Source organism: Melanotaenia boesemani, chromosome 4 (assembly GCF_017639745.1).
Source record: "Melanotaenia boesemani isolate fMelBoe1 chromosome 4, fMelBoe1.pri, whole genome shotgun sequence".
Classification (NCBI taxonomy): Eukaryota; Metazoa; Chordata; class Actinopteri; order Atheriniformes; family Melanotaeniidae; genus Melanotaenia; species Melanotaenia boesemani.
Genome location: NC_055685.1, coordinates 7,404,019 through 7,508,597, shown reverse-complemented (window position 1 = coordinate 7,508,597; position 104,579 = coordinate 7,404,019). Strand labels below are relative to the sequence as shown.

The following is a 104,579-nucleotide window of genomic DNA, read 5'->3' as shown; positions in this document are numbered from 1 at the left end:
AATTGAAATTTCTGTTTAGGAAAAATTGCTACTTTGAGCTAGTTTAACCAGAGTATAAAAGCTAGCAACTGCTAAACAGCTGCTAGCATGAAATGTACTCGTTTTATCCTTTATTTCTCATGCTTGTTTTTATGTTAGAATAACTAAAGAAACATAATCCATTAACTTCTGTGTAAAGGCACTACATGGAGGAAAAAAATCTGCTTGACCTTAAGTGTTTTCTTTCAAATTTATGGTTTAGAATTCCCAGAAAGGATTTTGGAACTAGTTTTATATATTATATTTCCATACTTTTTTATTTAGTAATGTCAGAGGTGGCCCTTCCTCCATCCCCTCCCTTTCTGTCTGCTTTGGCTGTCATGGGCTTGGTGCTCTGTGGACCTGCTGGGCCTTTGGGGCCTAGGGCTCCCCCCATCCCCCACGGATGCTTCGGGGTGCAGCGTGATCACGGAACCCTTGCAAGCACACATTTCCTCTATGTTGCATGGCCACACTCGCACATTCACACGTGCATGCTCACAAACATGCTCGTCTCTCCATCCGCTTCTGACTAGAATGTTGCTGATGTTTGTGTGTTGGTACGTTTCTCTGCAGGTACTTTTGACTACTTTTTCATATCATTTTCCTATCTTCTTTATGTATCATGTAGTACTGTGGTAGTTTATATTGTTCTTTGTGATGTGTTTTAGGCAGCCTAGACAACTGTTATTTCCACATTTTAATCCTGTCCTTTTTCCCCCTTTTTTTCTCTTGCTCTATGTCCCTGTCAGGTTTGGCACTGACATATAAAGACTAAAGAAAATAAGATTACAATAATAATAATAACAATGAAAAGTATCAAGGACAGCCATATATATAACATGTCTCCCTTGATAGAGCAAATCTGTCAAGCAAAATATGGCACACAGACCACCGTTATGGATCTTAGGATGCTGGACAGGACGGTTAAAAAAAGTAATAAACTACCTTCATCTTTTAACTCATGTAAAATGGCACTACATGGAAGAAAAAAAAAATCTTGCTCAGCCCTAAATGTTCTCTTTCAAATGTACACGAACAATTAGCAACAGCTAAACAGTTGCTAGCATGAAACATTTTGTATTCCTATGTTTTTTTGTGTGTTAATGTCAGAGTATCTCACATAGTTCCAAAAAGTCAAATCCTTTTACAATGTAAGGCTTTTTTTTTTTTTTAATTAATGTTTAGGCATTCAAGGAAAATTGCTACTTTAAGCTAGTTTAACTAGAGGCTAAAAGCTAGCTAAACAGCTGCTAGCATGAAATATGCTCATTGTATTCATGCTTTTCTGTTTTACTAATATCAGGTTGTTTGACCAAATGTAATAGGAACTTCCTAGAAAATGCCAAATGCATTTACAATGTATGGCTTTTTTTTATTTTATGTTTATGCGTTTAAGTAAAATTGCTACTTTAAGCTAGTTTAACTAGAGGCTAAAAGCTAGCTAAGCAGCTTCTAGCATGAACTATGCTTTTTGTATTCATGCTTTTTTATGTTACTAATATCAGGTTATCTGACAAAATTCCAAGAAAAACCCACATGCTTTCACAATGTAAGGCTTTTTTTAATTTTATGTTTATGTGTTTAAGTAAAATTGCTACTTTAAGCTAGTTTAACTAGAGGCTAAAAGCTAGCTAAACAGCTGCTAGCATGAAATATGCTTTTTGTATTCATGCTTTTCTGTTTTACCAATATCAGGTTGTTTGACTAAATGTAGCAGGAACTTCCTAGAAAATGCCAAATACTTTTACAATGTTAAGACTTTTTTATTTAATGTTTATGAAATCAAGGAAAAATGCTACTTTAGGCTAGTTTAAGCACAGCATAAAAGCTAGCTAAAAAGCTGCTAGCATGAAATATGCTCATTTTTTCATTAATGCTTTTTAGTTTTACTAATAAAAGGTCATCTGATAAAATCTAATAAGAACTTCCAAGAAACAGCCAAATGCTTTTACAATGTAAGGGTTTTCTTTCAATTTTATGTTTAAGAGTTTGAGGATAATTGCTACTTTAAGCTAGTTTAACTAGAGGCTAAAAGCTAGCTAAACAGCTGCTAGCATGAAATATGCTCATTGTATTCATGCTTTTCTGTTTTACTAATATCAGGTTGTTTGACCAAATGTAATAGGAACTTCTTAGAAAATGCCAAATACATTTACAATGTAAGGCTTTTTTTAATTTTATGTTTATGCGTTTAAGTAAAATTGCTACTTTAACTAGAGGCTAAAAGCTAGCTAAACTGCTGCTAGCATGAAATATGCTTTTTGTATTCATGCTTTTTTTATGTTACTAATATCAGGTTATCTGACAAAATTCCAAGAAAAACCCAAATGCTTTCACAATGTAAGGCTTTTTTAAATTTTATGTTTATGCGTTTAAGCTAGTTTAACTAGAGGCTAAAAGCTAGCTAAACAGCTGCTAGCATGAAATATGCTCATTGTATTCATGCTTTTCTGTTTTACTAATATCAGGTTGTTTGACCAAATGTAATAGGAACTTCTTAGAAAATGCCAAATGCATTTACAATGTAAGGCTTTTTTTAATTTTATGTTTATGCGTTTAACTAAAATTGCTACTTTAACTAGAGGCTAAAAGCTAGCTAAACTGCTGCTAGCATGAAATATGCTTTTTGTATTCATGCTTTTTTTATGTTACTAATATCAGGTTATCTGACAAAATTCCAAGAAAAACCCAAATGCTTTCACAATGTAAGGCTTTCTTTAATTTTATGTTTATGCGTTTAAGTAAAATTGCTAGTTTAACTAGAGGCTAAAAGCTAGCTAAACAGCTGCTAGCATGAAATATGCTCATTATATTCATGCTTTTCTGTTTTACCAATATCAGGTTGTTTGACTAAATGTAGCAGGAACTTCCTAGAAAATGCCAAATACTTTTACAATGTAAGACTTTTTTATTTAATGTTTATGAAATCAAGGAAAAATGCTACTTTAGGCTAGTTTAAGCACAGCATAAAAGCTAGCTAAAAAGCTGCTAGCATGAAATATGCTCATTTTTTCATTAATGCTTTTTAGTTTTACTAATAAAAGGTCATCTGATAAAATCTAATAAGAACTTCCAAGAAACAGCCAAATGCTTTTACAATGTAAGGGTTTTCTTTCAATTTTATGTTTAAGAGTTTGAGGACAATTGCTACCTTAAGCTAGTTTAAGTAGAGCACAAAAGCTGGCTAAGTAGCTGCTAGTATGGAATATGCTGTTTTTATCCATTATTTCCCGTGCTTATTTTTATGTTAGATTAACTAAAATAAAATATAATCAATTAACTTCTGTGTAAAGGTACTACATGTAAGAAAAAATTCTGTTTGACCTTAAGTGTTTTCTTTCAAATTTCTGTTTTAGAATTCACAGAGAGGATATTGGAGCTAGTTTTAAATATCATCTTCACATACTTGTTTTTTTTTTAGTTATGTCAGAATAATAAACAACCTTCATCCATAAACTCACATGAAATTGCTCTACATGGAAGTAGCCCTAAATGTCCTCGTTCAGTACGTGAACATTGAATACATAAACAACTAGCAACAGCTAAACAGCTGTTAGCACAAAACATGCTTTTTGTATTCATACTTTTTTATGTTACTAATATCAGGTTATCTGACAAAATTCCAAGAAAAACCCAAATGCTTTCACAATGTAAGGCTTTTTTTAATTTTATGTTTATGTGTTTAAGTAAAATTGCTACTTTAAGCTAGTTTAACTAGAGGCTAAAAGCTAGCTAAGCAGCTTCTAGCATGAACTATGCTTTTTGTATTCATGCTTTCTTTATGTTACTAATATCAGGTTATCTGACAAAATTCCAAGAAAAACCCACATGCTTTCACAATGTAAGGCTTTTTTTAATTTTATGTTTATGTGTTTAAGTAAAATTGCTACTTTAAGCTAGTTTAACTAGAGGCTAAAAGCTAGCTAAACAGCTGCTAGCATCAAATATGCTTTTTGTATTCATGCTTTTTTTATGTTACTAATATCAGGTTATCTGACAAAATTCCAAGAAAAACCCAAATGCTTTTACAATGTAAGGCTTTTTTTAATTTTATGTTTATGCGTTTAAGCTAGTTTAACTAGAGGTTAAAAGCTAGCTAAACAGCTGCTAGCATGAAATATGCTCATTGTATTCAAGCTTTTCTGTTTTACTAATATCAGGTTGTTTGACCAAATGTAATAGGAACTTCTTAGAAAATGCCAAATGCATTTACAATGTAAGGCTTTTTTTAATTTTATGTTTATGAGTTTAAATAAAATTGCTACTTTAACTAGAGGCTAAAAGCTAGCTAAACTGCTGCTAGCATGAAATATGCTTTTTGTATTCATGCTTTTTTATGTTACTAATATCAGGTTATCTGACAAAATTCCAAGAAAAACCCAAATGCTTTCACAATGTAAGGCTTTTTTTAATTTTATGTTTACGCATTTAAGCTAGTTTAACTAGAGGCTAAAAGCTAGCTAAACAGCTGCTAGCATGAAATATGCTCATTATATTCATGCTTTTCTGTTTTACCAATATCAGGTAGTTTGACTAAATGTAGCAGGAACTTCCTAGAAAATGCCAAATACTTTTACAATGTAAGACTTTTTTATTTAATGTTTATGAAATCAAGGAAAAATGCTACTTTAGGCTAGTTTAATTTTAAATTGAATTTCCCTTTGGGATTAATAAAGTATTTTTCATTTCATTTAAGCAGAGCATAAAAGCTAGCTAAAAAGCTGCTAGCATGAAATATGCTCATTTTTTCATTAATGCTTTTTAGTTTTACTAATAAAAGGTCATCTGATAAAATCTAATAAGAACTTCCAAGAAACAGCCAAATGCTTTTACAATGTAAGGGTTTTCTTTCAATTTTATGTTTAAGAGTTTGAGGACAATTGCTACCTTAAGCTAGTTTAAGTAGAGCACAAAAGCTGGCTAAGTAGCTGCTAGTATGGAATATGCTGTTTTTATCTATTATTTCCCGTGCTTATTTTTATGTTAGATTAACTAAAAAAAATATATAATCAATTAACTTCTGTGTAAAGGTACTACATGTAAGAAAAAATTCTGTTTGACCTTAAGTGTTTTCTTTCAAATTTCTGTTTTAGAATTCACAGAGAGGATATTGGAGCTAGTTTTAAATATCATCTTCATATACTTGTTTTTTTTTAGTTATGTCAGAATAATAAACAACCTTCATCCATAAACTCACATGAAATTGCTCTACATGGAAGTAGCCCTAAATGTCCTCGTTCAGTACATGAACATTGAAAACATAAACAACTAGCAACAGCTAAACAGCTGTTAGCACAAAACATGCTTTTTGTATTCATACTTTTTTATGTTACTAATATCAGGTTATCTGACAAAATTCCAAGAAAAACCCAAATGCTTTCACAATGTAAGGCTTTTTTTAATTTTATGTTTATGTGTTTAAGTAAAATTGCTACTTTAAGCTAGTTTAACTAGAGGCTAAAAGCTAGCTAAACAGCTGCTAGCATGAAATATGCTTTTTGTATTCATGCTTTTTTTATGTTACTAATATCAGGTTATCTGACAAAATTCCAAGAAAAACCCAAATGCTTTCACAATGTAAGGCTTTTTTTAATTTTATGTTTATGCGTTTAAGCTAGTTTAACTAGAGGCTAAAAGCTAGCTAAACAGCTGCTAGCATGAAATATGCTCATTGTATTCATGCTTTTCTGTTTTACTAATATCAGGTTGTTTGACCAAATGTAATAGGAACTTCTTAGAAAATGCCAAATGCATTTACAATGTAAGGCTTTTTTTAATTTTATGTTTATGAGTTTAAATAAAATTGCTACTTTAACTAGAGGCTAAAAGCTAGCTAAACTGCTGCTAGCATGAAATATGCTTTTTGTATTCATGCTTTTTTATGTTACTAATATCAGGTTATCTGACAAAATTCCAAGAAAAACCCAAATGCTTTCACAATGTAAGGCTTTTTTTAATTTTATGTTTACGCATTTAAGCTAGTTTAACTAGAGGCTAAAAGCTAGCTAAACAGCTGCTAGCATGAAATATGCTCATTATATTCATGCTTTTCTGTTTTACCAATATCAGGTAGTTTGACTAAATGTAGCAGGAACTTCCTAGAAAATGCCAAATACTTTTACAATGTAAGACTTTTTTATTTAATGTTTATGAAATCAAGGAAAAATGCTACTTTAGGCTAGTTTAATTTTAAATTGAATTTCCCTTTGGGATTAATAAAGTATTTTTCATTTCATTTAAGCAGAGCATAAAAGCTAGCTAAAAAGCTGCTAGCATGAAATATGCTCATTTTTTCATTAATGCTTTTTAGTTTTACTAATAAAAGGTCATCTGATAAAATCTAATAAGAACTTCCAAGAAACAGCCAAATGCTTTTACAATGTAAGGGTTTTCTTTCAATTTTATGTTTAAGAGTTTGAGGACAATTGCTACCTTAAGCTAGTTTAAGTAGAGCACAAAAGCTGGCTAAGTAGCTGCTAGTATGGAATATGCTGTTTTTATCCATTATTTCCCGTGCTTATTTTTATGTTAGATTAACTAAAATAAAATATAATCAATTAACTTCTGTGTAAAGGTACTACATGTAAGAAAAAATTCTGTTTGACCTTAAGTGTTTTCTTTCAAATTTCTGTTTTAGAATTCACAGAGAGGATATTGGAGCTAGTTTTAAATATCATCTTCACATACTTGTTTTTTTTTTAGTTATGTCAGAATAATAAACAACCTTCATCCATAAACTCACATGAAATTGCTCTACATGGAAGTAGCCCTAAATGTCCTCGTTCAGTACGTGAACATTGAATACATAAACAACTAGCAACAGCTAAACAGCTGTTAGCACAAAACATGCTTTTTGTATTCATACTTTTTTATGTTACTAATATCAGGTTATCTGACAAAATTCCAAGAAAAACCCAAATGCTTTCACAATGTAAGGCTTTTTTTAATTTTATGTTTATGTGTTTAAGTAAAATTGCTACTTTAAGCTAGTTTAACTAGAGGCTAAAAGCTAGCTAAGCAGCTTCTAGCATGAACTATGCTTTTTGTATTCATGCTTTCTTTATGTTACTAATATCAGGTTATCTGACAAAATTCCAAGAAAAACCCACATGCTTTCACAATGTAAGGCTTTTTTTAATTTTATGTTTATGTGTTTAAGTAAAATTGCTACTTTAAGCTAGTTTAACTAGAGGCTAAAAGCTAGCTAAACAGCTGCTAGCATCAAATATGCTTTTTGTATTCATGCTTTTTTTATGTTACTAATATCAGGTTATCTGACAAAATTCCAAGAAAAACCCAAATGCTTTTACAATGTAAGGCTTTTTTTATTTTATGTTTATGCATTTAAGCTAGTTTAACTAGAGGTTAAAAGCTAGCTAAACAGCTGCTAGCATGAAATATGCTCATTGTATTCATGCTTTTCTGTTTTACTAATATCAGGTTGTTTGACCAAATGTAATAGGAACTTCTTAGAAAATGCCAAATGCATTTACAATGTAAGGCTTTTTTTAATTTTATGTTTATGCGTTTAAGTAAAATTGCTACTTTAACTAGAGGCTAAAAGCTAGCTAAACTGCTGCTAGCATGAAATATGCTTTTTGTATTCATGCTTTTTTTATGTTACTAATATCAGGTTATCTGACAAAATTCCAAGAAAAACCCAAATGCTTTCACAATGTAAGGCTTTCTTTAATTTTATGTTTATGCGTTTAAGTAAAATTGCTAGTTTAACTAGAGGCTAAAAGCTAGCTAAACAGCTGCTAGCATGAAATATGCTCATTATATTCATGCTTTTCTGTTTTACCAATATCAGGTTGTTTGACTAAATGTAGCAGGAACTTCCTAGAAAATGCCAAAATACTTTTACAATGTAAGACTTTTTTATTTAATGTTTATGAAATCAAGGAAAACTGCTACTTTAGGCTAGTTTAAGCACAGCATAAAAGCTAGCTAAAAAGCTGCTAGCATGAAATATGCTCATTTTTTCATTAATGCTTTTTAGTTTTACTAATAAAAGGTCATCTGATAAAATCTAATAAGAACTTCCAAGAAACAGCCAAATGCTTTTACAATGTAAGGGTTTTCTTTCAATTTTATGTTTAAGAGTTTGAGGACAATTGCTACCTTAAGCTAGTTTAAGTAGAGCACAAAAGCTGGCTAAGTAGCTGCTAGTATGGAATATGCTGTTTTTATCCATTATTTCCCGTGCTTATTTTTATGTTAGATTAACTAAAATAAAATATAATCAATTAACTTCTGTGTAAAGGTACTACATGTAAGAAAAAATTCTGTTTGACCTTAAGTGTTTTCTTTCAAATTTCTGTTTTAGAATTCACAGAGAGGATATTGGAGCTAGTTTTAAATATCATCTTCATATACTTGTTTTTTTTTTTGTTATGTCAGAATGATAAACAACCTTCATCCATAAACTCACATGAAATTGCTCTACATGGAAGTAGCCCTAAATGTCCTCGTTCAGTACGTGAACATTGAATACATAAACAACTAGCAACAGCTAAACAGCTGTTAGCACAAAACATGCTTTTTGTATTCATACTTTTTTATGTTACGAATATCAGATTATCTGACAAAATTCCAAGAAAAACCCAAATGCTTTCACAATGTAAGGCTTTTTTTAATTTTATGTTTATGTGTTTAAGTAAAATTGCTACTTTAAGCTAGTTTAACTAGAGGCTAAAAGCTAGCTAAACTGCTGCTAGCATGAAATATGCTTTTTGTATTCATGCTTTTTTTATGTTACTAATATCAGGTTATCTGACAAAATTCCAAGAAAAACCCAAATGCTTTCACAATGTAAGGCTTTTTTTAATTTTATGTTTACGCGTTTAAGCTAGTTTAACTAGAGGCTTAAAGCTAGCTAAACAGCTGCTAGCATGAAATATGCTCATTATATTCATGCTTTTCTGTTTTACCAATATCAGGTTGTTTGACTAAATGTAGCAGGAACTTCCTAGAAAATGCCAAATACTTTTACAATGTAAGACTTTTTTATTTAATGTTTATGAAATCAAGGAAAAATGCTACTTTAGGCTAGTTTAAGCACAGCATAAAAGCTAGCTAAAAAGCTGCTAGCATGAAAAATGCGCATTTTTTCATTAATGCTTTTTAGTTTTACTAATAAAAGGTCATCTGATAAAATCTAATAAGAACTTCCAAGAAACAGCCAAATGCTTTTACAATGTAAGGGTTTTCTTTCAATTTTATGTTTAAGAGTTTGAGGACAATTGCTACCTTAAGCTAGTTTGAGCATAAAATCTGGCTAAACAGCTGCTAGCATAAAACATGCTTTTTGTATTCATGCTTTTTTTGTGTAACCTATATTAGTTTATCTGACAAAATTCCATGAAAAAGCTAAATGCTTTTACAAGGTAAGGCTTTTTATATTTAATGTTTACGCGCTGAAGGTAAATGGTACTTTAAGCTAGTAGTTTAAGTAGAGCATAAAAGCTAGCTAAACAGCTGCTAGCATGAAATATGCTCATTATTAGCTGTGTCCCAATTCAGGGTCTGCACACTACAAAGTCTGCAGACCCTGAATTGGGACACAGCTGTAGGCTACAGAGTGTCCTCCGTAGTCTACACACTTCAAAGTCTGCTTAACGTTGGTGAAATGGGACAGCCTACCTAGTCTACAAGAATTTCCCATAGCAACAACACAGGACGTTTAATCACTTAAACCTCAGAAATTAGTCGTAGGAAACGTCAGTAGACGCTGAACATGGAGCGGTAACACCGACAGTTTAAAAAAAAAAAACAAAAAAAAAAACGGTTTGAGGCTCTGTTGTTTTCCAGCCAGTACACACTTCATTAACCCCTTAAAAGTAACTGAATATCAGATATTACCGAATTTTAATGTCACCATTTAACAAACATGCTTTAAATGTACTTGATTTTGTAACGTTTATACTAAAGTGTAGTTAAAAAAACGAACTTTTTTTAAAATAAAACTTTATTTAAACTTAATACGACTCTTCTGAGGTTGCTGATTCGCCACCGTCCTGTGCGCAACGAATTGTGGGAGAAAAGAGGCCGCGAAGGATGCATCACCAGCACCCTTCGTTTGAGGCCAAACGAAGTGCGGATTCGAAGGGTGGATTCGGAGGGTCCTTCAAATTCTGTGAATTGGGACAGTACTTCGCGCACCGCGATGACGTATGTGGCCGACGAATCCGCACTTCGAAGTGTGCAGACCCTGAATGGGACACACATGCTTTTGTTTTCCTAACATTAGGTATCTGACAAAATGTGATAAGAACTTCCGAAAAACAGCCAAATGCTTTTACAATGTAAGGGTTTTCTTCTTCTGGATCTGCTCTCATTGTTTCTCTTGTTGACAACTTGGCACATATTTTGCACTGTTTTAGCACAATTGCATGTTATATTGTTTCAGTGTTGACATTGCCATGCGATTGTAGTAGTACAAGTTCCTCAGGTTGGCCTCTCCTCCCTACTCCATGATTGAATGATTGATTTCACCTGGCTTGGTAGTTGGTTATAAAAAGTGTAGAGCCATTTTCACAATTGCAGCACCTACGGGTTTACTTTGGCTTCAGCAAGGTGTGTATTTTAAGTTTCTTTCTCATTGGTTCCTTTGTTTTGCTTTTAAGTAAATGTGTATATGTGGCTAAGAGGGGACTGGAATCCAAAGCTGAATTGGTAATAGAAGATTTCTTCCCACTGTATTACTTAGTCAAGCTGATGTCTAATTTTCACTTTTTGTATTGTCTTGCAGGGCAGCCTGCTACTGTTTTTGTTTTGTTTGTTTTTATATATTTCATTGTATTTTGTTTGATCCTGTTCGGGCTTCCCTCCTCCCTCCCATAGTTTAGAAGCGGCTGGTGCTGCCTCTCGAGTTTCTTTTAGTAACAAATTTTTTTTATTAATTGTGAGCCACTGTTGGGGATCTGGCCCTTTGTTTTATGTGGTTATTGGTTGTTTTATCACTTGAGGTTTGCTTGAGTGTGGGGGAGAATTTGGTGATTTTCCTTTTGGTTTTTTTAAGTTAAGGTAGGCCCGCTCCCCACCAGTAGGTTTCTTTTTTTTTTTTTTTTTTTTTTTTTTTAGGCTTTCCTAATCTGATATTCTTCTTTCAGAGTATCCAGAGGCGGTACCAGGGCTAATGAATGCAGTTTAGTACTGAAAATGGAACTGTTGGAATAAAACACTTGTATTTGATGCTACCCCTCTGCTCATGTTTGTTGCACCACCTCATGTCACACAAAGGTGTGGAATTCTCTCACTACATTACTTGAAGACATTTTGTCGACGACTTCAGTGTTATTATATCGTGTGTTCATATTCTGTATTTTATTTTATTGGAATTTTATGTTTACCGTTGTGCTGCTACTATTTCTAATACTTCTAAAATGCCTTTGACACACTATTATTTATGTTGAAGCTGTGTACAAAAACAAAAAATTGCACATTTTTGCTGCATAAGTTTAAAAAAAAAAAAAAAAAAAAAAAAAAAAAAAAAAAAAATTCCAAATGTCTGACATTGTACACATACAATATCATTATGTGTCTTATTCTCTGATCAGCTGTTCACAATCTTCTCCAGCCTTGTGTCCTCATCATGGTCTGTATTTCTCCAGTGCCTACATCCTGGTGGACCTCCATCTTTGCCACTTGCAGTGTCTCTTAAGCCGATCCCATCTTCTTCGCCTTGCAGAGCGTGCAGTGTTTGTTGGTGTAACTGATGTGTCCTAGAAGCAGGGATGGTGCCCAATCTGAGCCAGCCTCCATAATTTCTTAAGCTGCTTGACCTGCAATTACATATTTGGTGTTATTAAAAAAAACTAGTTAACATTGGATGCTTCCATTACATTTCACAATCTTAACCACTTAATCCAACCAGTTAACCATCCCATCAGATCTCACAGAGCACTCTTGGTATTTACCTGTATCTTTAAAATCATTCACTCTGTGATATTTTGATATAAAGATGATTAAATAAAATAAACACTGATCAAACACAAACGGATTAACCCATTTCTCTTTCCCTCCCTCTTTGCCTCTAGTTTACAAGTGAAGATAGCCAATGTGAATATAGCGACTTTAAAAAGCCAAATAAAGCCAATTCATTAACATTACTTACACAATAAAAACAAAAACTCTCCTACTTGCCTTTATGAAAATAAAGAGACCAAACACACATGAAGAGAGATGGTGTTGAAAGTGATGTCCCTCCTTCTCACTGCTGCAACCCAGGCCATCCGATGTCTCAGTTACATCCTCAACCTGTTGTCCAAAGCCTCTTTTACAAGTGGGAAACCGAAAAAAAAAATCTAACTTTGTGGCCTACTTCTCTACCTTTTTTTTTTTTTTATCGTGTGACTTAGTATGGCAGTCTTTCACACAACATGACTCTCATTTTATCAAAGATAAACAGTTGTTTACGAGGATGCAACCAACATGGCGATCGACTGCAGCTATCCCAAGTTTGACGTCAGCTGACACAGACTGATAGCTACTTTTCTTACTGAGGAGTTTGCAACTCACTTCAAATTCAAAATAGATTAATAAAGAAGTGATTGACATGTCATTGGTTAGTTGCTTTTAACTTTTTAACACCTACATTTATTTATAGTTATATTGAAACAGAACATATATATGAAGAAAAACAAGAAAAAGACTGGGATAAAATGAAAGAAAATAACAAAAAATTAATACAAAACAGCATAAAAATAAGGTGATAAAATTAAATACAAGTAAATAAATAAAATAAATTAATTAGAATAAAAGAAATAAATGGGCCAAATTTGCAACAATAGATCTGTGTTCTCAATTTGTCTGTTTGAGTATTTTTGTGAAAGTAAGGAGGATTTTGAAAACAAAAGGAAAAAAGGCTGTCATTTCTGCACATCAATATTTCTATAAAGCCCCCAGAATTTATGCTAAACATTATTAAATTATATTTTCTATTATTATTTCAAACTAACTGTAGAAATCTGCATTGACAAAAACCCCAGCAGTCCGAACTCTACCACTGCCTTACAACATAGGAACAAACATTTATATGTGGAGTTAAAACATGCATTTGTTGTTTAATAAATTATCTGGAAAAACGTCTGATCCTCGTGCAAAACACTTATACGACTGTGTACGCTTGTCCAGGGTGTGTCCTGCCCTGGGAAAAGCTGCAGCTTCCCACAGATCTGGCAATAACCTCGTCTACTTTACAGAAGTTATTGAAAGGGTCAGGGTCCTTGTTTGGTTGCCCAGCTCACAACATGACTGTTTTTGTTTACTCTCTGTGCTCTTGAAGCATGGTTCACTGCTGCCTGCAAACAGTGGACAGACACAGGCAGAGACAAACTGGTGAACACAGAAGAGCACTGGGGATACAAACTGTTGGGTGTACCAGGAAAAAAAAACTGTTTCAAGATCAATTTAACTTAAAAGATCTTGTGCTCACACCTTTTTTAATCTGGTGTCACAGGAAACAAAGACATCAGCTCAGAATATTTAATCATCTCAGTAATGTTGCATTAGTCTGCACGTAAACCAGAACAGTTTCCTGCAGGGCAAAAAATGTTGACTAAGGATGGGTCAAACGAGAGTCTGCAATATCTGCTATTAAAAACATTGAGTTCAGTACTTTTCAAAATATTGCAATACCACTGTGCTAATACAAAAATAGCATTTGTTTTCACTTCTAAGAGCTGAGAGGTTTAGGCAATAAAATTACATGTGAAACCTGGCCATGGTGTAGCGCTTCTGTATCACGACTATGGTAGCCTATCAGATGTCATGATGATGCTTCTTATACTAGTGATGATGATCTTGTGTTTTAATATTTTATTTTAGCACTGCATTATGTTTATTATTTAACTATTAGATATTACATTTTACTATATTTTTTATAATATATATTAATTTATAGCTTGATTATTTTTTTTAATAATAACAATAATACATTTTTTTTATAATTTTAAAGATTTATTTTCATTTTATTTTATCTAATTTACTCTATATTTTATCATAATTTATATATGCATTTATTTGAAGTAATTATGTTCATGAGTTTTATTCATTTACCTTTAATAAGGTTATTAATGCACACTAATTATAGGATATTTCATGCAAAAGTATTGATATCTCCACATATTGACATCTTGATATCGATGAAGAAGTACAATAAACTAATCTTATCAGATCAACAGAAATTTTTATACGGTCCATCAATGATCTGGAGATGTGCAGATTTTCTTTGATTCTAGAGTCTTCTCTCTGTCTCTGACAAAGTCAGAGACATTGTGAAGTCTTTGATAAGGACAATGTGGTACATTGCACTAAAGTGTAATGAATGAAAGCCTTTTAGTCAGTATTAATAATAAGTCTTTAAGGCTGAATATAAAACTATGCAAAAATAATCTTCTCCAGAAGACTGTGAGACAAAGATGAAGGTCTCAAAAGAAATCATGCATTTTTTAAACTGCTATTTTGAAGGATGAACTATTAAAACTAAAGTTAACCAAAAAAAAAAAAAAAAAAAAAGGAAGGAAGGAAATTAGTGTTTGGTTGATTCTTTTTTGTTGTAATAATGCTTATTGGCAATTATTTGTATAACTTTGGAAAGCCTGTTTTACTTGCTTAAATAGTATTTATTTATTTATTTGTTTAAATAGTGCAACATTTGTGAGGTAAATGCATGTGTGGGATGAACAGCAGAGTTCAATATGTGGGCTGTGCTCATGAAAAAAACTTGCCAAACTTTTCCGTCAGTGTTAAACAATTATTTTTGTTACTGAGTTTGGTGTCATTTATTGGATTGGATGATTGAAGTCTGAAGAAAAAATACATTGTGACAATTTAAAAATTTATTCTTTTAACAAGCAGTAGACTTAGTGTCATGTGGAAGAACCATACACAGCCACAACAGCCTGGTAACCCCTTCCTCATACTGGTCACCAGTTTGGTCACACGCCGCTGTGGGACGACGGCATGTTTTACTTTAACCCGCATCTGTCACCAGTCAGCCAGTGTGGTTGAGCTGGTCAGCAACCAACAGCAGCCCAAGCTGATCCCACAAGAGTTCATTGGGGTTGAATTCAGGACTGCAGGCAAGACATTAAATCCTCTCCGCTCCCAAATAATGGAGGTGATCTCTAAAAAACCCTACTTTGCTGGGGCGAGCGTTGTCATCTTAGAAGATAGAGTTCAGTCCCAGACTCTGGAGATTACCACTGGTTGCAGAATCTCATCTCCACATCTCTCTGCATTGAGATTGCCTCCAATTATAAGCCTTGTTTTTTTTTTTGTTTGTTTGTTTTTTTCCATCCCAAGCTGTTATCCAATCATTGCAGCAATCAGCATATCTTTCTTCACATCTTCTCCAAACAAGCGGTTTGGCCTTTGGCAAAAAAAGATTTGGCAAGTTTTTCATGAGCACAACCCACATACTTATCTCTACTGTTCATCCCACAAATGCATTTCCTGTCAAATATGGAGGCACTGAAAAAGTAAATAAACAGTTTCTATTAGTATAAGATTTTTTGCCAAGAAGTATTGTTACACTAAAGAAATATTTGACCAAACACAATGTTTCTTACTTTTTGTGCTAAGTTTGGTTTACATTAATTCTCCTCATCTGAGCCTTTATAGAGGACAGTGGGCTCTTCAATAGACCGCTGTATCAACTGAGTAAACTATAGTATCGATTGGGAAGGTGTATGGCGTTAATGCAGAGGCGTGACAGGAGTCGTGCTTTTACTGGAGTGTGTGTCAGTCAATCAGTCAGTATGTTTCTGACTGGCCTGCTTGCCAGGGAGGGTAGTCGCGAGCTCTGCTGGGAACTTCGTGGTGCTCAATTTTCAAGATGTCGTCGCTGGAACAGAGGTTGTCTCGAATCGAGGAGAAGCTAAAGCAGGAAAACGAAGAAGCTCGCCGAAAAATCGACCTCAACATTGACATGAGTCCACAGCGATCACGCCCGAGGCCGAGTGAGTGTCATGAGGGGGAGAACCGGGTGTTGGTAACGGCCAGAAATGTTGGGGGAAAGATCGCAGAGAAGGTGCTGGGGGGTGTTGTGCTCCTTCTAGCTAACAGCTACATGCTAACAGGCTAGCTACGTAAACAAACACCGATCCATCGCGGCTTCTCTGCCAAATTACTCTCCGAACAAATTAGACAGCTCATGTAGTTAGGAACACAATTCAGAGTCCAAAAACTAAAGCAATGCCATGACATTTCTTGCTGACAGTTTTGTCCCGGGATCTGATTTGGGGCTGTCCTGTCAAACATGCTAGGCTAGCAGTCTTGTAGTGATAGTTGGTGGTAGGCCCAGCGTCAGTGTAAAAATCTTTTTGTACTTTCCAGATCTCACATAGATATTAATGACATGTCATTTATCCTCGCATAATATAAAGTTTCACATTGTCAGTATCTGGTTTATTTGCTTGTTACTTTTGTTCCAGAGCCAGTTTCTATTGTTATTTTATCCCAAACGGAATAGACGGTCATTTGTGGAAGCTATGTAAGGTTAGCTAACGAACACGTTTGACTACTTTGGTTAGGATTTTAGTGGTGATTTAATACATTAGACAAACAGATGGAGGCTTAATATAAATTTTCTGGAAATGTGTAACATTCCCTTACAGGTTACAGTGAACATGGAGTGTGACAGGATCTGCATCATTTCAATAATCGGCCCCTGAGTAGAAGGCTCAGCAAACAGCCAGGCTGACAAGCAAGGGAGTTTGCTGCAACTTAACTTTGCCGTGTGACCTGTAATATCAAGACAAACTGTAGCTGTAGACAATGATCCCCATATTTTCCTATTTGTGGACTTTTAAAAGTCCCTGCTAACAATATAAACCCCCCTTTACTGATCGCCCCTGCCTATCTGCTGTGAAGGTTTGAGACCAAAGACCTGCATTGTCCACTCATTATTTTGATTGCTTAAAATTGTTTTATGACATGGCCCATCAAAACTAAGCGTAAATTAGATAAATTTTCCCTTATTGTCTAATCAAATCTGTATGACATGACAGTAATCGCATAATAGTCGCATCATAACCATTTAAGTGCCAAAGGTCTTTCCTATTTTTAATTCACAGATCATTGACTTTTTGTTGCACCAGCAGTTCAATACAATTACACACACTTTAAATATTTTAGTATAGTACGACTTTGCCCCCCTGCACCTGTAGATGGTCTAAGCTGAGGTATCAGTATCGGAGGAAAAACGTTGGATAGATGCATCCTTATTAAAGATGTAGCAATAGATACATGCATTTTAGTTGATTTTAGGTTAATTTATCCTATATTGCTGTTGTGAATACACACTAAATTTATATTAGTCTTAAGCTGAGAACAATCCCCCACAATCTTTACTCTTGCTGTGTTATATTTGTTAAAAAGTGATGTGTCAGCTTTGTTTGGTAATTAATTGTTTTTTCTTTATATTTATTAAGTAATTCTCAAAGTTGGGGGGCAGAGAGCCTCAGACAAGGTCATAAACACTTTTAAAAAAGCAACATGGTGCACGGTTATGCCTCTATTTTGAAATAGAAAACTATTAAAGTTCTTTTTTGTTTGTTTTATTTTTTATGTACAGAGTGAACAACATTGAATGTGGAATTGTAAAGGTGTAGGTTTGTTTGAGTTTTTTTTTATTTTTGATTGGGGTGAATGTGTGTACACATGAGTGTTTGTGTCCGTAGAACAGTGCAGTAATGTGCGTGTGTGTGTATATTTTCTTTCCTCTGTCTAGTCATCGTGATCCAGCTCAGTCCTGCTCCAGCCCCTTCACAGCGTGCAGGTATCATTCAATCCATCGCTTCCTCTGCCACTGCACCCCCCCCCCCCCCCCCCCGCAAAACCTTCTAACACCTGTTTGTCCTGTTTTATCCTTCATCCCCTCTTTCTTCATCTTCTCTTTTTTAAATAAGAAAAAACAAAAAATGGAAAAAAGGCACTACCTTAGTTTAGCTTTGAGCCCTCCACGCAGGACCTAAGGTAGGGGTGTCAGACACTTGGCCTTGGTGTTATAACTGGCCCAGTAGAGAGTCTGATCTGACTCGCAGGATGAATTTAGTAAATGTGAAAATGATGTACAAAAAAAAATTGCAATTTATTTACATAAATGTAACAGAAATACCTAATTTGTTATTGTGAGGTTGCCATTTTTTAAGTTGTAATGCATGTGTAAATGATAAACTGAGGCAAAATATTATTAAAACTGCACTTGTTTTTCTAAATAAATTTCAGGTTCATATATGTTAGAATAGTACATTTAAATGTAAGCATATTGATAATGTACTTATACCTCGTTGAACTAAAACAGGAGAAATTTATGAGTTTTCATTATTCACGTGTTGTTATGTTGGTCCGTATGTGGCCTCTGAACTTGGATCATTTTGACACCTCTGGTCTAAAGGCTGTCAGTATAGTGACTTCTCTTATGCATATCCCCAAAAACAGAAATATAAAGTCTATTTAATCTTATTGACTCATAAATGTCCATATTGTGTTTCAGCCAGACTGATTAAATGGTTTTTAAATGACACAACTTTGAGTAACTTTTAACATAAGGTGTCATTTACAAAACACTCAATCACTTTTATCAAACCAGTAAACAAAAATTAAATTTAGTCTCCTTTCTAACCTTCATTACTTTGTCTTCCTCGGAGCCTGCAGCATAACAGCTGTATAAACCAGGGATCCCAACTATGGTCCTCAAAGCCCGCCTTCAATGTCTCCCTGCTGCAATATGCCTAACTCACATTAATGGCTCATTAACAGACTTGTGAAGAGCTTGTCAAAGATCCATTTAGTTTGAATCAGGTGTGTTGCAGCAGGTAAACATTTAAGACATTGCAGTATAGTGGACCTTGAGAAGCAAGGTTGGGTATAAACAATGTTTATGAAAACAGTCCTTGGCCAGTGCAGGTTTTTCAGCCCAGCAGTTATTTACTTCTCAGCTAAACTCGCAGCATCTTTCCATCTTTCCATGTCCAGTCCGTCTGTCTGTCCTTGTGTGTCTGTGCCAGTGGCAGGGCAGTGTTGGTATGTGTCGATGTTCTCGGCGTGTGTGTGGACGTGTGCAGGACGATTAACCCTTGTTTCGCTGGAAGCAGAGATCACGGTGCATGTGGCTTTTCTGCACGGCACGATGGAATGGGTTGTTTTTTTGTTTGACAGTGTCTAATCCAGCATCCCCACTGGTCTATCTGCAGGAGTGCTGCGAACACTCTGGCCTCTCTTTCACTGTCGTTCTTCATGTGCCTACTGAAGACTTGTCTTCCTGTCCAAGTCTGACTGACTGACTGTCTGACTTCCAGCTTAGTCTGTGCAATGCAGTTTTGGCCGAATTTCTTCTCTCTCACACCGGACTGTTTGATGTTGTCGGTCCCCCCCCTTTTTCTTTTTGCAGTGGCACTGTGTGAACAGGAGGCGGGGGAGCAGTGCTTGCTAGTATCTGCGTTTCAGTGTCCCCCCCTCCCCTTTTCCTTGCTCTGTCTGTGAGTCAATCCTCCCATCTGTCTGGAGCCAGTCGAACTGTGGAGATACAATCTGTGCCAAAGACTGCCTGAGTCTTCCTTCCTTTCCACACTAACCCCTCCTCCCTTTCACTGACCGATTCTTCCCTCAGGCGGATCCATACAGGTGACTCATGGACACAAACACCCGCTGGCACTCTGGGAGGAGTTGCCATCCCACTACTGTGAAAACAACATTTATGATAATAATAATAACAGCTGCAAGGACCTTGAAATGTTTGGAGATTGTTTATGAACATGTTAAAGTTGATAAGGTGACAGGATAAGGTGTTGAGCATTTTCTGTTTTAGATTATTTTCTTGAAAATGGTGTGGCACTTGTCTGCACACGCACTTGATTTAATACTTTACTGGTGGAGTTACACCACGTCCTTATATTCATGATTTAGACTTGTCTTTATATGAAGCTAGAAGCATGGAGCATCTTCTGTTTTGATTTTGGATTTCAGTTCCTTTCAGCTGCACCTATAGCTGCTGATTTAGGTGTCAAGGGTGTGAAATCTTTTATGAGAGTCGGTAACGTGTGCTTTTTTTTGTTGATGATGTTGGCTTTAAAGCAGGGATCTGGAGTGCAACCAAAAATGTGTTTTTCTTGATCGCACTGGTGTGCCTAACATTTGACAGGTCCAGGTGTAGGAATTTTATCTCCCATCATTGTGCGTCTGTGTATTCTGTTCATTCCCCCCTTACCTGAGCTCAGGAAAGAATGACACATTAAAGTTAGAGAAGGGATGAGTCTTCTCTGATTGGCTCTGATCAGCAGTTTACGCCATGCACATTAGACTTCCATTTAAAATAAAACAAAAAAAAAGGACATTCAGTATAATGAAGAATGACAAAGACAAGAATCATGGAAACTGGAATCTGCTGTAAAACGTGGAATATGGTGGAAGTTGCTCCTCTGTGGGTGTGATCTTTTAATTTGGATGAGACAGTATGAAATTTTTTCACACTTTCTCATTTAAATGAACAAAAACTAGATAAGAATTGACGTCACTTGAACTGACAGAGCTTAAGTCTCACCCAGAAGTTCAGTTGTGGCTAAGAGACCGACAGAAACACAGACGTTGGCAAAAAACAAGAAAAGAAAAAGAAATTTATGTCTTATGTGTAAAACCAAAAAAGCTGCATATGTTTCTGGTGAATCATCTGACTGAGAAAAATTGGCTGATAAACATACAGGAGTGTCGCTAGAAAATAACGAACTCCTCAGGTTAACTCTGTGTTTGAGTTCTCCGGAGGAGGAGCTATTTATTAAACTGCAGATAGGAGAGATTGATATGTAGATATGTATTTAAAAAGAAAACAAAATAATCAGATGTTTATTTCTGGTTGAGCAGCCATAAATGTGGTGTATACTACAGCCAAAGAGGAGCTGCATTTCATAAAATTGAAGTCCAGGTAGATAATTCTCATGAATAAATATTGTATGTAAATCCAGAGGAGGAAGAAATTTCCAGAAGCAGCACAGCCTCATGATCCATTACAAAGTTAGAAATATTTAATTTCATTCAGTTCAGTGACACTAGCACTGAATGTTTGTTTCTAAAAATAATACTTTTTTTCTACTTAACTCTTGTTATTCAAATGAAGAAAAACATTTTCCTAAACATCTTCCTTTTTTATAATAATTTAAATAACCATTGATGTCTATAGGTGGCGATCAAAAGAAAACCCTTAAAATGTGCTGCTGAGAGTGATGCTGGGAAACTTTTGCCGAATGAAGAAGTTAAGCGCACCAGTGCAGGATGTTATTATGGAGCCCTGTCTTAAAGCCTAAATATGCAACATCTTGGTTATGATAACTGTGTAGTAACTGCTGACAACATTGCTAAAAACAAGGAGCTAAAAACCCAGGCTGCTGTATTTAAACTGTCCTTACTGGTTTTAATTCTGAATAAACTGATGCTTGTTGGTTCACTTACAGCCAGCATGCTCGTACTCTACCTATTTTCCTGTCAGCTGTATTTTTGTTAATGCGGTGGTGTGTTAAGACCTCAGTTGACACTTAGGTGAGTGAAATGAAAAAGCAGTCCCATGCTGTGCTTAACCTCTGTTTGCTTTAAAGATAAATGGTGTTCTTGCACTTCCATAAACTACCTCCGTTGTGCTGTCATCTACCTGAGAACAGTATTACTTTGGCTCAAAGATAACCACCCTGTTTGTTTTACATTGGGTTGGGACATCAAAACAGTAACAAAGCTTTGACTTCAGGGTGGGAGCAACTAAAAGTACTTCTAGTGGTGCTGTTGTGAAGGAACTCTTTGATCATTCCAAGGCCAGTTTCTCTTGATGCATCTTGAGTGATGACACATGATCTGACTGATCAAGTCAGCACTTTTAATGTGTCAAATAAAACCAGATACAAGAGGAAGATGATGCATGAAGTCAAAGGAAACACTGAAATCTGCAACACAGTTTATAAATTAGTCTGCAACACATGATCTGTTTCTCTTCTGGTGGGCAGCAGCTTAAAATGACTAAAACACCACACTGAGTATATAAAACACACCATCAGTTCCTGCCGTCTCCTCTCTAATGTGCTGTGTCCTACTTCAACCCAGCTCTGCAGCTGCCCCTGGCCAACGATGGAGGCAGCCGATCATCATCATCAGAGAGCTCACCTCAGCACCACCCCTACCCCAGCCGCCCACGACATGTCCTCACCCTGCCCACTCCTCCATATGGCCTACAGAAGAGCCTAGAGAAGTATGTGCAGACCCGGTGTCATCACACGTTGTAGCTGATCACAAAGTACATGTATTCACACCTCACATCATTTTGGATCCCTGCATGCTCTGATAGTGTCAAAGTCTGCTCTGTTGCATTTAAAAAAGCAGTTTTGAGGGGCAGAAATGTGCTCACCTCACATCGACACATCTGGGGCAAGTACATTAAGGCTACAGAAAGGACAGGTTGGAGCTTCAGTGCTGTTCTCACAGTTTAGTTCATTATTGCTGCTGAAGTTCACACAACATATGAGTAAAAGCTTTCTGAGAATTATGCATCCTGGTAATTAAAATGACATTTGTTCAATAACTAAATGCACAAACCGACTTTCAAGAAGACGGTTGAACTTAGTGACGGAGCAGGCTGACGTCTATTCTACGTCAATCTGGCAGTTTCAGACATCAACATAAAGATGTGTCTGTATTTATGTGTTGTTTCAGACTTTTTTTATTGTCTGCAGTATCACCAGGAATAGAATCAGTGAAATCATGACACGTTTCACTGACAGTGTAATCCAAAACTCTGAGGATGACTGCTCCTGAGCAGGTTTTGGTTTTAGCATACCTTACCATTCTGGTCATATTAAATGGGAGAATGTACATCTACCAAGAGTTGACTCCCAGGCTCTGTCTGCACTGTTGATTTGTTCATCTCTGCAAACATTGGCATAAAACATAACTGGGAAATGTTTTTGTGAATGATGCATCCTGTGATTTTTGGATGCTGCTTTATTATTGAAAGAAGGTAATTTTTCCTGAAAACATCCTCAGAAACTCCAGTTTCCACAGATTCTCAACAGATCGTGAAGGTATTTTTTTTTGTTGTCTTGGAAGGATTTGTAGTTTAATAAAAATGTAGCCCAAATCACCTCAAGTCACCTCTGAAAGTGTCTGGAATGATCAGATCTAGATATGTCCTCAATCTGTTCCAGGTGCATTCACACCTGTATTTATTGGTGTCCACCTGTGATCTGATCAGCACGATGCACATTTAGGCCGTCTGCCACATGCTGATGTTTATTTGAGAGAGAAATTATGGTATTTTCTTTTGACATCTTTATCTTTCTACTGTTCGAAGAACATAAAAGAGACAATCATTTCATCTTCAAATGATAAAAGTTTCACGTGACAAGAAGCCTTTTCTGACGTTGACGATTGAAACCTTCACACATGAACCACCATCACGTACAGATCAGGTGCTGACGTGTAAAAATGAAGAGATTATAAAGTTACAGATTGATATTTTCTGTTCTATTGAACACAATGCAGAAGGATCTGTGTCTGAGTCACTATGCAAGGTGCTTGTGTTATGGATTGTGGATGCACAGAAATGTAGAGAAACACACACACATCCTTTTATTAGAGGGAAAGTCCCTCTTGTTTTTCATCTGACTGTATACTGAAACACTGTGTAATGTTTGTATTTTACATCCTCACAGTGCAGAGATTGACCAGAAGTTGCAGGAGATCATGAAACAGACTGGTTATCTGAAGATTGACGGTCAGGTGAGGATGTACACACGTCATATTTTCATTTGCCTGCAGGTTATACACAACTGAAAATGAGCCCAGATGTTTCTTTTTTTTTCCAATAAATGTGTCAGAACATGTCTTATGTGTAAATAACTTCACCGCTTTCTCATGTAACTTTCAAATTCTGCAACAATTTAACATTATTATGATATAAATGCTTAAAATAGTGAGTGAAAAAACAAGATTTTTCTTGGGTGTCTTTATTAACTATTTAAATGTAAATGAAGAAAGTTTTTGAGATTACAAAAATAAAATTAAGCCTATTTTACATCTTCTGGTGTGTTTTTTGTTTTGTTTTTTTTTTCTGCTCGAGCTTTCTCAAGCTGAAAAATGTGTCCATATCAAGGTTTTTTCTTTTAGCTGCATTGGTAAAGCAGTTCCAGGTGAAGGCCCCAACCTCACACTCCTTACACCTCCAGGATGTGCTGCCTTTGCAGAGTGGTGAATGGCTCTTCATCAGAGGACTGGCTGAAAATATAAAGATATATCATGAGATGAGATTTATCCGAAATAAACGTCTGTGTTTCTAGAAAAATGTTAAACTGTACAAGAATAGAAAAAATAAATAAATATAACAATAATGAAACAATTTGAGACAAAGCCAATCAGAGAAAATACACTACATAATGAAAATCGTTTTTATAATAAAGCTGGTTATAAATATCCAGTGTACAAACGGACACTTCCCCGTCTCTTCCTGTCCATCCTCAACAAAACTCCATGGACGTTTCTTGTCCCTGACAGAGTTCCTGGACATTTGTCCTTTTTTTTTTTTCGTTGGTGAATTGTTTTGTATTTGTATTCTATTTACATTTTTTTTCTTTTCCCCTTGGCTTAAGTCCAAATTACATGATGCCCAGTATTATTGATGGTGTAATTATATGTGTAAAAAAATCTATAAAATTGGAAACTATTGTGAATAAGACAAACAAGGCAAAGAACATGAGCTATAAAAAAAAACAAAAAACAAACTCAAGCTCTCGGAAACAAAATTAATACCATTATTTACAATACTAAAATATCATTTTCACAGACAACTGCTAAAGTACCACTATAGTCGTTGATTTCTTAATTGTCCTGATCTGAAGTCTTGTTTTGTTTGTGGCTCTTTGTGCATCCACAGCGGCATCCAGCAGAGGTAGCAGACCTTATCAGTGAGGGAGAAATAGGCAGTGGGACGTGTGGACAGGTCTTCAAAGTACAGTTCAAGAAGACAGGCCATGTCATTGCTGTCAAAGTAAGAAGCTCCCACATTCACCTGTTTTCTCTTCTAACTGCTCTTACTTACATCCATCTACCCATCCATCCATGATCCATCAGGCTACCATGGATGGATGGAACACAGCAGACTAAGAATAAAAGTCTGTTTTGACTTTTTAGATGCATATGTGCATACAGGCTTAATAAACAGGATGTAAATCTCAACCTTAAAATCAGTTTTTCTGAATCAGGTATTCATCAACTCTGTAGCTGTCACAGGTAACCTATCCATAACAGTGTGAACATGGCACATCTGATACTAACAAAATAATTTAAACATCATGTGAGAGTTACAGCCAGCTGTGAAGTCATGTTACATTTCCAGAACTTTATCATGGACCAATTTATTAGCTAAATGCTGTAATAAAATAACATTTTGGATAGAAAACAGTTACACTTTTTAAATGTCCTGATGAAGACTGTTTCATTCAGTTACTCTAAATATTCTTAAAGTTAAGATCTGAGAAGATGTGTTGATGTTAATAAAAACCTACTAAGTATACTGGATCCAGTTTAAGCCGTAATATGACTCAGGAATGCAGTGATGGCAGATTCAGCCTGGTCAGCTGTGGTGGTGAACTTGAGGTTCTTGGTAACACCAGAGCAGGAGAAAAGCTCGGGCTGCTCCTCCCTGCACCACGAGTGTTTCTGTCTTCACCTCACTGAGAGGGTTTTAAAACGCTGACACATTTGTCTGATTTTCAGCTGCTTGAGGTGTTTTCTGACATGTGGCGCTCTCTGTATACTCACGCAAATGTGCTCACCTGTGTGCGCATGCACATGTCTATGCGTGCACGTGTGTATGCATGTGGCATCAGGGCAAAACGCTGCCATGGACGCAGAGAGCGGCTACGACATGCTGTCATGTAAACCAGATAAATAACATCAGACTCAATTTTTCATAAAAGAACTCTGTATGAACCTGGTATAGAGGGATGGGAACCTGAAATGACTTCTGATCTAAATAAATGAATGGGACCTCCTCCCCAGTTATATTGATAAGGAAAACTTATATAGTCATTGGCCAATCTATCTTGCTAGTACTAGGTTGGACCCCTTTAACCTTCAGAGCTACCTTAATTCCTGGTGTCGTAGTTCTTCCCCACAGTTGCAGCTCCAGTACCTTGTGGTTCAGGACCCCAGCTAAGATCTCAGATAAATGATTTACACAGTAAAACTACTTAGCTTTCTGGTGTTTAAGCTAGTCTTTAAACTGAGGAACTTAAGGCTTACCTAAAAAGATTTTGCTTTCTGATTCTCGTTTCTTTTAGAAATTTATAATTGAATAAAGACAAGTTCTCTATTCCTCAGTTAGGATGTGAGGTTTTATCCCCCCTTAGGTTCTAAATTTTTCTGTTATGTTTGATCCTCTGACTCAGTAACCAACACAGTAACGACCTCATTTACCAACCCCTGTTTTTTCACGATGACTTAATTGTCGCCATCCACAAACAATTATACCTCCAGTCAGGCAGATTTTATTTTCTTTGCGTAAACTTAGCATGATGTCTGTTTTATTTGTGCATGTTTGTGTTTGTTTCATCAGCAAATGCGACGTACGGGAAACAAGGATGAGAACAAGAGGATCCTGATGGACCTGGACGTAGTGCTGAAGAGTCATGACTGTCCTTATATTATCCAGTGCTATGGAGCCATAGTCACCAACGTGGGTCTCCGCAAAATACACAAATCTTTGTTGTATTAACTTAACTGTGGCCAATCAAGTCTTGTCCATTTTTAAGATTCGTGTAGATAGATCTTTCTTTATGTTTTCCACAGTGGGAGTTTTTTCTTCTTTAGTCTTTCTAAGTTCATTTCTTTGCTTTAAGAGTTGAACTGGTAAAAACCAGGTGTATATGTGTGTGTTTCCATCTCTGTTCAGACGGATGTATTTATTGCGATGGAACTGATGGGCACGTGTGCTGAGAAGCTGAAGAAGAGAATCCAGGGCCCCATCCCAGAGCGAATCCTGGGAAAGATGACCGTGGCAGTAAGCCGGACACAGATGGTCAACTGTAATGCGTCTCTCTTGATTTTCTTCTCTCATCCTTGTTGTACGTTTTCCTGCTCCAGATAGTGAAAGCGTTATTGTACCTGAAAGAGAAACATGGTGTCATCCACCGGGACGTCAAACCCTCCAACATCCTCCTTGATGCTAAAGGCCAGATCAAGCTATGTGACTTCGGCATCAGCGGTCGACTCGTCGACTCCAAGGCCAAGACCCGCAGTGCCGGCTGTGCTGCGTACATGGCGGTGAGCAGATATCCTCAAAGCACTATGTGTAGCTGTAAGGCTGTCCCTGGAACATCAGTGATTTTAAGCCCTCTGACTCAGATCTTACATTATCTTTTGAATCGCTGCTCTCACACATTCCAGCTGTCAGGTCATCGATTGGTCCTTTCTCTGTAGGAGATAACAGATTACAGCAACTGAGACAACTAGTGTCTTTACTGTCACTAAGACTGATCAGGGTTAAATTGGACAAATAATGAATCGTTTAAATTATTTGATGTATATGTGGTGACTACTAATAAGAAAGGCAAACAGGCATATGGAGATCACACACTTGACATCACCAGGGCTTTGTCCGCCATATTGGAGGAACCCAGCTACTTTTAACATCTGATAGTTTCTTCTTAGTGTACTCTCTTGAAAACCTGTCAAAAACACACTAGAGAGAAAGGTCCTTCCCACAATATGCTCACAAGAAAAGTGAAGAGTTGTTTTTAGAGTATAATTAATAACTTAGATCCTTACAAGCTGCTGATCGTAAAAAGAGTTCAGGTTTAGATGCATTGCCACCTGTTTCAGGCTCAGACATCAGCATTTACCTGGAGTTAAATTTTCATGCAGCTATTTTACAAACAGATGGATGAAAACATGCGAGTCAACTAACTGTCGGCTGCAACTGCATCATCACACAGAAAATAAATGTTTATTAATTATTGCTCAGATTTTTTTCATTCTGAAATCAAATATATGATCTGTTCCTCTGCTTGGATTCTTTTCTGATGAATGAATATATATACCAGTCAAGTTTGGACACACTTTCCTGTTAATTCTGCGTAAGTGTCTCCAAACTTTCAACTGGTAGTGTATTCTGGGTTTTATAAAAGAAAACAAGAATGTCTAAATATACAGGAGTAACTTATGGATTTAATACAGATTGTTTAAGCAAAAGAAGCAGTAGAAATAAGAAAGCAAGCAAAAATATTGAGGAAGTATATTTATTTATTACAATAACAGTAAGATGTACAGCAACAATAAAAGCACAGGCACTGCTCAAAAATAAGAACGAAGCTTAAGCACATTACTCTTGTTGTGTAAATGAAACATCCATTGTTCATCTAAGCTGAGTGTTGTGTCTTTACTGTATCCTTGCAGCCTGAAAGAATAGACCCCCCAGATCCCACCAAACCTGACTATGACATTCGAGCAGACGTATGGAGCCTCGGTATCTCTCTGGTAAAACTGTTACCATATCTTTCCTTTTTTTTTTCACTTGTTTTTTAACTATTTCCAGGGTCAGTATGGGGTGCCATAATGACTGGTTCCCAGTCCCAAAAGGTTTCCTTAATGGTTATTGTCTGCAATAAGGCTAGGTGATATGGACCCCAAATCTAATTATACCTCTGTTTTTGTTTTGTTTTTTTTTTTGTTTGTTTTTTTGTTTTGTTTTTGGCTAAATGGCGATATATATGTCATAAACATTTTCTTCCTGTACAGGAATAACAAAAATGTAGGTCTAAGTCTAAACCATACAGACTAATAAAAATGTGACATTGCTTTTCTATTGTTGTTCAGCCAAACTGTTTTAAAAAAACAAACCAATGAAACGGACCTGAACAAAAATATTGGCACCTTGAATCTAATATTTTGTAGCATAACCTTTTTGGGGCACTCACAAAACTGTCCGTCCGTCTGCGAATCCGTCTGCTTCCAGCATGAATGGACCTTTACTCCTTCCCTCCTGTTCCCCCTTTTACCGGCAATGAGAGAGCGGATAATAATGAGTGAGTGTGGGGAATGAAATGTAACGTAAATCTGATGTAAACGTATTTGAGGCTCAGATCGAGCAGAATGACGGCTGGATGCATTTTTTAAAATCTCAAAAAGAGGACCCCGCTGTTGCACAAGAGGACAGGAAATGTGAAACCTGGATCAGGTGCCATGTAACATGTAAATTAACCACGCTTTTTGTGATTTGCTAATTGCAACATCTTAAATCGCGATTTTGATTTAAAAACTATTAATTGTTCAACCCTAGTAAACCTTAACGCCACTGAACCCAGTTACTGAATATTTACCTTTACAAACCTGGTGTTTATCCAGCAGGTGAAACATATCAGATGTATTTCCTTCTTTCACTACAACTTTTTTATGACATGCTTTACAAGCTGCTGAGCCATCCTCCACAATGACACCGTGGTCAATTTTTTATAAAATTTTATTTTATCCAAAGAAATCCAAAAAGGATAACTAAATCCGTTTGTGTAGATAACTCCTCTGCTATGCTTCCCTACCCTGAGACGCCTCGTCTGCAACTCGTTTGAAATGAAAGCAATGCACCAAAAGCAGAAACACATGGATGTCGTGTAACTTTAACTTTTGTGTCATGCGCAAGTTGCGCTGATCTACAGTTCAGGCATAATTTTTTTCTGGAAAGTGACGATATTGAGGGATCTTTACAATCAATTAATTAATCGTGGTGAGTAATACCATGATTAATTGTGTTCATTCGTGACCACTACTGCTTAAAATATATCTGAATCACTCAACATCAGCTTAAAAGTTCTTGACAACAGCACAAGTCTTGTGCATAACACTGAATATCCTTTTTTTTTTTTTTTTTAAGAAATTGTCTGAAATTACAAAACTAGACCCATCAGTCAATTCAGTGGACTTAACAGATTCAAGGTCTTAGAAAGATTAAGGGGGAAAAGGGATGTTTTGCAATTTCGACCTTCCTACTGAAAGCACATCACGTCTTTGTTATTGACGTCTTTTTTATATAAAGGGATCTAAACTAGTTTCTTTTGTGCTCTAGGTGGAGCTGGCCACAGGACAGTTTCCCTACAAGAACTGCAAGACAGACTTTGAGGTCCTGACCAAAGTGCTGCAAGAAGATCCTCCTCTCTTGCCTCTCAGCATGGGTTTCTCCCTCGACTTCCAGTCCTTCGTCAAAGACTGGTATGTTCAAGACGTTCTGTAAAGCTGCCATATGCTGACTGGTCCTGTCAGAGCTGTGGGGTGATCAGGTGCAGACAATAAAGCTGTGAGATAATAAGATCCAGATCTGGGGTCTCATTTATAACCGTTGCGTACGCACAAAATGGGGCCTGAAACTGGCGTACGCCTCTTTTCACGCAAAGGTTGTGATTTATAAAAAACAAACTTGACGTGAAAATGTGCGGTCTTTCACGGCAGCTCTGACCCATGCGTACGCTGGTTTTGGAGGCTGGGGGAATTGGCGACACAGATGGAGAGGTGGGGAATTAACAACACACTGCATCCAGAGTCCTCTTGTGGCAGCGTGGGGTCCTGTCACCATGTCTCCAATTAATTTTGCGCTCTGGCTGTATGACCGCAGATGTGATTTCGGCTCACTGGTCAGCGTGCATGACTTCAACCCGGCAAGAGTTCATAACCCGTCTCCGCTGTCTATGCGTCCTGCTACACTCTTCCACATCCAATTTCTCTATATTGCAGGAGAACAGGCCGACATTAAAAGGCAATTTGCAGCAATGTCCGGTTTTCCTAATGTAATCGGCGCAATTGACTGCACTCATATTGCTATAAGGGCCCCATATGTCGATGAATTCATGTATGTCAATAGGAAGCATGTGCATACTATCAATGTTCAAGTCATATGTCAATCCAACATGATGTTGACAAATGTAGTTGCACGATGGCCTGGCTCTACACATGACTCTTACATCCTAGCGCAAAGCAGTGTAGAGAAGAGACTGCAGGCAGGCGCTGTACGTGATGGCTGGCTTCTTGGTAAGACAATAACTTTATATTGGCAACCAGCTTAGCCAGATGCAGACCACTGATGCACTGTTTCATTGAAATGCAGGGGACAGTGGCTACCCCCTCCGGCGCTGGCTCCTGACCCCCTTCCCAAACCCCCAGAGCGCAGAGGAGACCCTGTTCAATACCGCTCACTCCCGTGCGCGCTCAACTGTAGAGCGCGCCATCGGCCTTTTAAAATGCCGGTGGCGGTGTCTGGATGCGTCAGGGGGTAGATTATTGTACCATCCCCAAAAGGTGTGCAGGATCGTGAGGGCGTGTGGCGTGCTGCACAACCTGGCACTGAGGCACGGCATCCAACTACCTCCTGGCCTCCCCCCTCCTCGGAATGCCGACCCTCACCCACAGCCCCCTCCCAGACACAGGGAGTTCCAACACGGGGCACGGCTCCGTGAGGAGGTCATGCAGCGATTAAGCAGACAATAAGGTTCACTTTTTCACAAGCTCTTTTAATGTGTTTGAAATGTCGAACATAATGTCACACAAATTATGCAGTGTTGTTCTGATTTCCTTCAGTTCATTGATGGTTTCTTTTTGATCTCGCCATGGTCCGCTCTGTCCCGCTCACAGAGTTAACTGAGGTAACTATGTGTTGCCACTCACGACACTTACTCTTATTTGTCACGCCACTACTGTGGCTACCAAACAAAATAATTTTTCGACTCTCCACCTCACTCACTAATGCATCGATTTCTGCCTCTGTGAAGTTGCGTTTTTTGGTTCGCTTCCCTGCGGTTGCCGTTGTTCATGGATCACAACATGGATCAGCTGGCTCATTTTAATACACGCTGAGGTACTTTGCATTGACCATTTATGGTGAAAAGTGGGTGTGTAGTGGGCGGAACATGAGCCAAATTCACCTGCGCAAACTTCAAGGACGAGTGTGATTTATAAAGGGAAAATTGCTTGCACCTGTGCGTACGCACGGTTTTATAAATCAGAATATTTTATGGCGTACGCCAACTTCCGGTTTTGGGCGTAACTACACTTTTAGTAAGAATCCTACGCACAGTTTTATAAATGAGACCCCTGGTCCAGGTGTTTTTAGTGTATTCTCTGAAACAAACTGGCTGATGAGCTGAGGTGTGTCCACATTAAGAGTTATACATCATATGTGCATATCTCTCTACAGCCTCACAAAGGATCACAGAAAAAGGCCAAAGTACCACCAGCTGCTGGTAAGCTACAGCTTCTAATAATTATTTTAAAAAGACGTTTTGATAAACTCACCACTATTTTTTGTCATTTGTGTCCCTTGTTTCAGGAGCATAGTTTCATCCGGCGCTATGAGGTGCTGGAGGTGGATGTAGCAGGTTGGTTTCAGGCGGTGATGGATCGCACTGAATCGCCCCGCAGCAGCCAGTGTTACAGCCATCAGCACATGCTCCACTCGCTCTTCAGTAGGTAGCCTAGTCTCAACCAACCTGGCGTTAGCTTAGCCATGCGCTAGACTAGCCTAGCTTTAGCATTTCCTAGCCCAGACTCTGTTCTAGTCTAGCCATTAGCAGCTACGCCCATTTCTTGGCCCACCGTGCTTGTCTATCTGTCCACCGGAGACCCTGAAGAGCCCATAAAGGAAAGGGAGACGGAGACTCAGTGGAGGACTTTGGATGGACAGATGGAGTGATGGACAGAGGGATGATGGATAGATGGCAAAATTATCTTAATTTAATAGTGTGTTTAATTTAGACTGGCAGACACGGGGAAGAGGAAATGAGGACAGGTGCACATTGTAGAGTTGCATCACCGTGTGCATAACAGCTGTCCCATATGTGCTTATACATTGTCTCCAGTCAGCTGTTGCTCTTTAACCTATATATGTTTCCAGCATTGATCCAAGTGTTTGGATTAGTCAACAGAGTAGTCATTACACACTGGAACGAAGCGTCTGCTACTTCAGCAAACACAAATCGCTCCTGTATATAAACGATGAGGACAAAGTGACACCCGGTGCAATTATGATTCTTCAGGTGTTTCTACTATCACACACTCAGGCTGAGTCTATACATGGTTAAATATGTGTATGAGTAAGTATTTCCCTGTGTATACATTCAGATAGATAATCAAAACACATTCAGTGTTGATGTTAATGAGGTTATATTTTCACTGCAGCTCTAACACACATATGAGATGAATCTACCTGTTAGCTGTTTTATAGTATACATGTAGGGATAGGAGTCCTCATCTATTTTACTATGAAATGTGTTAGAATTCACATTATTTTATTTAGCAGTTGCTAAATAGAGGGGGAAAAAAACAAAGTTACAAAAAAATTAGAACTGTATCATAGTTTTGGTTTTATTTATCGTGTTTTAGAATGAGTTGAACTTGAATGCTTCGTTAAGTGTTTCTGGGAGTGGATCCATGGTTTCCACGTCAGTGACCTGAATGGGAATCTGCAGATTTGCATCCATTTTTGTTTCGTTAAATAAAGACTGAGCCATCAGCATGTGTAGTTGATGTGCTCAGTCTGTAGACCCAAGCATACATGGAAACGATGATCAGGTGGGAATCGGAGAGAAGTTAAGCGTTTGAAAGGCTTGATGATCTTTTTGTTGTGTGAGAAAGGTTGGAGGTAGAAATGGGAGCAGAGTGTTTTATTTTTTTTTTTAAACAAAGCAAAGAACAGGACTATGTTTTGTACAAAGAACAGGGAGTAGATTTTATGAGCTGTGGAGCATTTCTTTACTTCACTCTACCTCTTTCTATTTGTCCACCACTCTGTCTGCCTCAGCTGTTTAGTGTGTTGTGAAGCTCCACAGTGCTACCAGACCAAAGGCTGCATGTAGGATGTTGTAGGAGCCCGGATGATGCTCAGTTTCACATGTTGTGAATTCAAGCCAGCCACTTGTAATTACGCAGTTGAGATGTTTTTTTTAGGGCAGGGAGGGGTCAAACTGTCTGCCTGGGAGCTCACAAAAACTTACCACCTCTCACATTTTTCTCTTGATTAAGTAGGCCCACTAAAGAAATCCATTATACAGCCACTGAAGGTGAAAGTAAACTAATCTCATTGCAGTTGTGAAGTGCGGTTTCTTAGCCTCGGGATGCTGTAGGGGAACGACGACTCCAGGAATGTACATAATTCTGTAATAATGCCCTCAAAATGATTCAGAAGCAGAGTTTTATGGTTGGAAACGCATGTAATGTTGCTTTAAAGGTGTAGCATGTAACAAAATTTAAAGTCTATTTAGAAAAAAAACCAATATAATTAAAACCTGTTTTTACTGGCATCTAATCTCTTTACAAAAATAACTGTCATTTTATTCATTTAGAGTGAACCGGTAATTTCGACTTATCGTGGGTCCACATACTTGGCAACTGCCATATTTGTGCAAACTACGGTGTCTGTGAATGGAAAAAAACATCACTATGTGAAGTGAGAGCTTTAAAGCTGCAGTACCGCCTTTGTTTAATAGGTGCTAGGACACCGTTTGTGATAAGTAACGTCTTAGAAAGACCATAGAAGATATTACATATATACACAATGTTAAATAAGTTAACTGTAGTGCACTCATTGCTGCACCTGAGAACACGGGATGCACTCACAAATGAAAACATGTTTACGTCTGGAAGAATTTTGGCCACTGACGGCCACCGTCTATTCATTACTGTGTAGTAATTGAAGTCAATACTACATCCACCTTTGCCACTAGATGTCAGTAATTCTTACACTTTATACCTTTTAAATGTTCAAAAAGTTTGAAACCTATGTTCCAGCCCTGAAAACAGCTCTTAACTTAAAAACTTAATAGTCTTTTCAGGTAACTAAGTAATAAAGTTTTCCAACTAAATGAACCAGATTCGTTCTTAGACTAAATATGACTTATTTTTTTTTACATTTAAAATAACCTAAGGTTGATCATTTAGCAGAACAGAAAAGGAAAAGTTTTTTCCCTAACCAGTGAGTATTTTGTTGACCCAGAGGCTCCCGGGTAGCTCGACCTTTGACGCCTCTCTGACCACAAGGCCTAGGTTGAAAATAAACTTGCTTTTAAATACGTGTGCATTTGATCATCGTGGCTGCCTCACATATTTTGCGTCTGTTTAAAGTGTCGTTTGTGCACGTAATTGGAAATTCATGCTACAAATTCGCAGGTGGAATATGCCAGTAACCGCTGTGGACAACGTCGGGAACATTTAGACCAGAAGTAATGTAGGAGGATTGACAGCGGTAAAAATGATGGATTGGTTTAAGGTCCCAGCGGTCCCACTGTGGTGGCCTGTATTGACGCCATGTTTGTCATTGTATTTACACCATACAAATTTACTAAATTCCGCAAAGCAAGTATATGAACAGTTATGCTCACAATGACGCTGGTTGAATACACAAAGTTAAAAAGCAAGTATATTCTCGGCCTTAAAGATCAGATCGTGTGGCTTCGAGAACGAGACACGTCTGAACAGATACTCCACAAGAGACTGCATAGAGCGCTACCGCCTCCCCTCTTGCAGGGCCACAGCCAAAGCCTGCTGGATGTAGATGCAGACTCCAGCCTCCCACACCCCGTCATACACACACCAAACCAAACCACCGCTAAACACAGAAACGAGGAGCGGCAAGAACAGAAAGAGAATGTAAAATGTCAGGGAGTGAGACGGAGGTACAGGAAAGTTGTCTAGTTGGCAGAAAAGATGAGCGGAAAGGAAATGATAGGAACAGGAGAGGATGAAAGAGTTGAGGTGAGACGTAAGACAGCGAGTGTAAAGAAAGTGGGACAGCAAGACAAAGACATGTCAGAGATGAACTGGAGTTGGCCGACAGGGAAGTAAAGGAGATGGTAAACGGTGAGGGAGAACATCAAGTTTTAACTGGACTGCCGAGCTCTGAGGCTAGCTGGTTACTGTAAAAAGCTTTCATGGTGTAAAACCAACCTACCAATTATGATTTTTAGCTAGCGAGTTAGCATGTTATTGATTATTCAGACTGTGTTATTTATTTACATTTCTCCTGCTGCTACTTTTTATTGCTTTAGACGCTGCTGTCACTTCTTTTTCCCAAAGGACTTTTTTTTTTTTTTTTAAACCAAATAAATGAAATAATGCAATGTCTACATGTGTTACCAAATACAGAGGAGGAAGTCTGAAGAGAGCAAATGCAAGTGAGATATGGTTGGGTATGGAAAGTGTAGGGTGAAAAACTACGACCTCACCTAAAATGTAAAGACACACCTCTCCTTAACTGTAGCTCTGTAAGTAATGGAAGATGTTAATCATTTATATCTCACTACGACATCACACTAACATCCTGTAGAGTGTAGGTATGATTAGAGGGGCGTCTGTCTGTCCAGATATTTACTGTCACATCCATCTGAAACCTGTCCATCCATCCCTCTGTCCAGAGGTCGCCTGTGAGCTTGACAACCTTGACCGTTCACACCAAAGGTGACCACAACTTAACAAAAATCCCAGAGCATTGTTGTTATTGTTATTATGGTTTGTGACGTTATAATTGATCACTCAGCTATGATATGTGTGAAATCTGTAGCTAGTGGGAGGGGATGTGTGTGTACAGGGAGGGAGTGCTGTATTATATCAGCACTGTGTAAGTGTCATATACTGTGTGGGAGACTGGCGCACTCACATACAAGAGATAAAACCAGATGGTTCCTCCATCTGCTCAGTGGATCGGTCTCTCCGTGGGCCTGTTATGAAGTAAGTTGAGCTTTTTTTGGCTTTATTTGGTCTACACCATCCTCTGGCCTGAATATTAAGTATCACACAGCTGGTAACCAGTGGTTAATGACCTCTAAACCTACAGAAAGGGTGACCCATTCAGGTTGTTAAAACAGCAAATAAACAAGCAGATAAAGTAATAGTTTTATGTTTATTTTTAATCAGTAATCCTGCAATTTTAGAACCATAAAAGGGAAAGTTTGATAGATTAACCAAGCTCCAAAAACACTGATTCACCTCTGCAAGTAACCCTAACAATCTTTACTAGTGAGGGGAAGACTGGCTTTTTCAGAGATTTGACTCTTTTGGCTCCCAAATAGATTTGAAATCACTCAAGATCTTCTATTCTAACCTTATTCAGACTGTTTGTGTGTCATTAAGCCTTATTTTTATGCACTTAACTGAACACAGTTCAAGAGCCAGAAAACAAAGGCCAAAGTTTGAACATTATAACCCCTTGGAGTCACTCATGTCTCCACTTTGTTTCAACACACTTGTAAATTAAATTTTGTCTCATTGTCTTCTGAGATTCTGCCCCCCGTCCTTTCACATAATGGCATGATCCTAGTTTTTCCTCATATGTAATTGACCAGAGAGTCTCAGTTTAAGTAAAGTCGGACCTTTAAAAAAATATTAGGCTCTTTCTGACCGGAGTGTGCTAAGCTCATTCACAAATTACTCATCACTGATCTCTAGGACCACCAAACCAACCTCATTATGTAATATTCATACTCATTGTTAAAAGTGTTTCATAAAAAAAATGTGTAAAAAATGGTTGCATGTTCTTTTAAAGGCATTAAATTGTTATTTAATTAATCATTAGTAATTATTGATTAGCAGCTAAAATGGTCATTCATACTTAAATGATAAATATTCTGTACTCTAGTGAGCTGATCGGTCAGAATTGTTCTCTAAAATACAATGCCTCATACGTTACCATGGGGATATGCCTTAGCTAAAATTAAGCCAGCTTTGTGATACAATAAAATCTAAGTTTATCCCAAATACTGGTCATCTAACTTCATAATTCAGGCCCCCGAGCAGGTGTGATGTAAATGTGGCACCAGATGTGACCTGGACCTTATGTACAGCCACAGTTTTACCCTTTTATCTGCTCCTGTAAACACTGCAGATGCCTGAGTCTAGGCCTCCTCAGCCTCTTTTCTAAAACTTGTAAATAGATCTGGATCTGGTGCTGCTGTACTGCTCTGCCAGCACAGCCCGAGACGTCCTCACTGGTGCAGCTTGAGACGCCATCTCCATCGGAGACTGTGAGCTCTCACTACAACGTTAGCCGTCAAACTAAAACTCGTGTGTTTCTCTGCTAGCCTGTGTCCAAAGCTGGACCCAGTCTCCCACTGTCCAGGTTCTCTGTTAATAATGAAGTTCTATTTTACAAAACACGCACACACACTCAGCAGAACCGTGCTAAAACTATGCGTGCATTTTCATGCTGTGCTGCAGCTCTGTGAAAGCAATCAGTCAGAGAAGGAGAGAGGGCGGCAGGAACAAACTAAACCATCTGATCACTGATTTACACCCACACCAAATGTATAAAGTAATCCCATTTTACATGGCGACACTGGCTCCCGCCAATAGTGGCTTTATGTGTATATTAGCTTGTCGAGCGTGAAGCCAGCCGTGTGTATAAACATCTAGTCGATAGCGTGTACCCGTGCCGTGCCTTGGCACCGAACGTGTGCGTGCGTGTGTGTTGTAACTCCATCTGTAATTAAACCAAATATCATTTTCACTATGCAGTCATTCAAACCATGTCAGCTTGCTTTGATGGGAAGGGAGAAAAAAAAGAAACAAAGCTTCTTGTACATACACAGATTTACAGATTTACTGGAGTTAGTGAAGGTGTTTTCATTGGAAGCGTCCACCGTCCCCCCTCCAGTGTGGTTAACACCGGCTGGTTCACAGAGATGGGACGGAGCAAGAGATGTGTGTTGAATGAGCTGACAGATATTTAAGGATTGTATTTGGGTCGGGAGGGTTCTGGGTTAGTCTGGGGTTTCTAGTTTTGTGGGGAGATGCAGATCAGTGCTGTAAAGTATATCAGTTGCATGATATTGTCATCGCTGTGACTGCCATTTTTTGTTTTATGTTTATTTTCTTTTCCCAAGACAATGGCTGTTTGGGACGGGGATGCACAAAACTTTATCCTTATTTATGATTTTTACACACATAGTATGTATTTTTGTTTTTGAAAACTATTTGAACGCTTGTGTACTTGGAAGAGACACAACTGTTGTTGCCTTTTCTTTAGTAATGTGTTTGTTGTTGTTTTTTTTGTTTGTTTTGTTTTTTTCATTTTCTTTTTTGCAATATACTGTTTCACTTTGGACCCGTCACTTGTTGTGGAGGTGGAGCTGTTTCTTTATTAGCTGACAGTGTTTGTTAAAAAAATGTCCACGTGTTTCGTCCGTTTTAGTTTTTTTTTTTTTTCTTCATGTGAGTGTGCAAAGATGTGCGTGTTTGTCTACCCAAAGTCTTTGACAGTGATGATAATAATAATTATTATTATTAGCTTTTAATTTTGTCCAATAGGTTTTTTACGATTATGATTACATTTATATTATTATAATTATTACTATTATTCAGGTAATGACACCAAATTGAACAACGAACTGAGTGGGTGATCCCAGGCAGACTTTATTTGTAGTTGTCTTTTACTGGGAGGTGGAGTGATGTCTTCTCATTCAAACCGCCACAGAAAGGAAAACCTCTGAACTGAAAGTCTTGCTGTATTTTTTGTTGTTGTTACTGTTATTTTTTTCCTTTTGATCATCTATCATGATCAGTTTATTTCTTGTTACCCCATCATGGGTCATAAATTGTGTGCTGTCATTTTATTCTTTATTTATCCCCTTCGTCCCCATTTATTTTTATTCTATTTTATTTTCTGATTAATTTTTATTCTGTCGTGTTTGTCTGATGCTGTAGTTGTAAGCTGTTTTGTTTTATTTTGTAAATGCTGAGACTGTTGTGACTGACGTTGCACTTGTGATGGGTTTTATTTTATTTTTGGAGCATTTTTGGATGTTTTCCTTATTTTTCTGAAGGTCACAGCAGTTATTTTATCAATCATTATAAATCTGTGACACAGCAAGAAAATGATTCAACAGTGTATTTTTCTCACTGATATTTATTTATTGGTTATTTTTTATGTTTTTTATTTGTTTTTATGCATATTGCTTTTTTTTTTTTTTTTTTTTACCCTTTTCTTGTAAAGGGCAAACAGGACTTGGAGGAACAGTAGATTGTCATCGGCATTTTACCTTTTTTGTGTACAGAAAGCAAAATATTGTTTTCAGCCATCACACTAATATAAATCCAGTTTAGTAGACGAACAGGTAACCATAGAAACCGGTGGTGCAGTGAAGTGCACTGTTTTTGGCTTTACTCTGACGTCATATCCCTTATTTTTTACGGTTTACCATCAGAAAACCCCGACAATTAAACTGGTCGTGGTTTAAAGCTACAGCATGGTGTATTTGGTAATATCGCACAGTTAAAACTTGTATTATTTGAAAATCTGATGGTTTTTAACCAGTAAGAACTGATTGCAACTTTTTTCTAGTTTTGTTATTAGTAGTTGACGATAACTGCTATGATAGTGGACTGATCGACTTGTTAATAACTTGCACCCCCCTTTAAATGATCATTGAGGTTTGTTGCAAGTGTTGGTCTCGCCTGCATGACTTTGCTGGTTCGGAGGGTTTTTAATGGGAGGGGGGACTGACTTCACTCACCGCTGTTAAAAGCTACTTGTACAAACGGCGCACCGTTGATATGTTGTCTTAGCAGTTTTATCAACTGACAGCTTTACTGGCCGTTTCTTTTAAAAGATTTTTGTTATTTTTTGTTTTGTTTTTTTGGCTGTGGTTTAATCCCCTCTTGCGAGTCTCATTTCAAACAGAATAAATGCCATTATATTGTGAATACCTCAGGATTTTTTTGGAGAAAAAAAAAATAAAACACTTAAAAATTAAATAAATAAAAACTCAAAGAATGTTTTTGTGTCTTTTTTTTTCTTTCTTTCTTTTTTCTTCCCGAGAGATTAAAGAAAAAGTAAAAGGTTTCAGTTCCTGCAGTGCAGCTACATGCAGGATGAAGGTTCATGACCTCAAAAAAAAAAGAAAAAGGTGGGCCTCGGTATGAAATGTAATAAAAGAATGCAGAGATTTGCAAAAATCATTCCTTTACACAGACATTTTACCATTTCATGGAAAATATGAGCTCATTTAACAACATATTGCTGTCATCACTTTTCTGAAATTGTTCCACAATTTTTACATCCACTTTGTCTCAAGATAGATGACGCTACAACCCGAGAGACTCTTCCTTTCTTAAAAGTTCCCAGTAAGTTACTGGGAAACCTAATTCGTTGTAAAATGCGCCTCTATTTTTTATAATTGGTGTCAATTACTTTTGCAGCCTTTTATTGCCCCAGTTCCAACTTTTGTTGATTTATTGCTCCCATCTTAAACGTTTAATATTCTTCTAACACAGAAATCCCCAATTCCGGTCCTCAAGGCCCACTGTCCTGCAGACTTTCAGTGTTTCCCTGCTTCAACACACCTGACTCAAATTAATGGCTTATTTTCAAGTTTCAAGTTGTTAATTTTTCACTTGCAAGATAGCAGTGAAATGCAGTTGTACTACATGCATCCGAGTCTGTGCACACTCATTTACCAATAGAAAAAAAAGAAAAAAAAACATAAATTAAAAAGACAATAAATATAATACACTGCTCAAAAAATAAAGGGAACACTTAAACAACACAATGTAACTCCAAGTCAATCCCACTTCTGTGAAATCAAACTGTCCACTTAGGAAGAAACACTGACTATCAATTTCACATGCTGTTGTGCAAATGGAATAAACAGGTGGAAATTATAGGCAATTAGCAAGACACCCCACCACAAGACCACAGACCACTTCTCAGTTCCTGCTTTGTGGCTGATGTTTTGGTCACTTTTGAATGCTGGCAGTGCTTTCACTAGTGGTAGCATGAGACAGAGTCTACAACCCACACAAGTGGCCCAGGTAGTGCAGCTCATCCAGGATGGCACATCAATGCGAGCTGTGGTAAGAGGGTTTGCTGTGTCTGTAGCGTAGTGTCCAGAGCATGGAGGCGCTACCAGGAGACGTGGAGGAGGCCGTAGGAGGACCACTACCTCTAGCAGGCCACAGCAGTTCCTGCAAGACAAAGGCATTGATGCTATGGACTGCCCACCTGTTCCCCAGACCTGAATCCAACTGAGCACATCTGGGACATCATGTCTCGCTCCATCCACCAACATCATGTTGCACCACAGACTGTCCAGGAGTTGGCGGATTTAGTCCAGGTCTGGGAGGAGATCCCTCAGGAGACCATCCGCCACCTCATCAGGAGCATGCCCAGGCGTTGTAGGGAGGTCATGCAGGCACGTGGAGGCCACACACACTACTGAGCCTCATTTTGACTTATTTTAAGGATATTACATTAAAATTGGATCAGCCTATAGTGTGTTTTTCCACTTGAATTTTGAATGTGACTCCAAATCCAGACCTCCATGGGTCAGCACATTAAACTATGTAAAGAGCAAAGTGTTTAATAAGAATATTTCATTCAGATCTAGGATTATTTTAGTGTTCTCTATTTTTTTTGAGCAGTGTATAATAATCCACAGTGCAATGATGTACATGCTATACAAACTGACTATATGTACACATCTATACATATATACAATTTATTTGAATAATTAACTACTTTTTTTATGTAAAAGACGTAAACAGGTTTGAAAAAGATTTTCTCCAATGAGCTGGGCCTATCAGAGAAAGCTGAATCCTACTCTCACTTTTTTTTTTTATTTCATTGCAGACAACGGAAACCCCAAATTTATTTTCATCTGTTGTATTTGTATATAAAGGGTGTGCAGAATTATTAGGCAAGTTGTATTTTTGAGTATTAATTTTATTATAGAACAACAGCTATGTTTGCAATGAACACAAAAGACTCATAAATATCAAAGCTGAATATTTTTGGAAGTTGGAGTGGGGCTCTTTGTAGTTTTAGTATCTTCGGAGGATATCTGTGTGTGCAGGTGACTATTACTGTGCATAATTATTAAGCAACTTAACAAAAACCAAATATATACCCATTTCACTTATTTATTTTCACCAGGGAAACCAATATAACAACTCAAAATTTACAAATATACATTTCTGGCATTCAAAAACAAAACAAAAACAATATAACCACCTTTCTTTGCGAGGACACTCAAAAGCCTGCCATCCATAGATTCTGTCAGTGTCTTGATCTGTTGATATTGACCTTATAGCCCTATAGCTTCCCAAAATCCAACAGAATAGACATCAGTTCATTGAATGACCCCTCTGGCTCCCCCAGGCAGACCAAAAGATCATCAGCAAACATGGCTGCTCTATGTTCCACTCCCGCCATTGCAATACCTTAATTTTTTTTATTTTGTCTGATTGTCCCAGTGTTTCTGTAAATAAATCAAAAAGAAGAGGTGAGATTGCACATCCCTGCCTTCATCCCCGTTCCAAAATAAAAGCCTGGGAAAGATCCCCGTTAATCTTAATGCGGACTAATGGGTTATCATACAAAGCCTGGATGGCCCTAATAAACTTATCCTGAAAGCCAAATTTCCTTAATGTCTTTACAGGAATCCCCATCTAACAGAGTCAAAGGCTTTCGCTACATCCAGGCTAACTAAGACTGATGGAGTTTTGTGTCTCTGTATATGACTTAAAATGTGTAGTATTCTTCTAAAGTTGTCAGTCGTTTGTCTTCCACGAATAAAGCCAGTCAGGTCTAGGTCAATAAGGTCAGGTAGCAACCTCTCTAGTCTATGGGCAAAAATGGAGATAAACAGCTTGTAATCCAAACTGAAGGCACTGATCAGACGATAGTTCCCGCATTCATGTCTGTCTTTCCCCTCTTTCGGGATAACTGAGACTCCTTCCAAGAAGGGGTGACCACTCCCTCCTGTAAAATATAATTAAATGTCTGCAATAATAGCGGGACTAGATCCAACCTCAAGCCGCAGTACCACTGGGAATTGAAACTATCTGGTCCAACTGCCTTTCCTGGTTTCATTCTAGAAAGAGCCGTGTTGATTTCCTCCACTGATATTGATTTTATTAAGTCCTCATTTTGAAGGTCTGAACGTGAAGGTAGGTCTAAAGCAGAGGTCCCCAACCCTGGTCCTCAAGGCCCACTATCCTGCAGGTCTTAGATGTCTCCCTGCTGCAACACACCTGATTCAAATTAAACGGCTCTCTGACAGGCTCTGCACAAGTCTGCAACTGAGCCATTCATTTGAATCAGGTGTGTTGCAGCAGGGAGACATCTAAGACCTGCAGGATAGTGGGCCTTGAGGACCAGGGTTGGGGACCTCTGGTCTAAAGAACTGAGAAATGTGTCGATACAGTTATCCTCTGGCGCACTGGGTTGTCAATATAAATCCCGAAAGAAATTCTCAAAACCTCTCTGAATCTTTTCCAATTTAGTTTCTAAATTATTAGTTTCAGGGTCCCTAATTTTATATAATGAACTTTCCTCTTGTTTGTGAAGTTTATATGCCAAATATTTTGCTGATTTCCCTCCTATCTCGTAATATTTCTGCCTCAGAAAGGTTACATTTTTTTGGGCCTCCTGTGTGTAAATGTCATTAATTTAACCTTGTAATTTCCTGTTTTACGGTGGGGTTTGGGTTATTTATATCTTCTTGTTGAAGAATTTTTGTCCTTTCACTTTCTTTAAATGGGAAGAGATGGCGATCAGCTTACCTCTCATTACTGTTTTAAGCTTGTCCCATAAAATAGTTGGCAATACTTCCCCTGTGTCATTAATTTCTAAGAATTAATTTTAGTCATTGTAGCAGGGTCATTAAGTAAGATAGGATTTAACCAAAGAGAAGAATACATGTTTAAAACCTTTTCTTTTAACCTTAAGTGATCTGCTTGGCTCAAATGTGTCTCCTGAAGCAAGGCAATTTGGGCTTTTTTCTCCTTAATTTGGTCATAACCTTACTCATCTTTATAACATTCAAGACCCCATTTACATTAAAATAAATGATTTTCACTGGATCACTTTGCATTGAAATATAATGTCCGACCTTGCAGTGTAACCACAACAGCAGCTGGAAAAAGACCCCCTGGAGCAGCAGTAACAATAAAAAGAAGGATAAACAGAAAAAGGAAAGAAAAGGAAAGAAAAGAAAACGTAAACCAGAATGATTGTGTATAACTGAACCATAAAGGCTCGTGTCCAGAGTTCAAGCAGTGATTCACTACCACTGCTTCCCTCAAAACTTGAAGGAAAACCCCTAATTACTCCCTGAGTTAGAAGGCCTTCCACTGTGACAGCACCCATAATAACGAAAGTTCCTGCCACTTATTGTTCGGCAATAATTATGTTACATCAAATCGTCCAAATTAAACGCTTTACTTTTATCAATTCTCCTCGCGTCTGTATACTTGCAGCTTCTCCTTATATCCTGTAGCCTGTTTTTAATGTCCCAAAACTGATTTAAATTACAGGTTAAAACACACATACATAGAAAAAAAATCCAATAAGTGATGCAAGTCACTGAATACAGGTTATTCCTGTTGATCCTTTAACAGAAAACAATCACGTTTCCTTGTTTCACAGGTATGATGGTGAACTGCTGTGGTCTGCTAACTGCACAGAAGGAACCAGGTACAGAGCTGTTATAAAGCAAACAGATCTCCCTGACCTCCTCTGTAACCTTGTAAAGTCATGAACCCTAAAAACCTTTCAGAGCTTTAATGATGATGAGGCACACATGGTGTCCTACTTGTTGCTGTTAATTATTACTGTCCTCTCAGAATGCAGAAACATATGTGACCTGTCCAGGTGTACCCTGCCTCTCACCTGTTAATGCCTTTGGTTGTGACGTCAGTTATGCAACGTATCTAGGTAGAGGGCAGTTGGACCCCACTGTTAAGCGTTCACCAAATAACAAAGCCATATCGATGTAATAAAGCCACATGCAAGAAAACAGTCAGACTCACGTGCATTATTAGATCACACAACAAGATATGAATCAAGTTTGTGTGTAGTTTATTTTCGTTTTACTTGATACCTCTTTAAACAGTCAAGAGTTACGAGTAGAGCATTTAACAATTTAGCTAGCTATACATGCTAGTTAGCTAGCACGCTTTCTCTACTGCTGGGTAGTCTCTGTCATAGACATATGTAGACGGTGCATTGGTCCCGCTTCGTATGTCAATGGCGCCGCCATATTGATCCTGGGAATTACTTAAAACAGTAAAACCAATTTTTTATAATCTATAAATAATAACTTCCGGTACATGTTAGTCATACAGGAGCCTACATAAGCCCACATCAATAGCATTACTCGGTCTGCCTACTTCCACCTTCGTAATATCAATCGTCTACGCTCATCACTCACTCCACATGCTGCTGCAATCCTTATCCATAGTCTTGTCACATCCCGCATCGACTACTGTAACTCACTCCTCTTCGGTCTTCCCAATAAATCACTTCAGAAACTGCAGCTTCTCCAGAGCTCTGCTGCTCGTATCCTGACTCGCACCTCTTCCTTTCAACATATTTCCCCTGTCCTTCAACAACTCCACTGGCTCCCAATAAAATACAGAATTAACTATAAGTTAATGGTCCTCACTTTCAAAGGTATTCACCATCTGGCCCCTCCTTATCTGTATGATCTCCTCCATATTGCCACTCCCTCCCGTGCTCTCAGGTCATCCTCCTCCGTTCACCTTACTGTTCCCTCTGCCCGTCTCTCTACCACAACTCCCTTCCATCATTCACATCTGCACTCAAAACCCACCTGTTTAAACTGGCATACTCCCTATAATAACCCATGTATACTGACTGTTTTGTGTAATTTTTATATCAATGTCCGTTATCTCTTTTAACTCTTATGTAATTTATGGTTTTATTGTCTTTTTATTTATTTTTTCTTTTTGTGTACGGTGGCCTTGGGTGTTTGAAAGGCGCCAAGAAATAAAATGCATGTATTATTAGCCTAGCCTATAATCATTGATGAGGCTGCATGTGAGATCCTTCAGTTCCACTTCAGACATAATCTGACTGCATGTGAAAGATCCTGGAACCTTTTAAATATTACAGAGTTTACTATAATATTTACTGTTGATGGTTTTCACTGGTGCATTCCTTAAAAACTTTTACTTAGTGCTTGTTAGTTTTTAGAGTACGATCTTTCAAAATACTGTAAAATCCACATTCTCTACCATTTTTATTTAACTGCATCATGATAAAATAGATCTACTTATTGATGCATGTAACTACAACCAGGCTAATTAGGCTTTACTATTTCATAAAGAGAAACCTTTTAAACTGCAGGAATATATTAGAAATGTCTTTTTTTCCATTTTTTTCAATCCATCTCTGTCTCTTGTTACTGCAAATGAATTCAGACACAACTTTTCTTTTTTCTCTTTCTTTATCACACACATACTACACACATACACATAGAAATGCCAGATTTTGGAAGAAAGAAAATACTTAATAAGGCAGTGTACAAAAGATTTGCATTGATTGTATCGTCTGTCTATGTGCATAAAAGTAAACAGACACATATTTTATACAAGGAAAAACACCTTGTTTTACTTTAGTATGTACTGTGTGTAAACAGAAATCAAATGTCTTCAGGCAGCAGGTGTAGTTACAGAAAATGGCCAGCAGGTGTCACTATGTGAACTTTCTCCATTAGATGGTGTGAAACATGAAGCGTCAGTATTGAGCAGAAATGCTGTCTGGGACTTCTTATTCATCTTCCATCAGCTAGAATGAGGCTTTCATTAAACTGTAGATTTTAACAGCTGTGATCACATGAATCCACACGACAAAGCAAAACATTAATCTGCTTATAAATTTAGCTCCTCGGATCACAGCTTGCAAAAGAAAGTCAGGTTTGCATGTGTAGTCAGACTGTTAACATGGTCAAAATGAAATATCTGCTTTCATTTATGTGTCTGAGCAAAAATGTCCCAGTTTCCCCTCCCCATCATACAAAAAGAGACATTTCCAGGATTCTATATTTTCTTTATTCACATCACATGAACACTTTCCAACCTCAAAGACAAGGATACAGTTGCCAAAGAGGTTTAAAATTCAGGTAAAGACGTGCAAAAAGCAGAAGGGATTGTTATTCATTACTGAAGAATATTATGGACAACTTTGAACATGGCATTTTAGTGAGAAATAAAAAACATAAACAAACGCAAAACAAACAAATACTTCAACTTATGTTTAGTTCATTTATGTTAAATCCCCAAACAAAATGGACATTTGTAGTGAATATATGATCACTTAGCACAATTATGTTGCTACTGTGTCCATCCATGACTTTTTCAACATGGATCAGAACATGAATATTTATTTTCCAGAGAGAAGGATTCAATAAAAACTGAGTTTAGAACAAATATTACTGACATTCCTTATTCTCCTTCATGTGCAGCCAGTGCAATGGCTGCCTTTCACAGGTATAGAGAGAGGTAACCTGAACCTATTCAAAAGTGGACTCTGAGCACACTTTGTGAACTCTGGCTCTTTGTTACTCTATGCGACTCTAAACACGTCTTCTTAAAGTTTCAATTGTGGATAAAAACTAGAGTCATCCTCAAAGTAAAACATCCTGGTAACTAAACTCAGGTGTAGGGTTAACTGTGCCAAACAGATGTGGAGTTATATTCATTTTAATACAATTTGGTAAACAACAGTGTCACCGTCACCTAAAGCTGACATAAATAAAACAACAATAAACAAATTCTCACTCATTTCTTTCAGTTAGTCGATTTTTTTCAGTTCAGACGATTCATGCGTGTGTCTTTTAGTAAAACATCCAGATACAAAGAAACATGAAAAAGGCAAAAACAAAAGCTTTCTTTAAGAACTCTGGTGGCTGATACATACAGAGCAGTTATAGTAAGGCACATTATAAAGGCAGAAGGATCTTGGTCATCAGGCTGGCACAGGGCTGGAAAGTGAAACAGCTTGGCTGAAGTCACGGAGGTTGACGGTGGAAGATCTGAATGCTGCAAGGTGGGCTGGTCTGAGGACGTGCAAGGCTGGTCTTGGCTCTGTGTTTGTCCCAATCTTTCCCATCAATCCCAGTGTAGATGTTCATCAGTGGTGTAGTTGGGGATTTTAAATGGAGCACAGCAATCCCTAAATGCAAGACACAACGATGAGAAATAACTCAGTCTAATTTGCCATTATATCATCTTTCATCTAATTTGCCAAACACCAAGTCACTAATTACAGACAAAAATAATCAAGTAAATACAATGTACTATTTTGGAAGTTAAAACGTTAGAATTCAGGGATTTTTGTGGAGTTACAAACAGCAATAATAATGTATGAAGCCTGAAATAATTTACTACCTGACCACATACAAAAAGTGTTTTTAGCCATGAAGGGGGATATAATCTGCAAGGAAATTTAATCTAACATTGTTGAGTGAGAACAACTATGAAACTTGTGCCTCGTGGTGTAAAATGATGGAATAATCTTCAGGAAGATTCAATGTGCAAACATGATGCAGTCGCCAATATGGAGAAAAAGAAGAATGATGAAAGGATACCGTACAGAGACAAACTTATCTGGGACGCCCAGGATCGGTATTTGGCCAAATTGTCAACAATCAATGACATAGAGCCTTACGACCCCACAGCTAAGGAATGGAGCTACGATGCTACATTACTAGCTCCAACTTCATTGCTGGACATAAGCTACCTCGTTTATGGTATCAGTGCTTACACGTATGAACAGTTGAGAAAGTACAAATCTCTGGAAGCTGACGAACATTTCAGGAATGGCTGGGAGCAGGATCTGTTCACACTTCCACCGCAGGACTGCAGGACACAGTCTCACTGCAAAGGGAAGCTAAGCTGCTGTTAAGTGAGCTAATGACTGGTGGGTTACTTTACTTGTTTTGTCAGATTTTCTTTCCTTCTTTAAACTGTCAGCATAAATGATAAATGAAGCAAAATCTAGCAAACGTATGAACACTGTTGCAAAGTGTTGCTGTCTGTCTGCCAGTGTGTCTTCAGGTCGTGCACTCGCAGCACGTATGAAGTTATGTTAGCTAGCAAAATGATTAGCAAGCTAACAAAGTAACACTCATAGTAGCTAGCAGCAATAGCTGAGTGGCAGCAATGAAATTTCATAATTTCACAAGCATAATTAACTCATTTTTTATTTTATCCATTTTTCAAATTTCCAAGATAAAACAGAAATCAAAAGATTGGCGAGACCGGGTTTGATACCAGCTCCCGCCGTTGGTAGAGCAGGCGAACCAGTCAGTAGGCCACAAAATTGGATATATCTCCCCGCTCCCCCAGTCAGCTGCCGTTGTGTCCTTGGGCAAGACACTTCACCCCACTTGCCTCCAGTTGGCACCACTAGTGGATCAAAGTGGATCAAGGCCCGCTGGGTTTTTTTGCTTTCTTTTTTCCTACATATTTTTTTAATCCCCCAAAACTCATTTAAATTACAGCTTAAAACGCTTCTGTCTGCCTGCTGTCCTCAATCCTCGCTAGCAACCTCTCGGTAGCAGAACCACTTACTATGTTTCATCTTAGTGCTCACAAACATGCTGATGGAAACAGTTTTAGTAAAGTCCATCTGGACTTCATACTGGTGGAAGCTGACAGCAGTATGCAATTGTGCTTCAAGTAAATATCAGCTTTCAAGCCGCTGCAGCTCATTTATTTTACACTTACTATACCTAGTTAATTGCTAGCATCGGTGTGGGTATTTTACTACAAATTTGAAATCTTAAATTGTTGTAAAAGCCTGGTGAGCAATGATCAGCTGATTTTTATTCTTTTGCTATTTGCGGGTTTTTGAGAGGAGATTCTGTAGCGATTGTGCGACATTGCATTTTGAAAACAAATTTAGGAAAAGCATCACATCAGCATGAGCTTATATTGAATCACATTTAGCTTTTAGAGATTTGGGGAAACAAACGTCTGCGCAAGACACCGTTGCCATGGTAACTGCTTAAGGAGCTTGGAGTGTGAGAGAAGGACGGAGCAGGCGGTGCCTTCAACATCACAGGTAAGCTTAATTCCCCTTTCTTTATATAGATGTTTTTTAAATAGCCTTGCAAAGAGCAGACTTTAAAATTAATCATAAACTTCAACCAGAAGCATCAGAGGAAACGTCTCAGTCTACAGCTGCAGAGGAAAACCACAACCTGCAGGACCTTAGACACCAAGCTGGTTTCTGATCACCATACGCAGAGAATTTAATGATTTTAAACTTGGTTAATTACAATTTTGTTCTTGTGTTTCTTTCAGGTGCAACCTCTCCAAAGCTGGAGAGGTAGTCTGCCAGAAGAGGAGCAGACTGAAGCCTAACAGAAAATACGTTTTTAAATAAAAATCTATGACACATCACAATGTTTTTTCCTACATATTTTTTTAATCCCCCAAAACTCATTTAAATTACAGCTTAAAACGCTTCTGTCTGCCTGCTGTCCTCAATCCTCGCTAGCAACCTCACGGTAGCAGAACCACTTACTATGTTTCATCTTAGTGCTCACAAACATGCTGATGGAAACAGTTTTAGTAAAGCGATCCAGTAGGCCACAAAATTGGATATATCTCCCTGCTCCCAGCCGCGTATAGGTGGAACAGAGTGACAGCCAATCAAATGGCAGCATTTATGTCGCTGTCCAAGGTGCTGAACAGCACTGTCCAAGGTCCTGAACCTTAATGTGTTTTACTCTATTTTACAAGTTTGAATCCCACATATGACAACCTTATACTTGTTTATTAAAACAGATGTTTTGACTCTGTAAATGAAAATTCTAGATGTTAAATTAATTTTTCATCATTTATATTTTTATTTACTAGTATCAAATACTAGTAAAATGGGCAAATGAATAAGTATTACTTAAAAGTTAAAATATTGGTTAATAGTTATGAAAAATTAGACTTCAACATGTTTAATGTTATTTTACAAGTTACAAACTTAAAACAAACATTCCTTTCATCAATTATTATGAAGTACGAATACAAATGACTAAAGATCAATAAGACTTAAGATGTAACAAAAATATTGTAATATTTTGCTGGTAGTAGTTTGTCACTCATTAAGTCCAGGCCTTCTGCTTAAATATTGAGTACCCATAATGAAATGATTGTATCTCAGTAACCCCAAGGTCTATTTGAATACATTAGGAAAAGGAATATTTGTTAGACAAGGCAAGGCAGTTTATTTGTATATTTATTTGTTTATTTGTGAATGAGGGAAAGGTTGTCAATGACTGAATGATTGAGAAAGGGTGTAAAGAGGATAAATCAATATCAACATGTATTCATATTAATAAAAAAAATAAAACAAGTGTATAAGCACAATTTTGCTGTAAAAATAAACACATTTCCAGATATTTACAATAAAAATATTAGATAATGAATGAAGCAAATGGTTGTAAGCAAAAGAAAACTTAAAACTTATGTAGAGCACTCTATATAATTGAACATGTATGTAAATATAAACATGTTCAAGACGAAATAACTCGATTACCTTCAATAACTCTACAATAACTTAATACTACGCAAAATCTTTTACATGAACAGAAAAAACCCTTAACTATATAAAATATATACAATCTGATTATTTTCTTTCTTCCACCCATCTCTTTTTTTTTCGAGGTCATAAAATGGAGACTTCTGGAATTCTTTCCAGGTCATTTCTTTTTCTATGCCCTGGCCACGATACAAGGCATGCACCTTGGAGGGGCAGTATATATATTTCCCCGCCACACCAGGAAAGCCCGTGTGGATGTGTGGGCTGTTTGGTCCTTGCTTCAGCTCATTGTGGCAGAACCTGCAAAGTCGGCCGGGCCGTTGGCTTGTCTCGGGCCTCTTCCTCTTCTTCTCTAACCGCTCCTCCCCCCGCTGCTTTGTGGCTTCCAGCTCCCTCTGAAAGAACTCGGTCTGGGCAAACTTTTCAAAGGGCATCTTGGAGACTGAAAGGCCCTCAGCAGCAAACAGCTGATGGACGTTTTGGGAACAGTAGAAATAACGGACTGGCCCTTGTTGATAAAAAAAGTGGATGGATGACCTATCTGTCTCATAGCGAGACTTGGGCTGTCCACAGGCGAGACAGGTCTTAGTTTGCCGATACTGACGATACTGCTGCTGCCTCACCAAGATGCCCTCCACAATCCTCTCTACGGACTCCTCTGTCAAAGGGGTGGGTGGATTAAACAGAGCTGGCTCCATGGTGACTACAGGAACGCTGGTTGTGTCACTTCCTGCTGTCAGGGAATGCCACAACTGCTGTGTCTGCTGGAGTTTCTCTAGACTGATGTTTAGTGACGATTTGGCATTGAGCATCTTCGCACGGTTGCTGACATATCGCGATATGTGCATCTTGGTGGTGGGGTGTAACACGCTATTTGGATCAGATGCAGACAAATGGACCAGTTCTGCATATTCATGATCAACCAGCTTCAGCATGTCCTTCTTCCCGCAATGCTTCTGCAATAACCGATCAACGGCTGCAACCATGGGTGGTGTCCAGCGGGTGTGGTCCAGCACAAAAACACGTCCAGCTGTTTTGATGGGCCCAGTGCGAGCACTCCTTGGCGATGACTGTGGTGGAAGGTGCAGGGGAGGTGAAATTTCTAGTACACAAAGAAAAGAGGGATGATTTAGATGCTATTAAGACATATTAACACAATGTACAACTATATGTTATATCTACTTACCCATCGCAGCTGGAAGCTTCTGAGGTGATTCTGATGTGTCCTCTTGTTTTTGGACGGCGACACGAGGAGACAACATTTGAGAGGGTGGAGCCCAGCTGGAAGAGGGAGCCGTGACTAGTTAATGGAGCAGGACGGGTTGGAGCAGGAGCAGGATGGGTTGGAGCTGGACGGGTTGGAGCAGGATCTGGACCTGTGAATGGCACACGGACAGGAAGTACTGCTCCCTCATCTCTCTTCCGAGTCCGGTGCTTGTCCCAATCCAGAGGGACTGGACGGCAGCCTGGCTCATGGTAATCTAGGCCAAACTTCTCGCCCATGTCCCTGTCTGAGAGGCGAAGCGCAGGGTATTTTGCCTGTCCAGTCACTCGTCTGGAAGCAGAGTTTATCTCAGCAATGAGAGCTGGATCAAACACGGCCGGCAGGACCAGGGATGGCTGCTTGAGGTCTACCAACCGCTGGTAGTTCCATCGGGCTACACCAGTCATACCCTGAGCCTGGAAAAGCTCGGTGGATACCTGTGTGCCGGTGATCGCCCGGGTTCGATACCAGCTCCCGCCGTCGGTAGAGCAGGCGAACCAGTCAGTAGGCCACAAAATTGGATATTGGATATATCTATGAAATTTCATTGTGTAATACAAAATACTGCTTAACATTTCACAAGCATAATTGACTCATTTTTTTATTTTATTTTATCCATTTTTCAAATTTCTCAAACTTTTCCAAATAAAACACAAAATTGAATATATCTCCCCGCTCCCCCAGTCAGCTGCCTTTGTGTCTTTGGGCAAGACACTTCCCCCCACTTGCCTCCAGTTGGCACCACTAGTGGATCAAAGTGGATCAAAGCTCGCTGGGTTTTTTTGCTTTCTTTTTTCCTACATATTTTTTTAATCCCCCAAAATTCATTTCAGTTACAGCTTAAAACGTTTCTGTCTGCCTGCTGTCCTCAATCCTCGCTAGCAACCACTTAGCAGAACCACTTACTATGGTTTTTTTACCACTTACTAAGTTTGGCTTTTTAAATTTCCCAGATGGACCAGAAAGATCTACATCAGTCTTAGGACCCTTGAAGTTGACATCAGGTGCATTTACAGCTATATCTGGGCCATCTAGGCTGCCATCAAGTTCAGGTCCCTTAATATTTGGGAGGTTAAATTTGGGCAACTTCAGTTTGGCAAACTTCATCTTTGTTTTTTGTTTTTGGTGAACCAATGTTGAGGTCTGGAGGGCTCACATCTAACTTTGGATCTTTAAGTTTCATGTTTGGCATGTTCAGATCAGGAGCATCCATTCCTCCCTTTATCTTTGGAGCTTTCAGACTCAAATTTGGGGACTCCATGTCTGCATTTAGGTCCAGATTTGGTCCTTTCGGCAATGTGCCTGAAAGGTTAAATTTAGGCATCTTTAATTTACCTGAGGGAGCTTTAAGATCCCAGTCTGGAGCATGAAGTTCTGGCATTTTCACTTTGCCTGATGGCATGTCTAAGCCAACATCTGGGGCATTGAGGTCCAGTTTGGGAGTTTTAAGGTCAAACTTGGGCATATTTATGCTTGGTGTGTTTATCCCACCACTGAGATTGGGACCAGATAAATCTAGATCAGGTGTTCCTAGTTCCAGGTTTGGGCCAACTAACTTTGGGCCAGAAAACGTCATGTCAGGCAGGTTCAAGTTTGGCTTTTTAAATTTCCCAGATGGACCAGAAAGGCTCCAGTGGATGAATTTGGTAAAAATGTGAAAGTGAAAAACACACATTAACTGAAGATGTTAACTGCAGTTATTTAATAAAAGTAGCTATATTTCCTAATTTGTCAATTTCCAAGGCAGAAGAATAACTTTGTTCTATCTTTCACACTTTATAGTTGTTTTATTATGAGGTGAGTCAGTTCAGGTGGCGGGATTACTGCTACATGTGGAAATGTACATGTATGTACATCTAGAATAACTTGTAGATCTTAAAGCATTGCTCTGATCATGATGTGAAATAGTGGGTTTGGTGATCTTGTTGAAGTATTGTGACCTGGAAGCTGTAATGAATGTGTAAATGATCAAATAAGGCAAAATATTGTTAAAACTACACTTGTTTTTCTTGAGAAATTTAAGGTTCATAATTGGTTTTAGTTCATTATATGTTGTAATTATTGCACTAAAACCCCTGGAAATAGGTGAAGTTTTATTTATTTACAGGTTATTAAGCTGTTATTTTACTGGTCTGAGTTCAAACTTGAGTACAAACTGAATGTGGCCCCTGAACTAAATGAGCTTCACCTCCCTGCTTTAAAGGGTTAAATGATTTATTTTGAGTGAAATTAAAAAAAAAAAAAAAAGCTTTTAAAAAGAGCTGTTGTTCAGTTGTAATAAAAATCTCATGTCAAATCTCATCACAAACTAATTGTGCTCCAAATAACACCCGAGGGAACGGAGCTGCTAGTTTACAACTTAAAACATCATGTATTAAACACCTCGCAGGTGAGCCAAAGTGCACCAGTTTCAGTCGTAGGTGCGTAGTTCACAGTGCACAGGTGCTGGTTTCACAGAAACTACCTGCATGTTAGCAATGTAGAACATGCAGTGACCGAGAACCTGCACAGTCAGAGCCCAGAACCACACAGAGTGAAACACCACAAAAAAAAACAAACATGAAGTTAAGAAATAAAACTGACCTCAGGATCCATCAGGCAGGTGTTTTAGGTGACAGCAGACAAAGATGTGTGATCAGTCCATGCTGACAGCTCTGCAGGTCGTCACTGAGTAGAGGTTCGCCGGTCAGGTGGATGAATACTCAACCTGAAGCTGTCAAACAGGTTCCACCTTAAATGTCCTGCCAACTTTCCGTGTCAACAGATACAAACATGCACATTCACATCATACACACACCCAGACTACCTCACAGCTATTTAAAACAAAAACACACTCTACAGCTCTGACCTGCTTTTTATCAAACAGCTACACATCTTCTCCTGCAGATACACGTTGTTCATACAGAAAAATAAACTAGTCTCACTGATTCTTGTTTATCAGGAGCCAAGACATAAACAGAAAGAAAACACTCCTCCTGACAACTTGCTGAGCTGAGGTGAAGGGGTGTCAGGCGTTCACCGTCTGAGTCACCGCCGGGTCGGTTGGGTCAAGAAAGCGTCCGATCTGATCCTTACAGCTGTGGCTCCACATGTTCTGATGTCATAAAACAACAAAAGAGTTCACGTCTTACGCTATAAAATATTACATGCTTTTAATAGAATATATTTACTGGATATAATAATAATAATAATAATAATAATACATTTTATTTGTTGGCGCCTTTCTAGACACTCAAGGTCACCTTCCAGGATAAAACACAAGAATAAAACAAATCAATAAATACATTCATAAATTAAAAAGGATTCATAAAACAATAATAAAAGCAGTGTGAAATGTTACAGTGAGTATGCCAGTTTGAACAGATGTGTTTTGAGTTTGGATTTGAACAGTTGTATAGAATCAGAGTTACGGAGGTCTGGGGGGAGGGAGTTCCAGAGATGAGGAGCAGAGCAGCTGAAAGCTCTGCTCCCCATGGTAACAAGGCGGGCGGGGGGGACGATGAGGTGGATGGAGGAGGAGGATCTGAGGGAACGGACTGGTATGGAGACATGGAGGAGATCGGAAAGGTAGGGAGGAGCGAGGTGATGGATGGCCTTGTAAGTGAACAGCAGGATTTTGTAGTGGATGCGGTAGGTGACAGGGAGCCAGTGGAGCTGCTGCAGAACAGGGGTAATGTGATGGGTGGAGGCGGTTCTTGTGATGACCCGGGCTGCTGCATTCTGAACCAGTTGAAGTCTATGAAGAGTTTTTTGGGGAAGACCGAACAGAAGGGAGTTACAGTAGTCGAGACGGGCAGTGACAAGACTGTGAACGAGTATGGCGGCGGTGTGAGGGGTGAGGGAGAGGCGGAGGCGGTTGATATTGCGAAGGTGAAAATATGCTGACTGGGTTATGTTATTGATATGTGATGTGAAAGACAGAGTGCTGTCAAGGATGACACCCAGACTCTTTACCTGAGGGGAGGGGGAAATGGAAGAATCATCAATGGGAATGGAGAAACTGTCAGATTTGGAGAGAGTGGATTTGGTGCCTACTAGTAAAATTTCTGTTTTGCTGCTGTTTAGTTTAAGAAAATTTGAGGTGAACCAGGATTTAATCTCTTGAAGACAATCTGTGAGGGAAGATGGTGGGAGGGCAGAGTTCGGCTTGGTGGAGAGGTAGAGCTGGGTGTCATCCGCATAGCAATGGAAATGTATGCGGTGGTTTCTAAAAATATAACCGAGGGGGAGGAGGTAGATGAGGAACAGCAGGGGCCCAAGGACAGAGCCCTGGGGCACACCAGTGGTGACTGGGAATGACTGGGAGGTAAATGTTTTCAACTGGATGAACTGAGTGCGGCCTTCATTTTACCTTCATTTTAATGTACTTGTTATTAACATTTATCTTAAATAAGTCAGATGAACTTCAGAATAAAAAAAGTTTAATAAATTATTGAAATAAAACATTGTTGGTAGTGGGTGGTGCCCACAGCGCGCCAACTTCACACTTTTACTGTCACTTTAGGAATTTAGTAATAGTTTAAATTACCCAGTACTTTTGGATAATAGTTTTAAGTATTTGGTTGTTTAAGAATTCCAATGACAAAAAAATTTCAAAGTGATTTAGAAGTTTAAAAAAAAAAATTCCATTAATACAAACTATTTTTTTTCCAACATGTGGACTGGTGCACCACGATACGCTTCATCTGCTGCTTCCTTCTTTAATCATCCTTCTTCTTTGTTTTTCATTTAAATCACCATAAATCCTGCAGTTTGTTTTCTGGGTTTCTTTTCTTTAGATTATTGGATTTATTTGGATGTTTATTTTACAAATACAGGCATGGGAGCTGTTTGCATATCTGCACAGAAATACAGACCAGTGGTCGAAGTTTGTCACAATTTCTTTTATTTAAAAAAAAACAACCTCAATGCTGAGACTTATTTCAGGTCTTAAAATGTTCTATGAAAACTGAGATTCTTATCGGTAGTTTTCTCTTCAAGCGGAAGCATTTCCTCTGCTGTGATTGGCGCTAAGTCATGTTCTCAGAAAGATATTTACTTTCAAACAAGTTCTTTGTTTCTCAGCTTGTAGACAAACCAGATCCAGGAACAGGTGTGGTTACTGAGTCCGGATGGACGGAAATATTCAACATGTCCAGAACATCCAGCATTTTATTTCATTGAAAACTGGTTTCAGAGTTTTTATCCCCAACTTCCTTCAGGTAACGTAGCAGCTAACAAAGTTTGTTGTTGTTTGTTGTTCAGCCATAACAGGAAACAACTGTGTAATTTCATCTTGTACATACTGGAAAAATAAAGTGGAGTCCTCAAATAGAAACACAACAAGCTCATAAATCTCCGACTGTAACTAACTCCATGTTTTTAACCGTATTAACCCAGCTGCTGTCAGTTATTCACATTTAGACATGAAGTCGACTGATATGCAGCAACAAAAGAAATGACCATATGGTTAAAGAAAGAAGCAGATCAAAAAAAGAAACCCTTCAGTGGAATGAAATTAAAGCTGTTGGAGCAGAAAAAAACAAATAAAAATTGAGAAAATGTCGAATATGAATAAATAAATCTGAGTTAAAGTTCCTTCACGTTAGCCCCTGCTCTGCTTCAGACTGTTAAAGAGCATCCTCAGAGTTCAGAGGAATCTCCTCCTGAATATCGTCCTCCCTGGTGTCCGACCAGTCTTTGGAAGATGGAGTTATCAGTCTGGCAGAGAGCAGCAGGAGTGCTGAACTCCACCACCTTCCCAGCATGCAACACAAGCACCCGGTCACAGTCCAAGATGGTGTTGATCCTGCAGAAACACAGAAATCATGGAGTAATGAGTCTACTAAGGACAGATATCTGACTTCTCAAAGCCATTTGTATTAGAGGACATTTAACCTGTGAGCAATAGTGAGGACAGTCTTGTCCCGAAACTTGTCTCTGATGGTCTGCTGCAACAGTCTGTCCGTCTTCTGGTCCACGCTGGCTGTGGTTTCATCGATACACAAGACCTACAAGACGGGAAACGGCAGCTCGTGGATCATCAGACCAACCATCTGATACGCGTTTGCTCTGCTTTACATTTCAAGCCCAGCTTTCTCCCTTTCCTGCTCCTCAGTGTCACTTCTCTCCAATCCACTTTATTCATGCAGCACATTATAAAAAAACTGATGGTTACTAATGTGCTGTACATAAAGGCACAAAGACGTTCCATACACAGCCAGAAAGTCTGCACTCCAAAAGACACTTAAAAATGTAGAAGACTGAACTATGTCAAAAAGACACAAAGAATTTCAAAAACCAAAACAAAATCAAAGTAATTAAAAGGCTAAAAGACACCAGAAGAAATTAAAAAATTAAAACAAATAAAAGACTAAAATACATTAAATCAGGTTACATTAAATAGGTTCCTCTTTACAGCTGATCTCAGAAACACACCCGTACAGATTTATGGCTGCACCTTGTTCAGTTGCAAAGCTATTGTCTTCAACTCAGTCTGCAAACAACTCTGGGACGGTTCCCATCATAAAAAATGACAATGATGCAATAACAACACACACACACACCTAAACACACCCACATGATGAGAACAACAGCAGATTAACACATTAACACAGCTGGTATAGTCTCGTGTCCATGAATGCCAAGACTGACACGCTCCAGACAGACACACTTCCTAAAATACTAAAATCAACTCCAGATTACTTCCACATTTCTCTTCAATAAGCCAAAAACAACTCCATCTGGGTTGGACAAGTATTTATTCAGACTTGGTCTTTGTCTTCATTTTGCTATCAGCTCATTAAAATCTGTCCACAGACTGACCGGTCACATTATCAGGTCCACCTTCTAGTACCGGGTTGGACACCTTTGTCCTTCAGAACTGCCTCAATTCTTGGTGTGATGGATTAAACAAGGTGGAAACCTTCCTCAGAGGTTTTCTCATATTGACATGACAGCATCACACAGTTGCTGCAGGTTTGTCGGCTGCATCCATGATGAGAATCTCCCGTTCCACCACATCCCAAAGCTGCTCTACTGGACTGAGATCTGGTGGCTGTGGAGGCCGTTGGAGTCCAGTGAACTCATCGTCATGTTCTAGAAAGCAGGTGGAGACGATCTGAGCTTTGTGACATGGTGCATTATCTTGCTGGAAGTAGCATCAGAAGATGCTCCACTGTGGTCATAAAGGGATGGACATGGTCAGCAACAATACTCAGGTAGGCTGTGCTGGTTAAACCAGACCACGTTGGTACTAAGGGGCCCAAAGTGGGCCAAGAAAATATCCCCCCACCATTACACCAGCAGCAGCCTGAAGCGTTGATCCAAGGCAGGATGGAACCATGTTTTCATGATGTTTCCAGCAGATTCTGAGTCTAGCATCTGAATGTGGAGCTGAAATGGAGACTCATCAGACCAGCAACATTTCTCCATCTTCTATTGTCCAGTGTTGGTGAGTGTGTGTGAATTGTAGCCTCAGTTTCCTGTTCTTAGCTGGCAGGAGGCACCCGGTGTGTCTTCTGCTGCTGTAAACCATCTGCTTCAAGGTTGGACGTGTTGTGTGTTCAGAGATGCTGTTCTGCAGACCTTGGTTGGAACCAGTGCTGATTGGACTTCCTGTTGTCTTTCTATCATCTCCAACCAGTCTGCCCGTCTCCTCCTGCTACAGTAAGTGTCTCTTGGCCCAGTTTTTTATGCAGGATGACAAGATGAAAACAGCTCCAGCGCTGTGGTTGAGCAACACCCCGACAGGAACAAAGGCTGTACGATAATGAAGCTTAACTGGGACGATACATGTTGGGTTTACGGTAAAACACTCACCCTGGCCTGCGTCAACAGAGCTCGGGCCAGACACAGCAGCTGCCTCTGTCCTGCAGAGAGACATCGTCCTCTCGCTCCCACCTCAGCATCCAGACCGCCTGATAATTGCAATCATTCAAACATAGGAAACTTTATTTAACACACAGCATGAAACAAAACAAGATAAACATTAGAGGAAGAGGCGAAAAGAGAGGAAATGGACCAAAACAATCCAGAACATCATGTTAAACAGTTCACAGTACAACAAAATGTAGATATTCACCACCATGAACTACTCACTTGCTCTGATGAAGATTAAGGTTGTAAATGCACCCATCCTGCTGACCACGGCGCTGAGGTGACACTGGTCCAGGACGTCCAGCAGCTGTGGGTCCAGGTGTCGCCCACATGGGTCTAGATTCTCCCTGATGGTCCCACTGAACAGGAAGGGGTCCTGAGGGATGATGGCTAGCTTTGACCTGCAGACAGAGTCGACCTTTGCATCACTTTGACTCCTCTTCATCATTACTTACAACATGTGGATAACAGATGAAACGTCTTTATTCTGTTAGAAAATGTTTTTATTTCTATAAAACCTTTGTCTGACTTTGTTAAACTGATTTATCCTGAGCCCCCACCAACTCCTACCTGAGCTGATTTAGCCCCACAGTGCTAATATCCAGCTGATCCAGGAGGATCTGTCCCTGGTTCAGCTCCACCATACGAAACAGGGCCAAGAACATGGTGGACTTGCCGGAACCTGTACGACCAACAATGCCAATTTTCTCCCAAGCTCGCACTACCAGGCTGACTCCGTCCAGGGCGTTAGGAAGGCCCTCCCTGTACGCCAGAACCACATCACGAAACTCCAACCAGCCCAGCTCGGGCCACCCAGGAGGCAGCTGATGACAGGAAGAGAACAAAACAGGGTTGAATATGAAGATCTCTGATCTACATGAGCAGCTCATACACTGTCCACTGTACATAGTCATAGGCAAAGACAACTTTATTTATTTAATTACAGGGTAATTCAGTTTGACAGTCATACAACAATAACCACTTTAAATCCAATCATTAAGAATATAAAAACAAACATCACGTTTAATAAGATAGCTTCCTTTTTGGGATGCCTGACAAAATAAAAAGTTCGGGAGAGAGTACACAGCCATGAGGGGATGCAGTATTTGGGATTATGTTAGTGGACAAGTGCCCATTCACAAAAACATGCTGAATTTGTTCAATTAAAAAATTTAAGATCATCAATGAGATCTGATTTAAAATCAAATAACTCAGGAAAAAGCAAATAAAAAGTCTAGTGCGGGACATGGGCGTTTCAAGATGCTAGTACACTGCAAAATAAAAATCTTTACATCATCCACTTTCACCTGCCTGGTAAGCAGACTGTAAAGGATCCAATGGGCAGCTAAAGAGACAGTCTCATTGCAAATTATCTTCTCAAAGAGAAGAGACGTTGAGGCAACAGGCCTGAACTCATGCAGTTCTCTTCTGCTTGGTCTGAGTCGGTATCCGGCCAAGAGAAGCACATGACCGAAAGAGGGAGGAGAATACTTCACTACACTGGACTGCACAGTGACGTAAAGTGTGGCCACAAATTGCATCAGGACCTGCAGCTTTACGTATGTTAACTCCCTTAAAGTGGTTCAAGACTTGGTCCTGAGTAATCATAAGATTAGGCTGAAGACCAGGCCAGAGCGAGGCGGAGAGACTCACCAAGAATGGAAATGTTCTGTCCTTTCAAACTGAGTAAAAGATGAATTAAAAGAATCTGCCAGGTCATTGTTGTTCACACTATTTATCCGTATTTCTGTGTTCTCAGAAGCAGATTTAAGGCCTTTCCAGACCGCCCTGAGATCTGCCCCCGCTACACTGTTTTTTCTTTCAGTTTTGTCCTTACATCTTAAATTAGCCTTTCTAATTTCACCTCTGACCTCCCTATCTACAGTTTTCTTCTCCTTAGGTTTACCTAAATAAAAAGTTCTCTTTTTCTTGTTGATCATTGATCATTAAAGATCTTTACTGACTCAGGGTTTGTTTTTATAATTTAGGAATCAATGTGTTTCCAAGCAGGAATTTTACATGGGTTATGGGTGTGAGTCTAATTTATTGTGAGCAAAAAAACAAGTTCCATTCGTGGAAATAAGTCGTGATACATAAAGAATTCTGGAAAAAAAGTCACCATGAGGCCTGCTGTTATTGAGTCTCAGCTTCTGGTCTGACCTGTGCGCTGTGATGCTGTGGCTCGGTCGGCAGGCATGTGGAGTATTCCGCTGTTCGCTCCACACTCACCAGCTGCATCTCCGTCTGTGTGAAGCTGAATATGAGGCCGGACAGCAGCATTGTGATGGACAGCGCGTAGGAAAGGGACAAACCCACCAAACCTGAGCAGAACGTCCAGCAGGCAGACATCATCTCATGTAACAGCAGCTAACAAACATCCCACATAAGTCCAGATCCAGATGGTATCTCACCTGGATCTACAGAACTATACTGGTGCTGAATGATGGCAATCACCCCCAGACCCGTTACCACAGCAACACCAATCAGCTGCAAGCGGATGTCCAGCCACTGCATGGCAGCATTGCTAAGAAACAGGCAGCGTTGGTTCTGCTCCAGCCGCCTGGCATTTTCATCCTCAAACCTGGAGACACAGAGACAATCCACACATCACATGATGGCTTCAAACACAGAAAATGTTCCTAACCCTATTTTATTAACAAAAAAATACAATAAAAATAAAGTGAAAACAAATTAAATGTGTAACAAAACATCATTGCGCTTATTTTTCTCCAAAAATTTCAGGTTGTTTACAAAGTTTTCTAAAAGGACAGTTCATTAGATGTGATAACAAAGGGGAATTTTTTTTTTTTTTTTTTTAGAATCCATCAGTTATTATTCTGTTGTTTTACTGGTCCGGCCCCCTGGAGATGTGACTACTGAACTAAAACAAGTTTGATTCCTCTGACCTAAAGTCCACAGTTTAGTCGACGGAGTTACTACTGTTCCTGAGAAACCGAAGATCTAAAACCAGGGGTGTCCAAAGTCCTCGAGGGCAGCTGTCCTGCAGGTTTTCAATGTTTCCGGCTCCAACACACCTGAATCAAATTAAATGAATCAAGCTACCTGTGAAGTTCTGCACAATGACTCATTCTTTTGAGTCAGGCGTGTTGGAGCGGGGACACATCGAAAACCTGCAGGACTGTGGCCCTCGAGGACCGGAGCTGGACACCCCTGATATAAGCGAAAGCCCTCAGGGGATATCTAGTGGAGTTTTAAGGGTAAATAGTTAGATTTCAGGGACTGAAGGTGTCGACATGCTTCAGTGAAAGACAAACAGCACATCTGTGGTCCTGTCTCTCACCTGGCAGCGTGGCCGCTGGCCCGGATGGTACCGAGCCCGGTCAGCGTCTCGGAGAAGTGCGAGTAGACGGGTGACAGGGTAAGGCTGCACAGGCGCTTCAGCTCCCGGGAGGTGTGTCGGTAGAAGTGCTGTGTGTGGTGGTAGAGCAGGGCCAGGGGGAGCAGGGGCACCAGGACCCAGGGCAGGCCGTAGCTGATCACCACCAGCATGCCGAGCAGGCCGAAGATGTTGGCCAGCAGGATGTTCAGGATGAACGGCAGGCTGTCGTCGATGCTGTACAGGTCTGAGGAAAATCGGCTGAGAATGAGAAAATTTTATTGGAGACATCCCTCTACTGATTTAGGAAAATGGTCATAATCTCTGGTTGAGGATCTCTGTGGTCATTTCTCTGTGTTTGGTTAAGAGGTTGTTTTGGTAGGACAGAGATGGTCTCTGAGGTCTTACCCTGGCTCCTGGTGATCCTGGAGGTCCATCGGGTCCTCTCTCTCCACGTTCACCCTAAAATGGGAAGAGTTTAGGTTAAATCTGAGCATCCGTGCTCAACGTCTCCCTGGTTCTGGTTCTGCTGGAGGTTTTTCTTCTCAGGTAAAAGTAAAAACAGCCATATGGATTTCAGACTCACAGGTCCTCCTCTGGGTCCGACGGGTCCCACCACTCCCTGCTCGCCACGCTCACCCTGAAAGCAAATAAGACACCAGATCGGATGATTCAGGTGCCGTTTATTTCAAGAGTTCCTACTTTAAACTTGTTATAATCAAAGTGTTTAATGTACTGAACAGCAGAGCGAAGAACGATGTAAAATGATGGATGTGTTTGTTTCCCGTACTTGTTTCCCTGGAGACCCCATCAGTCCTACAACTCCTGGATCTCCTGTACTACCCTGGTAACAGAGGGAGCAAAAGAACCATCCGGTGAATGTAGCTCTCACCATCTCACATGGTACTAAATTATCCTGATGTGTTCATACCTTCACACCCATGTGTCCTTTTTGGCCATATGATCCAGGTAAACCCTGCACAAAGAAAAATGTTCCAATGATCAAACTCTGACCCAAATGTCAAATTGTTACTGATGAATCAATGGCTCAGAGGTCACTTACAGGAAGTCCTTGAGGACCAGCATCACCTGGAGCCCCACTTTTTCCTGGTACACCCTGAAAATAATTATGTTTTTTAAGAACGTCAAAATGCAAACACAAGGGAATCACTCAAAAGAAACATGTTTCAATAAAACTGAAAGGAAAGGGTCCAGGACCAGGGACCAGAGGCTGAATACTGATGGAGACTGACCACTTCACGGGTTTTGGAGTTATCCCAAAATTCAACCTACAAAAAATAACCACTGAGATGAAGTCAGTATTCATTAGAGAAATTAAGTTTTGCCTTATATCCCTGATAACTAATGATTCCTGCATGGATGATGTCTCATACGCAGCAAGTTATTTAACAAGCAGGGAGCAGCTTCTCATCTTTAAACTACCTGTGGTCGTGTATAAATCACAGCTACCTTTTAATAGTGAAAGTAAGAACATTTCCACATGAACAATGTGAATGGACTCAAGGGACTGAACAGCTGTGGAGCCATAAGAAAACCACTAATCAGTGAGGCTAACCTGAAAAAAGGCTTCAACGTTTGGGCCAAATTGTAAAATTTGTGAACTAAAAGAAAGAAACTATTGCAAAACAAACTTGTGCAAAGGTAGAAGGAAGATGGACAAACAGAAAAAGAGAAGTTAGGATGGAAGGAGGTGGAGAAAAGCACGAGGATGTCATGGATGCCTAGACTAGGAAGTAATAATGTATTAATACACAGAGAGTTGTATTTAATGAGTAACTAATTCCAGCTTTTATAGGGTAAAGTAGAGCTCACAGTCTCTCCTTTTGGTCCTGGCACTCCTCTGATTCCCACGGGTCCTTGGTCACCCTGACAAACAACAAACAAGAAAATCTGTAAAAACTACAAACTTCCTAAAGAATTACAGAGGAATTATAAAAGCTTGGGCCCAGTGGAAATGTTTACAGTGTAAACAGCGTGGAAGAAGAGAAAAACTAAGGTAAATGTGAAGTATATACTACATCATGTCTTTAGCTCATTTATCCTGATTGCAGCTCTTACCTGTACTCCCTTCGGCCCGATCTCACCTGTGACTCCTCTCTGTCCTGGATCACCCTGAAAAATGTCATTATTCATCAGTATTTTGTCTTAAACAACAAAGATCATAGAATAAGGAGACAATCACTTACTGGTGACCCCTGGATTCCCCGAGGTCCCACATCACCAGGTTTTCCACGGGGTCCCTGTTTGGGGAATTAGACAAAAAGCCAAATTAACCTGTTTTTCTCATGTTTTCTTCCTTTGTATCTAAGAACAAAGAACTACTTTTTCTTTCTCTTTTAACTAGGAATTTCTTCCAGAATCTCTTGTTTCTGTTGAATAAATAAATTTACGATTTATTTTTTCATCTACTTGTGCATCTTAATTTTGCATCCAGTTTATCTTTAGGCACATAACTATAGGTTTATGGAGAGATGCATGAATGAAGCACTGTCATCTGAAAAAAATTTTCATTTTCTTGCACAGATGACTGGTTTGATTCCTCTTTTTTATTTTGAAACCCACCCTGTCACCTTTGGAGCCCAATATTCCTGGAAGGCCTCTTGATCCACCAGGGCCCTAAAATTACTCAGCAGATAGAGAAGAGTTAATGTGTTTGTTTCCAAATATTTCTCCAGATATTATATTTAGAGACAAAGGTGAACTATGTTACTGGTAGCCCTTGAGCGCCAACTTCACCAGGTGGTCCCTGTTCACCCTTCTCTCCCTGTTGGACATAATGGCAGATTAATGGCGAGATTTGAAATATAGGCATTAGTTTTGTTTTGTTTATCACCTGTTCAGCATCATCACATACCTTGTGTCCTTGTCGTCCGGGCTCACCTGATTCCCCTTTAGCCCCTTTGTGGCCCTGTAGGAAAAAAGTAAAACATCAGCAGCAGGAAAATGGGAAATGCAGTTAATTTTCAGGTGCCACTAAAGGTGAACTTACCTTCATCCCAGGGAGTCCGGCATGTCCACTCAGGCCTGATGGGCAGGCATTGGGACACTGAAAAACACAGCACCTATTTGAGGTCATTGAAAAGCCCCACGACCAGGGATTTCTGCTGATCACGACTCCAAACCAAAACATTTACCACCAACAGACTGATGTTAGTAGAGTTTCACCTGCAGGTGTTTTATAATTCTAACGGTGGTATGGTCCAAAGCGCTAGCAACTTCTTTATATTCTTTTATCCTCTGCAGCAGAACAGCACCTTACATCATATCCTACATTAACTCGACACAAAGAACAAACATATAAACTCTATAAATAAAATGTGTTATTGTTATTCTTTTATGAAATGAAATGAAATGAAAAATACTTTATTAATCCCAAAGGGATTATGTAGCCAATAGTGAAATGTCCCTCTTGAGCTTCTGTATGGGGAAGTGGGCCTTATTGCCTCTAACGCCACCTGTCAAGGACAGATTGTCTTCCGTGGCTTTTAGGAAGCATGACACAGGTAAATGTACATTTTGTAATGAAGATAAAACCATAAGGATGATGAAACTACATCCACAACCTGTGGGGCAGTAGGTCCTGAGAAACTCTGCTTTAAATCATCAGTCTGGTTTGATTCTGCATGTCATGCTTTCCTCTCTCTTCTTCTGTTGTTGATTTCTTTTTCCAGGTGAAATTTGTCTGATTAAGCTTTATTTAATCCACCTGAAAGTGGAGTTTAAGCATCTTTCCCTGCAATACAGAACATCTGTTCCTCTGGTGCGTGAACTGCTTGTAAGACGTTTTATTAACAGATGGGTGCAGATTATTCTACTCACCAGCTCCTCGCCCTGATAAACAGCTGGAGGTCCCTATAAAAAGTGTATGAGTTTAATCAATAACATTCTCTTTTAAAAAGTGCAGAGAAGCATGAAAACATACTGGAACCCCAAATAACATCAACAGCAGACTGGAGATCAAATGTGATCTTTACCCGAGGACCAGCCGCACCAGCAGCACCAGCTTGACCTCGCCTTCCTCTTGCTCCCTATGACAGATGGAGGACATATTTATTCGTCATTAGTACATGTTTTGATGTTTATGTCGGAGAGAAGTTTTTTTATTCTTAAAAAATGGGAAACCAACTCATTTCACAATAAAAACATATTTGATCAGAGTTTCTGATACTCACAGGTGGTCCCACTTTTCCCAGTTCACCTGGCAGCCCATCTGTACCAGGAATACCCTGTTAGAAAACAAACCTGTAGTCACTGTTGGACGTACATGCACAGCACAGACAAGGCACATTTATTTGTATAGCACATTCCATGCCCATGACAATTTAAAGTGCTTTACATTAAACATTAAAAGCACTGCAGCGGGTGCAGGAAGCAATAACAAATGCACTAAAAACAAACTTTAAAAGAAATAAAAGAAAGTAGATAAAACAAACAAAAAAGCTAAAATAAAATAAATAAAATGCAAGCATTAAAGTTCCAGTGTGGGGAATTAACAGTTGTTTTGATAAAAGGCAGCAAACAGAAAAGTTTTTAACCCTGATGTAAAACTGCTGAGTCAGCAGACCTGCAGTTTTCTGGGAGTTTGTTCCACATGTGAGGAGCATAAAAGCTGAAAGCTGCCTCTCCATCTTTAGTTCTGACTCTGGGACAAAACGTAGACCTGACCCTGACGACCTGGTTGGTTCATAACCAACCAAAAGATCCTGAATGGATTCTGGTCCTAAACCATTCAGGTCTTTGTAAACCAACAGCAGTCAGTTCTTTGACAGACGGGAAGCCCGTGTAAAGATAGAACTGTATCCTCTACATTTTTACACAAAGACCCAACTGGCCATTATTTGCACTAAAACATATTTAACATATAATAATAATAATAATAATAATAATAATAATAATAATGCATTTTATTTGTAAAGGACTTACATTGATCGAAAATCTCAAAGGGCTTCAAGAAAATCAATGAAGAAGACGAAAAAAACAAAATTACATCAACACACAGGCAATAAAACAGTAAGAATGAAAATGTCTCTTAAAAAGGAAGGTTTTGAGTCCCATTTTAAAACTTTCCAGAGTCTATGAAGCCCTGAGGTTGTCAGGAAGAGCATTCCACCGGTGAGGGGCCGTTCCTGGTCCTGGTCCTGGTTCTGGTTCTGCGTGGGAGGGGACAGCTTGTGTTTAAAGAGCAGAGGGATCGTGCTGTGGTATATGGGGTGAGACGTTCTGCCAGATATTGGGGGGCATTTCATGGATGCATTGGAAGGTGAGAAGACAGATCTTAAATTCAGTCCGAGCAGAGACTGGGAGCCAGTGTAGTGAATGTAGGAGGGGGTGACATGCTCATATTCTGTACTCTCATCAGGATCTTAACAGCACTGTTCTGAATATGCTGCAGTTTTTGGATGGATTTGCTGGGGATCCTGACAAGGAGTGCTTTCCAGTAGTCCAGTCTGGTGGAGACAAAGGTGTGGACATGCATTATTACACACTGTGGAGTTTAGAAGAATTTCTAAACTCCAGAAGGAGGGGCCTTGTTGAGTTTAGAAATTCTTCTGAGGTTGAAAAAGGCTGTCTTACAGAGGTGTTTAATGTGAGCCTCAAAGGTGAGATAAGGGTCAAACCTGACACCCAGCTTGGTGACTACTGATAGAAAAGGGATATTCTGGCCAGAGAAAGCAAGACTGGAGGTAGTAGATGTTCAAATTTGGGGGGGGGGGGGGGGCGACTAACACTGCTTCTGTTTTGGGGCTAGTGAGCTGTAGGAAAATGTGATTCATCCGCACGTTTATGTCCTCCAGACAGACAGAGGGGGGTGGGATGGATGATGAGGATGATGATGAGGACGATGAGGATAATGAGGAGGAGGATGAGGATGATGCGGAGGACAATGAGGAGGATGATAAGGATGATGATGAGGATGATCAGGAGGATGATGAGGATGATGATGAGGACAATGAGGTAGATGGAGATGAGGAGGATGATGAGGACGAGGATGGCGGTTTTGTATTGGTTTACATATAAAGTTGTGTGTCGGCAGCGTAGCAGTGCAATGAAATTCCAAAGCGACTGATGACTTGAAGGTGGAGCAAGTGCAGAGTGAACAGAATGGGACCAAGCACCAACTCCTGGTGTAGTCACAGATTTGAAGAAACCTGTGCTTCTTCCTGGTCTTCTTTTAAATATCATTTTAAAACAGTGACACTTTCAACAAGAGAAAATTTAATCCAAAAATACCATATTTATTATTTAGACTTGTTTTTCCGGACATGTGTGACAAACAACTCTGGTTCACATTTTTACAGATAAACTTATTTTCATCACGTTTTACCAGACTGAACGTATCACAGTCTCACTGCAGCCACAGAACAGCCTGAAATCTGCCATCAAATCAAAGGAAAGCAACATGGAGTACTCACATCCAGCCCGTCGGCTCCAACTTCCTGTAGGAGAGAAAGCACACAACTTTCTGATGATGCAGCTCTTTCATTTTCAACTCAGAAATAATGACAACATATTTAGATCTGTGGTTTAACATGTAAAGTACAATATCTGCACTTACAGACTCTCCAGGAGGTCCTGCAGCGCCAGGTTCCCCCTAATCACGAGAGCAGAAATATCTGACATCAGACTCATGACAGTTATTTACAAGGCAAGGCTCATTTATTTCTACAGCACATTTCACACAAAAGGGAACACAATATACTAAAAATAACCAGGAGAACCATGCAGAGAGAAGAGTGAGTTACAGAATGTAAGTGAGACTGTGCACACACTGAAAAAGACTCAAAAAAGAAAAACTCTTTAATGTCAAGTCATGTCAAATGAAGTTTTAAGACCTGGGTTTGAATCAGACTTCAAATTTTCTGTTAGTTCGTTCAGGAGCAGAAAATTAAATGCTTTTAGTAGTGGAAAACAAACTTGACCTAGATGATCTTAGCAGCCGTGGTGGCTCATATGGCATCAGCAGATCAGATCTATAATTTGGACCAGAACCATTTATTATTTTTAACACTGCCGATTATTTACAGGTGAAACTCAAAAAGTGAGAATATCGCGCAAAACTTTATTTCAGTAATCCACCTTAAAAAGGTAAACTAATATATACACTCATTATATGCAAAGTGAGATATTTCAAACATTTGTTATAATTCTGATTATACAGTTTATGAAAACCCAAAAGTCAAAATCTCAGAGAAGTAGAAGTGTGAAAAGGTTCGGTGTTGTCACCTCTAAGTGACACAATCTAACCAGCAAAGGACTCCTGAGCATTTAGACGGTCTCATTTCAGTAGAATCCACCATCATAGCGAAGGTTGCTGACCTGCAGAAAACCATCACTGACTCCCTCCACAAGGAGGAAAAGCCTCAACAGGTGATTGCAGAAGAAGCTGGACGCTCTCAGAGTGCTGCATCAAAACATCAATAAAAAGCTGAGTGGAAGGAAAAGTGTGGAAGAAAAAGGTGGAACAACCAGCAGGGATGAAGCAGCTGGAGAGGATGGTCAGGAAAAGACCGTTCAGAGATTTGGGGGAGCTTCACAAGGAGAGGACTGAGGCTGGAGTTCCAGCTTCCAGAGCCACCACACAGACTGATCCTGGACCTGGACTTCACAAGTCGTTTTCCTCTAGTCCAGCTGCTCCTGAACACAACACGTCAGCAGTGTCTTATCTGGACTAAAGAAACCATGACCTGGTCTGCTGAGCAGTGGTCCAAAGGGCTCTTTTCTGATGAGCAAATTTGGCATCTCGTGTGGAAATCCAGGTCCTGGAGTCTGGAGGAAGACCGCAGAGGCAACAATCCAAGACTCTTAAAGTGAAGTGAAGTTTCCAGTTGGTGGTGATGTGGGAGCCATGTCATCTGGTGCTGGTCCACTGGCACCAGAGTCCATGCAGCGTCTACCAGGACATTCTACAGCACTTCATGCTTCCTTCAGCAGAAAAGCTTGTTGGAGATGCGGACTTGATCTTCCAGCAGGACTTGGTACCTGCCCACATTGCCACAAGAACCAGAACCTGATTCAAAGACCAAGGATTACTGGGCTGGACTGGCCAGCAGTCTCCTGACCTGAACCGTAGAAATCTATGGACCCTTGCCAAGAAAAGGATGAGACATGAGACCGAGCGATACAGAAGAGTTGGAGCTGTTATTGAAGCATCCAGGTCTTCATTCCACCCCAGCAGGACCGCAGGCTGATAACATCCATGCCACGCTGCATGGAGTATTAATTAGACTGAGGTTCAAACTGAAACTTTGTCTGGGACTAGAATCCCTGCTGAAACTAATTATGATCAGATATCTGTTTTGTTTCCATGATCTGAGCTAGTGGGAGCATGTAGATGTTGAACATAGGGGGCTCAAAATGGAGCCTTGGGGAACTCCACATGCATCTGTTTGTTTGTAGATCTATAAATTGGGGATTGAATCGAAGATGAGATTGGATGCAATCCATTTGGTCACTGATTCAATATGCCCATTAAAACTGAGTCTAAAATGACATCAAGCCTTCTGGATTGATCAGATGGTTTTAACATTGCTGACTGAAGCTGGACACTGGATGCTCATCTTTGGTTTCAAAGACAATGATTTCAGATTTATTTTTATTTATATGAAGAAAATTCTGAAACATTCAAGGACGGGTTGGTCCAAGCTTTTTCTGGGACCAGAGCTTCAGATAAACAATGCGTTCTGTTTCCCACAGAACCTCCTAGTTGAGATTCAACAAAAACAGATCCATTAATCCAGTTTCAGAGTTTACCTTTGATCCCTTTCGACCCACTGGGCCTGAATCCCCAGGCGGTCCCACAGGTCCCTGCAAAGATGACACGAAACTCTAAAATGTCACGAAAATATTTCATTTACATAATCATCTGTTTTTGAGTCTTTAAACATTATTATTATGTTTACATTTTATGTCCAAATGTTCCAAATACTGTAGTTTATGGATATATTTATAGATCAAAGTTTATTATGACTGCAGATTATGACCAAAGATTTTACCATTTTGTACAAAGAAGCTGTTTTCCATCATTTATGCCACCAGTTATAAATTTATAATGACTACAAGAACCAAAAATATGGTTCTTAGAAAACTGATGGTTTCGCTCATTCTGAGGTAATGAGATGGAGGGTGGGACCTGTTTTCACACTTTTGGCTCCTCCCCTCACCTTCCTTTTCCCTAAAAAAAACAAAAACTCTGGAAACATCACCTAGTTAAGTTTGGAGAGCAGAGAAAGATGGACGACCAAACTCAAAGCTAGTTTGGACAAATTTCTCCGTTGTTTTGTTTCCTTTGCTAACAGTAAAGAAACTCTTCTGTTGTTTGATTTTACAAACGCTTGCTGTAACTTTTCGTGCGTTTTTTTTCTCAGTCTGTCTGACAGCAGAAACACTGCCACCATTCTGCTCCACCTTCTCCAGCACACACTTCTTTCCTGTCAGCCATCTCTAGGCAGCCGATTCTCCTTGCTAACGCCGTTCATGCACAAAAGGACCCCTGTTTCTGTCAGGACGTTATTTGAAACTCTCCCCTAAACAGCCAGATTGGTTTATTCAAGGCAGCTTTTTCTTCCTCAACATTTCTGCTCAGTGGAGGCCAAGACAAACTGTTCACACAGCAGCTGATGTTAATCTCAGGTCGTCCAGCTCAGATCTTCCAGAGATTTAACACATCCTCTCACTCAGAACTTAAAACTGGTCTTCTGGATTAAAGCTGCTGCTGGATTCAAACGTCTTTCCTCGGTTTGTGGAGCAGAAATAAATCAGCTGCGTGAGCTGGAAGAGTGTCTCTGTTTTACTCACATCTGCGCCTGGAAGGCCTGGCGCTCCAGGAGTCCCATCTTTACCGTTGTCTCCATCAGGTCCCTGAAAGCAAAAGAATCAGCTTTAGCACAGTTTATTTTAACTAATAAACCCCAAAGTTAGTTTTTTACTTGGGGAAAAACAAAGAAAAAACAAAAAAATAAAGCTAGCTCACCAGTCCTCCAACCACTGTGGAGTCTTCTCCTCGATCCCCCTGCAGACACATTTAAAGGATATTGAAATGACAGCAGTAGTCATGGAAACACTAGTTTGTTTCAGTGTTTAAGATATTTCTTTCAGGTTTCTTCACAAAACAAAATGAATGCTTGATGCAGCCAGATGTTTCTAAACTTCTGGTTCAGACTGTCTCCTGTAGATCTTTCAGGCCAACCAAAAGCTAACGGATGTTCTGGTGGTCAAGCAGTTACGGTGACGCATCCTCTCATTTCCTGTCATCTCTCTGGTGATGGGTTACAGGAACCAAACACACAACAAATGGTTTTCAATAAGTGTGTTGAGTGCTGATGCAGTCATGTTACTGTTCGCAGTTCACAGAGATGGTTTAACCACAGGACCTCTGCGATTGGATGAAACACACCTAAAAACAAGCTCTGAAGAAGAGAGAACATCATGCAGACTCACATCAATTCCATCCACTCCTGGCACGCCGCCTGGGCCGGGAGGTCCCGGGGGGCCTCTGGGTCCAACGGGGGCCCCTCTTTAAAACAAGCACAAAAATAAGTTTTTAACTTTTTTTTCCCCTGAAATCCATCTCTGAACATCATGCTGCTGCTGCTGATGTGAGGGGCTGTTCACACAGAGAGCCATTGTCTGCAAGATGTCAAGACCAAGGTCATGAAAGCAAGCCTGGTTTCTCATTACAACCCATCAGGTCCCTAATAACAGCATGTGTTCAGATTACTGCTGCTGTCTGGAGCTTATTGCTGTCAGCTGCGTGTGCTGCCACAAAGCAGCTTTTTAGATGAACATCCAAAACAGTCAAAAACACTTTTTAATTAAGTTGGTGAAAAAAATGCTAATTCTGCCTGAATTCCATTTGTTTCTAACAGTCACGCAGCTTATAGCACTTCTAAAGCAGGATATTAAAAATATTGTATTTAATAAATTACTTAAAAGGCTCTAACTACATGTAGTTTTCACAGGTATCATATCAGGAAAAATAAGAACGACGAGGTTGATTTACTTCAGCTTATTTCTGAGCAGCTCAGACAAGCTGAACAACAGGAATATAAAATATAACACAAAAGAACACTGATAAAACTATAAATCAAAGCTAAATATTAACCTCACACTCATTAAATGTTCTATTATAATGCTGCAGAGGAAATAAAACCCAAAAAAGATCCACAGAAGGAAGGAAAACTACACCTATCTCTTACCTGAGCTGAGCAAATCAGCAAGATCTGCAACAAAAGAACCAACAAAGACTCCTGACAGGTCCTGGATGGAGCCATGGTCTTCCCACTGACCCTGGAAGATGCTAAAATTCCCTTTTCCCAGATTAAGCAGGGCTCTCAGACAGTCCACCTGCCAGTGTCCCCCCGACTGAAGCCCCACTGCCTGCTGGAAGGAGACGTTGTAAGAGAGCCCTGATTATCCTTGAGAAGCTGATCCAAGGAGGAGGAGTTCTCTGTACTGGCAATGGTGTGGGATACTTCTGTCTTTAAAAGCTGGAAGACAAAAAGAAATAAATTAATAAAACCCAACCTTGACTGTCACTTAATTACTGTTTTTTTATTGCATTATGATCATTAAATATAATTTTTTTTCTTTACTTTTTCTAAACTTGGGGCATGCTTATAGCTCACCAGACTTTGTTAAGGATTTCAACAACATCTCATGATCCACAGGTAAAACTTGTTCTGTTTTCATTCAGGTAAGTAGCAGAAACTAATTTATCTCATCTCCAAAATGAACAAACTTTATCCACTTTTTAAGACAGGAGCTGCAAACATGAATGCAGTAATCTATGTCTGCCAACTGGGCAGAAACAATCATAAAAAAATTTATAATAAATACAAAGTTTGCTTAATGATTACATAGACATGATACTGTATATTAGATAAACAATCATTTGTAAATTATGATACAAAAGCATGAAATTTACTGACATATCATAATATCAGATTAAATTTATTTTATTTTATTTTATTAAAAGTGATCACGTGACAATTTTATTCTAGATGAGCTTCAATTAATTTTTAAATGCTGAACAAAAGTTGTTGTGTTTTTGTGTTCTCCAGTCCGATAGATGGCGGTAGTTAGTGTATGAACTAACGTCAATAAAGTTAAACAAAGAAGAAGAAGAAAAAACCCGGATGTTAGTTGTTGACGTAAGCTGTCAGGCGCCGTTTTCAAACGGCTGTTGCCCTGGTTACTATGTTGCTTAACAGCGTCCCTGTTTACAAAAACAGTTTTCCTCCAACCGGACTAATTCTTAACAAGAAAACATCTTGAGTTCAGGTAAGATTAGATACGTAAAACGTCTATGTTCAGTGCCATATCAGTACATGTTTGTTTGGAAGCTAGCTGTTCGCTAAGTTATGCCAAGTTAACGTTCATAAACTACGAGTTTTGTCTGGTATCAGGTCACTTCTTTTTTTTCTCAGAACCTGTAAACATTGTTGTATCTGCGGCAGATATTAGTTGTGCTGATTATTAAAGTAATTATCAATAACTGCCTGTCATTTTCTTTTGCACAGACTCGGTCTCAGAAAGACGGTGATGTCAGGCCGAAAAACAAATCCTGTAAGTCCACAGAAAGCTTGTGGTTGTGCTGCAGGCTGTTTGTTGGTTAAAATGACTTGTGATGCGGTTTGCTCTGACGGCATTGCTGACCTCTCATTGGTCAGTACTCCTGCTGTTTTCATTCATTCCCGTCTCTAATTCATCAAACAAATTTGTGTTTGTCATCCAACCAGTGATGACGCAACCGACCATCAAGAAAACAGTTGTCGTGGCCAGGTAAGTTTGAAACCCGGTAATGAAGGATTTAGATTTGGAAAAGCTTGTTTAGCACAGACCAGAATGAGCTTGATGGGGCCAGTACCAGAAGACCTCAGGGGCCGCGATGGTTCATAAGGTAAAAGCAAATCTGAAAGATAAGAAGGCCCAAGACCATTAAGACATTTAAAAACCATTAAGAGAACCTTAACCTGTCCTCAGGAGCACCAGAGGAGGATCAAACCCTCAGATCCATCTGCTGAAGTGGTTTTCTTACGTGGAAACCCAAATCAGTGGCTCTGTACCGTCATCTGCTGGACCTTTAACTTGATTCATTGGTTTAATTTATTGTGCTTATTTTTTGTCCCTGCAGGTATTTTGAGCACAAAATATTCTGGGACAAGTTTAAACCTCCTGGAGAGAAGGAGAGGAGAGCTCTCCGCTCGGAGATTAAGGCAAGAAAACATGTCTGCAGTGCAATCTGTTTAAAAAATGGCTGTCTCGAACTCTTTGTTCATGTTTAGATGCCGTCATTTTATTCCTTTTGTTCTTTTTTGTAAACTGATAAACAACAATTCTGACGTGTCAGCTGTAAAGGTTTTTCTCCAAGGCTTCTAAGATTTCTAAGATAGAATTCTAAGACATGATCTGAGGTAAAAACGAAGCTTCGCTCGGTTAAATGTGTGGTCCTGATTCAGACATGAATCATCTGACCTGAACAGGTGATGAAAACATTGATGTAACATGTGTCTGAAACATGCTTTCTGTCTTCTTTCTCCTCAGGAGAAACTTGCCTACCAGCCGCCACCTGTAAGTACTGCACCTGTTAGCTGCTTTAACCAGTTTTTCCTCAGTCTGGTACAAGATCATGAGTCCAGTTTTGTCTGGTATCAGGTCCAGCTGCTTTGTTTTCTCCTTCAGCTCCATCCATCTTAATCGAGACTGGTCCATTAGGTTTTTCTATTCTATTCTATTCTACAGTCATTTAGCAGACGCTTTTATCCAAAGCGACTTACATTTGAGAGGAAGAACAACACAAGCATGAATTCAAACAAGATGGGACGTCATAATTAAGTGATAGTCAGACCGCTTTTGAGTCCAGTTGGACCCAGGTGCTGTCATGTAGTGCTAGTGCAGTGCATATAATTTTTTTTTTTTTTTTTTTTTTTTTTTTTTAGTAATTTTATTTAAATACAAGATCACGATTTCATCAAACAATATCAACTAGGTCATAAGTGCATGATTTCATCACATAATATCAAATTGGGCATAAGTGCATGATTTCATCACACAATATCATCTTGGGCATAAGTGCACACAGCTTCTTCAGTACTTGGTTGAGCCAAAAAGCTGGACAAATCTTTCTGACTCATTTAGTTAAGCTAAATGTGGAAATGCTCCTTAAACAACTGAGTCTTTAGCTTGGTCTTTAAAGTGGATACGGACTCTGCAGATCGGACGGAGTTTGGTAGATCGTTCCACCACCGGGGAACAACAGAGGAGAAGAGTCTAGCTACTGATTTTGCGCCACGTTGTGGTGGGAGCACTAGGCGTCTTTCGCTGGTAGAGCGTAAGTTTCGAGAGGGAGTGTAGCTCTGGATTAAGGAGTGAAGGTAGCCCGGAGCCGTTTGGGTTATTGTTTTGTAAGCCAGAAGCAGAGCTTTGAATTTGATGCGTGCTGCAACTGGAAGCCAGTGAAGAGCAATTAGCAGCGGAGTGACATGAGCTCTTTTGGGCTGGTTGAAGACCAGACGTGCTGCTGCGTTCTGGATCATCTGCAGAGGTTTAACTGAGCATGCACGCAGGCCAGCCAGTAAGGAGTTGCAGTAGTCAATGCGTGAAATGACCAGAGCCTGGACCAGGAGCTGGGTCGTGTGTTCAGTCAGGTAGGGTCTGATCCTCCTGATGTTGTAGAGAGCAAATCGGCAAGACCGGGAAACCGAGGCAACATGGTCCTTAAAGGTCAGCTGGTTGTCTACCATGACACCAAGATTCCTGGTAGAAGATGTAGGCACTAGTGTGATTGAGTCAAGCTGCACACTTATCTGTGGCGGTAAAGAAGGACTGGCTGGGAAGACAATAAGCTCAGTCTTGGACAGATTTAGCTGAAGGTGGCGATCCTTCATCCATGCAGAGATATCAGCAAGGCATGCTGATATTCGCATTGAGACGGTTGTGTCATCAGGTGGGAAAGAAAGGAAAAGCTGAGTGTCATCTGCATAGCAGTGGTAGGAGAAACCATGAGAGCTAATGACTGCACCGAGTGAGGAGGTGTATAGGGAAAAGAGAAGAGGGCCGAGCACTGAGCCCTGAGGCACCCCTGTTGTTAGCCCATGTGATCTGGACACGCCCCCTCGCCAAGATACTTTGAATGATCTCCCTGTGAGGTAGGATGTAAACCACGAGAGGACAGATCCTGAGATGCCAAGCTCTAAGAGTTTGGAGAACAGTATATGATGGTTGACAGTGTCAAAGGCAGCCGACAGGTCCAGCAGTATAAGGACTGAGGATTGACCAGTGGATCTGGCAAGCCGTAGGGAATCAGTAACTGCCAGGAGAGCAGTTTCAGTAGAGTGACCTTGCCTATATCCAGATTGATATGGATCTAACAGGTTGTTGTCCTGGAGGAACTGTGAGACCTGACTGAAGACGGCACGCTCTAGTAATTTAGACATGAATGGAAGCAGTGAGACCGGCCGGTAGTTTTCAACCTGGGCTGGGTTGAGTGTGGGTTTCTTCAGCAGCGGGGTAACCCGAGCTTGCTTGAAGGCAGAAGGAAAGACACCGGATTTAAGAGAGGAGTTGATAATATGAGTTACTGCAGATTTGACTGTAGGTAAAATGCTCTGCAGGATGTCAAAGGGAACAGGATCAAGAGGACAGGTTGTGGGTTTTGAGCTGACTAGAAGTTTAGAGACTTCGTCCTCATTTAGAGAGCGGAAGGAGCATAGTGAGGCACCAGTTGCTGGTTTGGTAAGGCTGAGTTGGTCAGGCTCAGTGAATTGGTTACTGATGGTAGCAACCTTTTCAGTGAAGTAGGAAGCAAACATTTCTGCAGTCAGCACAGTGGGAGGCTGAGCAGGTGGTGGAGATAGAAGAGAGTTAAACGCCATGAACAGTTGTCGTGTGTTGGGAGCATTGCGGATCTTGTTCTGATAAAAGGCTATCTTGGCCGCCTTTAGGCTGGATGTGAAAGTTACAAGTTTTTGTTGGTACTCAGACAAGTCAGCGTGCTCTTTTGATTTGCGCCACTTTCTTTCTGCCTGCCCTGAGTCCGGCTCTGTGATCCCTTAGATCCTCTGTGAGCCATGGACTGGGAGGGTTTTGTCTGGCTGGTTTTGACACCAGAGGACAGAGTTTGTCCAGAGAGGAGGCGAGAGAGGAGCAGAGTGTTTCTGTAGCCTCATTAACAGACAGTAAGGAGAAGTCTGAGTGGGAAGGGAGGGTAGAGTAAACCTCATCAGACAGCTGTGTAGGTCTGAGGGATCTCAAGTTTCTGCGGTAGGACACCATTTTTGGAGCCACCTGATTGACATGAGGAAGGAAGACAGAGAATTTAACCAGGAAGTGGTCAGAGAGGTGCAGCGGGGTGACAGACAGGTCGGCTGTGGAGCAGTTTCTGGTCAGCACCAAGTCAAGAGTATTGCCAGCTTTGTATGTTGGAGGAGTCTGAACCCGTTTTTCTTTTTTGTGGTTGCAGTGATGTGTTCACTATCAATAGTTTTTAGAAGTGTTGCTGAGTCCAAACAGTTCTTAAAGCTACAGAATCACAGCTATGTATGTAATATACACACAACCTGAGCCCACAGCAGCTCTTCCTGGCTAAACGTTGCAGAGTCTGATGGTCTGTTTCCTGTCGTCTCCACCCAACCGGTCGAGGCAGATGGCCGTCCTCTCTGAGACGGGTTCTGCTGGAGGTTTTGCCTTCCTGTTGCAATAATTCATTCAGCTTTCATTCGGCGTATTAACAGAGATGACGGATGTTTGGGGCTTGTCATGCCATGCGCACGTTAAATGTGATGTACATTTTAACGCAGTTAATTACATAAATTAGTTACAACAGTTAACGCGTTACAGCCCTTATCTTTTTATTTTAAAATAAAAAGGCGGGAGAAATCTGCACTAATAACTTTATTCATCACCACGTTTAGTTCAGAGCCAGTATGCCTGATTTTTAGTTTTATTTCCTGCTTGTGGTACCAGTAACTTTTAATGGGAGTCTCAAGATGTCTTCTTAATCGTTGGGCTTCATGCTCTGCAGACAGTTTTCAGATAAAAGTCACAGATCGACAGTCGCAACTTCTTAAAAACTTTCTGAAGCCTCTAACTTTCTGTCAGAAATAATTTCAACAGAAAACCCTGAAGGCAAACTTCTCCCAACATCAGAAGCTCCACCATCAGCGGCAGCTGGAAAACAAACGAGCCAAAGTGGAGAACGAGATCAGCTCCGTCCATGCTGCTGCATTCACGGAGCAACGAGAACACGGGATTTCAGAGTTACTGGTAGGAATCACACATGATAAACACATCCTCTGTTTAATCATTGTTGATATTATAAATAATTATATTAAGTATGTTCAGTGTCTCTTGTTTTTATTCGATGGTTCCGCCATGTTTTAGATTTTTATATCTTCTGGTTTCCCTCGAACTTGATGGGATATTGAGTTGAGTTCTCATGTGTCGTGTGTACTTGAATGCAGCATAGTGGCGTAACAGTTGCGCATGCGCCACGGTGTCCAGTTCGACGGTTTGTTTTATTTTGGCGGCTACAGACGGAGCGGAGAGCTGCTGGACTCTTCAGACAAGAACCAGAATGGAGGAACAGAACCAGGACCACAACCCCACGAGGAGGAACAAAGCGGGATCATCCTCTGACACCACCGGTCGGCAGGTCAGTGTTGAGGACACTAAAGACACGAGGACGGGTCTCGAGGCTCCGTGTCTCATCCGCCTGTTCTGGTTTTCTATCAGAGGTGAAAAACAAAAGTAGTAAAAGTTTGTGTTTTCATGTTTTTCTTCGTTAAAACCGCAAAGTATCCGCGTTTCCTCCCAGACAGAACCCAACGTAGGAGCTACGTCTGCAGTACAGAGGAACGGAGATAATATATCACGTTACTTTTACACAAAACGTGGCGTATGGCGCGTTCACGTTGTCTCATAATCGAGCAGTTCCCGCTTTAAATGCTGCTGGACAATGGCTCCATCAGCAGTATTGCTGAGTCATGGTAGTTACTCCTGATAGGAAATGTTTCTCCTGGACGAAGGAACATGAACTCATTCAGTTGGATCCACACCAGAAAAATAACAACATGTAGGTGACTTCAGTCCTTGTTTGAATGTTGTTCCCTCAGTGAGGTTTTTAGTTCCTCGTATCCTCCTGAAACGCTGAGACAATCTTACTGTAACAGTCCAGTAACCTGCTGGAAGAAGTTCACAACCACACGACTGTCAAGATGACCTGTAATGATTGTTAATCTCAGTTAGTTTACTTGATATGAAACATGTAGAAAGCAGAACTCTACACGCTATTTAATAGCTTTAGTTCAACTCGACCATTTTAAATTAGCTCTACTTAACTTTTTATTTACTTTTTTACCTTAGTCAAAACCTCTTTTTCTAATAAATAAGCTTTTTCTATATTGGACTAAATGTTTAGTCCTTTTCTTTAACACACAGAGTATTTTCTAACATCAACTTTAGTTTTGTTCATATTTCAGATCATGTTTCATTATTCTAGTAAAGATTTACAGGTTTCTGTCTTTACACGGGATTTCAATAGTAGATTTTTCTGGTAGTATTTTCCTTTGTCAGATATAGTTTCCCCTAACTATAATACACAGTTTCAGTCCAAACGTCAGTGTTTTTATTTATTTCTCATGTTTACACACATGTCAGCTCATCTGTGGTTATTCTAGTAAATATGAGGAGATTTAATTTTTCTCTACTAAACTTGTTTGTGGATTCAAATTCTGGTCGACTGTATTTGTCCTTCAGCCAGAATCTGTTTCCCCATAAAACTTTAGTAAATAAAGAAGAAACGTCCTCATATTTACTAGAGAAATGAAACATGATCTGTGTGTAAAATAAAACAATTCCAGTTTGAACACACTGGTCTTTCTAGAAAGGGGAAACTGGTTTTATAAAGCAAAAATCCAGCCATAAACATCGACCACAGCACGTGTCTCTGCTCCACTTCCATCCATTCATTCAGTTGATGTCCCTGCTTAGTCCAACACAGGGTGGTGGGGGGGTGGAGGCCATCCCTGCTGCTACCAGCTGAGAGGCAGTTTCCACCCTGGACAGGTCACCAGTCCATCACAGGACCAACACAGAGACAAACAAGCTCTCACTCACTCCAATGGAGAGTTCAGAGACATCGATGAAGCTAACATGCATGTTTTTATGTGGACAACATGGAAACTCATCCCTGCTTCACTTTAGTAAAGAAAGTCCAAACCTCTGCACATGTACAAGAGTCAGAAAAGATGACGTGACGTTTCTGCTAAATATCACCTGGAGAAGGGACAGAAATGATGTCAGAGCAACTTTCTTGGAGGGAAAAAGGGATGATATTTACTAGAGTAATGAAACGTGATCCAGCCTGCGTGTAAATAAAAAGCTGATGTTTGAACAGAGATTGGGCTTCAAAGAGAGACGATATGACCGACTGTATTTACAGTATGATGGGATGGAACTTTCTGCTATCAATGCAAAGACGTTCACATCCTATTTTCCCTTCATGGAGGCCACGTTTTGGATCAGAAACATCCAGAAACAGCTTCTTGTTTACAATGGAAACATGGACTAAATGTATTAAATTCTGTTATATTTCATATCAAGTAAACGGAGCCAAAGAGAGTAAAAGTCTTTCCAGGTGATCTGGATGGTAGTTCGGTTCTAAACTTCTCCAGCGTGTTATTGGACGTCACTTCTTTCCAGTATCTGTGTCATCAACGTCATGACGTTCATGCATTAGAACTTTGTTAAATGATGATGAAGCTGATGTTGGAGGAAATGAGAGTTTAGGCTAAACTATGATTGTTTTAATGTTTCAGCAGCTCTTCTCACTTATTAGCAAACCTCAGTGAGGGAACAACAAGCCTCAAACAACAAGTGAAGTGACCTGCATGCTGCTATTTTTCTGTTTCCGTGGTGAAATAGAGCGTAGTCAGGAGGATCCAGCTCTACTGAAACTCAGAAAGTCTCTGCTTGTGTGGAAATGAAGGCTGCACGATATTGGAAAAACATGCGATATGGGTGTTGAATATTGCGATTTCGATATTATTGCGATATTTAACTAATTTAAAAGAAATCCATTATCTAATCAAAGAAATACATTTTTTATGTGGCAAAATAAGCAGGCTATATCTATTTATATCTAATTAATTAAAATTCAGGTTAAACTATTATGTGGTGCAAACATTTAAACTTCACAATTGTTATCATGCTGACAAATTAAAAGGCATTGCTCTTAATCAATCATTTTATTCACATGTAACCATGTGTATAAGTAACAATGACGTAATTGCATCTAAGAGCATCTTGAACCAAGAGCTCTAACATACTGCTCTTTGAAACAAAACACTGCCTTACTTGCCTGGTTTTCTGTGCATATTAAATAAATAAATAAATAGGATAATAAAAAAAAATCTTAGAAAACATAAAGTGCCCAGGCTGTAACAAAATCTTTTCAACATTAATGTAATAGCATGTAAACAGTAACAGGTAAACTTGTATTCACCACAATTTGTGCTTAACACTGAAAGCAATTACTTTAGTTTTTTTGCCAGAAAGACAAGCATGTTGACTTTGGTAGGTTTTAAACAAGTGCGTTGGCATGTAACAACATTTCCTGATGCACTGAAAAGTCTCTCAGAAGGTGAGCTGCTTGCAGGTATACAGAGGTATTTTCTAGCTAGTTTGCTCAGGTGTGGGAAGTTGACCTGATGAAGTTGCCACCAAGTGAGAGGGTTCTCCTCAGTGTCTACGGTGGGAGACACCAGGTAGCTGTTGAGTTCAGCCTCTACAGAGTGTGATGATACCACAGATGCAGGAGCTGGAGATGTTTTGAAGAAACTGCCCAAGGATTTTTTGGCCTTCTTTTGGATGACTTCTGATGGATCCACGCTGTCATCTTGTCTGCCTGGGTTTTGCTCCTAGAATAGTAAAATAGAAAAAAATATGTAAATAAAATGTAGTTCAGGTTTTCAGTGATTTTTTTTTTACTTGATAACAAATTAACATTTACCTTTGGCACAAGTGCTTCAATTTCAGACATCACTCTGGCTTTGATGTTGAGCACCTTGTCACTTTTGATGTAGCCAGCTTTGAATCTGGGGTCCACGAAGGAGGCCATGTCCAGGAGTTCTTAAGTCGCTGGGTTGTCGTACTTTGTGTTCATGTAGTCCAGGATCTTTTTTTTATGCTCTTTGTTAAGTCACTGTCTTCATCCTTGGCAGCAAGAAGGGAGGTGTTCATCATGTGAAGTACAGGTTTCACATATGAAACAGTTGCATATCTTTCAGCAGAGAGGGCGTCTGTGAACTCTTGCAGTGGTTGCAGTGCCTGGTTAATAGACTCCAGGACTTCTAGGTCCTGCCAAGTGGGAACTAAATGCCTTGACTTTCTGTCTGCTGATAGAACATCACATATGGCCTTCTGTTGCTCAAGAACTCTCTGAATCATGTTTTGTCTGGATCCCCACCTTGTAGGACATTCTGTGATGAGTGCGTGTTCTGGGAGGTGGTATTCTTGCTGTGCCTTTTTCAGTGCCATCTTCTCCTTCCAGCTGTGGGAAAAATGGCCTACTAATCTCTTGCAAAGACCTACGGCTCGAGTAATGTGCTTATCACCTTTAACAGCATTCTCTGTAAAGGAAAAAAACAAAAGACAGACAATTGGAGATTTAATTTAGGCTGAAAAAACACTCCATTATTAATTTAAATCACTACTACTAACTCAACTGACGGTCAAATGAAACAAAACAACATTATAGTTAAAAAGCACATGTTAAATATACAAATGTAATGTTAAAAATGTGTGTCTTTAAACAAAATAAACAATTAACACTCACTGATGGTCAGATGCAAGTGGTGGCCAAAGCACTGTAGTCTGACCCACTTGTTGAGTTCGGTAGCTTTTACTACATTAGCGCCGTTGTCTGTTGTAATAGACACCTGGTTCTCTTCTTCCAAGCCCCAGTTTGCTAAAACATCCCTTAGAGCACTGGCTATGTTTTCACTTGTGTGGGATTCAGGGAAATATGCAAATTCCAGACAGCGTGTTGTTAGTTCAAAGTCTTTGTTGAGAAAGTGAACAGTAAAGCTCATATACGGTTCAGTGGTACGACTGGACCATAGGTCCGTGGTGCTGGCGAAAAAGTCCACTTGGTGCAGCTCAGCCTTTACAGTCGCAACACATGCCTCGTACATCTGTGGAATGGCGACTTGGGAGAAGTAGTTTCGCGACGGCACCTGGTATCTCCGGTCCACTTCCTTCATTAGATCCAAAAAGCCCTCTTTGTCCACGGTATAGGACTGATCACGAATGACGTCAAAATGCTATTTTTAGAACAGCGTACTGCGCAGGCGCCGCCGCCATATTGGATTCGGACAAACAACCTGTAGAGCGTGTATACTGTGTTTGTACGAGCAAAGTTGCATTCCGAATATCCGAATATTTCTTTAACAAAACCATTATGGTAACAACTAAACACTGCTGCTTCGGTGTCTGCCGAAGTGACTCGCGATATAGTGACCGTGAACATATGAAGGAAGTTTTTTTCATTCCATTTCCAAAGCCCGGAAGAGAACCAGAGAAATGCCAACGTTGGGTACGAGCTTGTAAACGGGAGAGATTCACTGAGAAAAATGTGACAAAGGATACATACATTTGCTCTCTGCATTTCCTCGGTGGAAAAGGGCCAACAATTGATGATCCAGACCCAATACCAGCAACAACAACATCTGGACAGGTAGGTTCTTTGCCTTTTCCGCGGCAGAATGGTCATTCATACAGTTCATGATATCCTTTTTCCGTAGCTGGTTGTCCAGACAATTGCCTCTACGCACAGCTCCACTCTTTACTGAACTTAAGGCAACTTTTTGTCTTTCATTACTGGACGAACTATTATAACTATTATTAATTATAATGTCTCGGATTCAGATGAATTTGAGACATTAGTGAGATCCCACCTGTTAATCCCACTTCTCAAGTATTGCTCAAGTAGTTATCTCAACTCAACCTCCTTTGTCTCAATGTCTTTTCCCCTTTTTTGCTTACCTCTTGCTCCTATGGTAACCTTAGGAGAAGTAATTCAGCAACAAATGATCACAGAATGATACGAGTATGAGAAGCTCAAACTAGTCTCATGAGACAAGAATGAACAACAGATGATAAACTTTGCTTTACTGTGGGCAGTTGTCATGGAATCCAGTAGCTGAACACTCCACATTTTGTAACACAGGCTTTTTAGACCTTACCTCTCAAAGCCACCAAAGTATTAAGACTAATGGGCCACTATTTATTTTTCTTTGACCTGCCTGTCAGCTGGGTGTCAATAAAACAGGCCAAGCTTGCTCAGCCAATGTTCTATTGTCATGTTTTGTTTTGTGATTGTGTTTTTAAACCAAATGAGGTATTATCTTATAAAACTCATTTTCTGTTTCTAGGTGGAGAAAATAGCCCGCAAAAGGAAAGCTCCTACCCAAAGAAATGAGGCTGTTTCTGAAGCAAAGAGAAAGAGGAAAAGATTGACCCACAACAACACTCCATCGTCAAGCACACCGAGTAGCCACGAGACAGAACATGAATCGACTGATCTTCACATAAATGATGATACCACAGCTGCAACAGCCCTTCTGGACCTTTCTTCAGTTTCAGGTTGTGTGATATATTTTTTCAAAATTAAGAATAAAAATATATTTTTAATCTGTGTCTTTTCACACTATCAGGATGGAAATTTATTGTTTCAATTTATATTTTTCAGATCTTTCAGCTGAAATCATCACGGATAGCTTTGATAAGATGGACCAATCCTGTCAGACCGATGCTACATGTGATGAACTGATTAAGTTAAAACTGGAAAACAAGATTCAAAAAGATGAACTCTCAAAGTGCAGAGAGCAAGATGTAAATGCACAGCAGAAAAGCACTTTTTCTGTTGATGATGTCAGAAATGATGACAAGCAGGCAAAATTCTACACTGGTCTGACATGGCTTCAGTTCATGGCTCTCTGGAATTTCCTTGGACCCTCTACAGATAAGTTAACATATCACAAAAGCACATTAAGGTCAGAAATATCTCCAAGTAAAAGGCCAGGTGTCAAAAGAAAACTGGATCCCATTAATGAACTATTTCTTACCCTAATAAGACTGAGAACTGGCTTACTTCATCAGGATTTGGCATTTAGATTTGGAGTTTCTGTTAGTTTAGTCTCAAAAATAGTCACCACTTGGATTCAGTTTATGTATCTTGAGTTTTCCACATTGAGAAAACAAATGTTTGCATCTCGAGAAATTGTTGCCAGAAATCTCCCTTCGTGTTTTAAGAGATTCAAAGGGATTAGAACCATTATTGATTGTACTGAATTTTTTGTTGAACAAGCCTCTAATTTTGAGCAACAGGGTAATCTGTACTCATCGTACAAAAGTCATGGGACATATAAAGTTTTAGTAGGTGTGTCCCCCACTGGCGCTGTTATGTTTGTATCTGATGCATACGAAGGGTCGATCTCTGATGTTGAAATTGTAAAGCAAAGTGGATTTCTTGATAATCTTGAAGCTGGGGATCTTGTTCTAGCTGATCGGGGTTTCACAATAAGGGAAATTTTAGCAGAAAGGGGGGTTCACCTTAACATCCCACCATTTTTGAGTGGGAGAAAACGGCTCACGCCAGAGGAAGAAATTTACACTAAAAAGATAGCAAGAGTAAGAATCCATGTTGAAAGATGCATCGAGAGAATAAAAAAATTTAGATTGCTCAGTAAAGTTGTACCCCTGTCACTGCAGCCTGTATTTTCACAAATGGTTTTTGTTGCTGCCTGCTTAGTCAACTTTCAAGAACCACTTGTAACGTAACAGGAAAGATGTTGAACGTGAGGTAGCAGTGAAGTTCTTGAATTAATTCATACATGAGCTGTTGAATTAACTACTCTGTCATGAAGTAATTAATTGTAATAGAAATGAAGTTCAAATAAAAACATTTCAGATGCATTTGTTTTTTTTATTGTGACTGATAATGTTCACTGTGATCTTTCAGCATCAATAGTTCAAACTCAGAATCGGAAGGTGTCTAGGAAGTCTCATTTCTACATACTCTGGGCACAGGTAATTACAGTGGAAGTTTCTCAGAACAGGAACCATAGCGTCAAAGAAATCTTTGTCAAACAATATTTTTTTAACTATCATTCCTTTTGGGCTCCAAATAACAAAGTAGGACCACTCTCTCTGTAAAACGCCCATTTGCATCTGCACCTGGTAATAGTACTCATGTTTTTTACTCATGGTTACCTCATCCCCATCTACCTTCAAACAGAAACCTGCCAGCTGTTTCTTGCTCAGTGCTGTGTAGAAGTCTTTTGGATGTGCTTCTTTCAGTGATATGGGGCATTTTATTTCCAACACCCCGTGACTGTCCAAGTCTCTGTCATGCAACAGGCCATCTGGTGAGGCAGCAAGGTAGGGATACTCAGAGTTTACCCACAGTCCAGTCTCTCTAACTGTCATGTTCGGGAATTTCTCCACAAAGCTTTGCCTTGCCTTAGCCTCATTTACATGGCCATACTCCAGACTAACAGCTTTCACAGGTGGTTCCCATAGCTTTCTTTTCACCAGGTTTGCTCTAACACAGTCACTTGAAGCTGTTACTACTGATTTGGCTATAGATGCAGTTACCCTAAGTCTGCGCTCAGCAAACCAAGTCTCATCCCCCTGTACAGAACATAGTTCTGTGATACCACTCACACTGGGCATCAGATTTTGGCAAATTATGCCCACCTTTTGTTGTAACAAGCCTGTTTCATCAATGGAGAGGGTGTAGTTGTCATAATGCATGGGGATGATGGTCTCCCACATACTACCCTGAGGAGAACTTGCAGTTTGTAGATCTCTCACAAAATTGTTCATCTCCACATGTGTTAGCGATGTCCTCCGCAAAGAAGTAGGCCTAGGGTCAAAGTTTATTACAGCAGACATCTTCCGCTTTCTGTTTGGATACTGAGCATCTGTGATGGACTTTGGGTTTTTGCCCACCTTCCTGCCAACATTCCAGGTGCATGGTTTGCTTGTACAGGATTCATCACTTCTGGAGTTCTTACAGTCATCTATTGCAAAGAGAACTGCAGCCACATGACTACAGCGCCCAAGTGAGGAAGCCTTACACTCACAGGAAGCATTTTGCACAAACCCAGTGTTCGTGGAGAGAACTATCACAACATTGTATGTGATCTTTCGCATGCTTCCAAGAACTTTTGCTTTAACATGATACTGGTTACCTTGATATAAATCCTGCATCATGGTCACATTTTGACTCTCAAACAACTGTCTTCCTCTTCTCAATGGTTTTGTTGTTTGACAGTGTAATCCTTCATCTTCCACATCACTATTTTCTTGCACTGATTCTATGATGTGGTGATAAATATGTCCAGAATTGAAGCAAACCGGTATGCCGCTTTGAGGAAAATCTTTCCAGTTTCCATCCTTTGGTTGAAGATCCTCATTTGCTGGACTTGACCCTCGCTGTGATGCAGCTTTGATGTTATACCATGCACCACCGTCTACAGCTGGATCAATTGGTAATTTTTGATCCACAGCATGCTGGCATCTGTACAAACACAATGCATGGAGTAATGTATTTATCTAATAATCAAACAGAACAATGTCTCTGAAAATAAATATATCTTGCCTTTGTATTTATAATTCATAAAGGAGCTATACCTGATATTATTTTAATATGTCTAAGAAGAATGGTTTTTACATAGTATATTATGTGGTATAAGGGGTAAGTCCATAAAACCGAATGACTCATTGATTGCTAGGGATGTAAGGAAACAATCGAAAATTGATTTAAAATCAATTCAAACTGGTTTAAATGAAAATCGATGTAGAAAAAAGGAAAATTGATTTGCATGTAATGCATCAATGAAGATGACGTTCAAAACAAGTCATCTTTTGTTCACAAAAAGATTTGTTTTCCATTCCTATCCATTTCCATAATAATTATTTGTTCAGTGTTAAGTTTTGTTAGTACAACAAGCAATAGAAGGCCACAGTTTTAAACAAGGGAGAAAGGGGCAAATATAAGAAAAAGACTATTTGGCCATAAAATAACTCAAAACAATTTTATTGGTAGTGGCAGGCCACTTTTTCGGACAGTGGAGTTAACTTCTGTAACTGATTTAATATCACGTTTAGCTCCTTAACAAGTTAGGGTTGCACTGTCAGAGTTAATGATGGGTAATAGCCTAGATTTAAAATAAATTCCTACTATAACATTCTTACTACATTTTGGTGGCTAAAGTGTGTTTAGGTCTGCTGAAATGTGAAACACACTAGTTACACCGCATACAACACTAATAACTGAGCGAGAGCTAGCTTAAAAACAGCTTACCTTTCAACTAATAAAGCTTTCTTTCCGCTCACTTTGAGGCCTCTACATGTCAACCAACGTTTAAGTTCAACAACACTGTGTTTATTGATTGAACTGTACTGAAATGAAGCTCCCGGGACGTCTTTTTCTTCCAAAACTACACGTACACTAGGTGTCGCCATTGTAAGCTAACTCTTTGTTTGTCCGAACTCGCGCTGTTGCCGGAGCTCATGAATATTGATGGGTAAATGTGACGTCATTCGAGATCAGTGCTATTAAGGGGTATCATGCATTTGGCTACATAACGTGTAACAGCTGCGGTAATAGCCCCCCAGACAACCACCCGGCGCAGGCCAGCACACACCCCAATGTTCCAGCTGCACACCCCTGGAACCAGGGCACCATCGACCCCCTCCCCCCACCCTCCACCTACTCCAATCTCCACCCGGTATAGCCCCACACTTACACCCTCCCCTATGTCGTACCCACAAGCACTCACTATCACATAGTCAAATCACACATAACCCACCCACCATGCCCCGTGGGGGACACCCCAGGCGGACCAGAGGACAGCGAGCCCCAAGCATCCCCCCCCCCCAGCACCCACAGAGCCAGCAGCCCCCACCACCTTTTGTTTGTTCTGTGTTCAAACTGTTTGACTTTTACTTTGAATTTGTGCAAACACATCTTACCAATCGGTTCATGATGATTTCACGTTGGTTGAGCATGGGAGAACTACATTTATTTCCTTCCTAAACATTTAAATACAATAGTTAAAAGTAGCTTGTTTTTCTTTTGTGTCTGCTGACTGTTTTTTATTCTCAGCTCCTCCCACTGAACCTGGAAACTGGTCTGACATAGTCAGACATCTTCTGCTCAACTCTGCTAACGTCCAGGCGGACAATACACCACAGCTAGCAGAAGTGGCTTCTCAGTTTCCCATTTTGGGTGAGACAGGCTGATTCAAAGGAATTATAACTAATCTTAGGTCTAAGACTGATCAATAACCCTGATTGGAAGATGGCTGCCACACCTCCTTCTTGGCCTGTAGTTCTAGGAACATGGAAATTTAAATAATTAGGTGGAATAGATTAATCAGTACTAACATGATCCTGCTGCAGCCAGGTTTCTGTAAGACTAAATAAATCAATATGATGATCATTGACTAACAACGACTTAGATGAGAGAGATCCGATATTCAGCAAATCACATTTAATGGTTTTATTTTTTGTTCTGTCAGATGTATTTAGATTTTTGTGAGGTTTTCATATTTTAACCCACATGTCAATCCTCTGTTTCTATCACAGCTCTGCAAAGTAAATGCCGTCTCTTCTAGTACAAGCAGGTTTTACCCAGAAGGTTTTTTTTTTTGTCATCTATAAAGTCCACGTTGTCTTCTGGACCTCACCTAGAAAACCAGCGGTTGAACAACATGTCACTAAACCATCATTACTGGTCAGATCTGGAAGGGTCCAGAGAAAACTACAGAGTCTGACATGGTTTTGGCAAAGTTCCACATCAAAACAACATTAATGTTTCTGATTGGTATAACTGGGTGTCATTTCCACCTACATGAATTACCGTACTGTAATACTGTAATACTGTACTGAAATCTTACTATATTTACTCTACATTTGTCCTTAGCCAGCAGTTTAAAATAGTTTAGAAAAACTAAACTCTTGGAATGGCAGCACATCACCTCAACATCTCATCTCACCAGAGAATTTAAACCTAATTTACAGAAATAATTTACTTAGTATGCAATTAACATTTAAAGAAAAAAGAATAAAATTGAAAAACACTTTTATTATTTATTTTTTCACATTAAAGTCTATTTTCCCAACTGTTATACTCTGATCACATTTCTGATTTAGATAACTATCAGTTATAGCAGATGACTGACTCTCCCACCTGGCCTTAGGTTTCTTTGGGTCTTGCTCAGGTCTCATGGTGGTACATCAGTCTAAAGAGAGATTTGAAAGTTTAAACACTGACAAAAACGCCTCTCAAGTGAGACGCCACTGATTCCCATGAGTAGTTAGCATGTTAATGGCAACAGTTAGAACATAGACCTGCATATCTAACCAGTAATGAAGACAGGCCATTGGGATGAGGCAGATGTAGCGGATACCAGAGTCCAGAACCTGTTGACAGCAGATAAAGTTGGAGGGGGGGAGGAGAAATTTTGGCATGGGCTTATTTTAAACAAATCAACTTATCAAGCTGCTGACACTGTCCAGTTTACAGTCCAGTATTCCACTATGATAATAATAATAATAATAATAATAATAATAATAATAATAATACATTTTTTGTGGATACCTTTCTTGACATTCAATGTCACCTTGCAAGATAAAACAAGATAAAACACAACAACACTGCACATATTGTCTTTGTAGCCATATTATAACATGCACAATTAGAACAAAATAACCCCACTGTAGAGGCGAAGTCAATGCTTGAAGGCACTGAGATGCTCTACTCCGATGCGAATGAGCTTGACTCACCCTTTACCTCCGGTTGGTGAATGAAAACCTGCAAACACTGTTCTTTGTGATAAAATGTTGATTTAATAACCATCTTTTTCCTTCTGCCAAAACAATATCTCTATTCTCCAGTGCAGCGAGTAATACACAAAATGCTGCGTCTGTTTGGCAAAGTATAGTGTAGTGTGGTGCGGTCAAAAAGTAATTTCCCTTTCAGGGTAAACACCTGCTGGGTAAAGCTAAAGTTCCTCTTATATAAATGATGCGCTAAATGGCTCCTACACCTACAAACCAGAATAACAACCCAACTTTATTTCTTTCTGTCACAATTCCATCATTTAACAAATTATTTGACTATTATTTTATTATGTTCTATATCTTTGTCTTCCTTTTTCTTTTGTTCTGGTTTTATTTAATTTTTTTATTTTCTTTTTAAAATCTGTTTTTAATGCACTTGTTATTACTTCTTGTGCCCCACTGTAATGCTTTTATGTAAAGCACTTTGAATTGTCTTGGACATGAAATGTGCTATACAAATAAATTTGCCTTGCGTGCAGGATCGGGATGATTGACAGGTCGCCATCTTTCCTGTTAGTGAGGAGATAAAAGGAAAACGGCGTCATGGCCTCAGGAAGAAGTTACCGTAGCGGTTCAGAAAAACGGAGGAAGAGAGACAGTCAGAGGTGGGACACTGGCGCGTGATGTGGAGAGAAAGAGAGAGAGAGAGAGATTGTAATTAGTACTGCTAGCTAGCTCAGCTAGCCTCGGCTAAATGCTAGTTAGCTAGCTAGGAGTTTAACTCATAAATCAGTTTTAGTGTTTCATTTATTAAAGTTGGTTAAATTAAAATGAACATTTCATACGTGAATGGACTGACTGACACTTAGATTACTTTAGGATTACTGATGATTCATTTATTAAGTTTACTGTGGCTTTTATAGGCCTACAAACAAACAGCGTCCGCCATCTTGCTGAAATTTATTTATCTGTGCTCTGACACAGAACCTACAGCTCGATCAGCCATAGTTATGGTACATGACGCACACATTTCAGAGGGCGGGTGCAGCTCTTACAGCTTGTGTGTGTCCAGAGGATGATGCAACATTTTGTTTCAAACAGTCAAAGTCCACAGATAGTTTCTTACATGTGTAATAAAAGCCTGCAGGCTGCTCTGATCTGGAGTGTCTGCACCCCGGAGTCTGAGTTTCTGTTGCCACGGTTACTTACTACCGTTTAGTCAGCACAATAATTTACAGCAATAAGGCTATTTGGCAGGAACTACTTTTATAGGTGTCCATTATCACTTTTTAATGGACACCCTCCAGCCAATCGGAATCGAGTGTTCACCCAGACCATGGTGTAACATTTGTTATTATCTTTGTGTCATTGGGAGCTGGTTGATCATTTAGTCGCGACTCTTCAGTCTAATTTGAGAGGTGTTGGCAACTCACATTGAATTAAACCAAAGCGGTTGGGGCTGTGGGAGGAGTCTGCAGCAGAGCGCTGCAATGCTGGTGGTGCTCGATTTGCAACTGAAAACAACATAAGAGTAAAATGAGAAGGAGCAAATAATCGTATCATTTCATTTTTATGATCGTTGAAAATCCAGATTAAAATTCAATTAATCGCCCTGCCCTAAGTTGAGGCTTTACTGTTTGTCTTCCTCAGTTGCCTTACAAAGTCAGACTTTATTTCTTGTGAAACTAAAAATTAACACAAAAAGCTGTTTTTATACAGAAAAGGGTAAATTGCACTGTTAGCTTAAAATATAGAGCTACTTGCAACAAACAATAAAAATAGGACTATTACTATTAGCTGAACAGTATAAAATAAGCTATCAATATCCACAACTATAAACAGTTTAAATGTATAAACTCACAAACAAAGGGCTCAAGGCTCAACGGTGATGGATGCGCCAGATTAAAGGAGAGATGCTCTGGACAACAAAAGATGTGCGATCTGACCTGTGACCCTGCCCATGTGACTCTAACAACCAATAGAAGCCAAGAAGTTTTAAAATAAAAGAATACCTTTCATTACAGTTTTCTTTTAGGAGATATAGCCATTTACATTTTCTGTGTTCCAGGTATATATGTTACTGTGTACTCTGACACAGTAACGTATATCTTGATTCTGACATTTCTGTAGTAACCCATCTCAGCTTTCTTTTGAGACAAAATTATACAAACCGCCCTTGTAGTTGGAGGATAGTCAGGCCAACAACCATGCCACGTTCAAAGTAATTTAAATCCCCTTTCTTCCTCATGCTGATGCTCAGTTTGAACTACAGAAAGTCATCCTGACCATGACTAATTTTTTTGAGTTGCTGCCACGTCATTAGCTGATTAGATATTTGTGTTAATGACTCATTGAACGGATGGACCTGATGAAGAGGACGTTTCAACTGATGAATTAGTTTGGTTCACTTGTTTTTCCCCTACCCCTTTTTTCAGAAACAAAAACTGCGTTATTTTGCATATTTGTACTCAGTTTGACTCCTGGATGTTTTCTCTCAGGTATCTCCACTCTGGCGAACATGCCGACCCAGGCCAGTGACTACCTGCAGCCTCTCCTCAGCTTTGCTGCTGCTCACATCCCGAAGGCCAAACACAAAGGGACACCGCTCTACATGCTCTGTACTGCCGGGATGCGGCTGCTGTCCAACAGGTAGCGGAGGATCGCTTTGTCACCCGGCGTTGTTTCAATGTGTTTTTTACAAAATGGCTGTTCTGAGAAAACTGTGATCTGTTTCTGATTTTCTGTGTGATTGTTGATGTAAACTCAGCCTTTGTTCCTCTTTCAGTAAACTTACTGTATCTTCATGCTTTTGTCTCCAAACTTTGTCTTGTTCATGCTGTTCCTCTATGTGCAGCCAACAGGCGGCCATCTTGGAGGACCTGGTCACTGATGTTCCTCTGGACTTTGACTTCCTGTTTTCCCCCTCACATGCTGAAGTCATCTCAGGGAAACAGGAAGGTGAGCGTAATGTTGATTTTTGTTTATGTGGGTATTAGGGCTGCACAATTAATCAGATTTTGATCGTGATCACAATTTTGGTGGCCACAATTAAATAAACCGGATCATCAACGATATTTACATTCAAACTGCGGCTTTGCTGCATCTCTGATCACACCATTCTCAACCAGTAGTCTGCCAGTCACCAGGGGGCCAATGCAAGCCCAAGCCTTATTGAGCTGCCTAAATAACAAGGGTCACCTTTTACAGTCGGCAGCTAGTTGTACTAGTTATGCCAACTTTTTTCAAAAAAGCGTCTAGCGACAAATCTAACAACTTTTCTGGTGATATTGGAGACTTTTGGAGACTAACTTGAAAGAGCGTATAGTTTACTCTTCAATGAGTGCTGGGCAGACCCCTCCCCCGTCCAAAGCATTTAGAAAAGGCCTGGTCCTCACGCAGCAGCAGCAGCATTCAGAGCAGGAGATGGTCGCCTCTGTTTTATGACCAGGCTGAAAATGAAATGTACAAAGCTGCTGCTCGCCGATGCTGCACTGGCTTACCGTCAGATAGTAATGTTTGTTAATGAAGAGTGAGGACATAAATACTTAAAAATTTTAAAATGTTGTGACATGTTGCAGACCCCTAATTAAAAAACAAATTACACTCAATAAAATTAAACTTAAAAAACAAATATTGACTGAAGAATTAAATTTTATTATTTTTTTGCTGTTCTAAATATTTTTAGGTTGTCTTTTCATCCATTTTTCCTTTCTCTCGACATCGCTCTCCACGGTAGCATCCATTACAACTGTACTAGTGACGGGATGTTCGGCTTTTTTGGCTCCTGAACGGCTCTTAATTTAGCATCTTTTGTAGCCCCATAATTTTTATCAACTTCTGAAAACTTAATGATAAATGTATTTTTTGCATTATTTATCATCTATTCTAATTTAAAGTTTAATTTTTCACTAAAAATTGTCACCACATAGTTTGTTTATAATTGGTGCAATAAAAATACATTGGTTTATTAATGTCCTGTTTTTCTAGGTGTGTACGCGTGGATTGGCATCAACTTCGTCCTGGGCCACTTTGATCATGCTGATGATGAAGGTGCGTTGGAAGATGTGGTGCTAATGTTTGAGTGTGGAACCAAAGTGTGCTTAATAGAAATCTCCAAATTTTTGGTATCATTACAGAGGACGCCACAGTCGAGGTGGAAACGGGGTCTGAGAACCAGCCGGCAATCAGCCGGCGCCGCACAGTCGGTATCATGGATATGGGAGGAGCCTCCCTTCAGATTGCCTATGAGGTGCCCGGCGCCATCACCTTCAGCTCACCACAGGAAGTAAGGAGGACCAACTGATGAGCTAGGTTTACATTGACCACCGGTTTTGTCTGCAGCGGTGTGTTTGAGTCTTGCTCTGTTTTCAGGAAGAGGCAGGGAAGGGCGTCCTCGCAGAGTTTAACCTCGGCTGTGACGTGGAGCGAACGCAGCACGTGTACCGGGTCTATGTCACCACGTTCCTGGGCTTTGGAGGAAACATGGCCCGACAGCGCTACAAGGACCAGTTGGTCAACAGCACGCTCACCAAGAACAGGTTGTTTGTTTTTACATGGTTACTACAGTGCTTTCGATTTGTACTCAGAAGTAGGATTTTCTGAGTTCCCAGTTGGAAATACAACGCGAATGCCCTTTGAAGTCGGGGCAAACTCACCAACCCAAACCTCACCCAACTTTATACCTTTATAAACTCTATCTACACTAAACAAAAACAAGGTGCACATGTGAGAAACTACATCAAAACATCCGCTGTCTTTTTCATACAGTAAAACATATTCACAATTTTTATCTTGGATGTCTTTCATATTCTTTTGTGATAATTTCCATATACTGGTCTAATAAACTTCTGTAAAGAGACAATGAGAGAGAGAGAGAGAGAACAAAAAGCTTCCTGGTGGCGTACATATGGGTTTTGCTCATTTTCCGACTGTCATTAAGAACGCTCTTAGCTGGGATGTGACGTCATTCCCAGAGTCAAATCTCCAATCACCAATATTGTTCCAGTTAATGGTCACATTTCTTTCTAAATCTACGGAGTTCAAACTACTTTTTCCGGCTTGAGAGTAAACCTCAGTGAGCGGAACTTTTCTGATTCTGTTTTTCTTCAGGTTTCTAAGCACTCAGACAGGTCTGAGCATGGACAAACCGTACCTGGACCCCTGTTTACCCGTCGGCATGTCGGACACAGTCATCAGAGACAACCGCACGTTGTACCTGAGGGGTCAGGGGGACTGGACTCGGTGTCAAGAGGCTGTACGACCTTTCCTGGGTCTCCACAACGGCACCATGTCCACACGGGGAGTCTACCAGGTATGAACAGACTTGAAAGATCTGGGTTTAGTTCTAGTTTTTATTTTAGGTCTGAGTGTAGTTTGAGGTTTGATACTGGGCCAGATTTGGGTTTGGTTCGATGTTTAGTTCTGTGTTGGTTCTAGGTTTGGTTATGGGTTTGGTTTTGGGAAGGGATGCACGATATTGGATTTTTGGCTGATATCCAATATACCGATAATTTACAACTTTTTATTGGCTGATATCCCATATTTAATTTTGAAGCCAATACTGGCCATACAGATATCTTGCCGATAACATTGTGCATCTCTAGTTCTGGGTTTGGTTCTGGGTTTGGTTCTGGGCTCTAACTTTGGTTCTGACCTTCAGGCTCCAATCAACTTCAGTAACAGTGAGTTCTATGGCTTCTCTGAGTTCTACTACTGCATGGAGGACGTGCTGAGAATCGGAGGACAGTACAAGAGTGAGAAATACTCCCAAGCTGCCAAGGTGCACACACACACACACACACACATACACACACACACAAACTAGAAGTGCAATGATTACTTTCGCAATTAATTGCTAGTGTTGGGCCGATACCGATACCAGCATCGGAAATACTTCTGCCAAAAGAAAGCGTATCGGTATCAGTAAGTATTTCTGTCTAAACGCCATCAGATACCATGGAAACGGAATCATAATTCAGGAAGTTACGTAGTCTGTTACCTGTTATCTGTTGTTACTGTTGTTTTACGGTACGATCCCTCAGATTTTAATAGAAATTCTTTGATCCGAGTTTATTTACTCAATAATTTAAAAAGTTCTGTGGCAATCTTCGTTCGTGTGTTAATAAAACATTAATAATATAAATAAATATTAAGCCTGTTAAAAATAATGTGTTAACGGCGGTAAATCATTTATGTAATTAATTGCATTAATTTTATAAACTAAATTAACGCTCCCTCATCCCCCACACTTTTCACGTTGAGAAGGTTCAATACCTGCACTCCTTCATTTAAAGGCAAAAAAGAAAAAAACTTTTCCTGCAGTTCTGTATCAATATGCCTTCTCCTCCTCCTCTTCCTCCCCCCCCGGCTGTCGGTGATCAGCTGATCGGCTTTTCTGTTGCTAGCACGTCTCTCTTGCTCCTGGCATTGACCAGGACAAGGGGGGCACAAATGAGACCTTTTTTAAGGTCTAGACTTTATGAAATATTGAATTTGTTATTACAACTAAAGTGATTAATATAATGTAGAAAAGTGAAAAAAAAAGGCAAGTAAAGGTTAGTAAACATTTAATATTTGTAAGCACGGGCTCTTTCTGTTGATACGATCCAGTACAAATGGAAATATTTCAGGTGCAGTCACGACTGGTGATTAATCACGATTAATTCCTTTTTAAACTGTGATTAATCTGATATATAAATTTCATGTTTTCTAGTTTAACGTCTGCTAGGATCACTACTCGGTATCGGCAGATACCTAAACCCCAGGTATCGTATCGGAACATCCTTATTAATTACAGTACCATGATTAGTTAATCCTACGATCCCTCAGTATCATTGCGTTATCATGTCTGAACCACATCAGAAGATCAGAGCAACTTGACTCACGCTTGGACCGAAAACCAAAACCTAAGCACCGTTCACATCACCGGATCTGGCTCGGTACGGTACGGGTCAGTATGCGAAAACTGGGAAGGGTGCCAGAATATCCGATCCAAGCCATCCTACTTCTTTTAGGATCTTTCTGTTGGGGTCACAATTTCACCGACCCCACCATAAAGGGTGGAGCATAACACACTGCCATCCATTGACCGGAAGAATCACGACTCCCTGTGTGAAGATCAAAACAGGAACAGCTCCGTGTTAAACATACAGCGTTTTTGTTGTTTTTTCTTCATGCCAAGAAGAAAGAAGAAGAACTGCTGAATGGCCACCAGTCTCTGCTTTGTTTCTGTGTTCTGTTCTTCTTTGCTGTCATTCAAGGACGATGTTGCACTACTAAGATTTCACGCTTTCACACAGCTGACAATCCATATCACTACACGCCTTATACCAGGCGAGGGTACAGTTGGCTGTGTAAACGCAAAAGAGATCAGGGTTTACCGAACTAACCCGTCCCGTTCCAAGCTAGGCATGTTGTGTGTTGCTGCTTGTGTTGCTTTGTTTTCGTTCCGTGTTAGAGCGGCAAAGTACGGCAGGGGAAGAGTTGTTCCCTTCAAACAAAAGGATTAAATCAATCTTGTCAGATTTCTTTGGTTACAGAAAAAATGTTCATGTCATTATGAAGGACAGCTCACCAGCCTGTAAGCATGTCATAAAAAACAAAATACATCCATCGTGTTTCACCACCTGCACCAGCAGCTTTGTGCCACAAAGTAAAGGTTAAATTGGTTAAATAACTAATATTATTTTATTATGTTGGTATCAAAAGATAAAATAAATAAAACTTAAAGACCTATATGAAGTGTTCATGTGGTTTTACACATTTATAGTTTTGGGAAAATAATTAATCCAAGAATAACTAGAATTGTGAGCTACCTAAAACTGGAGCTGGTCTCTGAAATGTAAAATCTGTTTCATTTTAGATTTAATCTGTGTTTTCTCAGTAACTGTAACAGCTGCTTTTGGTTTATTTAACAGGACTACTGCGCCACCAAGTGGTCAACACTGAAACAGCGTCTGGACAGCCAGCTGTTCTCCCAGCAGGCCGACATCAGCAGACTGAAGTAAGCTCCCCTTTCCGACTGTGATCAGAGAACCATAGCTGTCTGTAGGTGGCGCTGGTTACCCGGTCAATCCTCTGTATATTACCAGAAAAACACACACAACACAATCTCTTCTTTTTCACTAATTACGGGAAGTTGGAAGAAGTTTTTCAGGTGTAAGCAGGTTGTCCACAGGGAGGCGCTGTTCAGTCAAATCTGCAACCTGCAGCTCAGATCTGAGGAAACAGCATCAGGACAGAACTCAGTTTTTCAGCTTGTTCCCTCCCCTTCATTATTCTGCTCCTTCTCCCAGGTACCAGTGCTTTAAGTCTGCCTGGATGTATAAAGTTTTGCACTCTGGTTTCCGTTTCCCTGTTGACTACCTGAGCCTGAAAACCGCCCAGCTGGTTTTTGACAAAGAGGTCCAGTGGACTCTGGGGGCCATCCTGTTTAAAACCCGCTTCCTGCCTCTCAGGTAACTCGTTCTCTAACATGTACCGCTCTGCACACACTGAGTGGCTGTTCAACCTCTGGATTTGTTCAGGAGAAAATCACAATATTTACATTTTTCAGGGGAATATTTTTCATATGAAAGTTTCATTTTACAGAGGAAACAAAACATAAGTTCACATTCTTTCAGGATCTTTCCGACCCAGTAACATCAATTAGAAGGTATTTTTATCTGATTATGAGGCAGGAAGAGAAGTCTCGCATTTCATCAAGTTCCTCTAAAATCTCCTGACTGCATGCACATGTTAATCAGCTACCAGGTCTGTCTATCAAACACTGACTTTTTTTAGCTTATGCTGATCGTGTGTCTGTCTGTCCACGCCTCTTCAGGGACCTGCAGCAGGAAACTCTGCGACAGAACCACCCCAGCTGGTTGCGCCCCTCCTTCGTCTACAACCACCACCTGTTCTCGCTCTGCATCCTGGTGGTGATCCTGGCCATCCTGCTCTACATCCTGCGTCTGCGGAGGATCCACCAGCGGGAGCTGAGGCAAGCTGAGGTTCTGGACCTCCTCTGGGCAGAGGAGGGAGAGGCCCTCCTCCCCTGAGAGACACTCCTGCAGACCTCAAACCCAACGAATTGGACCATAAACCACAGGGCCAAAAATAAAGTGTGTGTGGACCAGATCCTGGATGTGGACCAGCAAAGAAGCCAGGAGGTTCTGATGTAAAGCCAGAAGATCAGATTCTGCTCTGTGTACTGTTTAAATCCCTTAGTCTGAGGGCGGGCGGGGGGGGAGAGTGATTCCCCAGGTTCACTTTCCTCGCCCGACCAGAACCAACTACTCACTGACCTCTGAGTCCGTTAGGATTCATGCTGCTTCTCGTCATGTGGACCTGCAGGTTTCTGTTGTTGGATGGGTCCAGATTGAGGGTCCATGTTTAGGAACATGTGAGTTCTTAGAGCTGCAGGATGACTTCGCTGATGTTGATGTTGCGCTGAATATTTGTGAGGGTGATGCTGCAGTTTCATGCAGGTGAGACCACAACAACCATTTCCCGTGTGTCACAGATGTCAGCATTACAGATTTTGTTGGTACAATTATTGCCAGAGAAATTATCACGATTATTTTGCATTAATTCATTTCCCTAACACACTGTGTAAAATTACATGAAGTTTTAGTTATTTCTATCTTTTGATGCCAACATAATAAAATAATAGAACAAGAAAGTAAAGCGGACAAAAATCCCCTAAGTAAAGAATAAATAAATCCTACATATCCTACAATCCTACCTCAGAGAAAACAGATAGAAAAGGCTACAGGACCTCTACCTGGAATTGTTAGGCTTCTTTTCAGAGACTACATCATAGAAACGGTGAAACAAACTGGATGTTTTTCCTCTTTTATGTCCTGCTTTACAGGCTGGTGAGACGTCTTTCACAACCACACCTG

At 39.7% G+C, this 104,579-nt stretch overlaps 6 protein-coding genes and 3 long non-coding RNA genes across 13 annotated transcripts; 3 read left to right on the top strand and 6 right to left on the bottom strand.

The window, feature by feature from the left end:
• Positions 1 to 15,847: 15,847 nt before the first annotated feature.
• map2k7 (mitogen-activated protein kinase kinase 7) lies at positions 15,848 to 37,179 on the top strand. 2 transcript variants are annotated; one of them, XM_041983250.1, is made up of 12 exons: positions 15,848 to 15,986; positions 17,759 to 17,806; positions 22,111 to 22,255; positions 23,715 to 23,781; positions 24,932 to 25,045; positions 26,615 to 26,734; positions 26,951 to 27,058; positions 27,142 to 27,321; positions 28,453 to 28,533; positions 30,116 to 30,258; positions 32,234 to 32,279; positions 32,366 to 37,179. In XM_041983250.1, the coding sequence occupies exons 1-12, from the start codon at positions 15,863 to 15,865 to the stop codon at positions 32,507 to 32,509; spliced, it is 1,320 nt and encodes a 439-aa protein (XP_041839184.1). In that variant the 5' UTR covers positions 15,848 to 15,862; the 3' UTR covers positions 32,510 to 37,179. The 2 variants fall into 2 exon arrangements, with proteins under 2 accessions (XP_041839184.1, XP_041839183.1); XM_041983249.1 differs by lacking the exon at positions 17,759 to 17,806 and having other exon boundaries at positions 15,858 to 15,986.
• Positions 37,180 to 47,855: 10,676 nt separating this feature from the next.
• Positions 47,856 to 56,315, bottom strand: LOC121638457. Its single transcript, XR_006010018.1, has 2 exons — positions 56,214 to 56,315; positions 47,856 to 48,997 (listed from the first exon to the last, which is right to left on the bottom strand). It is a non-coding gene; the product is annotated as an uncharacterized LOC121638457 (long non-coding RNA).
• Positions 51,866 to 56,103, bottom strand: LOC121638449. Of its 2 annotated transcripts, XM_041983259.1 has the most exons (3): positions 53,553 to 56,103; positions 53,119 to 53,468; positions 51,866 to 53,085 (listed from the first exon to the last, which is right to left on the bottom strand). In XM_041983259.1, exons 1-3 carry the CDS (start codon positions 53,626 to 53,628, stop codon positions 52,426 to 52,428), a joined length of 1,086 nt encoding a protein of 361 aa, XP_041839193.1. In that variant the 5' UTR covers positions 53,629 to 56,103; the 3' UTR covers positions 51,866 to 52,425. The 2 variants fall into 2 exon arrangements, with proteins under 2 accessions (XP_041839193.1, XP_041839191.1); XM_041983257.1 differs by having other exon boundaries at positions 51,866 to 53,468.
• Positions 56,316 to 58,495: 2,180 nt separating the features above from the next.
• On the bottom strand, positions 58,496 to 65,093 carry LOC121637651 (ATP-binding cassette sub-family C member 10-like; the record flags this gene model as incomplete). Its single annotated transcript, XM_041981837.1, has 8 exons — positions 58,496 to 59,418; positions 59,508 to 59,620; positions 61,431 to 61,528; positions 61,743 to 61,888; positions 62,058 to 62,311; positions 63,648 to 63,808; positions 63,899 to 64,068; positions 64,789 to 65,093. Coding segments are annotated over 8 exons (1,413 nt in total), but the record flags the coding sequence as incomplete, so codon positions are not given.
• Positions 65,094 to 65,217: 124 nt separating this feature from the next.
• Positions 65,218 to 65,943, bottom strand: LOC121638463. Its single transcript, XR_006010025.1, has 5 exons — positions 65,888 to 65,943; positions 65,756 to 65,800; positions 65,615 to 65,668; positions 65,411 to 65,464; positions 65,218 to 65,286 (listed from the first exon to the last, which is right to left on the bottom strand). It is a non-coding gene; the product is annotated as an uncharacterized LOC121638463 (long non-coding RNA).
• A 713-nt stretch (positions 65,944 to 66,656) lies between these two features.
• On the bottom strand, positions 66,657 to 67,599 carry LOC121638464. The gene is made up of 5 exons (XR_006010026.1): positions 67,556 to 67,599; positions 67,408 to 67,461; positions 67,032 to 67,085; positions 66,904 to 66,957; positions 66,657 to 66,711 (listed from the first exon to the last, which is right to left on the bottom strand). It is a non-coding gene; the product is annotated as an uncharacterized LOC121638464 (long non-coding RNA).
• Positions 67,600 to 82,219: 14,620 nt separating this feature from the next.
• On the top strand, positions 82,220 to 103,868 carry LOC121638443 (ectonucleoside triphosphate diphosphohydrolase 4-like). Its single transcript, XM_041983247.1, has 11 exons — positions 82,220 to 82,495; positions 97,194 to 97,344; positions 97,550 to 97,653; positions 98,683 to 98,745; positions 98,832 to 98,980; positions 99,067 to 99,233; positions 99,805 to 100,006; positions 100,355 to 100,474; positions 102,612 to 102,697; positions 102,990 to 103,151; positions 103,517 to 103,868. The coding sequence occupies exons 2-11, from the start codon at positions 97,214 to 97,216 to the stop codon at positions 103,731 to 103,733; spliced, it is 1,401 nt and encodes a 466-aa protein (XP_041839181.1). The 5' UTR covers positions 82,220 to 82,495; positions 97,194 to 97,213; the 3' UTR covers positions 103,734 to 103,868.
• On the top strand, positions 86,894 to 99,087 carry LOC121638439. Of its 3 annotated transcripts, XM_041983241.1 has the most exons (5): positions 86,896 to 87,577; positions 88,275 to 88,485; positions 88,592 to 89,710; positions 95,405 to 95,409; positions 99,077 to 99,087. In XM_041983241.1, the coding sequence occupies exons 1-3, from the start codon at positions 87,302 to 87,304 to the stop codon at positions 89,680 to 89,682; spliced, it is 1,578 nt and encodes a 525-aa protein (XP_041839175.1). In that variant the 5' UTR covers positions 86,896 to 87,301; the 3' UTR covers positions 89,683 to 89,710; positions 95,405 to 95,409; positions 99,077 to 99,087. The 3 variants fall into 3 exon arrangements, with proteins under 3 accessions (XP_041839176.1, XP_041839175.1, XP_041839174.1); XM_041983242.1 differs by lacking the exons at positions 95,405 to 95,409; positions 99,077 to 99,087 and adding an exon at positions 89,904 to 89,984 and having other exon boundaries at positions 86,894 to 87,577; positions 88,592 to 89,254; XM_041983240.1 differs by lacking the exons at positions 95,405 to 95,409; positions 99,077 to 99,087 and having other exon boundaries at positions 88,592 to 89,817.
• LOC121638438 lies at positions 89,866 to 94,820 on the bottom strand. The gene is made up of 4 exons (XM_041983239.1): positions 94,699 to 94,820; positions 94,277 to 94,335; positions 94,103 to 94,154; positions 89,866 to 91,426 (listed from the first exon to the last, which is right to left on the bottom strand). Exons 3-4 carry the CDS (start codon positions 94,138 to 94,140, stop codon positions 89,866 to 89,868), a joined length of 1,599 nt encoding a protein of 532 aa, XP_041839173.1. The 5' UTR covers positions 94,141 to 94,154; positions 94,277 to 94,335; positions 94,699 to 94,820.
• Positions 103,869 to 104,579: the final 711 nt, after the last annotated feature.

Excerpts from the sequence above, each read along its gene's own strand:
- map2k7 (XM_041983250.1), top strand. The coding sequence starts at position 15,863 with ATGTCGTCGCTGGAACAGAGGTTGTCTCGAATCGAGGAGAAGCTAAAG. Across the intron at positions 15,987-17,758 it reads GCGATCACGCCCGAGGCCGA|TCATCGTGATCCAGCTCAGT; the intron begins GTGAGTGTCATG and ends TCCTCTGTCTAG. Across the intron at positions 27,322-28,452 it reads GCTGTGCTGCGTACATGGCG|CCTGAAAGAATAGACCCCCC; the intron begins GTGAGCAGATAT and ends GTATCCTTGCAG.
- LOC121638449 (XM_041983257.1), bottom strand. The coding sequence starts at position 53,628 with ATGTTGTCTCCTCGTGTCGCCGTCCAAAAACAAGAGGACACATCAGAA. Across the intron at positions 53,469-53,552 it reads GAAGCTTCCAGCTGCGATGG|AAATTTCACCTCCCCTGCAC; the intron begins GTAAGTAGATAT and ends TTTGTGTACTAG.
- LOC121638439 (XM_041983241.1), top strand. The coding sequence starts at position 87,302 with ATGGTAACAACTAAACACTGCTGCTTCGGTGTCTGCCGAAGTGACTCG. Across the intron at positions 87,578-88,274 it reads CAACAACAACATCTGGACAG|GTGGAGAAAATAGCCCGCAA; the intron begins GTAGGTTCTTTG and ends TTCTGTTTCTAG. Across the intron at positions 88,486-88,591 it reads GGACCTTTCTTCAGTTTCAG|ATCTTTCAGCTGAAATCATC; the intron begins GTTGTGTGATAT and ends TATATTTTTCAG.
- LOC121638438 (XM_041983239.1), bottom strand. The coding sequence starts at position 94,140 with ATGAGACCTGAGCAAGACCCAAAGAAACCTAAGGCCAG. Across the intron at positions 91,427-94,102 it reads CCAAAGAAACCTAAGGCCAG|ATGCCAGCATGCTGTGGATC; the intron begins GTGGGAGAGTCA and ends GTGTTTGTACAG.
- LOC121638443 (XM_041983247.1), top strand. The coding sequence starts at position 97,214 with ATGCCGACCCAGGCCAGTGACTACCTGCAGCCTCTCCTCAGCTTTGCT. Across the intron at positions 97,345-97,549 it reads ATGCGGCTGCTGTCCAACAG|CCAACAGGCGGCCATCTTGG; the intron begins GTAGCGGAGGAT and ends CTCTATGTGCAG. Across the intron at positions 100,007-100,354 it reads CCACACGGGGAGTCTACCAG|GCTCCAATCAACTTCAGTAA; the intron begins GTATGAACAGAC and ends TCTGACCTTCAG.